Source organism: Pygocentrus nattereri, chromosome 3, assembly GCF_015220715.1.
Source record: "Pygocentrus nattereri isolate fPygNat1 chromosome 3, fPygNat1.pri, whole genome shotgun sequence".
Taxonomy (NCBI): domain Eukaryota; kingdom Metazoa; phylum Chordata; class Actinopteri; order Characiformes; family Serrasalmidae; genus Pygocentrus; species Pygocentrus nattereri.
In genome coordinates this window covers 43183925-43328103 of record NC_051213.1, presented here as the reverse complement: position 1 = coordinate 43328103, position 144179 = coordinate 43183925, and the positions used below count along the sequence as shown (strand labels likewise).

Here is a 144179-nt window from a genome sequence, read left to right as displayed (position 1 = left end):
GTGTGATGAGTTGAATATGTAGGAACTCTAGTGGCCTGCCCAGAGCCCTTACCTGACAAATGCTGTTTTGACCGAATGGCCACAAATTCCCACAGACACATCCCAGAATCTTGTTGAATGCCTTTCCATAAGAATGGAGACTTTTATAGCTGAAGAACCAACTATGGTTTTGGAATGGGATGTCCAACAAGCTCATATAGATGTGATGCAGATCCACATACTTTTGGCCACACAGTGGATTTTGACAAAACCGAGCACTACAGTTTCAACAGTCTGTAAATCAGGCCTGCACAACTCTAGTCCTGGAGTCCAGCACAGCTTGGTAGTTTCCTCATTACAACATTGTCACTAAACCTGGTAATTAAACATGGCCATTAACAGCCCTTAGGACTTCAGCTGTGCACCCCTGCTGGAAAGGTTGTCCAATCTAGCAACAGTGGCTACATAAGATGCCTTTCTCTATCTCTTTCTTCCTGTCTCTGTCTTTGTCGATCTCTATCTTTCTGCCGCCTGTTTCTCTTTCTGTCTCACACACTCTAACCTCTCCAGCAGTGGATCAGGTTGGATTACTTTGGTCTAGCGGTGTTAGTGGATCAGTACCTGACGAATAAAACTGCTGTTGTCCTCCTCATTCAAAGCCGCAGTGTGAGAGAGGAGCACATGGCCTCAATGGCCGTCTGTCAGCTGCAGCGTCTGAAAGCCCCGCTAAGGCTTTTACAGTAGCACCGTGGCATCGGGAGCACAGCCTGTCCCAGCTCTGAAGGAGAATACACATGGGAACACACACACACGGAATGCTAATGCCAAAGTCAAAGTGAGGACAGGGCGAGTTTGAAATCTCTATGCAAAAGGACACAATGGCCTCATGGAAGAACGAGTGTACAGACAGATCGATTCTTCGTAAAACCAGATTTGCTCCTCAGATGAACTGATTAGATCTTTGCAGACGAATTTGTTTTTCATAAGAACAAATTTGTATTGTATTGTACATACAGATTTGTTCTTCACATGTATGTTTATTCTTCATGTGAAGTTCATGTGAGATTTCTTCATCATACTGACAGACTTTTTTATTCATAGACACACATTTGGTTTTGAATGTACAACCATTTTGGAATGGTTGTACATTCAAATTTATTCTTCATGTGGACAGATTTGTTCTGTTTGGAATCTGTACAAATGAAAACAATGGCCTCACAGAAGAACTAGTATACAGTATACAGAACTAGTATATTCTTCATAATACATGAGCAGATTTGTTCTTTGTACATACAGGTTTGTAGTTTGTACAAAAAGATTTGTTCTTCAATCGAATAGATTTCTTGTTTTTTGTATGAACAAATTTGCTCCTCGAACAAACAGATTCGCTGTTCACATTTGTTCTTCATACAAACTGATTTGTTGTTTATACAGATTGTTCTCATTTATAGATTTGTACTTCATACGTACAGCTTTTTTGTTGTCCTTCGTACCAACAGATTGCTCTTCTCGTTTAAAGATTTGCACATACAGATCTGTTATCATACAAGTTGTCACGATTGGCTCCTCCCACTCCATGTGCATTTTTGTTTTGGTTTGTCCATGTGCGTTTGTTTTGGTTTAAGTCCTGCCCCGATTGCCCTGATTGTGTTCACCTGTCCCTCGTTACCCTTTGTTATTTAAGCCCTGTGTTTGCCCTTAGTGTTTGCCAGTCTTTGTTCGATGTATCGCTCTTCGATGGATCTAAACTCCTTTTAGTCACTTTTTGCCTCCAAAAGTCTTAAAAAAAGTCTCAGGTAGTGCAACTGTCCAACTATATAGGCTGATTAAGTAAACTATCAAAAAAGTCATTCAGATAATAAAATTCTACATAAAGCAGTTTGACAGTTACTTAAGTTTGAAAACCTTAATTCTTTTTATAAAAGAGGGGTCAGGGTATTGCCTCATAAAGAAGACCCACATCAGGGAATTCAGTCAGTAGCCCTTTCACAAACTTTGGAAAAAGTCATTTTTGAGTAATGGGTAGAATGGTTCAGTTTACTATGTCAGATGGTGTGATTTCAGGAAAACCACGAACATCATGAAAGTCAGGTGGCGCATAGTTCAAATGGTGCAACCAGACCAGTACAGTATTAATAACAGAAATAGGCAATTGAAAACTTTGATAGCACTGACTGTATTTAAGATACAGAATGCAGATAATGTGTCGTTGACCCTTAAACAGATTTGATCATTAAATGTACGGATTTGTTGTCGTATGCAAAAAATTGTTTTTCATATTTACATATTTGTTTCGTGTGGACGTTGTGCAAGACATAGTGATCTAACAGAAGAACTTCCATGCAAACTGTACTTAGGAATTGTAAACTACTACCGTCCTAGAGCAGTAGTTCATCTGCTTATTCCCCCAATCAGGATAAAAAGCTGCACTCCTGCATGTCATGTAGCACGATAGCTTAACAGACAGCCATTTAGAGTAACATATGCTCTCGCCTGAGGCCATCCTACTACCACAGTAATGGAGAAGGTCATGCTTGCCTGCCTTATGATAAATGGATGACGCTTTATTTCATATTTCATCACAGGCAGGCCGTTCTCCTCCATGTTTCTTACAAGGGGCCGAGTTTTGGATGGCAGAACGGAACACACAGCATTTCATGAATAAGAATGCAGCAGGAGGCCTCATGGCTCTGGCCTGACAGACAGCGAGGCCTGCCTGATGCTGTACCTGGCTGAAGGTGCCACTTAGTGTCTGTAAATTCAGCATGAAGCTCTGTTGCCTGTCTTGTAATTGTGTCTCCCTTTTTGCTCGCTTCATTTCTCTCTGTTCTTTATTTCTTCTTTCTTCTCCTCTCTTCCTTTCTTTTTTTCTCTCTTTTCTTTACTTCTGTTTCATTCTCTTCATTTCTCATCTGATTCACATCTGGTCTCTTCTTTCCTCTTCTCATCTTTTTCCTCTTCTTGTCTCGTCAGTTCTCTAATGTCTCTTCTCTCTATTCCCATCTTCTCTTTGTCTTTTCTTTTCTTTTTCTTCTTTTTCTTCTTCCCTTTTTTCTCAATTTCTGTTCCATTATCTTCTCTTCTGTTCATTTCTCTTCTGCTCATTCCTCATCTGATTCTCATCTCGTCTCCTTCTCTTCAGTTCTCTGAATTTCTCTTCTTCATTCTCCTCTTTTCTCTTTGCCATTTCTCTTTTCCTCTTTTCTTTTTTCTTCACTTCTCTTTCATTCTCTCATTCTTCACTCTTCTTTCTTTTCTTTTTTCTGCTTATCTTCTACTCTGTTTGCTTCTCTTTTCTTTTCATTTCTCTTGTGTTTTGCAATTTGTCTCTTCTTTTCTCATCTCATCCTCCTCTGTTCTCTTTTCTCTTCTTGTCTTTTCTCTTAATCTTTGCTTAATTGCACAATCATGATAAATCAAGACACGATGTGTCAATGTCGTTGTCGACCACCTTCTGTGTGGGGGGGGGGGGCAGGGGGGGGGCATGGTTGTAGTTCGGGCAGGCTGCGGTTACCCAGAGGCACCATGGACATATGGTTTATTCCCTGTGTGTGGGCGCACATTCAGATGAGGCCAACAGTGGACTGCAGTAACATATGACCTTTAGAGCCATTACATTTCATAGCTACCTCGGGACATGCTATATTGTCCAGCAGGTTTAGGTTGCGGCTTGTCTGAACTTAATAGACACAATTTCCTGATGACCATCAGCCACTGGGTTTGCTAGCAGAAAGCGGGAATGTATTCTTCTCTTATAGCTCCACCTTCCTGTGGTTCGGTTAGAGACTGTAGCTCATCTGCTGATGCCGTTTCTGTTAGTCGTCCTCTAGCTTTTTGGAAATACATAGTAGGTGTTTCTAATAAAGTGCCAGTGAGTGGAAGTACAAAGTAGGTATTTCTAATAAAGTGGCCGGTGAGTGGAAGTATAAAATAGGTGTTTCTAATAAAGTGTCCAGTGAGTGGAAATACAAGATAGGTGTTTCTAATAAACTGGCCACTGAGTGGAAATAGATGTTTCTAATAAAGTGGCCAGTGAGTAGAAGTACAAAGTAGGTATTTCTAATAAACTGTCCAGTTAGTGGAATTATAAGGTATGTGTTTCTAATAAAGTGGCCAGTGAGTGGAAGTATAAAGTCGAGGCATGAGGCTTATTTTTAAGAAGGCTTATCTCTTAGAAATTCCTATCTGTTCTTTAACCTCTTAATCTTGAAAAAAAAGGCTTATTGTCTTAATCTTAAAGCTTATTATTTAGTAACTACCCTGAAAGTCTAGTTACATGTAGGCCCTTCCAGTTTAAGGGCTTAATTTCCATCTTTAGATATGTTAATCAATTCATATCCCATTCTTTACATAACAACAAGAGGAATTCTGCGTGAAGTAAGGATCGAGCAGTCTTTAAGAAGGCTTGCGAGCTCTTTTTTGGGCCCAATCCTACTTAAACATTGCTTCTGTGGAGCCACCCCAGAATCCAGAGATCACAACGTCATTAAGAATTGTTGTGTTGAATAGCGAAAAGCAGAAAATGCAGCCAAATTCTGAGACAGAAAACTTTGGAGGGGTGGAAAAATATACCATGTATTACACTTAATTCTCATAATGACTGTAAATGAAATATTGAGAGTCGTCTCTGACTTGTACGTTATTACATAATGCATGAAATGAATTGTATTTGGTTCTGTAATCACAGGTTTGAGTCTACACTTCTGACGTTTTTGGTTCTTCCCTTGTCAACAATTAAGAAAAATATAAAGGATGTTTTTTCTTTGCATGAACAACAATCAATTAAATAAGTTCACAAAATACATAATTAATTGACAAAATTGTAAATTTTTTCTTATTTGTGTAAGATAATCTTTCTGTAATTATTCATTAGAGTGAAGTGTAAATCCACCCGAGCTCCTCGGTGTTTAAGGGGTTAATAAAGCTTTCCTGACTCTGACTCTCTGTGTCCTCATAGTGCCACACACACCGACTGAGCTCTCTACTGTTCCCTCACCTGGTCTCACTGTCTCTCCCTCTCTGTCTATTTATCTCATATTTTCTTTCTTTCTTACTCTTACACTGTCACTCCTTTTTCTCTCTCATCATTCTTTCTTTCTCCCATTGTCTTGCTTTTTCTTTTCCTCACTACATCTTATTCTTTTTCTCCCCTTTGTTACTTTTTCATGCTCTTTCTCTCTCCCCTCAGCCTATTCCCTCATTTTTTCTCACTTATTCTCATTTTACTCTTCCCTTTCTTTCATTTTCATTCTCTCTCCCTTCATTTTTCCCTCTCCCCTTATCTTTCTCTTGCTCTCTTACTTTTTTCTTTCTTCCTCTCCCTTTTTCTCTTTCCTTTCTTTTTTCTCTCTTTTTTGTACTGTCTCTACTTTTCTTCCCTTATTTCATCCCCATCTTTTTCTCACTCTCCCTCTCATTCTCTTTTGTTCTTTCTTTCACTTTCTAATTCCCTTTTCTTACCTTTCTCCCCTTTTTCTCTCGGTGCTCTTTTTTATGTCTCTGTCTCTCTCTCTCTCACCCCCATTTCCATTTCAATCCCTCGTTCACAGCTGGAGCTCCGGCCCCTCTGTGCGCTGATGAAAGAGGGCTCGGCGGCACATGGCAAGAAAATAGGAGTGGAGCGCAGAAGGAGGGGGGGGGGTGGGGGGGGGAGGAGAAAGGCAGATGAGTGGGAGGGGCGAAGGAGAAGAAAGATAAGAAATCAAGGAAGGGAGGGGTGCGAGTGTGTGGTGGTGGGTGTTAAGTCGAGTGGGGGGGGGTCTAGGGGGGGCTAAGTGTTTGTAAATCACACAGAATAAATCCATCATTTCCTCTTTCATACAAATCAATTGTCCATGTCACCTCCTCTGTATTTCTCTGCCTAAAGGTGAAAAGGGGAAAAGTGACGTTTTTGAATTAAGAGTTTAATGTAGGATGTTAGCACTGTTCAAGTGTCGGAACGTACCGATTCACTCAACAGTGCATACAGTTCATGTTAGGGCTGGAACATTCTGCAATTTTGAAAAGCTGAAATTGTGAATATTTTGAAATTGGGGAAAATTATTGATAAATATAGACTTTTTTCATTATTTAAAACGTGGTATTTTGCAGTTGTGGCTGTCCTGAAAAAAGCATATGCCTCTAAAGAGGCACAACATATGACATTTATGAAGGGCTATGCCAATCAGAGCAAACTTGTCTTAAGGCACACTAATAACAATCTAGAATAAACAGAAGCCATGTAAAAATGAAGATGAGTATATACAGTTCTATGCAAAAAATTTGGTCACCTTTGGCGAAATCATGCCATGCGATGGACTGGCGACCTGTCCAGGGTGTATCCTTGCCTTCTGCCCAATGACCGCTGGGATAGGCTCCAGCACCCCCCGTGACCCTAAGGGAGAAGTGGCTTAGAAAATGTGTGCGTGTGTGTTTAAGACCTTCCTAGTCAGGGAAGGTTCAGCTTACATGTTTTGAAGTAGTTCATAGTGAATTTTGAGGTATGTATCGGATCATTGTCTTGTTTCAGAAGCCAGCATCTTTTTAGCTTCTTTTTATTAGTTTCTATTTTTTCCCCCGAATTTAGTAATTTAAAATTCCCCCTGCTAGTTAGGACTCCCCTAATTCGCACGATACCACCTGTGCTGGGAGGGCAAAGGTGAGCACAGGCTTCCTGGGAGACCTGTGAAACCAGCCACTGCATCTTTTCAAACTGCCACTCACACAACGTCACTGGACAGCAGAACGCGCTCGGAGGAAAGCGCCAACCGCCAGGTCTGCTACGTCAGCTGACAGACGCCTGCGCTGTCTAGTATCGTATTGAGTGATGGGGGGAAGGTGGGATCATCTCAGAGAGAGAAGCCATATGTGCTCTCTTAGTGCTCCTGGCCACGGATGGCTGTAGCATCACCAGCGATCGAAGTTGTGATCTCCTGATGACAGGGCCAACGCTTACACGGTTGCGCCACCAATATTCTGATAAACCATTCCACCCTTGCAATGTTTCCTGTGCCATTGGCTGCTACACATCCTTGAAGCATAACAGATTCACCTCCATGCTTTACAGTTGGGCAAGGTGTTCTCTTCATCAAATGCTGCCAATTACTGGCCAACACAAGAGCAGTTCTGTCTCACAGTTGTAATGACTTAATTCATTTCTTAGAATTTACAAATTTAAGGGTGTCCAAACTATTACATTACTATTGTATGTTTTCAGTATACATATATTGCTGTTGTTAGAAGAAAAAATAACTCCAAAAAAATAACTTTACAGGAGAAGGAAAAAAACTACTTTACTTTCTTTACCAAAGTAAATGAAACCAGACTTTTTTTCCATGCAATTTTGGGTCATTTCTAAAATTTACATACGATGTAAAGAGAAACAAGTATTTTCAGATAAAATAAAAAAAGGTAGCAACATAGAATGAAGAACATGGGCCCTTTGAACTTGACAATGCAGCATAGTGTGGTTACATCAGAAACAATAAACAGTCATCAGAGAAACTGACCCTTATTACACTCAGCTTTGGGTCATCTCAGAGCACTTTCTAACAGGAAGAGCTGAGTAATAGGTCAGTGTGACACAGTAATGCTGGTACTAGTGCTGATGACATTACAGGGCATCTCCAGGGTGTACGGCAGAGTGAGCAAGGGGACTTTGGGCTCTGTGTGTGTATGTGTGTGTGTGTGTGTGTGAAAGCACATGCATGTGACTGAGGGACACACAGGCTTGTTATTGTTCTCTGAACCCGCTTGCTTGATCAAAGGGACAGAGAGCTACCTCACACGGACTCAGTCTGAGACCATGCACAGACAGGGTCCCGTTTCAGCCTATGCTTCACCATCTGCTGAGTATTGATTATGATTCTCATTGATTAGCGCTCTTTTCTTTCAAGGCTGAATTACATCTTTAGCAGAGATGGAGCTTACTGTAATGAGAAGTCCATTAAGCTGTGCTTGCTGAAAACAAAAAAGTCAGTCTTTGTTACTTTATAAAAGTAATGTTTAGTCCAGTTTAGTCAGCAGTAGCCACAGACAACCCCAAACTCCAACTTTACCCAAACTCAAATACAAGCATTATTACTTCCGAACTATTAATTTCTATTAAAAGTAAAAGTGCCTTTCTAAAGTATCAATGCAGCAGGTCAAACCCACTTCTCCACCCATTCCACCCATTTCTCAAAACATCTGCATAACTAACCCCATAAAATCTCAGGTTTATAACATACAAAGGCTTATGATTAAGTAATTCTAGGGACTTTAATGCAAACTGTTTGAGCTATTCTTAGTTTATTCTAGTTTCTAGAACTGTGCAATACAATTTTAGGCCCTGACCACTGAAGAGGTCAGATGGCTGTGATGTAAACAAAGTCATTCAGAGTAAATAGATGTGAAATGCTTTGTTCTAGAGAAATTAACCATTGTAGAAAAACATACTGGCTCAAAATTCTTTATAGTCTTTTTATTTACTATCCAAAATGACCTGCAGCCTATATGAATCTCCAGGGATTTAATGGAGTGTTGATGCAGAAAACCTGAAAAACTATTTTGCTTAACACTGCACCCTGCACCCTACCACTCATAGGGGTTTTAAAGAAAAAACGAAATGATTATTTAACAATGTCAGGCAGCACGCAGCATATTTGTACCATTTCACAACATAACTTTTTGTGAGGGAGCTTTCAGAGGCATTCAACTCTGGACGTCTGGTTCGCATCACCACCACTGTGAGCAATTCTCATTTGAAACGTTTCTCTTGAACTTCACATCTAATCACTCCGAATGACTTCCCTGAATTCCCCTTTAAGTACACAATGACTTGATTAATTGCAGCATCTATCAGCATAGGAGCTGAAGTTTGCTAGACTTCATTCTTCTCTTTTTGATGGATTCATCATAATGCATAATAAACCTCCAAAGCAAGAAGTAAAACCAAACACAAACACAATATAATGAAATAGATACTTAGTGCATTTAGAATGGAGTGGTCGTGATGGCTCATAATGAGAAAATTGATTTTTGGGCCTTGAAACAGGCACTTAAATCACTGTTTGTCTTATAATCCAGTGGCTGGGTTGAATCCACAGGCATTTGGCCTCCCTGCCACGATGCTCACGGACTGTGTCTGAAATGTAGCAAATGGTTCCCACTCAGACAGTTTTCTGAGGCAAAAAGGCACCCAGTTATGACGAAGGTACCCAGTCACTGAATGCTTGTACAAAATGCTGCTTACGTTCCTCGATTTGGCTGGTTTTTGAAGGCTGCGGAGATGTTTGCTGTCAATGCTGTTGTTGTTAGTACGTAGTTGTAGAGTAATTGTGTCCAAGGAAGGTGGGCTTTGTACTGCAACTAGTGGTTAGAGGTTTCTACCCTCTTTGTGTGTCATGTTTTATGTTGGGGTAGTACTGGGCTGGGCATTTTGCTGCCTTTGCCAAAGTGCCTGTTCAAAATAAAAGAGCAATTGCCCAAATGTGCCATGTTGTCTGCATCTTTTTTCTGTGCCAATGTTACAATACTTTTCATAGTATTTTAAAAGTTCAATATTCAAGTTATTTTCAAATACTTTTGTTTCTGGGTCAAAAGCGCTAAAGTCTAATGCTACCAGTGAGCCGTCGTATCTTGGCAACTACACAAAATACAACTGCCTTCGAAGTGCATCTCAAACAAAATTAATTTGCCAATGCCTTTGTCTTATACTGCCTTCTCAGACGCTGACGTATGAGCAAGGTGCAAAATAAAGGGCGTCCTGGGGAGGGGTCCTCTATTTCCACTTAACCTCTTGGACGCCCTGAATGTCTCAAAATGAAAATTTTGGGCGGGGTCCCTTAAAATAAATGTATGGGATTATGCTGTCTGCTGGGGAAAAATTGACTCTCAAACACAAATTCAGGGAAAGGTCATTGTTTAGTCTGCTTTACTCACAATCTGCAAGCTTCCGTATTTTATATTCTTATTAGAGATGCAGCGCTGGTCTGCCTCACGGTGGCGCTATAGCAAATTGGTTCACCCAAGGCCTTCAAGGCCTAAAGCTTCACAAGAGGCTGTTGCTTATTTGTACATCTGAAAACTTGCCCAATTTCCCAAGAGTTTGCTGGAAAGCGTGAACTGGGAAAAGAACACTTCACAAAGATGAATGGTTAAACCAAACATTTTGTTGCCAGTGAATTTTGTTGCTATGATGAATGAGTGGTATTTCACACACTGCTTATGAGATGGCACAGGCAGAAGAGATCCAGAACGCTGCCTTCAGTTTAGGATCGAACCATGAAGTATGGGTTCGCAACCTGCAAGGAACTTGGCAGCTTATCAATGGCTCTATGCTAGCGGCAGTTTAAAATGATAAGGTGGGAGCTTCATGAGACTCTGAGGAAGCACGTGCTACCCTTGCCCCTCTTAGCTTGCTAGCATTGTGTAATGGGGAGACCTTAGAAAATTATTAGCACCCCTTACTGTTAATATTATGTTTGGTGGTTGTAAAACCATATTTTTCAACGTGTTACTTTCTTAAAGGCCTTATCAGTGTTTTACTAAGAGACTAATACAGGGATTAAGGGGGAACTTGTACAGTCTGAGGCCAACAAAGCTGTGGCTCAAGCCTCCCAGGGGTCTATCTGTGCATGTGCCTGGCCATGACTAAATTGGCAGGGAAAAATTGGTTTAGTTTGGTCAAAAAAAGTATGGACAATTGTTTCCTCCAGCCTCTGTTGCCCACTGTGATGCTCTTCTCTAACTTCTCTAAATGTGATCTCGCTGCAGGTACCTTTGCCATAACGCTGCCTTCTGAGGTACAGACATATCAGACAGCACAGGCAGCAAGACATAGAGAACACTGCCTTCTGTCCTGGAAACAGCCGTTATGTATGAGTTCGCCATCCGCCAGGAACTTGGCAGCTTACAGCATAATGCTAAATCACATCAGCCTGCTGTGCTTTTGCGCTGGACTTTATTAGTAACATCCTGAGTTCTGTCTGCACTGCTCTCACTCTCTCTCAGCTTTGTAACAGAGGCTGGCATTGATGCCCACTCTCCCCATCACTGCAGTTGGGAGTGTGTCAGAGTCACCCTTCCCTGAATGCACCGTCATCGTGGCCTAATACCATAATGACTCCCATTATGAGTAATACTTGGCAAAAAGAAAAGATAGACAGGCACAGAGTGACAGAGGAAAGCTAATTCAGAGAAATTGGAGGAAGGGAGGGAATAGTGAAAGCTGAAAAAGAGGTTGAGAGGACTGGTGGAAGCAGGAAGGAAATAAAAGGAATGGTTGGAAATTAGAAGAACATTTGTTCCCCTTTAACCTTCAATGTAGTTGATCAGCCTAGACATGTTTGGTGTTTGGACTTTACTTCTCTAGTTTTGCCCTGGAGCTAACAAGTAATGAAAGCTTTTAGCCACCAAGTATCAAGCAAACAGCATGCCTGATTGGCTGCTTCGAGCGTGTCAAATTGTTAAGTGATCTCAAATAGACTTGATTATGTGGTTTCTGTCACTGCATCACATACTGTTATTTATAGAAATAGACAAACGTTTGGACAATTGGGTTTCAGAGTGGCGCAGCCATCCAAGCATTTGCCCTATAGTCGGAAGTTTGATTCCACAGCCATCTGTGGTCTAAGGCTACGTTTACACAGCAGGTAAAAGTGGCTCAAGCCCGATCTTTTTCTTCATATGTGACACAGATGTGTCATCTTTGTGGCAGTGTGAACAGCAAAAACACTTTTTTCATTTTCAATTCCGATTTGAAATATTTTCATATGTGGTACTGAAATCTGATCCATATCTGATATACGGCAGTGCTACTCAGCATGAACAGTTAGATCGAAAATTAAACTGAACTCATTGTTATGAAGCATTGTTCTTTTGCGCATACGGGTCGGTTTATATAGGTCACATTTAAAAGATATTACTTTTACCCAGTTTTCTCCCCAATTTAATTGTCTCCAACTCCACCCGCTATTTAGGACTCCCCCATCACAATACCATCAATGCTAGGAGGGTAAAGGCTAACAGTCTTCCTCCGAGACTTGCGAAGCGTCACCGCATGTTTTCGAACTGCCGCTTACGCAACGTCATTGGACAACCAAACGTGCTTGGAGGAAATCGCCCACTATCAGATCTTGTGTTCCTCTGTTGGTCCTGCAGGAATGTTATTTGGTTTCACTGTATATTTGTATGTAGCTGAAATGACAATAAAGCCTGACTTGACTTGCCTTGATTATGTTTGGTGGTTGTACAACTACATTTTTCCATGTGGCGCTTTCGTAAAGGCATTATAAGTGTTTTATCAGCGGGGTTTGAGCAATGTGGGGATGCATCTCTGAGGGAAATTGCTACAGGTGGTTGGTACTGCATCATAGGGGGCGCCTAAGAGCAACTTGAGCTTCCCTGAAAGCTCTATTCTTGGGGTGAGACTGAGCCTCGCCTTGCCGAAACAGATCTGACAAACAAATGGACAGATAAAACACAATTATTAAACATGCCAAACAAGGAGGAACTAATCTGGGTTCTATCTGTGCTTGTGCCATGACTAAATTGGCAGGGAAAAGTTGGTGAATTTTAGTGGGGGGAAAAATTGCCAGTTGTTTACTACCTCCTGTGTTTTTCACTGTGATGCTAGCACAACAGAACTGGCAATTAGCTCTCTTCTTTAAGTGGTTTCACTGTTTGATGATGTAACTGGAGAAACTCTGATGTGATTAGGAATGAGAGTGATTAGGAATGAGGGAACTGGTCATGACTAAATTGGAAGATAAACTGGGTAAAAATCAATCAATGAAGACAAAATTCAGGCTAATGTCTTTAGCTATGCAACACACTTTTGTTCATTTCAATAGATAACATTGCATCTTGCAGTGCCAGAAACCACATAAGCAAGTCTGTTTGAGATAACTTAACAACTTGATGCCTTTTGAGGCAAGTGTGTCGATTTAGCCATGCAGTTTGTTCTGTGCTAATCACTGCAGTGGGGAAGAAAACAGTGGCTAATTTGATTAGCTTATGATAATGCAGCAGCAGCAGCAACAGCGGTGGTCAGGCCAATGGCTGGTGAGCAGTGGCACCCGATCAGGGCAGAAGGGCCAACAGCATCAGATGCACAGGATGGGCAGCTGTTCAACTCGGCAAAGAAAGGAAGAAAACAGAGTCAGTTCTGTAAAGAGTGGCTGACCACAGATCACAGTATAACAGAGCAGCAGAGACTCTGGCAGGTCTTGATCTGACAGGGAAGACTAATCACCAAAGGCTCGACTATACAAGTAAGTTTTTAGCCTAGACTTAAAGACTGAGGCTGTGTCTGAGTCCCGAACATTAACAGGAAGATTATTCCAGAGCTGGGTGGCTTTGTGTGAGAAAGCTCTCCCCCCTGATGTAACTTTATTAATTACGAGTAGTGAGCCAGCACCTTGTGATCTAAGTAGGCGTGATGGTTCATAGAAGGAAAGAAGTTCACTTAGGTACTGAGGGGTGAGTCCGTTTAGAGCTTTATAGGTCAATAATAGAATTTTATAATCAATGTGAAATTTAACTGGTAACCAGTGCAGGGTTGATAAAATTGGGCTAATATGGTCAAACTTTCTGGTTCTTGTGAGGACTCTGGCTGCAGCGCTCTGGACTAGCTGAAGCTTGTTGAGGCTTTTGCTGGGACAGCCAGACAGCAGGGCATTACAGTAATCTAGCCTTGAAGTAATAAATGCATGAACTAACTTTCCTGCTTCCTGTAGAGATAATGCATTTCTTAATTTAGCAATATTGCGGAGATGCAGGAAGGCTGTTGTAGTGATATTAGTTATATGTGCATCGAAGGACAGATCAGGGTCTATCATAACACCAAGATTTTTTAAAGACAACTATGTCTTTAAAGAGGGAAGAGTCGCAAGGCTTTAGGGCAGGGTGGTGGGTACGGAGGGGTGAAAAGAGTGGCAGGGAGGGGTCAGTTTTGGATTAGTCTGATGGTTGGAGGGGTCATTAAGGAGACAATAAAAAGTCAGTGGTGGGAGTTGGGGGTGTGTGTGTGTGTGTGTGTGTGGCATGGTGAAGGTATGTCTGGATGCCTCTCTTAAGGAAGGGGGCAGCTCAGGGGAGGTCACATCAATAGAGCTCAGGGCCTCACTACACACACACAGATGGGGCCCTGCCACTCTCACACACACAAATCTACATACGTAAAACACAACTGTGACTTGGATCTAGACAAATGGACAGATGACTGGATGTATGTAAAGGATGCCGTGTAGTCTGCATCATCATTTGCTGGGCTGTCATATTTACTCATTTATATTTAAGAAAATCATCTATTTTAACTCATCTACATCTTGTTTTGTTGATTTTCTATGTGAAAAAATAAATGCATATCCTTTACAGAGAACACACTAAAATATGGCATTTTTCTGCCAATTTTAGCTCACAATTTCTAGGGGTTGCCAAATTAGGAATGCATAAATACTGATATCAGTATCGGGTATTGGCCCGATACCGTGCTCATCTACTCGTAAAAAATGCACAGTACCAAGATCTGATACTCTGCCATGTTAATGAGCAAACAACTCAGGCTGGCAGTGAACAAGGGTCTGCTCACACAGAGAGATATTTCTGACACTGTGGCAGTCGTTGCTAATCACTTTAAACATTCCGCCTTGACAAATTCCCTCCAGACAGACGCTCTGATTTTAGATCATTTTAAACAAACACAAATATAGTCATAATCATTTACCCAATACAGGAACAGGCTGGCAAAACACAACACAAACATTCATTTGTGGTCCCAAGTCCATATATTCCAAATTAACTCTCTTTGACTGAAGTGAATTGTAAAGTATGAACATTAACACATTGATGTTTTACATTATCTTTGGAAAATAGACTGTAGAGGCCGTATTGTCCTACCATGTACATCACCAACTGGTTTTAGTTTCAGTGCACAGTGTTTTACAAGTTAGCAAAGCTACTGTAGCTCAGTTTCTCAGTGTGTTTGCTCGGTACTCGGATGCAGTGTGTTATTTTGAATGAAACAGCTTTACTGCTCATTGTTCATAGACAGAGCTGTCTGTAGAGACTGTTTCATGAGCCCAGCTAACACAACGACCAGCAATGCAATCTATTTGTGCTATTTGGTCAGTTTGTGACTTAACAACTAGCGTCGTAGTGGCAACGGTATGTTCTGGTAGTTCCAGCACTGTCCTAGCATGTCAGTCAGGTGGAGCGTTTTTTTTACCGCATATAGCCATTTTATTTACTATCAAAAATGCCAAGTAACCTACATGGGTATTACTACAAGTAATGCTGACCCTGGTTATCTCTGGGGACCATTTTGTCCTACAAGTACCTCTCGCTTTCATTCAATAATAAATGAAAAAAATATGTTTTAAGTCAATATCTCATCTGGAAACTAAACAATATCCCAAAACTCTTGTTGTGTATTCATAAGCATTTCATGTAACAACTTAATACGATGTGGCTTTTTAGACCCTTAAGATGTCTGGTTCCTATTACTACCACTGTGAACAGTTCAGACATCAAACTACTCTAACTGACTTTGTTTACATCTTGAATAATGAATTAAGCAGGAAATTTGAATAATTTTTAATATTACTGAATAAATAATATGCCTGCAGTTCAACTTTCTAATCAAACCCCTATTTGTTACCTGTGATTATTACAAGCTTGTTGAGATTGAGACATGACTTCTTCTCATTTTTCTTCATGTAGTACTTTCGAAGGAGCAGCCTCGCAGTCAGCAGTCATTATTCATTTCAAGATGTTTTAATATTCTTCTCTAAAGTGGGTTATGTACATGTACTTCACTTTTTTTTTACATGCATAGCTTTAGGGCGTGACTGCGAGAGGCAGAAAGACACCCCCACCATCACCCCCACCACACACACACACACACACACACACACACACACACACACACTGACGCACACCCGGTTTTGGACTCAACAGCACCTCAGGCATGCCGACTGCGTGAGCGAGAAAGAAAAGTGAGCGAGAGTGAGTTTAAAAATAGAAAATAGATTGAGACACCAGCACTCAAGGCGTGTTGTTTTGAAGTCTGCAGCATTGGGGTATTTCAACCAGTCTCTTTGAGGGAAAAGGATAATTAACTTTCTGATATTAAGACCACGACGTGTCGGATGAAAGCTGAGAACTGGCATAGTTTACAGTGCTTGGTAGGTTTAGTTAGCATTGTAGTTTTTTTGCTTAGACAGATGCAGCGTTTAGTCCGTTCAACTTTTTTTTTCTTTTTTAATGCTATATGCAAATATACTGCATATTGCTGTTGTTGGAACAAAACCATGTATCTCAAAATTGTAACTTTACAGGAGGACCAAAAAACTTACTTTTAACATTTTCCCTTGTAATTGTGGGCCATTTATTTTGGTCCATTCATCATGAAAGTAACGCATAATGTAAAGGGCAACAGGCATTTTCAAATTATGACAAAAACTGAAAAATGATAAAAATGGAGATACAAGGTTTTGTTCCGACAGCAGCAATATATTTGCTGTATATTGAACTTCCATGTGTCCATATGTACACTTTCACTGAAGCATTAAGTAAATGTAAGACAGTTTCATAATAAGTATTACGCAGCTGCTAGCATCCACAGATACTTCTGTGGATGTCTTTAGATTGAATAGCTAATTGCTAAAGCTAATTTGTTCTTAGGTCTAGATTTAGAGTACCTCGAGGGAAGTGTTATGAAGTGTACAACCATACAGACATGGTGAATTTCAGAATGTTGGTTAGAAGTGTTATTATTTGTGCTTCTGCTAGATTTAATACCTTAATAACTCAGGGAACTAGCACTAACTAGTTAGCTAGATTAGCAAACACAGTTTAGCAGCTAAATTGAATTCCATGCTGGACTACGCTGGATTATGCTGGTTTGTGCTGATCTAGTGCTGCTCTGGTGCTGGTTTAGCTGTTCACCCAGTATGGTCATTCTGGTTGATCAGAATACCAGCATCCAAAACACCAGCAATGATGCTCTTTTATTAGCAGTGCCTTGTGCTGTTTGCCACTTCTGTAAAATTACTGAAAAAGTACCCAACTCTCATGTATTCATTAATGCCTTAGGTGCAGATTTAGCATGATTCAAATGAGATTAAAGCCACATCACTGCTTTTTAACACACAAGCCCTGCCTCAAAGCTAAGTATACATCCGTTTTGTAGGATCCTTCGACTACGGCCAAGAAATATATGCTTCGTTTTTGTGAAATGGAAGAACGCAGCTGGTACATCCTTCAAGACCTTCAATCTCCCACAGTCCTTCACACATAGCTCAAAACAAATTAAAAAAGGGCAGAAACAGCAGTGAGTGGTGAGATGTCGTAGCACCAGATTTTGTAATGAAGTCTAAATTTAAATTAAACATTTTTAAACATAAGATTCAAAGCCACGTTGCTTATGTCAGTAAGCTGTGATGTGTCCAGTATGCATGAGTGAACACTGAAGAGGAGCGTGCTTAGGTATAAGACACGGCTAGAGGGAATTTAAGGAAGCTGATGGCAAACATCACCTTCTGTGATTCAACTTGCCAATTTTAAACCCTTGCCTCAAGACCCCTATACAGCACTAGTCCATAGTTCAGCAAACACAATGAGACAGAAAGTTTCCCTCTTCCTGTTTCTCTCTTGTGTCAACTGACCATTTGCGAAATTCTGATGACTCACCAGCTTTACACTGTAAAAACAGATTTGTCAGTTCAACCCTCAAAACTTTAATTACTTCATCCTGTAATAAGAAATCAAACTATTTTTTATGTTTTATTCAACTCAAAAAAGTACTTTATGGTTTATGCTGGTTTACGATGGTTTGGTGCTCATTTAGATGCTCACTCTGCAACCTACATTTTTTTAAGTTGAACTGAAAAAACATTTTTACAGTGTAGTTGCTGATGCTATGTCCATCAAACTGCTGTATAGCTTGCATAGTAGTATCTGTAGCGCTTGTGCTAACAGACCAAAAGATTTTATTATTTAATAATAAACCGTTCAGAGCATTTGTGAATAGGCAAAAACTGAATGTAGGCCTATTTTTTTTAAGGTAACAACAGGGTAATACTTTAGCCACTGCAAGCTAAAGCATGAGATTTTAATGTTTAAAAGAAAGGAGGAGGATTAAGTAATAGAAGCTGCCCCTTCAGATAAACAAGCACTAAAGCTAAGACCAAAGCTGGAGCTATTTATTGCAATGCTAAATGCTAAAAAAACATTACCAAATCGGTAGTGACAATTTTAGCTAACTTTGAGCAAAACTTAAAAACACTAGCCAGTGCATGACACAGCTTTGAACAGCTGCACACATAAAATCGTAATATTTTTCATTAAAACACAAAAAAGTTTACTTAACTGCAGAAAATCTGTGTTTCGGTCGTGACATTTCTCAGTGTTCCACACTGATTTTCAGACACTGAGACACAAAACAGTGGGATCCAACTGTTCACCATGTGGCCATGAGGGACAGGGATGCAGTGTCATTTCCTGCTCTAAAATGCAGGGGCATGGCTAAAATAAGGCTCCATCTATGGACTAAAACTCTCTGTGTTTTGATAGTGACACGAAATTGTGGGTCAGCATTTTGTATTAAAAATTTTAACTCATGATAAGTCAAAATCTTTCATCTTCACTTTAAAAGAAAATAAACAAAACAACAACAACATTGAAATGACTACAAAAAAAATAAGCATTATTTTTACAACTTGATTCAGGGGTTATGGGACAGCTCTCTCCCAATAGACAGTACCCTATAAAGTGTATCTATTCATATTTAGCTTAATACTATCTCTGTTAAAGCCTTGTTTTTAAATTGAGTGTAAAATAATCCCTGTAAATATCCAACTTCTGAATATTTTTTTCTGAATTTTTATTTATTTTGAGTGTGTTTATTATGTACACCTAATGTTTTAGTCTCAAATGAGTTGCTGTACTTTTTTATCTAAACTTACTGTTGTTCTTTAACACTATTTATTGTCAAGTACAGTGAGTGGTCCAGATTGAGATTAGTTCACTTCAGAGGAAACATTCCTGTGAAGCTCATTTTCACATCTATTAGATTAGTAATCCTCACTAATATGTTGCCACTGCCATTCTCAGTACAGGTTTGTTTGTCGTTTTCTGTCCCATTTGACGGGAGTAGCACTCATGATTATTGTGATTGGCTAAAAGATGTCATTATTTTTGCAAGTGGTTGCTTGTCACATCCACAACACATTCAGGATGTATACTGTTAGCTTCACAAACAGTTCTGCAGATTTTCTCAGATTGAATGAAATCGCTGTGCAACGCTAACGAACTAGTTCTTAGCTCCAGATTTAGCACGAGGTGTTATGAAGGGTACAATCAATATTTGGAAATTAGCATTAGCTCACAGATTAGCAGTTGGAGATTAGCATTTCCTTAGATTTATAGTCATGTTTCTTGTCCATTCCGCTTCCTGACTCGAGACGTCAACTACATTGAAACTCAATGAGTGACTGAAAGAGCTCCTTAAAACCCGAGCCCACTCTCTTGACCTCAGCCTCCAGCTCACACCCATCCAGCCACAGAGTGTATGTGGTGAGTTTCTTTGGGGGCTTGAGTGGGGGCTGGCGGTGGGCAGAGGGATGATAGAGCCTATTGTTTGTGCTTGGTGAAGAAGAGCAGGGAAATGTCAGAATCCTCGCCCACGTGGCATGCTGCTATAGAAGGCACAAATATGCAAATAGCTTGTGGTGGAATGCCGCAGCATAGACGCCACACACAGGAACTGTTATGACTGGATGTTGTGGAGAGTGAGAGTGGCTGGTGTTCTAGTGAAGCGCCTTTCGCTGATAAAATCTATTAAACCTGTGTGGCCACATCTAATCTACCCTATTCAGACTGGATTAGTTTTCCTGGGAAAGTTAGAAGAGTACTCCCCTAATTTGCCGTCTGTTACTGTGTTAAAGAGCGCCATGTGAGATCTTTCTTACCTACTGCTTTAAGGCTCTACAAGAATTCTCCTTACTGCAGAGAAGGTACTGATCTCCAGCTGTCTGAACTGGGATGAACCACATCATTGTATCTCCTCTTTGATTAATACACACTGTGCAACATATTATAACTCTTACTCTAATGACACTTTTCACTATGCACTTTACACTACAATATTGATGCAACTCAAAGTCATGTCTTTAATAAGTGCTGTTAGACTACCTCATACCAATCAGTGCCTGCTACGTAAATACAGTGAATCTGTTTCATATGCCATGTGAATTTGTAAATAGATATACTTTTATACTTTATTTTATTTCTCTTGTACTTTACCTTATGTCAAGATGTATTTCTATTTAGTATTTTTCTGCATAGTTTATGTAAGCTTACGTGTAATTATATGTCTTGCTACTGAAACACTGCAATTTCCCTCTTTCTATCTATCTATCTATCTATCTATCTATCTATCTATCTATCTATCTATCTATCTATCTATCTATCTATCTATCTATCTATCTTCCATTGCATCTCTACAGGCTGCACCTGTAGCGCACTGTCGAGAACTGTATGGATATTAACACATTTTTACTAATAATGAAGATGTAATTAACCTAATCAATAATCTCAAGATTTTTTGGTAATACATTACTAGCACAGGTTAGTAAACATGAAAGTGTCTAGAACTACTTTTTTACTGTGCCGCTTGAATAAAACTTCATAGGAACAATTTTCTTACAATACTGTTTCATGTTTGTCTCATCCTGTTTCATCTATATTCTAATAGCTTTAGTTTACAATTTGCCAGTGCAAGGTATATAATTTAGTATGAATTCAGCAGCTGCCCATTGGCTGCTTTGTGAGTTAACAAGTTTTGTGTATTTTTCTAAGTGCACAGAAATTAAGCAGTGTTAAAATTAACCCTGGAAACCAAAAATGTGATTCAGACAAGGCAGATAGAGATTAGTTTAAAGAACACTGATGTTTAAAGATCACTACTGAACAGATCTGTGATTTTAATCCAGTATGAATCTACAGTGTGTGTAGTTTTTACAGTCTGGCAATAATAATTGTGGAGTGACTTTAATCCAGTATGAATCTACAGTGTGTCTGTTTTTACAGTCTGACAGTAATAACTGAGGAGTGATTTTAATCCAGTATGAATCTGCAGTGTATGTAGTTTTTGTTGTGTGACAGTAATAATTATGGAGTAATTATGGAATGATTTTAATCCATTATGAATCTACGCTACGTGTAGTGTTACATTTCTGACAGTAATAACTGTGGAGTGAATTTAATCCAGTATGAATGTGCAGTGCATTTAGTTTTTAGTCTGACTGTAAATAATTGTTATAAAACTGTTATAATTGCTGTACAACCAGTATGAATCTGCAGCAAATTTGTACAGTCTGACACTAATAATTGTAGAGATTCTGTAATTGGCTTAACTCAGAACAATGTATATTATAACAGTCACAGCAATATATAATGCTTATGTAAACATGTGAGTTGTGACCTTTCAGGTTATTTGTGGGAATTTGGGTAAATTAGCCAGTCAAACCTCGAACAAATTACATTAGAAAATCTCTTCTAATACCTAATCCAGCTCTAGCAGTTTTAAGATTTTTTCATACCAGCCACTGATCTGAGACACTTTTTTATAAAAGCATATTTTTGGCCAACAATTTAGGATGATTTCCATGTCTATTTCAGTCTCTCGCTCTACTGTAAGTTGCATCCGTTTGCAATTTTTGCTTTTTTCCCCTTCTAATGTGTCTGCTGTTGTGATGCTTGTCTATGAAAAGTGAGTGAAAATGAGTCATTATAAAGAGTTCGTAAGGCGCATTTGTGAGAGATTACATTTAAATGAGTCATTTTCTATCTCCCTGCCTGGAAGAGTGCTTAAGTGATTTCCCATTACAGTATGCCCACTGTAAGCCAGGAGTAATTGCAGGAAAACCACTCAGGATAAAATGGAAGGGCATAGGTGAATCGAACTATACGAAAAGTGTATATGCGTGTGCTTAAAAAGTCTGTGATTGCCACAAATGTGATACCAAACACAAATTCAACTTAGGATATTATTACAAAGCTCTGTCCAAGGTCTCTTTGTTCCCCTGTCTGCCAGACTGTTCATCTTTTTCTCTCTCTTAACCCCCAATTTGTCATTCGAGGTCTCGCTTTCTTCTCCTCTCGTGCGCATTTTTGTTCCCTGAGGCTCCATGTTAACACACTCTCGCCCAGAATCAAAGCCTTCGCCTTTACTTATGGCCCTCTTTTCATCATTCTGTCTTTCACAGCTTTATCAGTGTCTCATTTGACTGAGCTTCAGACTCTGGCATTCCCAATTTGTGAAAGAAGAAGCTAGGATACGGAGCAGATCAAATCGAATCCGACTCCTATTGGAACTCGCATCGTGAAATAATTATGAAAGCACTGATTTGGTAATCATGGGCCGATAGTGATATGCAATATTTTTGTACACATAACACACACACACACACACACACACACACACACACACACACACACACATATATATATATATATATATATATATATATATATATATACACACATTTTTTATAGAAACATGGGCATTAATATGGAGTTGGTCTCCCTTTTTGTTAGTAGTTCATGGTGGATTTTGAGGTATGTTTTGGATTACTGTCCTGCTAAAGAAGTCAGCCTCTTTTCAGCTCCCATTTGTTGGCTGTCAGCTATGCTTCCAGAATTTGCTATTTACCCGAATCCATTCTTCCATCTAGCCATATATTTTTAAGGGAATCAAATGTACAGTAATTGTCTGTTATCTTTTGGAGGAAATGTGAATGCTTACTTCTTTTCACTTCAAAAAATATCAAAATAATAATGTAATTTGGCCAGGGTGGCCCAAACCGAGGGAACACTTACTGTTGAAAAACCTTTTAGCTCACTTATTAATAATAAGATCCAACATTATTTTGGGAAACCTACCACTGAACTTTATAATACATACTTCTGTTCTAAAATTTGACTGGCTAAATTTTGCTTGTTTAAAATACTTTATATACTCAGACATAGGAGCATACATATATAGAATTCTATATTAATTATTAATCCACCAAGCTATTTAGAAATAAACTTTAATCTTTATGTTTTTAATAATAGTATACATAAAATTACACACTGAACATTGTATGCCACCATATTGTATTTAGTATGTGTTTTGTAAAAACAATAACTCACTCCAGGTCATGTGTTACACGGATTGTACCATAATTAAGGCGGCCTTGATCTGTATTGTACTGTGCCTAACTGTGCTAACACCCTTTAACTTTGGTTACATCACTGTAGTGCACGCTTTTGCTTTATTTTAATGCACACTGTTCATACATTCCAAACCTTACCAATTAAACTCTTATTAGTTGCACAAAACAGGTCAGTATTAGGGTCATAAACCCTCTGCTGCGTCGAGGTAGCAAGCTGTAGCTACAGAGAAGGTCAGCAAGTAGGCTTAGATTACCAGAATGTTCTCCTTCCCTTGGCCCAGACTACTACGAAAAATATGCTCTGCAATCTTATGCTACCTGCACTTGTGGCCAAAGAGTGTGTTTGTAGAACTCCCCATACAGCCTGCCTTATCTTGACTCTAGACCAAACAAATCAGCATTTGAATGTTGGTGAGACATTGCTTCAGCTAAATTGTTGAATCATTGGTGCTGTTGCTTACTATGTTTGTGGAACATTTCTTTATCTGCAAGCACTGTATTGAGTGTTTTTTGAGGAAAAAATAAAACAATACATGACCATACATGACCGTTTTCCAATGTACCTATCCCACAGAATAGGCCATTGATCATTTTTTGTTTGTGAGCATGCATTTTTGTGTTTGTCCAATATAAAAATGCTGAGCACAGTTTAGCCGACAGTTTACATTGGGTTTGTGTTTATTTGGTTTGTATTGTTTGTGATATGGTAGTGATTTGATTTGTTTTCAACCTTCCCTGCTGGCCTGGGAGATTTCTATCTTCACCTGTGAATTGGCTGAAAGACTTCTGACTGGGATACTTTTCACCGTGGTAGTAGAGTTTGAATGGGCTGAGGCCTATTTTTTTTTCACTGTCAAGGGGTTTGACTGGGCCACAAGCTGGCATACTTTTCACTGCAATAGCAGTTTGACTGGGCCATGAGCCGAGATATTTCTCATGATGGTAGCTGAGTCTAGGCCACAATCTTGGATACTTTTCACTGCAGAAGTGCAGTTTAAATGGGCCATAGAGCTAGGATACCTTTCACCGTGGTAGTGGAGTTTGAATTTTTTAACTGCCAAAGAGAGTTTGACTGGGCCACAAGCTGGGATACTTTTCATGATGGTAGTGGAGTTTGACTGGGCCACAAACTGGGATACTTCTCACTGTGACAGAAGAGTTTGACTGGGCTGTGAGCCAGGATATTTTTCATGATGGTAGTGGGGTCTCTGCCACAATCTGGGATACTTTTCACTGCAGAAGTGGAGTTTGACTGGGCTGCATGCTAGGATCCTTTTTACCAGACTGGCAGAATTTAACTTGGTCGCTAGTCAGGATACTTTTTACCACAGTAGTGGAGTCAGACCGATGCGTGCTAGGATACTTTTCACAGTGGTGGTGGAGTTTGACTGGGCTGCAAACAGAGAGACTCTTCACCATAGAAGTTTGACTGGGCTATGAGAAGGTGTTCATGTTTGGGATATCATTACCATAATGAATTCAAAACTTATTTTTGGCTGACTTCTTTCCATATAAGGAATGTACAGAATAGGAAGTGAACTATATATTTGAAATTTGCGTTCATGTCTGTTTTCAATGTCTATGTAGTACATCCAACCTTTATTTTAGGAAAGCCCATGATATGTAATGGGCCCTTTAGAAATATATTACATACAAAATTGAAGTTTCTTAGAGGTTTCTAAGCCTACATAGTTACATGTGAGGTGTCTCTGTATGTATTTGCCATGGTGGTGGGTAAATGAGTCCAAGATGTTGTTATGTGATGAGTGGAGCTTTTGCTGTGCTGTCATGGTCCAGGAATAGCACTAGGTGGCTAAAGTAATCACCCAGCTGAATATCATACTCTATGTATAAGCATACAGTATGCTGTATTGCCCCCTTACTTGAAATAACCCTTGAAGTGTATGCCAGATAAAAGAGTAGAAGACTACTCCACTCCTGTAATCTCTTTCTTCTCTCTCTCAGTGCTTCTTCTTCTCTCTCCTCCATTCTCACTGTGCCTCTCCTCTTATCTGTGCTGATAGTGAAGTCTCTTGCTGTCTAAAAAAAAGAAAAGAACAGAAAAGACAGCAGCTGTTTTGGTCCAGTTATCCCAGGAATTCTTGCTTCAAACCCTCAATGAGAGACTACTATTATTTGAGAGAGAGAGAGAGAGAGAGAGAGAGAGAGAGAGAGAGAGAGAGAGAGAGAGAGAGAGAGAGAAAAACAGATCCACACTGCTGTTGGCCAAGTCCAAATTATGCTGTCACACTCTGACTGACGCACTTTGAGGGACTCCGCAGCAGGTCTTCCACCTTCAGAGGAATCCCTGAAAAATACTTTGCACATGAAATGTCTGAAGAGAGCCTAGGGGTGGGCAATATAACCTCAAACTGAACTTGCATCAACATAATGTGACTGGGTAAGACTGGGGCTCCCAAAGTAGGAGGTCACTTAGTGTTCAGAAACAACCCTGAGTAAATGACAGATTTCACGCTCATGGCTGCAGTGATGCACTTGCAGCACATTTAAATGTTTTTGCCACACCTTCTATTCTAATTTTTCCTAATGTCTCTGCAGTAACAACACTCCTTATAGCTTCTTCATGAATGGTTGTGATATCACAAATATGATGCATTCAAAAACAGGTTGTTTTCACAGATTACTTTCCAAATATGCACTGGGGAATGAAAATTATGTTTGACATAATTCACCATGTTTATGTAGTATATCAAAGGTTTATTAATAATAAGAATAATAATAAGAAGAAGATGATGAGGGCTGTTTCTATCTGTAAGCTGTTCAAACAGTCACTTAGGGCCTTTACAAGCATGTGTTTATTTATTAATCATTTATTTTATGTATTGTCACTGTCCAAAAAATAATACTAAAAAAGGTCTCTCCTACATGGTAACATTAGAGGAGAAGACAACTGAGTTCTTAATGTTTAATCTAAGTTAATGTGAAGAGATTTTATTCCAAGTAGTTTTGGACCATCTCTTTTGGTCCATTCATCAAACAAGATTTACATAATGTAAAGGACAGCTGCTGTGCTCAAATGTAGACAGACTTTACTTTCATTCTTATGTCCAATGCAATATGATTGTGTTAAATGGGGTCCTCAAATGTTCATAAATGACCTTCAGTAATAATAATAGCTATTATTTCACAAGTTTACCAGTCTGCACTCTAAACAATAAGCCAATTCACTGTTGCAAAGTAATAATCTACAGCGACATTGAAAATGTTAATATTTAAATGTTTTTTACAACTTTTATTGTGATTATAAAAAATATTTAAGCCAGTGCTTTTCAGATACTTTTTCTGGGCTCCCTTAGACAGTCCAGGTTTCTCCCTTTTCCCAACACACCTGGTCCAGGTTTTTCTGTGTTCTTCATGACTACTCAGTTCAGGAGCGCCTGCAAGGTCTGGGGAGTGAACCGTACATTTTGAATCTTTAACAATGTTAACAATCCTTTTATTTAAAAAAAGGTGAAGAACATTCAGTTTTACATCATATAAACTGTTTAAATTGAGTTTACACATGCAGTGTTAGATTAAGACCTAAAGTGCCACCAAAACCATCCTGAAGGAAAAGGTAAACAAAAAGTCACAAGACAATCAGATAGTAACAGTGTGGCCATGAGAAAGGCAGCGTTCTGACAGGGCAATTAAGTTTTGGTAATAGGGTTGTACACACATTGGGGGCTATTGTTATTACCTGAAGCGAAATTATGGCCTAAAACTAGTTATGCAGTATCCTGTATCTCAGCATTACATCCCTCAGCCTCATCAGTTTGACAGACTTTACGATTTTGCATCATTTTTGTCTTTTCATCCATCAGTGTTCCCTCACTACAATACCCAGCATGCATTATTTTACAGCTCTTTTACTGCCCTGTTGGGGCTCCACAGCAGAATTATTAAAAAAAATCCTCCCTTGCAGTAAAATAAAGCTCTGCTGATCGTTCAACACAGTGTTAACAGCCTAAAACGGTGGAGTTGTATTATGTATAACCGCTAATTCACCTGGCACGCAGACTGCTGGTCACCATAGCAATGCAGACACCTCGCTGAGCTAGTAGCTAATGGAACAGCAAAGAGAGAGATTAAAGACAAACCTAATTTGGAGACAAACTGACTTATTTACATTTATAATCACTTCAGCTGGTTTGCGGATACAGTTAATCTGCAACAAGAAACTATCAAACACTAAAAAGTCGCGAGGCCAAGGTCAGCTTCTTGTTTTCCAGCTTCTCGGTTGAAATTTTTTTGTTCCACCTCAAATGGTGCAGCAGTTACATTCTGGTGCCTCACGCACCTTTTAAGGTGGAACGGGAAAATTAGAACAAGAAACTGGCGAATGAGAAGCTGACTTCAGCCTCATAAACATGTGGTTGGTTAGTGTAGTGGTTAACACCTCTGCTTTCTACACTGTAAACTGGGGTTCAATCCCCACCTGGGTAAGCTCCCTACACTATACCAATAAGAGTCCTTGGGCAAGACTCCTAACACCGCCTTGGCCTACCTATGTAAAAATAATCAAATTGAAAGTCGCTCTGGATAAGAGCGTCAGCCAAATGCTGTAAATAAACAGAAACGACTCTACTTAAGTTTCCTGCTGGAGCTTTTTTTAGCCTACACTAGTGCATTAGCCCATACTGAGACATATTTACAATAAATGTTGTGGCTCCCAAAGTGGTTGGATTTTTACCGAAAGGACCAAACAGCTCTTTATCACATTTTGCTTGCCGACTCCTGGCCTGACTCAAATACACAGTCGTTTAAGCTTGAACCTGTCAAGTAACTTTACTTTTTCAAGGGAAAATGTTTGCATGCCGTGTAATTAACTATGTTTACAGTGTTTGGTTTGAAAGAGTTCATATGTTAGTGGAGCAACATTCTAACAGTGTGGCTTAGCTAAAAGGGGGAGGGTCACCTTTTGTGCAAATATATCAACCAAAGCTACTGCCGCCCTCATCAGATTTCTCAGACACACACAGAGAGAGAGAGAGAGAGAGAGGGAGAGAGGGAGAGAGGGAGAGAGAGAGAGAGAACTACAGCTACAGAGAGGGAGAGAAACAGGAGGGGGAGTCTAAAACGGCGCTGCTGCGTGTGTGTTCAGAGGGAGAGAGTGTGTGAGAGGCTGAAGGGAGTCTTCACCCACCCGAGACGGACTGAAGAGCCGCTGCACCGAGCAAGAAAGTCGAAGCGACAAGAAACCGGACAACTTTGAGAGGAGCAGCCATGGCAGGAAGCTCGCTGAGGAGTTTGTGTTTGCTGTTTCTGTCACTGGGAGGTAAGAACAGCAGTTTGCTGGGCATAAAACACGACTTTTCGGCTTTGCTGTGCGATGTTAAGAGTGGTTGTTCACATTTTCAGTCTTTTTTTTACCTTTTTGCCTATTTTACACTTTAAAGATAACGCTTTTTGCTCGCTAGTCCTTTTTTAGCGGTTTTGTTTGTGTTTTTCTTTTGGCGCCACAACCTGTTCCTCACAGAAGATGAAGCACCTCGTGTTAAGTAGCCCGAGGCGACATTATTCCACAAACCCCCAAAGTAACGAAATAACAGCGGAGTTTACCTCAAAACAGGCCTTTCTGGGGAAACTGTGGTGTCAGGCTGGCGGCGGTTCACCGTCACTGCGGACACGGAGAGTCCGGGCAGCGCGTGCGTGTGCGCGTGTACGGTGTATAGGTGCATGCGTGTGCGCGCGCTGCATGAAGCGGTCCGGCGTTCTGCGTTTCAGAAAAGCTCGCGGCGGAGATTAGAGATAAAGAGAAGCCAGAGGAAGAGAGAAGAAGAAAGAGAAGGAGAGACGAGAGGAAGAGAGAAGTGATTTAAGAGAAAAAGAGAAGAAAGAGAGAGAGAGCCAGAATAGTTAGAGGTGAGGAGAGTGAAAGGGAGGAAGGAAGAGGAGAGATGAAAAAGCCGTGAAGAAGGAAAAAGGGTGGTGTGGAGAAAGAGAGAGAGGGAGAGAGAGAAACGAAAAAGACAAAGAAGTATAGAAAGTGAAGGAGATGCAGATAAGAGGAGAAAGAAAGAAAGAGGGGAAAAGATGTAAAGATGGAGAAAGGTGTGTAGAGAGATGAAAAGGAATGTGAAGAAAGAAAGAGGGAGGTGTAGCGAAAGAAAAAGACGACAGAACGAAAAAGGAAAAGATGTAGAGAGAGAAGAAAGTTGTGTGGAAAGAAAGTGAAAGAGGGAGGTGTAGAGAAGAGGCATTATCTAACTCACCTAGTGCTTGTTTGCCACTTATAATGGGACAATGAACAAATCATATATGCATACACACACACACACACATATATATATATATGTGTGTGTGTGTGTGTGTTTTTGCATGTTTTATTAGTAGTAATATTGAATATTGGTTGTCATTTTGTACGACTTTGGCCATATTGGCAATATGAATAAGAAAAGCTCCCTGAGAGAGAGAGAGAGCGAGAGAGAGGGGGGGGAGGGGGGGGGGGGTGGCGTAGTTAAGCGGTGAATGACCACTAAGATTCAAACTATCGGTCCAGTCCGGACGCTGATCTGCTCCACTTGACCAAACTCGTCAGTCTGTTGCGAACAGCTGGATCTGCTGGAGCAAGTGTTTTAGATGGAGGTTAAATGGTGATGTTGATGGGCTTCATACTTCTTTTTTTCTGATATGCACAAGCAAAACATATGCCAGTTTGCTGTACCTGGATTTAATGTAGACTTAGACTGAACTGCAATGACAGTAGTGATGCACCATTAATAATTCTTTTTAATGTGGACCTGGACTTAATGCCAGTCTAGGAAAAATGGCCAAAAAAGTGAGACACGCTAAATTGGATGGGCTTGGCTTATTAAAACCATTTCAGTTGATTACAGAGACTCTCTCTCGCTGTGCAATCTTTGTCTTGCTCTCTTTTCTCGGTCTCCGTGGCCGCTCCCTGCTGCTGTGAGATCACCTGGCCCCTCCGCCACCCCCCCACCCACTAGATCAGCTCTACCCTTTTCCTTTTTTGTATTTTTGTCCGTGGTATGGCTGCACGATATATGTGTTAAAATGTGTTTTCTTTTGTCCCCTGAGGTCCATTTATGCCAGTTGGTTAGGTCTATGAATCTGATATTTGTGAATGAGGTCTGTTATAAATGGCTGCCTCATTTGAAAAGCATTGTAGAATGCCTCAATGTTCAAATGAGTCCAACTGACGTCACAGTCACTCTGCCACCATTTTGGTGGGATTTCATAGCAATAGTCAAGCAACACGTTAGCAACCACCTGGGATAACATTGTAATAGCCAATTGCCAATGCAATGGCCTAGCAACAAAAACAGCAAAGGACATTTCTCGCTTTGCCCCTCATAGACATGGCATACAGACTCATACATACTAGCACATATATACTCACATATTAGCAACCACCTGGGATACCATAGCAAAGGCAAAGCACCTGGAATAACAAAGCAATAACCAAGCAACACCTGGGCAACCACCTGAGATACCACTGCAGTGGCCTAGCAACCCCTGAGGGACAGTGGCTTAGCAACACTTTAGCCACCACCTGGGATTTCATAGCAAACGTCTACAAACTTTCCCCTTCTGGTTGTATCTGATCTACTGCTCTGCTTCCGCTTCCTCTGTTTTTCACCCTCTCAACCTGCACCACATCTCCACACATCTCTCTCTCTCCCCCACTCTCCCATTCTCTCGCTCTCCACTATGTTATCTGTGCTCTCTATTACTATTACATCACACCCACTTGTATTAACACTCTCAACACTTTACACCCAACTGTAGTAATATTACACACAGCTTCACACACACTCAACCTCGCTACCCGTCTATGTGAGTGCATGAGCACTTATATTCAGGACAAGTGGTTGAAGTAAGTGAACTGTTTTGAGTATTTCGTTTCTGCAGTCATTTTAAGGAGTGCGTTCCACTGATTTTTCCAAAGTTCTGCATAATTCAACGACTGAGACATAAAATCCAGATGTGGTTCAGTGTAGAGAAAGTTGCTGACTCGCATTCAGTGTGGTTCCATTCACCACAACGCAAGTATAGCCGTTTACGTGCACTTAATGATCCAATAACTGCAGAATATTTTATCAGTAATCCGATCAGCTGATTTACATGCAGTTGAATAATCAAATAATGGGAAACTCTGGGTCTACATGAGTCAGACAATAATTTCCTGCTTTGCATCCCACCAATAAGCTCACAGAAGAAGACATGACGTAATCATACAGTAACGTAAACTTAAACTTCGTGCATTTTTTAAACACTGCACCACTTTATCTGAAAATAGTAGGAGATGAAGTATATTTAAATCCTTTATTTCGTTTTTGGTTTCAGCGCTGCTCCAAAAGTGTTTTGCTGCCATCTCGTGACATCCAACATCTGTTCTTGCGCGTGCGCAGACTGAGAAATCCAAATTTTTTAATCACATTTCTAGATCGGAGTATGGTGTTTACATGACCATTTGAAAAATAGGATAACTGCAGAAATCTGATGATGATATGTTCAGGACTACTTTGGCCTGCATGCACATCTCTGGGTTTTACGATGTTTTTTTGCAGTTATTTTCTGTGAGGGAGCTTTTAGAGGCATTAAATTCTTCAGACGTCAAAACCGTTTCACATCAAACCACCCTGAATGACTTTACATCTTTACGCAGATATTTTAAAACAGCTCTCTTTTAATTGATCTGACCAAGCTCCGCCCACAGATACGCTCTGTTTTATAGCCACTGTTGATAGTTGGGGCAAGCCGTTTCGTGCTAATTGGAAACTGTAGCGCACACAGCCCAGTTTTTGTTCAAATAAGTCTTGTTTCGATTAGCTACAATGTAGTCCTGCTTAGTATTGTAGCAAAGATTGTACAGTTACAAGTATTTTCATTTGCCAAAGCTTGTTTACCAGTATAGATGAGCGCACACATTTGCAAGCGAGCCACAGTAGATCAATTTGCCCCGTCGACTTGACGCATTTGGAATCTCTTTTTATTGAAATGTGTTCCCTCAGCTCCAGTGGCAAGCCTTCTGCATTCATAACACTTAATTCGCCCACTCTTCATAATTAAGCAACTCATCATTACTGAATTATTTTTGGCAGCCCTCATCTTCCTTGCGCCATGTATGTTTAACGAAGAGACTTGAAGGCTTGATTGTTTAGCTCAGATCAGACCGAGTTCTCTTTTTGTTTCACACTGTAAAGCTCAGAGCCCACGGCGCTGGCCATCCCTCAACAGGGAGCTGCGTTTGTGATCACGGCCGTAGAACGAACAGCGGCGGAAAGAATCGCTGAGACAGTTTGTGTGCAGAGTTGAAGGCGGCGTTCGGAAACCACGCTTCCCCTCTTTGTCTGTTTGGGGCTTATTTCCCACACTCATTTCCTTTCTTTAATTTCTTCTCCCGTATAGCACCCCGCTCCCCATCCTCCCCACCTCCCAACCACCACCACCACCTCCACCATGGCGCCATGTCTCACACACGCAGGCTACCCCCCACAGCATTAGTAATTATTATGGCATTAGGTGCCTTCCAAAGAAAACCCCACTCTTTCATCTGCGCCACCAGATAAAAGCCAAACCCGTTTTAGGACCCTTTCTTGACTCGAAGGCGCACGTTTTCTCTTAAAGGTCTGTTCTGACCATGCAGCAGGGTCATCTAGGTTTGAAGGGCCGAACTGTAGCGCAACACAGGGAGTCCAGTCATGTCCGCAAAGTGCTGATGTGGCTGCAGTCGGGCTCAGTCTTCAAAGAGATGATCAGGTGGGCACCTGCTTTCTGGCAATGAAAATCTGCAGCCATACTGAGCTTTTGCGGATGGGAGACCCTTGGTTTAGTGGATTTCCTGCGTAAATGCATCAGAAGTAAGTCAGCAGTTAATTAGCAGGTTCTGTAGGTGACCGCCTGTCTAAAATCACGTACTGTCATACATGTACATGCAGCTTTGGACTGTATCCCCTTTTTTATACCTTCAGAACATCTCCAAATATTACTGGTATACATACTGTGCTGGTAACAGATAAAGTATGTTATATGTTGGGAGGGGGGGTTTGGTTTTTGACCACTGTCGTGCTTTGTTTTTTCGAGGCTTTTCCTATTTACCTCTTTCTATCCTTACTTTCCATTGATGAGCTCCTACCTCGTCAGTCAGTGACCCCTCTGATATATAAATGGGTGAAATATGTTTATTTGGCCATTCAGACGGAATGGAATAAGAATTTGAGATGTAAACATTTTTATTTACCATAAACATTTTAAGTACATTTTTAAATTCTGTATTATACATTATTACTGTTATATCCTCCAGGCCTAGTAGTATATATAGAATATATAGATGTAACAAATTGCATCACAGCTTCAGATGTCAAAGTATTTGAGATCAGTTAAACCGGTTAAATTATTTGTTACAATATTAAATTATTTTATAGTAGAACTGACAAATCATTTTTGCAGCATACTAACAATAAAAACAATACGTTTTTCATTTTTACACCTGCCAGAAGTTTTATTTCGCCCAAATAATGCATACTTTGAATATTATTATAAAACATTATAATCTTAACATATGCATATAAATCATCACTGCTGGATCAGTGCATCATGCATTTTTACACGCTACTGTGTTTGTTTGAGCGTGGAAATCACCAAACTGTGCTGGACTGGAATTGGATGCCAACTGCATTACCATGTAACAGTCAGGGGGGTAATTCTGATGGAATGGCTGCAGGTGGGACCGATGGAGGCTTTTTGTGGGGGGTTTAGGGTCGTGATTTAGCATGTAGCTCAGGGCCCCTGGCTCTCTTATTAGCTGTGATTCATGCATGGCGAGCAGGAGGGGGACCTAGGCTGGAATGAGAGGCATTCAGCTGTAGAGGCTCTATCTCGCCCCAGACTCTGAGGCAATCTCTCTCTGTCTCTCTCTCTCTATCTCTCTCTCTATTTTTCTCTCTCTATCTTTCTCCGTCTCTCTCGGGTGTACACAGGTTGCCAATGGTGGCTTGCCGCAGAACCACAGCATGCTGGTGTTAATCCAACACCGCAATATGGCACTTTGGTGTAACCCTGTGTTCCATTTGTTATGCACCAGCCACATTTTAGTGCTTTTCCGTCCTTCTTTTGAGAGCACCAGGTGGTGAACTCTACTGAATTCTGACTTTTATGAGTTTATTAGAACAGCAGTATGTAAGATCTTTTTTGTTAAGATTAAAAGAAGTAGTGTTACTCAGTCAGGAGGAAAAAAAATGCTAATCATGTAAAATGTGGTGCTGCTAGTCGATGATGTAGTTCACCAAATTTGAGTTTTTGTGCAGTTACACATTTCCACCAGAGAGGTCTCCAAATCCCTAAAACATACATAGTGTAGCTTTAGGGTTCACTTATAATTACACAGGTTTGTATGTTTACAATTTTAAGCTCACAGGCGATTACGAAATTCATTTGTTATAACTGGAATGACTAGAAAAGCGCAGCTGACATGTCCATAAGCTTAAATGATACTAAAAAGATTTGCGCTTGGACCTTTACGGCTGGCTGAGGAAGTCCACTCGGGATCCTTTGTAAGACATTTTACAGAGCGTGATATTAGGGTTTTAGGAAGTGCTAGTTTGTTCTTGAGTTGTGGCTAGATCACGCACCTGCCAGTAGGCTTTAAAGAAGCATTTTGCCATGAGACAGCTTCTCTTATACTTAAATCTCAGGTTGATGTGGATAGGTTTGATGTGGTTCTGACAGGAAGGGCAGCTCGTCTTAACCCATCTACCTTTTGATCTTGATATCATCAAAGCTCTGCAGGAGATCAGGAGGATTGATACTACGCAGACATACACACACATTAAATACACACTTAGCTAATATACTGGATTAGTTCTGTCTGAGTGTCTCGCCAGTCTTGTCCGCCTCTCGCTACACCCCAATCTTTGTCTTTAATAGGGCTGCACTCGTCAACGTAGGGTTGATTTTTATTGTTGTCCTATTTGGTTGGACTGTTCATATGATGCATGCTGACAGATTGAAGTTTAGGAGTTTAGAGTTTTGCACCAAAGCTTGGGGTTTTTGTGACATTGTAACTTTTTCATTTAGTTAGGTTGGTTTTACAACTACAACAGTTAAAAGTGGCCAAAAAAATGTGTGAGTGGTTTTGTGGTCAGGAATCTGGCAGAGATCCAAAAAAAGGACAAATGTTAAAACGGGCAGATTATGCAAAAGCATGCTCTGAATTCAGATTCACTTATTTGGCGCAGACCATCATAAAAATGTGTTCTCGCCAGCAGTGAACTGAACCAAAAATCACTTGGAAGTGGACTGAGACATTTGGCGGTCCATGGTTCAATGTTTGGTACACAGCCGAGTATGAGTGGAGTGTTTAAATCTGTCAAAATGGACAGAACTAAAGAACGAGTTTGAGGAGGCCACATCAAATAAGGTGTTACAGCATGCTTTTCTCTATGTCAGTGCTGGTCATGCATCTTTGTCAAATTCCTGACCAATCAGAAAACACCCACATGTGTAATTTGGTGCACTGTAGCCAACCATATCAAATGAAAATAGAAAAGATCCAAATTCACAAAAATCCCATCAACCTTAATCAATGGGTTAAGCTAGCGGTTCCCAGCCTTGATCCTAAAATGTGTAGGGCAATCCTCGTACTAGGTCACATCGGCTCAGCCATATGTTCAGGGAAATGAAACTCCAGGACTGCTTGTTTGAATGATTATAGAAATAATTGTTAATTACATAAGCATCCATTGATATTTGAAGTGATGCACCACATTTACTGCATGCTTACTGTACAAGGCCCAGCATTGATAACTCTCTCACTTGCAGGATTATTGGAGGAAGGTCCTGCTGTGTATGTGTAGTCAGCAGAGGCAGGAGGGAGAAAAACTCTCACAAAGACCCAGGGAGATCCCTTCTAACATCCAGCCTTAGCTGATAATGGGCTCCTCACTTCCAAAAAAACTTCTCCTTCCATCACTCTCTATGCTCAGCTTGGTACTCCCTCCTCACACCCACCATCCCGACCATCATTGTGATGTCCTGTCTCAGCTCAGTGTTCAAACAGGATCCTCGCACTACAAAGTGCCGGAGCTGGGCACAGGCTGAGACAGAGGAAACCCAGCAGTTCTCCAGCCTTTGATATCTCCAAGGCTGTACTTTCAAGACTGCCCTGTTATTAGCGGCATACAGGAAATACAGAGGGGGAAAAAAGAGATGGTACATCAGTTTGTGACTATGTGTGTGTGCGTCTGTTGGAGGGATGAGTACTTTGAAGAACAGCCATGAAAGTGGGGTGTTTGCAATGAGAATGAGAGTCTCGAGAGCTCTTTGGGGAGACAAGGTTAAGTGCACCTGATCCATTTAGCTGTGGAGAGCGGTACGTGATGGGCCGCTGGAGCCCATTGGCCGTCTTTCAGGCATTGTGGATGCATTTGGAGCTCATGGCTTTCCTTTGGGGGAAATATCGTCCTTTCCTAAGTAGCCCTGGTCACGATCTGCCATCAGCCTTCCTACATTACAGAAAGACGACCTCTTCTCTTGTTCCATTAGATGTGGATCGATGGGGAACTAAGCGCTAGATGCACCCAATTGATCTGTTTTCCTTTTGTTTTCACATCTATTACCAAACTGTTTTAGCGTACAAGTCTTAGTTCCTTTTCTATTTTTGGCCTGCCAGTTTCTTTCTCCCTGTTTCACTTCTTATTGTATAGCATTTCAATTCTGCTAAGATCAGTGGCAGACGGCTCTTGTATTTTGTTTGCTTTCTTGGAGTCTTTTCTCCTGGGATCCTATTGCACCTGACTCAAGCTGGTGCAACTTTAACACACACAGGTCAAAATGCCATAGTGTGTTGAAACAGGCCTGGAGTAAAGAATGCTCAAACATTCCCATCCTCCACCAGACTGTGGCCATTGTCCTCCTCCTCTCAGCAGGTAAACATTCACTGGAGGACGGTGTGCCGACAGAGAGGGAAGAAAAGGTTTTATAGCCCTGAGTTGATGGCTGTTTGGTTAGTTCAACGCACCCTCAGGCCAAAGGATATTCTAAACCCCCTCTGAAGAGTTCCGGTGGGGTGTGGTCATTCTGGAGATCTTTTAAAGCTCCTTATCAATGTCTCTTTTGCCTCCACTCTTTGTTGTTGACAATTCTCTTTGCTGGAATTCCTTCCAGGGTGGAAGCTAATGCATACCTTGCTCCAGTATTCTATGGCCAGATTGTATTAAATATCTATTTAGTTATTATATAAAAAGGTTTCTTTCCACTGTATCTTTTTAAACCAACAACTTGCACGTTGTATTTGCATTCTAAACATGCACTCTTTCTACTGTAATTCCATGATTTGATACAGGCCTGGGGAAATAGGTTCCTCTTTTGAGTATTAGTTCCTTTCACTGCTTTTTCCTTATAGGGGTTTGCACCCAGTTCTATGTAAGGCTGCTTTGTGACAATGGCTCTTGTGAAAAGTGGCTCATAAATATTGAGTTGAGTTAAATTTAAGGAATGGGATAATGTTGGAGAACTCAGGAGTGTCCATCTTAGATCCTGAGGGGCTGTGGACATGCACCCTTTTGGGATTTTCCACTTGCCCTGCTCTGGGAATTAACTGTTTGGTTGAATCAGGTGCGTTTGAGCAGGGCAGTCAATCCATTGTTTTGGACTCTCTGTACTGGCTCTCCAGGACCAGGGTTCAGCAACCCTATGCAAACATCTCCCTCGCAGTTCATAGATTACATCCGCGGAGGAGAGAGGAACCGTGCCATCCTTCCCGCACAAGCCATCTGTACAGTCAGGCTTGAGTCCCAGTGTTGGGCCAAAATCCTTCACCGTGAAAGCATTGCCTTAGCCTGCAGAGCCACTCGTGGGATCGCCCAAATGTTGGCCAGTTTGTGGATTTGTTTTGCCTCAACAATCACTATATATGCCAAAACCCGCTGCAGTCCAGCTCTGATCGCTTATCCACCAGCATTATGGCAACTGCACGCACACACTTTCTTGTATGTAACCTGTACAGTATCTAGTTTGAGATAACTTTGTAGTAGGGCAAAGCAAGTTCAGCAAGTCACGTCAGACATCATAGAAGATTTTAATCTGCAATCTTCATTTCTATCTTTCTCCTTTCGTTGGCACAGCGTGTCCATATAGCCATTTGAAAGGAACCTTCTTTCTTTGTAACACATTTCATGTTTTTAATCTGGTTAATGGTTTACAGGGCATTGTTAAACTCCTCGGGGAAAATGGTCACTGTTTGATGAGCTGCTTGACCCCAGAGCCACCGTGAGGCATTTTGGGGCTGAATGTTATTCTCAAGGTGGAGGAGGGAGGAGGTAAAGAGACAGATGCTTTCTCAAGAAGGTTGAGATATGTCTCAGTGACAAAGGGTTAACAACGTCACTCAAGAGTTTGTCCCAGGTTCCAGTTAGCGGGTCGCTGCTGACGTAACAACCAGCCGAGTTCTCATGCCTACTGTGTACATTTGAAGTTTGTAAAACAGGATCTGCTCCAGTGGAATCTGGGTAAATGAGTCTATGTGAGAAGGGGCTTCCCACATTAGTTGTCGTGGATCAGGTAGCATATCATATGTGCTGCAGGAGGCACATGTTCAGGTGATTCCCTCAGGGAGATGAGGCCCTTGCTCTTCTCAGACCCTGTAAAACCTGTGTGAGCTTGATTTTAGCAGAGGCACTGACTTAACCAGGAGTCTACAGTTACCGGAGCTGGAGATTACGTAGGCCTTATATTCTCTCCCTCTCTCTCCCTCTCATTATACCCCTTCTGTCTCTGTTTATTAGATCAGAGAGTGCGCTGTTTGAGCATGTATCCTTAATCACCATCCCAGGCTGCTAGGTGAGAAGCTAGGCTGGTCTAAAGAGCCCATAGGAGGAGTCCAGTGCCAGATCCAATTCCTGCCCTCCATTTGATTGACATTCCATCTGTTAATCATATTCAAGCCGGCGGCGGCTGAGCTCACATGCACTCCCAACACTAATCTGAGCCAATCAAGTGGTTTCACTATTATATGGACCCTGACTGGATGACTGGCAGATACAATTGCTGAATTTTCTATTTGGACCTATTGATCGAGTTTCAGGCTCCGGTCCCTACAATGCTCAGTGACATATTCTCATCTACCCTCGAGTGAAATGACCTCTCTAGTGAATCTGTGGGTCGCTATTGAGTTTTGGATGGGATCACTTGTCAGAAAATGGCAAATGAAGTTCATACTGTAGTGTTTTGCAAGCTGGAAGTACCTCAAAAGAGTATCGTATGAATCCTTGATTACTCCATGTGCTTGTTTATGGCCCAGATAGCAAACTTTTGCGCTGTCCAAACAAAGATTTAATGCATTATCAGTGGAAATGGCCTCTGCGCAATCAAATTACTCCCTCTCAGCCCGAGTAATTCCCTATTTGCCGATCATCCGATCCAGAGACCAGCATCTCTCATAAATGATTGCCCTGACTGCAGGAAGACAGACGGTACTGTGTGTTGCAGATATGCTTCTTTTCAGAACCACGGGGAGCCATACGGTTTTAATGAAAAGTTAATTAGAAAGTCAATTTAGAGGTTGGTGCGGGGACGATATGGGTATTAAGATCAAATCTGTTGGGCATATGCTGGGGGTGTTGATCCTGCCATGCCAGGGCAGATATTGTGCTCATGGCCATAATGAGGCTTTCAAACTCTGTCTTGGGGCATCTGCACCCCTATCAACTCATCTACACACCCATCACAAAACTGCATGAAATGCTAGGGTTAGATGTAAGAGCATTCATCACAAAATGAGAATGATTGAACACATGATCTCTCTCTGCTTGTGTTGTCATTGGCAACCATGCTTGCCCAGTGGGTTAATATGGCCTTGACTTCACATTAGGAGCACAGAAACTGATAAATTTGGTATTTGGAGTGGGTTAAAAGACTCTCCCTATCTCAGTCGGACAGTTGTAGCTCTGGAGGGGAGCACTGTACCCCTCCCTGTGTCGCTATGGTGACAGGCACGTGGGACCCCCTCTGGTCAATTAGCAGTTGGAGTGGCCGAGGGTGTGCGGGCGCATACTGAAAAGCCTCAGCAGGGAGGGGCCCACACGGGGACGGCGCAAGACACATGTTCATTAAGAACAGGCATTTGGAGTGCGGGCAACGAGGGAGAAAGAGGACGTTCAATTTGTATTACCACTTTTTTCCCTCCTCTTTTTCTTTTTAAGATATTGCCTGAATTGCTCACTTGGGCGAGTGTGTAAGCGTGCGATACTATACTTTGTTTGGCTGAGGGCTGTCACACAACGCACTGCCCCGTTTCTTTTGTTCTCCTTCCACTTGCTGTGCTTTATCTTCCTCAGCTTCTTCCTCATGCATTTCTGCCTGAAGTTGCTTCTCTTCTCTTGCAGGGGCCCAGAGTCATTCCAGAAACACTTTGACTGAAACTTTGACTGAGTCAGTATGAGCCAGACTTCTCTACCAGTGCCAACTTTTCAGTTTCTGTACAACTGTTCCTTCATGCTTATCCTTTGGTGAAACTTTAGTTAAAAGAGATTTTGCCTTTGCCTACACTCCAAAGTAACGTGACATCAGTATTAAGGCTTACTTGTAAACCTCAGCCCTAAATAGTCTTGCTTATGTGGTTTCCGACTCTGTATGAACTACGGCTTTAAGTCAGGCCTTTCAAATAAAGCGTAACTGATGTTTCTCTCCGGCGTGGCAGTGAAAGGACAGAGCTACATTGTTAAGACATTCCTTAGGCAACTGGAATGCAGGTATTAACGCAGGGTAATTAGACGCAGGGAGATGGAGTGGTAGAAAGAGAGAGGGATGATGTGGAATGGCAGAGGAGGTGTGGAGAGAAGGGAGTGGTGAGAAAGAGACAGATGAGGCCATGGGAGAGGAGAGAGGGAGTTGTTTGGTGTATGTGTTGAAATGTGTTCCAGGAATGGAATGAGGTTTTTATTCATGCTTGTTGTGTTAATGTGTGTGTGAGTTTGTTTTGTGTGTGTTTTCTACTTCATGTTTCATCCTGTAGAACTGATGGAGCATGTATGAAACCTCGTATCTCCAAAACGGTAAATTTACAGGAGAAGGAAAAAAACATACTTTTCTTTTAATGTACGTCAAGGGAACCAGACGTTTTTCCTAGTATATTTTGGCCATTTCTTTTGCTCCATTCATCATGATGTTCACACACAATGTAAAGGATAAAAGGCTTTTTCAAATGATGTCATTGTTCCAACAGCAGCCAGAATGTACCTTCTGTAAGTTAATGAGTGATTAAATAATGCATTTTTTCATAAATGATGTCGATAAGTGGAGTTTTTTTGCACAGCCACAGTTTGCAACATATTACTGGAATATATTGGTGCATATATATGTGGTACATATAGGATATAGTATTATTACATTTAGGTATTTATGCATATAATATATTGTTATTATATTATGATTTTATATATATATATATATATATATATATATATATATATATATATAAAATCACAACATGTGTCCGACCCAATGTCCTCAGACTGTACAAAAACAACATGCTTGTTGAAAATGTGAGTAATTTATTAACTTGTCTTTCACGGTTGGTGCCTTACTGAGTGTTGCTGTGTGTGTGTGTATGCACTGGTCACTTTGAGGCTAGGACCATGTGAAAGACAGCATGTGAATATGACTCAGAGTTCAGCTAGGGGAGGAATTTGGATTTAACTTGCAGTTAAAAATAGGAAGAGAGACCGACTGGGAGGTCCTGCCACAGCGATATAACTGTACCAACTGGTGATGGGAACAGCTATGGGTCAGTGGGTGGGTATGTGTGGGGTGTGTGTGAGAGAGAGGAAGGTAGGGCTGCACAGGATATGTTTTATTAATCTGTATCGCGGTATTGGCCTTTGTCGTGCTGATATCACAGAACACTGTGATCCGAATGAGCCTTGGAACCACTTGCAGGCTATGGCCAATAATGGATTCCTATCTTGTATTTTAGGGTACTAGGGCACCATCCACTCGGCACACTGAATGTGGACCAGTGTGCATTGCAAGTTTCCTGTTGCCAAGCAATGGGCAGAGGAGAAACTTATCACTTTATCAGAGTTTTTGGAGAAGCTCTACAAAACCACCAGTACAGCTAAAAACAAAGACTATAATGCTGTTCACCACAAAGCAAAGTTGCACAGTAGGATGTACGGTTTACCTCCATTTAGTAAACTAAACATTTCGCCCCTGTGCAAGTCTGTACTAGTGAGGGAGTAGGGATCGGTGGTTATTACTTGAGCATTCTGACCAGCAACAGTTCCAGATGAGTGTTTCTGTGGGTGTTTTGAAAGAATAAAGGCTACAAAATGAAAAGTTTTCTTTAAAATCATTTTTAATCATTTTTAATCATATTATCAATGCAAATATGAAGCAATAGAATTGCAATATAACTATTCTGTTCATATCATGAAGCCTTAGAAGAAGGGCTCGCCTTATGGTGTCTCCATGGCTGATGCCCCACACCCTGTCTTTGCCAGCCAAACTATGAGCTTTGCCACTTCTTCTAAATGCCAGGTGGCATCAAGCACGTGTGCCCTGGCGCCAATACAGCTGTCCTCCCCCCCTGCCACACAGAGGGTGGTATGATCCCTGTCAAAGTCAACCCCCCTTCTCAAAGCCCTCATTGGCACCGTTATTACTCAGGTGTAGCCAATCATCGAAGCTCATTTTCCCTCCACCCTCCCCTCCCCATCTGTTTCCTGTGTGTGCCCACCACTTGGGCGGCCCCAGGATTGAAGTTACCCACCAAAAGCGTTGGCCTGGGCCCCGTTCCTTCCAACATTTTTACCTGACCGGGTCCTCGCAAGAGCAAAAGCTGGCAGCCTGCACAAACACGATAGGAGCAGTGGGGAGACAGTTGGTCAGAAAATGAGACAGAGGGCCCCTGTTGGTATGACAAGATGATGTGATAACGATGATTATTAGAGGCATAAAGCTCTGACCTTAAAATAATTCGACTACGATTATGTAGGAAGTGATATAGCTCATCACAATATAACCATGGTACAAAGAATTAAACCACCAGTTAATGTAGACAGTAATGAAATACAGACGATAAAAACAATAAACTGAGTCCCTTTTGGGTAATATTTTGTGTTTGAAGACTTTTATTTTGGAATTTTCGAAGTAAAACACAAGGATAAATCACTAAACTGACCAAACGCTCAGGTACAGATTGTTACTCATGTTAACTGCATGCAAAAATGCATCAACGAATGATGTATGCACCTCATTTACCTCTTTATTGAAGGACCCTTGGTCATTTTTATAGAGAAATCAAAATATTTGATAGTATAGAAATTCAGTGAACAGTTATTCAGAGTGGACTGAGGGAAATGGTGCATTGTACCATAGATCACAATGTTTACAACCCAATGTTAGCCACTTTATTGACATTTGTCTTTAAAATTTGGGGACTATTTTACCTTACAATGGCCTATACATACCTCTCCACTCTCCACCAGGAGCGTATTTTTAGGCCAAAATCTTATCTTAAAGCTCGTCTTAAGCATTAGACATCATATTTATATCTATTTAGTGCAATAACTTTCTACAATGTGACTTTTAGATGCATTAAATGCTTCATACACCTGGTTCCTATCACCACCACTGAGAACAATTCAGACTCTGCAAGTTTCTCTTGCACAGAACATTTCACACCAAACCACTCTAATGATTTTCTTTGCATTTTAACGCTTTAATTACACAGGAAGATCATCTTTAACATAACGGCTGACGGATCTTATTTTAAGCATTTTTTTGTAGATCACTTAAAAGACTGTTCTCTTCTGCCTGGCTTTTTTTTTCCTCTGTGGTTTCTGTGGGAACGGTGGGATGAACAGTTGTGCTGGAGGTCTGGATGAAGTGTGAGAGGAGAGAGAAAGACAGCTGGACACAGTGCTGCCCAGATCAACTTACAAACGCCAGCCTGCACTCCTCTTTCTACTCCTCTCGCTCGCTTTTTCTTTCCCCCGTACTCTTTTGCCATTTCTCTTGGTCAGACACACTCGTATTACTAATTTTGTGGGGCATGTCCTCACGCTTTTCCCCAAGTCCGAGTAGGCATAGGTCCCCACAAAGACAGTAAAACAGCAGCTGCACACACACAGACATAATCTAACGCGCTGGATTATCGGTCAGTTGACTCGAGAGAATAGAGCCAAAGCCAAAGCTCAAACACATGCGGCTGACAATGAAACCGTAGCTGCCGTCTGGAGGTGAAAACTGCCCCAGGCAGTGAGTATACAAACACACACACACACACACACTCAGAGTTAGATAGAGACACATTTTAAAAGTGTGAGACCCCTGGGGGGGACACTCATTCAGGAAGAATAGTGTGCATCACTCATGGAAAATCCTCCAAGCTGCCAACGAGTGATTCATTCCCATTGTCTCAACCGAATGTGGGCAAAATGGCTAAAAAACATCATGGTACTTGAAGATATTTTGACCAAACGTGATACACATCACAATATTTAGTCTTTCTCATGATAGTGAACAAGTTGTAACAGACAAAACACGTATAAGTGCATCTTTTTTTTTTATCACATTTACAAACCAGAACTGACCCACAAAAGAACTAACCTGCTTGAGAAACAGCTGGAACGATTCTAATAACCGTGATTAGCGATTTAATGGTCTTTTAGGTCACTCTAAGCTGACTAATGTGGCTGATTAGCTAACTTGATTGCCAGTTAGCTTCCTTTATTGGCTGATATGACTTGATGCGCTGCCCTGTTCTGCATACAGATTCACACAAATGTCTACATTAACACCAAATCAGGTGTAGAATCAAGCAAAGCTTCAGTTTTTCTCGGCCGAGTGCGGAAACACTCATTCTGTGGCCGCTAGCATTAGTGCTAATAGCGTTAGCTTCTCGACTAGTTTGTGTCGAACACATCAACATAAACTTTTCAGAGTGTTCAGACAAAAAAAAAAAGCTTCGGACTTGGCGTGAAGGTCCCACTACGTTAAAAATCGCATCCATTTGTTTGATCCGAAAAAATTGGTGTACTTGGTGTAAATAGGCCTTTAGCATTTGCAAGCTACTATACATGCTTGTTCCAAATCAACTTACAAATGCCAGCCTGCGCTCCCTTTTCTACTACTTTCTTAATCCGTCTGTGGTCAATAAATTTGCCCACTTGCAGGACCTATAACTCAATTCTGCTTTAAGCCACACCCATTTTTAAAGAAGAAGGTACAGAAGATATTTTTTAAAAAACTGTTGTTTTGTTCAGGAATCAGTATCGAAGTACAGACATTAGTGTTGGTTGTAATATCGGGGGGAACAAGCCCTTATTGTAGTTTTTATCTTGATAACAATAGCATATCGTCATATTGCCCACCCCTCACCACTTATCCCCTCTCTCTCTCTCTCTGTGTGACAGATGGTCTTTGTGTACCCCTTCTCCCCCATCCTCTTTTCTTTTTCCTTCGTACCTGTCTGGACATGGAGTGCCCCCATCCCCTTCCTGTGGTCCTGCATAACACACACACACAATGAGGCCGCAGCCTGAGGGTCTGCATAACACTTGTTCGTCTCTCACTACCTGAAATGTGCACTCTTTCTTTAAATCACAAAGAAGAGCTGGCGAGTGGATTCGTTGTCTATACGCTTCACTCAACTGCACTGCTAGGGCCAAACAGCATTTTACAGGCTTTGAATACTCACTGATATTTCTCGTTCTCGAAATCGTCCCTAAAATTAATAATATTTCAATTGTTTTTTGTTGTCCATGTGGCAGAACAGGTGCCCTTCCATTTTAACCAGTGTTTCACTTCATCTGGGCTCCTTTAGTCACTCATATTAGGGCCATCGAAACACAAGCCTTTCTGGCCAGTCGGGATCACTTTGGGATCAATAAAGTTCTTTCTTTCTTTTCACATTTGCATCTATATTGAGACTACAGAGCAGCTCCTGCACTGTACTAACGATGTGTCAAGGAGACTCTTCCTTAGTACAGAAAGAGAATGAAGGATAAGGTAGTGAACGTTCAAACAAAGACATAGAAATAGGAAATATATGTTGACAGACTAGCTAATCGGTTTAGCTGATTCCTGTAAAATTCCTGTAGTGGTGTTTGGTTAGTGTAGTGGTTAACACCTTTGCCTTCTACGCTGTAGACTGGGGTACAATCCCCGACCAGGGCAAGCACCCTACACTATACCAATAAGGGTCCTTGGGCAAGACTCCTAACACCACCTTGGCCTCCCTGTGTAAAATGATCAAATTGTAAGTCGCTCTGGATAAGAGCGTCAGCAAAATGCCATAAATGTAAAATACGATTGGCTGTAAATCTAGTTTAGTATAAAACATTACATTTTGAAACATTCTGACAACTTGCCTCAAGAGTCCTCAATCCTGATTGAGATTTATGTTCACCTATAAAGTTATTTCCCTCGCAATGGAATCACACTTGGACCAATATGTTAGCAATGGAATATGAACATGGCTATGTATTCCATAGTATACATAGCTACATAGTATAAAGGTAATAAGGTGGTCTTTAAAAATGACAGTGTTTCAGAATTATGACAGGTCAAATTTCTTTTGCAAAAATCTAAAAATCCAGGAAAATTGACTGGAATTTCATTTCATTTAAAACCACCAGCCAACTGTGTTTGCACACTGTGGAATTAGACCTCCGCATTTAGCCCATCCGTGCAGCGAAAAACCCACATACATGCACACTAATGAACACGCACACTAGGGGGCAGTAAGCACACCTACCCGGAGTGGTGGGCAGCCCTATTCACGGCGCCCGGGGAGCAGTTGAAGGTTAGGTTCCTTGCTCAAGGGCACTTCCGTCATGGACTGTCAGCCAAGGGGATCGAATCGGTGACCTTCCCGTCACAGGGCTGGTTCCCTAACCTCCAGCCCACGACTGCTCCCAGTCATACTAAGCATGATAGCAGCTCAGCGGCGGCTAAGAGCTACACAATCACCAAACACCACAGAACAGGTTCAATATTAGCTTTCCAGGTCAATTTCCAGTCAGTTGTACTCTCTCAGATGTTAGTATTCGTCAGCTAAACTTGTTCCAGCAGAGCAGCAGTTAGTCGGAATCAAGCCTGTACTGTGGTGTGTGGCACTGTTTAAGTCTGTAGCCTGATTAGCTAAATTAGCATTAGCTTAGCAAGAATAATACAGACCCAAACACCACAGAACAGGTTTATTTTCACCTTTTCTTGACTTCATTTCCTCAGATTTGAATCTTTATCATCTAAACTTGTGTTTGTGCTTTAGTTAGTCAGAACCGAACGTTCTGTGGTGAGCTGCGCTGCTAACATGCTAGCTAAGCTAACGATAACCTAGTTAGTAGAACATTTAGCAGTTCTTGGATGGTTTGTACTTTAAAATCACCGTAACAGCATTAAGAGCAAGTATTTGAGAAATTCTTCAGAAACATTGAAAGCTGAAGGCTGTACATTTCTGCTGAGGTCAGTCCTGCGATGATCGATTCTCAGAGAGGCCAGAGGTTTACCCCACAGTGTAGCCCCCCTCAGAGGGAGGTCTGCCTTTATGTCTGTATTTTCCCTCAGACGGTGTCCTTGCTCTGAAGCAGGCAGAGGAGAACAGGAGTACGTGACCTGCGCTGCTTTTGTGTGATGCCTGTTCTTTATCCGTGTCTGTTGAGCATGTTTTCATATTTTCATATCCCTGCAGGTCTTTATCAGACTCCTCTGCTCCCTTCAGAGCCACCTTAATTCTGCCTGCTGTCTTTTTTTCTCCTCTTTCTTTCTTGTTGTCCTCCTCCCTCCCTCGCTCTTACTGTTTTGAAGCTGCTCCAGGTCAGAACAGTGGCGGTTAAGAGACGGAGGGGGGATACAGTAGCTTTCCTCTCCTCTGTCGCTCTTATCTTTCTCTTTCATCCTCTTCTCTTACACGCCTCTGACTCCTCTCTCTTTCTCTCTCACTCTTTCTCTCATTCTCTCCTTCTTGTTTTCTTTCCTTCTTTTTTCTCTCATTCTCTCCTTCGTTTTCTTTCTTTCCTTTTTTCTTTCTCTCATCCTCTTGTTTTCTTTTCTTCCTTCTTTCTTTCTTATCCCTCTCTCCCCACACCTTTTCTTTTTTCCCCTTTCTGTCCACTGTCTCTCTTTCTTTCTCTTTCTTTTCTGTTCCTCTCTCCCTCCACCCTTCTTTTTTCTCTTTCCCCATCTTCCATTTTTCTATTCCATCCCTCTCCTTCCACGTCTTGCTTTGTTTTCTTTCTTTCTTTTTTTACTTTTTCTTTTGTTTCTTTCACGTCCATCTCTTTATTTGTTATTGCTTAATTCTTTCATTCTTTTTCTCTTTTCCTCTTTTCCCTTTCTCTCCTCAACCTTTCTTTCCTGCTTTCTTTGTTCTTTCTTTCTTTGTCTCCCTTTCTGTTCCATCTCTTTGCTTTTCATCCATTCTTTTTATCCACTCTCCCCATCCACCTCTTTTATTTTTTCTTTCTTCCCTTTTCTTACATTTCACTCTCTCTCTCTCTCTCTCTCTCTCTCTCTCTCTCTCTCTCTCTCTCTCTCCCCTTCTTATCTTCTCAAGGTTCTGTCCAGTCTGTCAGAACAGTTGAGGAGGGGCAGTTGGTGCCAGTTTCATATCATTTCATTCTCTCTCTCTCTCTCGCTCTCTCTCGCTCTCTCTCCCCCTCTCTCTCTCTCTCTCTCTCTCTCTCCTCACATTTTGAGGAAATAGAAGAGAAACAGGCCTTTAATTAACATACATGCTCATTATCGTTGAAGGTCTGACTGTAGTTGAGTATTGACAGTGTTGCTACATTACAGCAACCCCCCCCTCCAAGTGCGTGTATTTCCACCCGTTTAGCAATCCCGTTTCAATTTCAGTGAGAAAATATTTCATATTCATATTAATAAGCATGTGGCACATTAATTCTTTTCCCATGTGCTTTTCTTCACAACCTAAACCTTCACTTTAAAAGAAGCCTTTGTTTATCTGAATTCCATTGTCTTATTTCTGACTTCCACTAGCGCCTGTCTGTGATTTCCTTTGTCATCCCTTTGCTAGTTCAATGCTTTATTCCAATACCTGATTAAGTAAACACATGCTGTCAGTACGGATGTATTCAGATAACCTCTCCCAACCATGGTGCATCCCCTCCAAGGTTTGTTTGAGGCCACTGGGAAACACTGCACAGTAAAGTTTAACAGTGAAGTTCGAGAACAAAAACAACAGCAAAAATAACAGCCTTATCGGTAACAATAATCAGCAAACAAACAAGATCTATTTCACTGTTATACATGGCAGGCTGATAGCGATCTTTCTGTTTCTCTTTCTCTGTCGCTGTCTGCTCTCCTTTTTCTACGTTTGCTGTTTTTCTTGTTGACACAGCTTCATAGCTTGATCACTTTCTTGATGAATATGAAGAAGCTTTTTTTCTGTCTCTCTCTGTTTCTGCTGTTTGGCGGCTGAAGTGATGCGGGCTGCTTCGTCACGTCTCCCTCGTTTATTCTTAGCCATTGTCTCACTCCCCTCCTTTGATCACTTGACACCAGTAAAAATGTACTTTGTTCCCTCCTTCCGGTGTTGCTGGACGATCTCTTTGTTTTCTTATCATTTAAAGGTTTGTCATTGCTTTCCTCATTTCTGAGACATTCTTAGCTCTGCACCTGCTGGTGTTGCCACGTGTCTGGTAACCACCTGTCTGACGGCCTTCATATCTGGGTCTTCATCTGTTTTTCTTACTAAAGCATTTGCGTACGTCCAGCATCGGTCGGCGTGTTTGAATGGTGGCGTCTGAAGTGATGAACTGTCGCCCTGTTGTCTTGTTAACACTGGATGCTCCTCCTGACCTTGACCGTGTGGTGAAGGTTGGGGTTGCTGCTGGTTACAAAACTGACCTTGGTGCTAGACTGTCTACAGCGTGATCGTCCTGGGAGAAGCAGATTTGATTAAACGTCCCTTTGGTTTACTTATTATGGGTATCGAATGCCAAACAGGCTGGTTAAGGGGCTCATGTACTCTATTTTCCCCTCTGGAGTCCGTTTATAACATTTGTGTAGGTTTATGTCTGTCATAATTGATTTTCACATGATCTTATTCCCCACCTTTCTTTATTAGAATTAAGCTGTTTTTGTTGCTGTGCCTTAGAGGTGGGCGATATCGCGATACTGCTGCCAGAAAGACTTAGGAGGTCTTAGATCTTAGAAAGACTTAGGAGGCAGGAGTGAAGGAGGACAAATTTTTTATACTCTTAGTGGAATTTTCCAAGTTGAAAAGTAGAAAATAGGAGTGTTTGGCGTAGGCCCCGTCCTCGGTCCAGGTCTTGGAACGTCGAGCCTACCCCTCAGACAACCAGACAGGGACCCAACTGGTGGTGGTGGGGAGGAAGAAGGGGGACGTCAAAATGTAGGCACCTGAAAGCAGCAGAATAGGTATGCAAGCCATGTTATAAACACATAGTGTTAGAGTCTTCCTGGCAGAACTTTTGCTAAAGCTTCCATTTCCAGAAATGTCACAGTATTCATTTTTCAGGCATCTAAATAGTTGGAACTGACAACTATAGAACCAGTCATGCTACATTTTGAAAGTTAATGCCAAAAGACTGTATAATGGTTATGCTGTTGCACTAAATTACACTAAATCTAGTTAAACAAGACTAATTTTGCTCTTGTTATAATGAAACAGGCCAGTCATTGTTCTACTGACAGTGTACGTGATATGTTCAGCAAAGCATATACTGGGTTTGATTCCCCGCCCGGGTAGCCAGGTTCCTTTCTGTGTGTAGTCTGCACGTTCTCCCTATGTCTCCGTGGGTTTCCTCCAGGTGCTCCAGTTTCTGCAACAGTCCAAAGACATGCAGTCAGGCCAGTTGGTGATACTAAATTGCCCCTAGGTGTGAATGTACATTAACATGTCTGCCAGTCCAGGGTGTTTCCTGCCTTCCGCCCAATGAGTGCTGAGATCGGCTCCAGCAACCCACCCCAAGCCCCAACCCTGTGACCCAGTAGGATAAGCATCTTAGATAACGTGCATGTGTGTGATTCTGCTATTGACTGTCTGCAGTAACAACACTTCTTATACCTCATAACTTGAATGGGCAGCTAACCTGTTGTACACTGAACGTTTAGTTATATGCAAATGACTTCATGGGTGTGAACCTTCTAAAGCTTTCGTGATAAATTTGCTTCCTGATGACCAGAAATCATTTTGCGCAAATCTTCCACTCTGCAGAAACGACACTCCACATCACTTCAGCTGCGGGCCTAATGGGCAGTTAGTTGCAAACGTGTTCATGGTAGTGACATCACAACCATAGTGAATTCAAAATGCAGTTTTTTGCAGTTTAATCTTCAGATATGAACTGTGTGAACTGGTAATGTGAACGATTCATGGAAAATTCGGTGGGCCCTTTAAGTTTCGTGGTGTGAGTCCTGCAAGCCTGAGGGCCGAAAACATGCCTTCAGGTCACACATGCACATGAAGACGTGTCAGCGGTGGTTGAAAGAATGCTCGTAGGCTGCATGCTGAGAGAGTGAGAGAGAGAGAGAGAGAGAGAGAGAGAGAGAGAGAGAGAGAGAGAGAGAGAGACAGACTGTATATGTGTATGTAAAGCAGGTAAAAGAGCAGGGAATGTAGTAATGACAGTGTGCTAGTGCCATCTGAGGGATAATTAAAGGGTTCGGTGTTTGACTGACGGAGAGAAACTAGATTTGTGTAATCTTCATAAGTTAACTCCGGTCTCATGGACTGGGTGTCCATATCCCACGCTGAGTGACGGATTTCGAACAGCTGTGTGTGTATGTGGGTGCAAAGGTGACATGGATTCTATACATGAGCTGGCCAACACCAACCTCCTGCTTTTCTTCTGTGTAATTTGATCATATATTCAGTGACACTCGGTACATGACCTAGAAATTCCTACTCCCTCTGCACAAGCGGTGGAATGCTAAGCGTAAAAATTGTAGCAATAAAGCAATAGTCTGGTCAAATGAATGGAATTTGCCTCCGAAGTGGTCAGCCAAGATATGATTGGTGCCCAAATTTAGCTTTTTTTTTTTAAGTTTTGCACTGGAGCTGCAAGGCTGCTATTGCTAACAAACAGTAGAAGTCAATAGTCACCCAAACCTTCAGTCTGTAAATACAACCTCAAAGCATCTGTCCATCGACTCAAACCACATCCGGGTCTTTATTAAGGTTGTGCAGATTTATCTTCACTGTACATGACATAAAGTAAACCACAACAAGTCTGTGCAACATTAATAAAGAGCTGGATACAGTTTGAGCGGCTTGAGGTTTTATTCACAGATAAAAGATTTGGGTGACTATTGACTTCAGGTGTTGGTTAGCAAAAATAGCCTTGTAGCTCAAACTCTAAACTTATGTTTGAACTATTCCTTTAAAATATTTTTATGCTATATATCAGTTCATTACTAGCTCAGCGTTTATTTCTGCTTATCCCACATTTTCCATATAATATTAAAGACATCAAAGCTACAAATGTGGAGACATTTACTGACCAAAAATATGAATATTTTCTATTTCATATTCTTCAAAGTAGAAGGTGGTTTACACGAACGTAAACCAGGACAAGTTGATAAAGAGCTGGATACAGTTTGAGCAGCTTGAGGTTTTATTCACAGATGAACGATTTGGGTGACTATTGACTTGTAGTGTTTGTTAGCAAAATTAGCCTTGTAGCTCAAGCTCTAAACTCATGTCTTAAGTTTAAACTGTTCCTTTAATAAAAGGTTTTTGACATGCTATTTAGTTCATTAGTAGCCCAACGTTTATTTCTGCCCGCCCCCCCCTTTCCCATATAATATTGAAGACATCAAAACTATAAAATATGGAGATATTTAGTGCAAAAAATATTAATATTTTATATTTCGTATTCTTCAAAGTAGCCCCTTTGCCTTGATGCAGTTTTGAACACTCTTGGCTCACTCCCAAGCAGCTTCATGTGCAGCCACCTGGGATGATCCTCCACCAGTTGAAGATGTTCATAGTGGAGATTTTCAAAAAGTTTTCCATTTCAATGTTCTGCTCGGCTTCTGTTTGACACAAAATCCACCTTGAAGAAGAAACGTTTATATGAAAATGTCTTTAAGCTTATAAAGAACATACATTCAACCCATCCAGCCAGGTGTGGACGTCTATGTAATGGCAGTAGATTTGGAGCAGACTGAAGTGGAAACATCTAAAGTCTAGAGCGAGTGCCAGCTATGATATCATGATGGCAAAGAACGTGTGTGAAAGAACATCAGCTGGCCTGCTGCCTTGTGCCTCCTGTGCTCACATTCCTTTGTCTTTGAGGCTGTTTTTTTGGACCAGCTCTTCCAGGTAATCACCACTGCCACCACCCCCTCTGCTCCCCCCACCATCATTCATCTCCCCAGAGCACCTCTTGCCCCCCAACTGTATGCAGGTTCAGACATGCTGCTGCTGTGTCTCAGTGCATTCCAGACAAAGCAGTCGACTACTGAGCTCACAGAGCCAAAACATCTCTGTTCTCTTCACCTGTCTGTAGGTCTTCTCTTCTCTTCTCCTTTACTCTGGTCTCATTATTCTCTTCTCTTCTCCTTTACTCTGGTCTCATTATTCTCTTCTCTTCTCCTTTACTCTGGTCTCATTATCCTCTTCTCTTCTCCTTTACTCTGGTCTCATTATTCTCTTCTCTTCTCCTTTACTCTGGTCTCATTATTCTCTTCTCTTCTCCTTTACTCTGGTCTCATTATCCTCTTCTCTTCTCCTTTACTCTGGTCTCATTATTCTCTTCTCTTCTCCTTTACTCTGGTCTCATTATTTTCTTCTCTTCTCCTTTACTCTGGTCTCATTATTCTCTTCTCTTCTCCTTTACTCTGGTCTCATTATTCTCTTCTCTTCTCCTTTACTCTGGTCTCATTATCCTCTTCTCTTCTCCTTTACTCTGGTCTCATTATTCTCTTCTCTTCTCCTTTACTCTGGTCTCTTTATCCTCTTCTCTTCTCCTTTACTCTGGTCTCTTTATTCTCTTCTCTTCTCCTTTACTCTGGTCTCATTATTCTCTTCTCTTTTCCTTTACTCTGGTCTCATTATCCTCTTCTCCTTTACCCTGGTCTCATTATTCTCTTCTCTTCTCCTTTACTCTGGTCTCATTATCCTCTTCTCTTCTCCTTTACTCTGGTCTCATTATTTTCTTCTCTTCTCCTTTACTCTGGTCTCATTATTCTCTTCTCCTTTACTCTGGTCTCATTATCCTCTTCTCTTCTCCTTTACTCTGGTCTCATTATTCTCTTCTCATCTCCTCCTTTAATCTGGTCTCATTATTCTCTTCTCTTCTCCTTTACTCTGGTCTCATTATTCTCTTCTCTTTTCCTTTACTCTGGTCTCATTATTCTCTTCTCTTCTCCTTTACTCTGGTCTCATTATCCTCTTCTCTTCTCCTTTACTCTGGTCTCATTATTCTCTTCTCTTCTCCTTTACTCTGGTCTCTTTATCCTCTTCTCTTCTCCTTTACTCTGGTCTCTTTATCCTCTTCTCTTCTCCTTTACTCTGGTCTCATTATCCTCTTCTCTTCTCCTTTACTCTGGTCTCATTATTTTCTTCTCTTCTCCTTTACTCTGGTCTCATTATTCTCTTCTCCTTTACTCTGGTCTCATTATCCTCTTCTCTTCTCCTTTACTCTGGTCTCATTATCCTCTTCTCTTCTCTATAGTTCTTTTCCTATTCGCTTGTCTTTTTAATTCTTCATTCCTCTTTTCTTTTATCTTCTCTGTTTAGTCCCTTTTTCTTCTCTTTAGTTTCCTTCTCCTCTTTTCTCTTTGCTTTCCTTCAGTTCTTTTCTCTTCTCTTCTCTTCAGCACTTTTTATTTCTTCTTTCCTTCTTCTCTTTTATCTTAACTTCTCTTTTTTAGCCTTCTTTAGTTACCTTCTCTTCAGTTCTCTTCTTTTCTTCTTTCTTTTCTTCTCTTCAGTTCTCTTCTTTTTTCTTCTCTTCATTTCTCTTATTTTCTTCTTTCTTCTCTCCAGTTCCCTTCTTTTCTTCTCTTCTGTTCTCTTCTTTTCTTCTCTTCAGTTCTTTTCTTTCAACTTCTTTTTTAGTCCTATTTAGTTCTCTTCTCTTTAGTTCTCGCTTTATTCTCTTCTTACCTCATATTTCGTTGTTCTTTTTCCTCGGTTCTATCTCTTTTTTTGCTTCTTGTCTTTTCTTTGTTTATTTTCTTTAATCTTAACTTCTTTTTTTTAGACCTTTTCTCTTCTCTTTCATTATCTTCTCTCCACTTCTTCTATCATCTTTTTTTGTAATTCTCTTCCGTTCTTTACCTTTCTCATTGCTCTCCTCTCTTCCTTTCAGTTCTTTTCTCTTTAGTTCTTGTATCCTGTTTTCTCTTTCGTCCACCTCTCTTTTCCTTTCTTCTCATCTCTTCTTTTTTTAGACATCTTCAGATCTTTTCTCTCTAACTTTATAACTGCAGTTTTTACTGATTTTATTTGAAAGATCTTGTGGAAAAGAGGATTATTCAAGTGTTTGAATGTAAAAACTGAGTTAGCTTTATTTGAGCACAAAGTGAAACAGACTAAAAGCTGCACAAGACGCCCCAAATCAACCCCAACCCCACCCCACCACCACCACCGCACGCCACTGCCTTTGAAGTCTTCATTCTGAATGCACCCCTGTGGCCTACAGCACTCTTCAATATGAGGCCATAGGGAGACACATCAATTCGGACCTGTCTCTGTTCTGACCCCACCTGAGACCACTCTACCTTCCCTCCTCCTTCTCCTCCTCATTTCTCTCTCCCACCCTCATCTATCCCTGTCTCCTTCCTCCCCATCCAGCACTAACAATTACCCTCCGCCTGTCAGAGGATTGACATCACACTTCGTCCACCCACCCCTTCAGATTTAGGGTCATTCCCCACTGAAATGGAGCAGTGTGGTTGGGAGTGGGGGTGTTTACAACGCTCTGCATGCCTGATCATTAATATGTAGATTGTATTTATGCCAGCCGTGTCTTGCAGGAGAGCTGGAGTGATAGCACCTCACAACGTCAGATTCGCAGGGATTCACACAAGGTTTGAAACACCAAAGATTAGTGTTCTTAAGAAATCCAGTGATATCTATCATGATTCTTAAGGATTCTTTGCTTTCCTGTTGGGCAGATATGCAGCACAGTATGTGACATGTTGAACAGCAACCGATGGATTCAGTTTTTAATAGCAATTTTTAATGTGACGCTACTATCACATTTTGTGTGTCAAAGTATCGCGATACGCATCATAAATAAATTCTTTAAATATCATGATATACTAGTTTTTAATCGCCCACCCCTAGTTTTGACCTAATGGTGGAGTGGTGCAAGCATAGCTGCCTCCTCATGAATATGTAAATATTGCTGACCCTGTTATGATGGAAAGGGCACGTGTGTATGTGTGTTGACAGAGCAGCACAGGGCAGGTGGGTCGTAATGGCGGCCATTAGGCTGGAATGTTCCGCATTAGCAACAGGCGCTGGACCACCGTTTTGAATTGCTTGTATTGAGGAATAAAGAGCCATTCTTGATGGCCAAAAAGTTGAGTTTTTTTTTTTCTGATTTAAAACAGTAGCTTGCATCATTTTCACCTTTGGCTGGTGTTACACTATGCTGTTTCCCCCCTAATTTTAGCCCAGGTTCTCTATTTAGCCAAATCTGTGCTGGTTAACTGTAATCTGCAGATTTTGGGGCCGTCAAGATTGACAATTGGGAGAGAAAATCAAGCAGTACACAAAGATTTTTTCCTCCTGTTTCAGTTTTAGGCCAGTTGAAGCACAGTTGTATGCCAAAGTTTGGATGTCCCTGATCTTTGTTGGTATTTCTAAAATAAAAGTCAACATGTGGTCTTTTCAAAAGTCATATTGTGCAAACAATGGCATATTTAAGGCCATATTTAAGGCCATATTTAAGGCGCTGTGCTGGTACATTTTTGGTGCATCAAGGTACAAATGCTGTAACTGTTCCCTCAAAGGTGCAGCAGGAGTTTTAAGGTCCTATTGTGTACCTTAAATTAGTTCTTCCAGGTGAAAAGTATGTATTTGTACTTTCTCATAACCAAATGTTTTGAAACAGAACTACAAAATAAAAAGCCTGCAGAGACGGGGTGTGTGGAGTCCATACAACATAGAAAATATCATTTCACTGGATTATGGGACGATTATGTTCCCTGACTGAAGGAGAATGAAACAATATCATTTTAATGGGGACAATCATTTTCATACATCTGTATATAAAATATGTTTGATATGCTGATAGTGTCTGAGCTCATTCAGCATTAACCAACATTTCAAACAGCCCTCCCTCAAAAATCTAACCCACAATGCTTGTAGTTTTTCTAGAGCTGCTCCTCAAAATACATCATCAGAAGGTGTGTGGGTTGGCGGGGGATTCTACTCTTTGAACCTTACTCTAGACTATTGCGACATCACTATATGAGGGCGGTAAGCATGCTTACAACAGATGTAGAGATGCTTAACCTTGTCATTAGAGCCCAAGAGTCCCTTTAAGCCATTTTAAGCCTTCCTTTTGTGTTTTTTTACTGTTTTGGAAAAGCATAGCTGGAACTAGAACAGGTCCAAACTCATACATGTACTTCCCCATCCCCCTCATATGTCTCTGGCTCCTGGACTATCTACAGCCATCCATTATCATCCTGTCTATCTTCCACTGTCATCACACCTGTCACACACGTGTCAGTAATGTGTGTGGAATCCAGTGGCATGCACACACGGGCGAGCGCGAATGGGATTCTGTTTGTTTGGACCATCTGAACTTACTCATGGATCAAGGCCTTTTGTAGAGTGACCCTGCTGGTATTCAGAGTCAGCGGGAGCATGAGGCATCGGAGAGACGGCGTGTTTGTGGTCGATACGCCAGCGTTATCTCTGCGACTGTGTCTGCACAACACTGGAACACTTTCCGACAGACATTCACTCAGTCCACAAACAGATAAACTGAGCCACACATACGTGCCCGATTCGTGGCCACGCGACCTTAATGTGACGCTCAGGTCGGATTTGAAAAGATCAGATTTGTGTGTCCACACAGCCCTGAAAACATCAGATGCGAGTCACATTATGGCCAAAAATCTGATTCGTGCCACTTCAGCTTGGAAGTATGAACGTAGCCCATAGCATTTTCCCACCAAATAGTGAAGCACAGCACAGTTATATTTACATAGTTATACTTCTAGGAAGTTAACAGAACAATAATGTCTGGTTTTATATCTTGTTAACTTTTATTAAACATTCAAAATTGAGTTCAAATAGAGCTCAAAATTGTGAGGCAACCAGGTCACATACCTTTTAAAGTTAAAACGTGGGATTTTCTCACAGTGTACAACAAACCATACTGTAAGTTTTTCCTGTAACTGGACCAGAAATTCCAATCCAAACTCAAATACAGCCCAACAGCTTGCTCTCACCCCCAACTTAAGCCCTATCAAATTTCGGCCAGACGTCACCATGTTTGGAATCCAAAGGGGATCCGAGTTTAAGAAGTTTCTGCCCAAAACTGACCCAAACCAGCCCACTCTTGCCCAAAGAGCAGAATGCAACCTGATGTTTCCAGTAACAGCACCAGCTCAGGCAGTCAGTCTACCGTACTACAACCATATTGATGCTGATGGACAAAAACATCCTATCTCTGAATAATAACTTTTTAGAAGAAGGACAAAACATTTTTAAATTTCCATCAAAGTTTTATATCAAAAGATTTTATCCCCATTCATTTTCAATGCATCCTTCCATGTCATTTTCCCACAATTTTCAAACTTTGTCAAAATTGAAAAATGCAACAGTGATGCAGTTGTAGTATAAAAGACTGTATGATTATAGAGTGGAGTAACCTTTGAGAATTAAGATATGAACATAGGTAGGACTGGAGAAGGTCACCCCCCCCCCACCCCTGATAAACAACAGAGCAGGAACTGAGACCTAGGGTTGAGGAAGAGGCTGAAGATGTGGTGGTATGGGGGGATTTCCCAAAACAACATTTCTTAGTAAGCTTAACTTAAACCCAGAGATGATGTGGAAATGTTTCTTAGCAACAAGCTTGGGGGGTTTTTTTCGCCTAATTTATCATGCTATCCAAGAAATACCCCCGTGGTTTGCGCTAGTATATACACATCAGTTTATCACTGTAGGCCAATAAAAATGCTATGTCCACTTAAACTTTCTGAAAACAAACAAAATGTACAAACATTCAAAATGTGATGCTAGATAAAGCTAAGAGATTGTGGGCTATTAAAGTCAATATTGAGGAATAATGAATAATAAAAGCCCTCATGCTTGCCAGAGGTGTATGAAGTTGAAGCTGTAAAGAAATATCATGCGGACCACTGGCATAATTAAAGTCAGTGTGGTTCTTTTCACTGAAGCTCGCCTGGCTTAAATTTAATTTCCTGCTACGGTGGACGCATCTCTGCTTTCCTGCTCCCTCCGTCCCAGTGGGTTAGGTTTTGTAGCTCTTTATCAACAAGTCGGCTCGCATTACACGAGACTATGGAAGTTCCAACACTGAAGGTGGGTGAAAAAGACAGAAAAAGGAAAAGAAGTTGGGATACGGGAACAAAAAAAGAGTCGGTGAAGACACAGTGAAGGAGTGTAATGATTAAAGAGAAAGCGCCGGTCGTGAGCTGGCTTTAGATGGATTAGCTCCCTATGAGCCGTATCGATCTTCTGCGTCTTCTGCTCAAACTTGTTTACATGCTGTCTGACTCCAGCCTCCCAGCGCTCGCAGAGCTGCCGTGACTCTTTACCCCCCACTTACCAAAGTTCATTCAAGCATTATAAGTTAATCCGCCGTAATAGGGGAAAAAAATGAAGGGGTTGGGGGGTTTAGGGGGGGCGCAGAGGGAGAGGGAGGATAATGGAGGGATTTTCGCAGAGACAGAGTGGTTCCAAACAGGAAGCTTAGCACTGTGTTTTGGTTTGAATTAGGCCGATAACCTGCGCAGACGCTCCTGATGCGGGGTGCTAAAGCCATTGTTTTGGCATTTCGGCCTGAATCCGTCTGCAGAGATGGGTAGATAAACATACAGATGGAGAGATAGATAGATAGAGAGGTACAGAAAAAACGGAGAGAAAGAGCCTTACATATGTTCAAATGTAGCCATAGTGAAAATGAAAAAGACTTGGAATTAGCGGCAAAAAAATCAAATTCAGATTTTACTTTAGCGCAAATGAAGAGTCGAGACATGTTTGGTGTCTGAAGTTTGGAGCTACGAGGCTAACGTTGCTAACAAGCAGGGGTGAAAGTTGGCCGGAATGTGTTGCAGACCCGCTCCGGGAGCAAAAGGAAACAGCGTATAATTGTTTTACGCTGTTCTAAAGTGTGGCCTTCAGCAGACACTTTGCCTCAAGTTCAGTCCACAGCTGCTTAAGCCAATGGAAAGTCTGTCAGTCACAGTAACGATTATTAGAACAGTGTGTTTGGAACGTGAAGGCGGCCAAGAAACTCCACTCCCATGTGGATCGCTAATTTTGGTGGCATTCGTTGGGAAATGCAGTCTGCTCTACCATAACTCTAGTAATTAAAATTGAGAAGGCTTCCTCTGAGCCTCGTGAAGCACCACCTCCTTTTCAACCCTTACTGGACCACTCAGCATGCTTAGAGAAGCAAACTAAGTGCCATTTCGGTTACGCTAGCTAACAGATGCCCACGTTGGCTAGCATTGCAAGTGATGGGGGAAGAGGGAGGCTCAATGTACCCATTCAAAGGGCACACAGCCAGCTCTCGGATGGCTGTGGCATCGCTGGACCTTTCGAAAAGTTTAGAAAGTGGTGGTCTGTGTTTTAGTCAATGTTTACGGATAACACAATGATAATACAATGTCTTAAACAACATTAGCAAGTTGAGATTACTCAAGAACTCGACACGATTCAACACAAGTTTGTGAAGATACAGTTAGTGCAATGCTAATGGACATGTCTATTACTCCGTTAGGCCTTGAAGCTCCAGTGCAAAACTAAGACACCAAACATGGCTGCAGTTCCATTTAGGGGGAACAGAGGAATGGTGGTAGAACAAGAACAGAGAAAAACAAAGGAAGAATGAATAAGAAAGGCGGATAAAAAAGAAAGAGAGAAGGGGGTAAAAGGAGAAGAAAAGGCGGGGGATGGAGGGAGGTGGCAGGTGCTGGACTAATGGCAATGGCAGCATGGTGGAAAGCACACAGTGACTTTAACAGCAGGGCTACAGACGGCTGTGCTTTGGGCCCCCTTCTCCCCCTCTTTCTTTTCCCCCTTTCCCCCTCTTATCGCCCTCCTTCATCCTCCCCCACTCCCCCACCTCTCTCGACCTTAAATTCTCTCTCCATTTTGCTCATCACCCTCCGGAACAGCTTTACCCGATCTTGTCCGAGATTTACACACACCAGTGCGTCCGCCCTATCTCTGCTATACATGCACTGAAACACACTCGTACACACACGGCCGCTGCAGTCACAGTGGCCTCCTGAGACCCCCGCACTCTTTTAATTGGCTCTCGATATTAAGTTTCAGCGAGAGGCAGTTCCACTGTAACCGAAGCCAATCTGCTTCACCCTTATTAGATCGGCACATGACAGAACAGTAAAAAAAAATAAAAACACAGCCTCAAGCTGGGCAAATCTCTGACCTGAACATGATTTGATTCAGTTATGATTCTTTGGGAAAGCATCATTTCAAATTTCAGCAGTTTTGTTTGATTATTTTGATTCCGGTTCAAAATCAGTTTTAAAAATGCATTAATGACCAGATATTGAGGAATTAGGTATATGATAATCCAGTTATGGAAGGGACAAGCATAAAGAACACCTAACCCCCACCTGCAAAAGCTGGTAGACCACGAAAATTGACATTTAAACTTGAATCTGCTGAACTATATTAAAAGTCCATGTTATGTTTTACCCCCCGCATTGGCTTGTGCTCCGCTCTTCCCTGTATCACAGTGCACTGATGCATATGTATAACTTAGCTTCACGTTCTAGCAGCAGATGACTGTCCATATAAACAGCATGGAGAACGTGGATGGTGGCTGACTTAGAAATCAGCAGTGTGCTCTAGTTGAAGCCTTAGTGGACGCTGGCTGACAGGACAGAAAGCCCTGGGCTATACTGTAATACATGAGTGACTTGGCGGCCACAGGGATTTGAGTTTCTCTACATCTCTCTCTCTCTGTCTCTCTCTCTCTCTCTCTCCCCCTCCCTCCATCTCTCTCGCCTGCCAAGCCTCCACCTCATTAGTGGAATAGGGATTCCTGCCTAAACAAAACTGGCTCACTGCCAGCCAGAGGTGAGAGAACAAGAAAGAAAAGAGACAGTTATAATAAAAAGGGAATTTTGTTTCAGCACAAATTCCAGCTCTATTGAATATACAGACCTTCAGCTTTACCACAATTGTGGATTTTATTTGTATTTGCAAATAGAATCATTTTTCCATTCATGAATACATTACCCTCTGCTGAAATAGCATGGCAGTCATGGTCATCACTATGAAATAACTTTACTAAACGCTATGTATTCCCAGTAAGCACAAAGCAGGAATTACACCACAGAGCGGTTATTTTTGGTGTTTTGCTGGGCTCGGCAGGTGAAGGCTCCATCCTCTCTGTATGCGATTTAGAGATCATTATACTATATTTAGACTATTCAGTAATTTGCGGGATTGCGTTTCATGCGTGCCTCCGCTCCCGCCTGCAGTGCGCTGATTTCCCGCCCGCTTCCGTGTGCAACACTGTGATCCACCGGTGCGCAGACCTCTAGGTCGGACTAAACCATAGTATCCAATAGATTACAGATAATTAACACATTGGTGTGGCCAGTACTGATAGCAAGTAAATATACCTTTTTTTTTTGCATTTTAAAACTTTAGGTTCACACTAAAAGCCAAATATGAGGTACATAATGCTAAGATGTTAAGTACTGTAAGTATAGAAGTGTGTATGATGTGCCTGCCTTGCAACTCCTGTGTGTTATCCACTATGCTGTCCATTTCAGTGAGTGATTTGTTTAGTATATCAGGATGAAATGATTGCAAAAGTAAAAATAAAATAATTGCAGTAATAAAACTCATACATGTGGATAAATAATATGATCAAAATCAAGACAGGAGGCATGGATTTTGCGCTGTAATTTCTACAAATCTAGTTGTTTGTGTCCCATATGATCATATGATCATTAACTATTTGTGTGTAAAGTTGAAGAATTTGCACGTATAATGTAATCCACCAAAATTGCAGACATTTTTATCCAGGCAGACTATTTACCAGATTTATCTGCTGCGTTTGGTGAAAAACAGTATGTAATACAGCCTGTAATTTTCTCAGACAGGATGAGGGCCAATCTGGATGGAGACAAAATCACCATGTAGCATCTGTAAAAAGGGAAATTACCCCAGAACGCCATGGGAATTTAATCCTGTCCAAATAGAGCTTTTGAAAAGAATGACAGCAGCATGTTCACAAGCCAAAATGTTTTCAGGCTGTAATTCCGGTACTGAGCCGAAGATAATTTTCTCTTATAACCCTTTTTAAATTTTTCTCTGTAATAATTGGATTACGATTGTTTTTAGCCACGATTGAGTGCACGGCCTCAGATTTCATCACAGTTTGATTCGATTTTGTCTGAGATTCATTAGTGGCTGCTATGTCAAACACACAGAGAGCATTCAAGAGAATGAGGAGTAGATCTGATTGGCAAAGAGTAAGAACGATGTTCTAAACAATGTGGCTCCTGGTGCTGGTCCTGAAGCCCCCCTGATTTATACAAAAAAACCTGGCTCAGTTCATCATCTCACCAAACTATTCCTGATCTGAAGTGGGAGTGACAGTGTTAGAAGCAGGGTAAACACTAAATTATGCAGAACCTTTGCTCTTAAACAAAGTGATTGTTGAAATGATGCCATGCAAACAATGACTGAAATCAGCTGAAATCTCTGTTGGTCTTTTAGAAGGAAATAAGAAGTGCTGTTGTGTTGTAGCCTATATTTCTTGTACTTTTTACACATTAGGGCTTGGTCGATATGCCACTTGGCTGATAGCAATGACTTGTGGGACATGAACTTGTTTTTTAGGTTGAACTAACAATCATGCTACAATAGGGCAAAACTGCCACTTAGGAATCCAACGTGAGCCATCAGTATTTTGCACCGATCAAAAAACAGTGTCATGGGTAGTTGGCATAATTGAAATCACTACAAATTCCTCACCTCCTCCCCTTCGGCAGGCACTACAGAACCCTGTATTGTAATTTAGCTGAATGGCTGAGTTAGGGATGTTTGTCATGTTCCAAATTATTACTACTACTGTACTGTTATTAGTAGTAGTTATTACTATTACTGTACTGGGTTGTGTGACTGCTACTGGCTGCTAAAAGTATCTATCTATCTATCTATCTATCTATCTATCTATCTATCTATCTATCTATATGAAAATGCAGCAGATCCTCAGTCAGTCTAGTCAGAGAGGAAGTCAGCTTTGATTTTTAAAAAGCAGCAGACATAAGATCATCATTTTGTACCACCTGAGGAGCCACACAACTCGGTCAGCTGCATTAGACAACTTTGTGGTCTTGTACCAGCTGATACTGAAGCATGAAGCAGTTCAGAAAATTTAAGGGGCTGAAGAGACCCTCTTATTTCAATTTCCTGTTCCACCTTAAATGGTGCAGCAGTTACATTCAAGTGCCTGTACATGTGCCAGAATGTAACTGTCGCTCTATTTAAGATGGAATGGAAATTTCAAAGAAAAAGCTGACAAATAATGCCTAATGCTAAACGAAGCAGGAGGACAAGAGAAAGAAAGTGACCAGAAGAAAGTGCTTAAGGCTCACACACTGTGTACATGTGCTTAGTTCGAACAAGAGGCGAAAAAAGACTTATGATTTATCGTCTTCCTCTTCTGAATTACAGTATTACCAGGTCGGATTTGTTCTCCTTCTTCACAAGGACACTTCCTGTCCTGCATGACAGCAGTAGCCGCTGTTAAACAATGCACTGATGATGTTCCATTTCAGCCCTTTGTCCTTCTGCTTATCTACAACACAAACATGAAACCCTGTCAGCCAAATATTTGGAACTGTAGGCCAAAATCATCCCTCAGAGGAGAGCAAATACCAGCTGAAATGTAGGTGGTTGGGGACAGAGCTTTGTACGTTATCAGAAAAAAAATGAACCTCTCAGGGTACAAGTGCTTTCGCTGTGGTTCCCCTCAAGGGTACATCTTCATTACCTTTAGATAGGGTGTACAATATCTAAAAAAAACTTTATTTTTAAACTTACATTGACTGAATACATTCTGTCCTGACTTCAGCCGTCTATTTTCCAAGTTAAAAAAATGAATTATACTTTTTACTTGAGCATCTAACGTGTTTTTTTAATATATATACACCATTATATATACTAAAATGGTCAGAAATTTTATACTTATGACATAGTTTTGTTAGTTCAGAACATGCCTTAAACATGGTGGTGGTAGTATCAGGAAAGACTGATTGAGGGAGGGGGAGAACTCTTAGACATTGAGCTAGAGTTCTGGCTGTAGCTAGAAGGCCAGAACCCCCTCTCAGCTGTAGCAGGACTGAGGAATGTGGGGAGATGTGGTGGCGGTGGGGATTGCGAATCCTTCATTTCAGGTACGGAAGGTGAGGATGTGCATTTATAGGGTGTTAGCTTAGAAGAAGGAGGGGTTTCAGGTATGTTACTTCCCCCAAACCTCAGGTATAACATAACAACATATAATTTTTTGGGTATACCATCCACTTCTAAATGTATTGGAGTCAATGCAATGAACCGAGGACGTACCCTTGAGGGTACCAACCCAGCGACAGTTGTTTTTTGCAATTTTGATATATTTTAGACACAAAATGGCGCAATACAGTTTTCTGTCCATATTGTGTAACCTTGGTTTTGGCAAGGGGTGTTGTTGGAGGCGTAAAGAGTAAAGTAGTTTCAGAGGGAATGTAAGAGAGAGGAAGGGGGGGGGCACTCAATGTCCTAACCCTTTTAGTGAGATTAGTTCGAGTCTTAATGTCTCACATGGCCTTGCTATTCGTCTTCTGACTCAGCCCCTCTCTCCCACTCTCTCTCCTGCCGTCTATCCTCTCTCATAAATGAGTTTCACTGATTCACCCCAGCTGCCCGAGTGTTGTCAAGCCTTTCCCTGCATTCTGCAGCAGTGGTGTATAATATGCACACAGTAATGTCACCGTTTCCTGACAGTGTCACCTTCTCCAGCAGCACTCTCACTGTCACTGTCTCGGTGTCTCTCTACCTGCCCTCATCTTCCCTCCTTTTATCCTCTTTCTCTCTTTCCCCCTTCTCACGCTAGCTCTCCTATTTAATACGGCCCATTTTTGCTCTCCATTAAACAGTGCACCACCATTAGCCAGTGCTTCTGCAGGCTGATTTACTTCGCTAAACAATGCGTATCGTCAGGTAAATAGCTGAAATGCAGCCTGGGATTGCACTAGCAAATTCAGGCTCAGTGCATCTACCCGCTTCAACACACATCTCCACCTGTCACCCTCCACTTCGTCCCCTTTCCTAACACGCGTCTTCCTGCACACTTCGGGTTTCTAATCTTTCCCCGTCAGTTTTTCCCGGGCTCCCCAATTTCTTCTCATTACCCCTCGGAACGGATGTCCCAACCTCAGCACCAGCAAATTTTATTTTCGTGCTCACTCAGTTCTAGAAGGAGAGGGACCTGGAGAAAGGAGGGTAAAGGAAAAAGGTAATTGGAGTGCCTCAGGGTACTAGGGAAAAGCAGTGGAGGGACAGACTGTCCCCAAACATTAAATATTAATTTGCTTTTTCATCTCAGGCCCCTTTGCTCATGCTGCCTAATTAGTTCCCTGTCTCTTCATTCTTGCACCCATCAGGTGCATCATTTCAGCATCGTAAAGGAAAAATTTCTCTTTACAAAACAGTAGTCAGTCAGCCAAGACATGAATGGTGTTCCTCAGTTTTGCAATGGAGCTACAAGGCTTATATACCTGACATGCAAACATATCTTATATACACAAATTAGCATTGTGCAAACCACAGAAATGGACAACAGTGTGGACCAAATTCAGTTATTCAACATACACTATATGTCCAAAAGTATCTAGACATCCCATGTAGTTATTAAATTCAGCTGCTTTAAGGTGCAACCATTGCTGGCTCAGTTGAACACACTCAGCTTGTACAACGGGATGCTCTCGAGAGATCACACATGGGGTCACCATGCCCAGTGGCAAGTGTTGGCTAGGGAATTGGGCTGTGGAGCAGTGGAACCGCATTCTCTGGAACAATGAAGCTCCATCACCTTTGGGTGATGAGTTGGAGTGATCCAGAACTACATCCAACATCGATACCTGACCTCACTAATGTTCTTCTGGCTGAATGCAATCAAATGTACATCTAACATCTAGTGTAAAACCTTTGCTTTCCCAAGAAACATTGGATGGACAGGTGTTGACAAACTTTTGGACATTTTATGTCAAACAGTGTCCGAGGCAACGTTAGTCAATTTGTCTGAGACTGCTTTACATGGTTTGCGGCACATTTGAGATGATTTAGAGATATAGTTTGCCTGATATGTGGGGTGTAAGCTTCTATTACTACGTTAGCCTTTTAGCTCCGGGGGGAAGATTTTTGATTGAACTAAAATAGTATTGAACTATTTTACCGCATGATGAACCAGAATGAGGCTGTGCACCATCACGCCAAAACTTCTGCTAGGACTTGTTGTATTGACCACACAGATACGTGCCTGTCTTCTCAGCTCAAAGACTGATGACGGCAAATATATCTCCGTCCACTCCTTTGATTGCCCAGCAGGGTGAAAAAATAAATAAGAATAAAACATCAACCACACCAGCTACAAGTGAGATATTACGTCTGAATTATTAATTAAAGTTTTGACGCGGTACCCTTATAGACTAAATGGACCGGCTGACTAACACGGCCATGAATTATAGATAGAGAGGGGAGTACGCAGCAACCTTTAATCTGTCTGGTACACTGAGTTAGCGTGGGCCTATCTGCCCATGCATAATAAAAACACTTTCTTTGCTGATATACATGCATTTCTTTCACATTTGTTTATCATTCTCATGAATAAAACACTAAGAAAATGACGCATTAGCAAACTCCACAAGATTTGTGTTGCTAATGCTAGTCAAAAACTCTGATGCTAACGCAAAGACTCTAATACTAGCCCAAAAATTCTGATGATAGCCCAAAAACTCTAATACCAGCCCAAAAATTCTAGTGCTAGTCAGAAACTATACTAGCTCAAAAACTATGATACTAGCCCAAATATTCTAATACTAGCCCAAAAAACTTTAATGCTTACCCAAAAACTGATACTAGCCCAAAAACTCTAGCACTAGGCCAAAAATTCTGATGATGGCCCAAAAACAATGATACTAGCCCAAAAATTCTAATACTAGCCCAAAAATTCTGATGATAGCCCAACAACTCCAATGCCAGCCCAAAAATTCTGATGATGGCCCAAAAACAATGATACTACCCCAAAAACTCTAATACTAGCCCAAAAATTCTGATGATAGCCCAACAACTCCAATGCCAGCCCAAAAATTCTGATGATAGCCAAAAACTATGATACTAGCCCAAAAACTATAATGCAAGACAAAACTGATGCTAGCCCAAAAAAAATCTATTAGTAGTCCAAAAACTCTTATACTAGCCCGAAATTTCATTCTCTTGCCCATCACTTGCTGTCACATCTTCATCCCTTACTGTCTCTCTTTGCATTCGTACTTCTTTCCTCTGTCCTTCCTTCGGTCCTCTTCCTCGATCTCCCTTTGGGCAGTCGGCTAGCCGACGCGCTCAAATTTAATGGGTTTGACTCATGACCCTGTCGTCAGGGCGACCACGGCAGCCGCCCGAAATGTCTGCAGGACAAAAGATAGAGAATGAACGAGCCTTGTGGGCCACTTCACTCTGTTTATCATGAGAAGAGGAAGGAGGGAAGTGTTTAACAGGAACACTGAAGCTCTAAGGGTTTCCTCATGCTATCAGTGAGAGTGAGAGGGCATGGACAGGAGGGATGTTTGTTTTTTCTGACTTTAAGGGACTTAATGATGTGTGGAGCAACTGCCTCACGTTAGCGTAAAGCTAATCATAATCATAGTGCTTCTGATTGCAATAAAACCTCTTGATTCATGAAATAAATGTGGGCGTATTCACATCGGTCACAGACGCACTGCTTTGTAGCAGTTTTGTCATGTGCCGTATGAGAAGGAAACGTATGGTTTATGACAGCTGAGAGGTACATTCCTTCAAACATGCGTGCTGCATATCCAGTGAGCAAAAGCTGAATGTTCGAAGTGCCTCGGGATCAGTGTGCTGCTCGCTCTGTGAGAGAAATCTTCACTTTAGAGTAGCAGATTAAAGACTCTCTCATTTCATGGTAATAATTATTAACAATTATTTATGTCCTAATGCTCAGTTCTAACTTGAATTCTGAAGAAAACAAAAGGCGTCTGTACGGCGGAGGATGTGTGGCTGTGTTTGTCACCATCCTCTCTTGTCCCAAGACTTTTTTCCTCACTGTCCACAGCAATGAAAGTAGCTTGCTAGCAACTCGAGCTTCATAACTTCAACAGTGAAAGTGATTTGCTAGCTAACTCTGATTCCATTCAACACCGAAAATGGATTATTAGCAACTCTAGCTTCATAACTTCAACAGTGGCCATAGCTGACTCTGGTTCCATTCAATGGTAAAACAGTTTGCTAGGAACTCTGGCTTCATAACTCTGAAATTAGCTTGCTAGCTAACTACGGTTCCATCCAACTCTGAAATTAGCTTGCTAGCTAACTACGGTTCAATTCCACTCTGAAATTAGCTTGCTAGCTAACTACGGTTCCATCCAACTCTGAAATTAGCTTGCTAGCTAACTACGGTTCCATCCAACTCTGAAATTAGCTTGCTAGCTAACTACGGTTCCATTCCACTCTGAAATTAGCTTGCTAGCTAACTACAGTTCCATTCCACTCTGAAATTAGCTTGCTAGCTAACTACAGTTCCATTCCACTCTGAAATTAGCTTGCTAGCAACACAACCACAACAGAGAAAATCGCTGGCTAACTCTGTTACATCCAACACTGAAATAGCTTGATAGAAACTTTGGGCTTCATTACTTCTCTGGTCTGTTCTGTTGTCTAACAAGTACCATGTGCCCTTTACCATTCAGTGTCCAGCAAACGGCATAATCGTTAAAAAATATCAAGACAATAAAGTAAAAACTTTTCATTTTTTTAAATGATTATTTTATTCTAGTCTAAATGTAATTTAGAAATGTAGCATGTGCATCTTAAGCTAATATATCAGCTTTTCATGAGCTGGATGAGGTCTGTTAGAACAGGAAGACACCAAAATGTAACGACTGTGCCATGAACTTCTTACACCCTTCCTGTCTCCTGTTCCGCTGTGTTCAGCGACTCTTGCTCTGTTGCGTGCACGCTCTGATCTTGTGACTTTCACAGTAAAGACATGTTTTACGCACGTGGCGACTTTGTTTCCTCCTGCGCTTTAATTGTTGAGCAAACTCCTCGCATTACAGGCCCCATCAAAGTCAGCTTCACCCTTTGACTGGAGACTTGTTTTAGGGGCAAATCTGAGAACGTTCACTACATTATGAATCATTATAAACTTGCGCTCCTGCTTTAAACTTGAATTGGCAGTAGTTTCCAGCTGTTCTACAGGACTCAGACCATGCTGGCTTTATCAGTGAGCACCATAGCACCAAGGTATACACATAATATATACATATAAACACAATGACACACAGTGCACACAACTACGCTGTGCAGAGATCTCAGTGCCAAGACGTGACATAACATGCATGGGTGTTTTACGCTAAAGATCTTGATATACAGGTGTTGATGTCCCTGTAGAGGGGAAATTAAAAGTCCACAAATAATTCACCGTTTCTGCCTAATTAATGTTCGTTCAGAGTGGTTTGATGTGAAGTTCTAGAGAATCGAGTCAGGATTGTTCAGTGGTGGTGTTAGGATCCACATACACATCTTCTAAACCGCTTCTCCTTCTGGGCCGTGAGGGTTGCTGGAGCCTATCCCAGGCGGTCATAGGGCAGATGGACACATTCACACCTAGGGGCAATTTAGCATGTCCAGTTGACCTGGCTGCATGTCTTTGGACTGTTGGGGGAAACCGGATTCTCTGGAGGAAACCCACACAGACACGGGGAGAACGTGCAAACTCCACACAGAAAGGACCCTGGTCACCCGGCCAGGGAGTCGAACCCAGGCCTTACTCGCTGTGAGGCGACAGCGCTACCCACCATGCCACTATGCCACCGTGCCACCATGCTAGGAGCCAAACATCTAAAAGAAATGGTTTTGAATGCGCTACCTAAAAGCCAAGCCAGTGGGCCTCATTCACCAACCATCCTGAAGAAGAAATGTTCTTCTAAAACCCACTTATGCAGTTTTTATGAGGATTCTTCATATTCACAAATGTTTGATTTGGGATTTGAAATCTACACCAACTCACAGCACAAGCGTGTGAACAATTCAATGTTTTAATAACACGTCAATCATTACATTTATAGCATTTGGCTGACGCTCTTGTCCAGAGCGACTTACAATTTGATCATTTTACATAGGTAGGCCAAGGCGGTGTTATTGGTATAGTGTAGGGTGTTCGCCCAGGTGGGGATTGAACCCTAGTCTACAGTGTAGAAGGCAGAGGTGTTAACCACTACACTAACCAACCACACACATCATCTGACAGACATTTTCTTGGGACCTTTCTTAAGGACAAATTTAGGGGAAAAACGTAGGAACATATTAGTGAATGAGGCCCGCTGTTTTTACAATAAATTTGAGAGAGGTTTGTGGAATAAAATGTGTTTTTCTTTACATGCAGGTTATTTGAAGACAAACTAGCCCCCACTATTAAAATGACATAAAAACTTGGGTGTGGGTTCCCTGGTGGTTTTAGATAGTAAATAAAATGGGCTATATTTGCATTACATGCATCGTGACCCCTGGTTCCATTCACCACCACTGTAAAGAAAAGCAGACGACTATAAAAACTTGTTCACTTGAGTTACGCAGACGTTTTTAAAAATTGCCTTTAAATATTGAAAAATGAGGGATGGACCAAAGACTATATTGCAATTATACTGCAACTTGTACTGAGAACACATTAGTGAACCCTATCCTAATACATAATTTAAACACGCTAGTCACCCTTTACATTGTGTACAGAATAAATGGAGCAAAAGAAGTGATTCAAAATTGCGTGGAAAAGAAGTCTGGTTCCCTTGACTTGCATTAAAAGTGAAGTATGTTTTTTTCCCTCTCCTGTCAACTTATTATTTTGGAGATACAAAGTTTTTTTTTTTTAATAGACAGGATTATTCAGAGTATTCTTTGGCACTGTAAGAACCACAAAACATTCACATGAAAATTCATTCTGGCGCCACATACGAACAGCAACAAAGGTAGGCCTGACTCGACTCGGCCTGAGGAAAAATCCAGTGGAAGCACAGTGCTGCTCCATTCTACTGCCAGACAGAGAATCTGCACGGTGTCTGAAAGGAAGTCGGGGTCAGTCACTGTCTGTGGAGTTTATTGCTGTGAGAATAAATAGAATGATGACTTAAAACAGCTGCCTCTGCAGACTATAGACGTTTTTCTCTCTTCTTTTTTTCTAAATTCATTCTGCTTCCTCATTGCTCAGTTTGTCAGCGTGACATTGTCCTCCAGCGGAGTCCCATCACTGGCCGCCCTCTTTTCCTTTCGTTTCCTTTTCTCTGTCTGTCTGCCCGCCCGTCTCTTCCTATGATTCCGGCCTGCCATCTAACCCGCCTTTCAGTCCTGCCTTGTGACTCTGTGTGTGTGTGCGTGTGTGTGTTTGAGAGCCAGCAGCTGTTGCTCACGCTCTTGCACCTGTTCTTGTCTTATCATGGTGGTGCTGACTGATGCCAGGCCGTACATGGATCCACCCCGACCCGCTACACCCCCCACGGAGACTGAGCACACACACACTCCATCAACACGTCTGATTTTTGCAGCTCAGAGTAAATTTGCAGATCTTTTGCTGGTTTTGTATGCAAAATTTCGTATCCCCTGAAAAGTAAGGCAAACATTTTCTTAACTACCAAAGTTTCTTTCATCTTCTTAAGTACCAAACTACTATCAAAGGAAAATTTTCACTGAACAGTAGCGGTAACAGGAACCAGACGTCTGACAACCTTTAATGCCTCTATAGCTCTCTCACAGGAGGTCATTATTTAGAATGGTTTCGAATGCTCTGCCTGGTGCCTGAGAGATTATTTACGTGCAACAGTCATAAGCAAAAGTTACATGCACGTCTGTGCATCTTAATGCATGATTACTGACCATTTGCTGAATTTAACAAAGAAAAGGTGTGGTGTGCGAAAGGTATGACACATTTTATATTTTGTTTTTCTAATATGTCGAACAAATAAATCCAGATTTTGTGCTGAAATTTTCAGATTTGAAAAAAATCAGAGTACTGAGAAATCCGATTACTGAGCTACAATCCAGCTTTCTTTATCGGATTCCTAATCGGATTTCTAGATCGGATTTCTAGATCGGAGTGTGGTGTTTACATGACCATTTGAATCATCGATAACTGCAGAAATCTGAGTGCATGTAAACGCACTGTCTGCTAAATTTAACAAAGAAAAGGTGTGTGTGAAATATATGGCACATTTTAAAAAATATGAAAAATGTCATACTGAAGTTCCCTGTAAAGGATGTGGCAATTTAACCCATATTAAAGTATTACTAAAGTTATAATTAGGTATAATTCTCTTAAAATAAACACATAAGTAAATACACAAATAAAGCAAGAAAGATGTGCATTTAGTCCACTAGAACCCTGGTCAACCAAAAATACTACAACTGTCTACAAATGTTGCCAGATTGAGTGTTTATAGGCCGAACTGGGAGATTTTTGGTTGAATTGTGTGAGGAAAAATGTGTTTGGCAGGTGGATAAAATTAAGTTTGGCCTTGTCTAGGGAGTCATGGCTTTACATATTTATATGTATTGACACAATTCATAAACTGTCCTGTTTAACTGGGCAGCATATATTTAAATGGGCCTAGCTACAGCATTGTATTGTAATAGACGGTAATATTCACATATGATTGACAGCTATTTTATTCACTGATGTTGAAGGCATGGCCAGAACCTCCTTGAGCAGATTCACAATCTCAGCCACTTAATGCAAGCGCACCTGAAGATTTAACAGTCATCTCTACAGGTCTGCTGGTTAGTTAAATGGTCGTTTAGGCCATAATGAGTTGCATTATCCCAGAATGATAGAATGAAATGATAAAAGAATAATGCACAACAGGGACCGCAGAATCTGGCAGCCTGAAATGGACTAGTTTCGGAGGTCCATTTACTTGTTACGTGGCCAATCAAGTAGAAGGCGGCAAATGTGGTAAACTGACTTAAGCTGCCATTCAATTATTCTATGTTCTTGATTGCTATCCCACACTATGTATTACAGCATGGAGAAATGGCAGTTAATGTTATGATTTTCTGCCTGCGTTGTAGCTGAATGCTCTCTCTTGATATTTTTAATGTTTTCAAATGTTTTTTGACAATTTTTTTTATATACATCATTTGGATTTTTTTGGACTGTTTTTTTTTTTTTTTTGATTGGTTGTTACATTTTTCAGTGGAAAACCCTTAAAGCAATCCAGCAACTCAGCAAACTAGTTGACAGAGAAGATAGTGTGTGTCTACACAACAGCAAAGACAGAACGAGTTTTGACAGCACCCTTGCAGAAAGCTACATGAAATTGTAATGAATTCTCAGCTTGATGTCTTGAGATATTTTTTACTTTAAAATGTATTTAAATCGATTTATTTTATTCTAATCTTGGTGGAGACATACAAGGGTGTTCTAGGGCAAAATAGTTCCCAAATAAAACATTTTTTTTCCAGATTTTACACCATTTTACCATAAAGATCACACATAGATCACATCTAAATCATATACAAATCACTACTTATATAAGTATGTAGACATTGTGAGCCCCGGTTCCATTCACCACCACTGTAAATAAAGCCGAGTCAGCAAGTTTCTTTACAAACGAACCATTTCACATCAAACCAAATCAATAGTTTAGAAAGTCAGCAGCATGCATAAACTTACAATTGAACATTTTTTTATTTTTAAAAATAGCTGGTGGAAGTTGACAGGTTTTCGTGTCAGATAAGTGAAGGACGAAGTGCTATGGCTACAGCTAACCAGTGTAGCTTCACTCATAAGATATTTTCTCTTCGGTGGACAACATGAGAGCATGTGAGTTTGTCAGAGAAATATCTTTTTACAGTTTTTCAGCCTACATAGCATGAACTTGAGTAGGTAGCCTAGTTAGTGATGAAGCCGCACCAGAACCAGCTGCTCTACAGAAGCTGTAAATGAGACGCTTTGGTCATTTTTTTGTCTTTAAGGCATTATCGGGTTTCAAAGTAGCAAAGTGTAATATTATGCACTTAGTTGCTCACAGGTGCAGGGCTAGAAGTGAGCATGTGGGTGTGTGTACATCAAAAATACCAACTATGAATAAACATCAACCACCAAAAACAAGTCTGTGGTTGACAATCGTTAGCTAACTGGCCACGTACATGGTGAGAATCTTCAGCACTTTGAATATAAACAAGCACTTCTCTTTGCTCACCCTGCTTTATTGGTCACACTGCAGGACATCTGTGCATGTGTGTGTGTGAGACTCTCTCTGTCCAGGCCTCCTCGTGCAGGTTGTGTTTATTTTGCCAACATCAAAACAGAGACGCAGAGGCGGGCTAATCCTGTTTAACGCCACATGCTGACTCTGCCCTCACATCTCTCGATCGCTTTGGCAAACAGGTCACACCGAGGACACCCACCTCAACAATTCAGCAGCGGTGCCTTTTCACAGAATCCTGGAAATGACACGTTTATAAGCCAAATCAAATGAAAGATGGACACTGTTAGCTTTTTTTTAAAGTCTAATTAAACAAACTCTTAGTTCTTAAGCGGTTCTTGATTAAAAACAGACATTTGAAGCTTCTCAAAGACGTTTTACCTTGGAACACTTTCACAGTATGGTATAGAGCTGCTGCTGTTGGCCTAACCAACACATTGGTTAGGCCTGCTGCAGGTATTCACCTCACCATCACTGATGTATCTAGAACTTCTCAAAGGCTTAGAGGGACATCTTTTCTCCATCTATCGGAAACCAAAATGTGATTGGTTGATTCTTCTGCCATTCAGTAATTATGCTGATGGTTAATCTAATGTGTTAGGACTTCTGTTCAGCTCGTGAAGTCCTTACCAATAGGAGAGCTTGCTTCACTATGTCTACCTAGATCCTGTGGAGAAAATTCTTTGGCCCATTTTTTTCTCAGTGTTTCAAGAATTTAATCCTTTAGAATTTAATCCTTTAGCCACTTTATTAGGTACTAGTAAAAGGTTGGACCCCCTTTTTCCTTCAGAACTGCCTTAATTCTTTGTGGCACACTTTCAACAAGGTGTTGGAAACGTTCCTCAGAGATTTTGGTTGGTTATTTGAGTTACTGTTGCCATTCTATCATCTCGAACCAGTCTGCCCATTCTCCTCTGACCTCTCACATCAACCAGGCATTTTCATCCACACAACTGATATTTCCTCTTTTTCAGACCATTCTCTGTAAACTCTAGAGATGGTTGGGCGTGAAAATCCCAGTAGATCAGCAGTTTCTGAAATACTCAGACCAGCCCGTCTGGCACCAACAACCACGCCATGATCAAAGTCACTTAAATCACCTTTCTTCCCCCATTCTGATGCTCGGTTTGCACTTCAGCAAGTTGTCTTGCCCACCTCTACATGCCTAAATGCATTGAGTTGCAGTCATGTGATTAGCTATTTGTGTTAACAAGCAATTTATTGTACCTAATAAAGTGGCCAGTGAGTGTAGTTGCCAGAAATCATTTGCCCTTCTTTGAAGGCCTAGAAGGCCCTAGAAGATGGTTCTTCTCTGAATTTCAGTAATGCTGCCTAAGGTTAGGTCAAAAATCCTCCACCAAGCCACATCATAAGAGCACTAACGACCAGGTTTGTTTCACAGGGAAGAGATAACATGATATTAATTATTAATCCCACACCGGCTACTTTATTAAGTAAACTTAAACTTTTTGTCCATCTTATGAGCTCCATTTACCAAATCGGAGCTCTTTGTAGTTCTACAGTTACAGACTGTAGTCCATCTGTTTCTTGGCATACTTTGTTAGCCCCTGTTTTTCAGTGGTCAGGATCCACAGGATCACCACAGAGCAGGTATTTTTTGGGTGGCGGATCATTCTCAGCACTGTAGTGACACTCTCCACTGTCCACTCTGTTAGACAAATCTACCTTGTTGGGCCACCATGTAAGACACGGCAGCTCAGTTGTGTTGGTCCTTCATCAGTGGTCACACGAAGCTCTTGGCTGAATATTTTTGGTTATTCTCAGTCCAGCAGTGACACTGAGGTGTTTAAATGGTTGGTTAGTGTAGTGGGTTACACCTCTGCCTTCTACGCTGTAGACTGGGGTTCAATCCCCACCTGGGTAAAACACCCTACACTACACCAATAAGAGTCCTTGGGCAAGACTCCTAACACCACCTTCACCTACCTGTGTAAAATGATCAAACTGTAAGTCGCTCTGGATAAGAGCGTCTGCCAAATGCCATAAATGTAAAAACTCCAGCAGCACTGATGTGGCTGATCCACTCATACCAGCACAACGAACCACCACAGCATTGTCACTGTCCATATCTAATGTCACATCCCTCTTAACTGCCTTCGTGCTTAGTGTAGAGGGGGTCTCAGGGGGGCCTGGTGCATGCAGCTGTATAAACCTTAAGTGACAGCAAAGGAAAGTAAGCTGTTTTAATAACCTGAGAAGGAAAACTTATAATCCAGACTAGCATCCAAACATTTGGCCCACCCCTAACAGTGTCTTCAGCTTCAGAGGTGTATCATGGAGTCGTTATATGTGTGTGTGTGTGTGTGTGTGTGTGTGTGTGTGTGTACGTGTACCCACCGTAATGATACTAATCAAAGCATTCATCACTCAGACCCATCAGGCCTCCCAGTGTGCGCCTGAGTGCTGTTGTTATGAAAAGGAATGAAAGGTTTTGGGGGGGTGGGCTGAAAAATGGAGGTGGGGGGACATTTGAAAACGAATATAAAAGGGATAGGAGAAAAGAAGAAAAGTGACATGCGCCGAGTTTAATGGGGGCTGATTTTGTTTTAAGGCTGTAGGGTGGAAAAAAGGACGAGGGGAGAAACGGAGAAGGAAAGAAAGAAAGCGAAGTGAGAGTTGAAGAGGAGAGGCAGCTGGTTGGTCTCATAATGAGGCCCTGCTCTCCTGCTGGGTGCTAGTGTGTGTGATTGAGTGAGTGCGATTGTATGTGTGTGAGAGTTGTGGATACGGAGCGAGCGCTCGTCGTGCACCTGGGCCTGAACTTCACTTTACTGGAAGAGGAGAGAGAGAGAGAGAGAGAGAGAGACGCCTCTCTTCCAGAAAACCTGAGGCAGAACGTATACCTTTAACACACAGTATAGTGTGATAAAGGCCACAGCACACAGGATGTGGCACATTGCATGACACGGCGTCTCCAAATTCGAAACCACTGATATTTTAAAATGAAGGCACACAAACCCTGCGCCAGTTTGGTTTGGCGTGTTGAAATGTTCTCCCATGGAGCATATTTATAGATACCTATATATAAACATCTAGAATGTATGTGATAAATCATCTAATAAATCCTGGATTAAAACTATAGGTAGGGTGTTTGTAGCCTAACTCATGTAGAAATGTAATATGTGGCAATGTAAGGTTTCAAATACACCGATCAGGCATAACATTACGACCACCTCCTTCCTCCTTGTTTCTACGCTCATTGTCCATTTTATCAGCTCCACTTACTGTATAGGTGCACTTTGTAGTGCTACAGTTACAACTGAACAGGTGTACCTAATATAGTGGCCAGTGACTGTACCTATATAGTAAGTGGTGCTGATAAAATGGACAGTGAGCATAGAAACAAGTAATAATGTTATGCCTGATCTGTGTATATATGATAATATATATCATATATGGAGTTCCTTTATATCCAACTTATGTCACACATGGACATACTAACACACAGCTGATTTGAAATTTTTTAAAATATGGGACAAATATTTCAGCCATAACATACACAAACATATACGTTAGCAATATGTGGTAGAAAACATTCATACATGGAAGGCGTATACAGGGTGATTCAAAAAGATCCGATTTCATAATGATTTATTTCACTTGTAAACCATTACAGAACAAAGCTGTAAATTGTAAATGGGTTAACTGAGCATGAAATTTATTATGTAAATCTAAAAGTGCTCAATATGGACCTCCTCCAGCTTTAAGTGATACTTTTTTGATCCCACAACCGGGGAAATTCCACCTCCGCATTTATCCCATCCATGAAGTGAAGCCCCACATACACACTAGTGAACACACACACTAGGGGGCAGTGAGCACACTTGCCCGGAGCGGTGGGCAGCCCTATCCACAGCACCCGGGGAGCAGTTGGGGGTTAGGTGTCTTGCTCAAGGACACCTCAGTCATGGAATGTCGGCCCTGGGGATCGAACCGGTGACCTTCTGGTTACAGGGCCAGATCCCTAACCTCCAGCCCACAACTGCCCCCTTTATGGCCAACATCAACACCATGGTCAGATTCAACCCACACTCGATTGAGCATGTTGGGTGTGGCTGTACTCACGGCTCTTTCAGTGCGATTTCGGAGATCATCCAGTGTTGGGAACCAATGACGAAGGCTCTGAAAATCTCATTGCACAGTTATGACGGATTCACTCTTGTTGAATTCCATCTCCTCACAGACGATAGGGAGCCGTCTTCCGGTGACGGTCATAAACTCTATGACCCCTTCTTTCAATTGGTATGTGATTGGTTCCTAGGCGCACACGGTTGTAAAAAAATATAGCGCTTTCAAATCAGATTAATCTCTTTTAATCACCCTGTATTACACATTAAGGGAGTGAAAGGTTGTTTGGTTTATATTCATTTGGCTTTACGTGGTGATTTTGAGCAAGTTTTAGAGAAGAAGAGACAGAGAATAACTTGCTTTTGCTCCCAAAGTTGGGCATTTAATAATAATTTTAGGCTGTGCATAATTTAATATTATATTTTACAAAATCTATTATTATTATTATTATTTTACTTGTTAATCTGGTCTCAGTCCAAACTCAAAATCAAGTACTACAACGTCTGGACCTTGACTGCGTCCAGGTCTCGGCCCTGACTCTAGTCGTCTTGACTACACCACTAGTTGTAAGTATCATCATTGATATTTTCTGTTTTTATCATTAGTTATTGATTATTATAACATTTTCCTTGTGGTTAAACTATTGTACTCCAATGTACATGCACGTCTACCTTCATCTTTCATGAATATGAGTCAGTGTGACTTTCGTATGCTGCAGATTAGTGAATATGTTGGTTTATGTGCATCCATTTGTCCAGGATCTCTTGCTCTCTCAGTGTGAGTGTCTGTCGATATCTGTCATTCGTGGTCGGGACGTCCCGTGCCCATCTGTCCCTCCCTCGCCGCTCATCCTCCATTGCGCTCTCCTTTTCATTCTCCAAATCAGATTATCCTCCTCTCCGTCAGTTAACAGACCCCTTGACCCACACACACACACACACACACACACACACACACACACCCCTCCTAAGCTCTGTTGGGGGTCACACTGAAAAGGAGGGGCACTAATTACCCACTAATTGCCCCTCTCTGTCTGTACAGCTGCTCCCCGGAGTAGGAGCTGGCTGTCAGGAGCCACAAGGCCCCATGAGGATGGTTTTTGGAGAGATATAAGAGGGACGGCACTTTTAAAAGGCAGAGATGTACACAAAAGCAACACATGGCTCTCACATACAGGAGAGTGGTCTGGGTTTTTTTTTGCCTGCAATTAATCTCAAGTTCAGTCGTCTCTAATGGACAGATACAATCACAGATAATTAACATTTTTTTGTGCACTACAGAACCAGATAATATATTGTTTAATATAAAAATAGCAAAATACAATGTATTAAATACAAACCTCAATATTTGTTAAAGCCTCAACAGCACTGAGGCACTTTCCACAATGTATAATGCTTAACTAGATGGAGAAATAAGAAGGATCATGGACCACTTCTTCATGTAGAACATTTCAAGGTCCATGATATTCCTAGAGGGAGGGTCGTTTGTGGACTGCTCTCTTCAGTACCCACTACAGGTTTTCAGTTGGGTACACATCTGGAGACTGAGAGGGCCATTGCAAAGCTGGGATTTTGGTGTGTGTTTAGTATCATTATCTTGCTGAAATGTAAACCTATTGGCAGATTTGGGGCTAAAACCTCCTGGTATTTAGTGAAATTCATTACTCCATTGCTTTTCATATTAGCCCCTGGACCACAATTGTGGTCAAAATAATGCAGGCTGATCTTGAATGTTGCAGCATAATCATAATGTAGTCTTTTGAATATGCAGCCTCAGCACATACAGACAACATCAGGAACATATGTGGCTCTGTCTTGGAGCTATCTTTAGTGTGTGGTCAGTATTCTTAGTGTGTGGTCAACCGCAGCACTTACTCCCCTCTCAGCCGAAGAAACCTGGAACAGCCTGGACTCTCTTCATTAATCCTTAGAAGTTATTGTTGTTTTTTATGCATTTATTTTTTATATTTCTACCTTTCCACGATTAAGTGAGAATACTTTAAGGCACGATATCCTGCAGTATTTAGTTTGATATTTTGAAACAGACCAAAAAAATCAATAATCAGATTTTTTTTTTTTAAAAAGAGACATTTTTAAACATATTCTAAAAACATTGTGCATGACTTTTGTTCAATGTTTCACAAACTCGATATCGATATCTATCGCCATTTTGCCCACACTTACAGACCCAACTAGTATGGATCGAATGTTTAGATTCTGGATCATAGAATTTCTCCTCTTGCTTTGTTCAGCTGTGATTAGGGGACAATTCAGATGACAATACTGTTAAATTACAACAGGCATTTTATTACCAGGAGAAATGAGTTGAAAGTCCTTTCACAAAAACTATTTTATTAGTTTTATCATTTTTGATGTTCTGGGAGCAAAAGCACTTCGAACTGCAGAATCCTTTCCACTATGGAAACATACGTTAGTTTTGACTTTTTGCCAGAACCTTTTAGGCTAATGGCTACTTCATTTAAGAGTAGGGCAAAATGCCTTTTCTTTCCTTTTAAACCCGATCAAAGTGACACTGTAGCTTTGATTTTAGCTTCACTACCTTAAACATAGTTAGAAATAATGTGTGTGCGCTTTGTGAGTTTGACATTCTACCAGGGTCGCACAGCTGGACGTCCACACCTCAGTGTGAGGTCAGAGATCAAACAAGTGTTGACATTCTCAGGGGACAGCTCTCTTTCCCTCGGTCATGCCGTTTTGTTTCATTTCTATTCTTTCAATATCTGCCGAACACATAAGGCCTCCACACAGCGTCCGGAGTGCACCGGCGCCATCGCTCCACATCGACGTGTGGCTGTGCTCTGCAAGCATTTCGTCATTACTCTATTAAATTAAAGCCATAAAAAAGCCACATATGGCTGGAAATGTATACAGAGAGAAAGGCATTCAGTCTTTTAGATAAACAGACAAATGTTAAATGGTCCGTTACCTGTGCTAATGTTACTAGCTTGGTCTTTTTTCATCTCCTATCTTTTAGCTTGAGAACAGCTTCTTTGTCACAGGGTACACTCTTAAAAAGCATGGTTCTTCAAAGGTTCTCTCATAAAGCTGGAATTTTTGTAAAGAACCGGAAACTCTCAGAACCATTTGCAGGTTTAGCCTTTTTGGAGATGGCTTTATATAGTATGAAAAATGGTTCTTCTATTGTTACAAGCTTGACATTGTATCGACAGAGGAATCCTTTTCGGTGCACCATATTCAAAAAGGTTCTACATAGAACCATGTACAACACATTCTCCATCCGTCTTCAGAATCTCACCATGCAAAGAACCATTTAAGCTGAGCTGACCAACTCTCAGTGGAATATAGATTCAGAAAACAAACGAGAAATTCGGTGTTTTGCACTCTACAAAAGCTGAATCAAAGCATTTTCCCCCGCTCATCACAAATGTCTTTCAGAGGCACAAGGAAGTACAATAAACTGAGAAATGCGTCGAGTAAAATACGTCTCCTTTCAGCAAATAGAAAAAAAAATCTGTTTACAGCAGAAATACAAACATTTTGTGATCACAAAACTACGGAACAGACAACAAGCAGTCAACTTCTGTGGAAAAGTTTCCTGCTGGAGATGTGAGAAAAGTGGCTACAGCTGAGCTCAAGCTTAAAGCAGAGCAAAGTCTGTGTTTTTCTTTATATTATATAATTTAGTCTATACTGCTACATCAGCACATACTGAGACATATTTACAGCCAATAATAAAATGTTGTGGCTCACAAAGTAGCTAGAAACCTCTGGTTTAGCCAAATGGTTGCTAAATCTCTATGCAGGAGAAGACAGTTCAAGATAAGCACTTGTTAATTCCTGTGAACCTAGTTACGTCACTCTGACGCCGAATGCCTGACGTACTTTGGTCTGTTATCACAGAAAAGCGATTCTGATATTGCCAGTTAAAAAATGCTAATTATCATGCAGCCCTGCTATATAACTGCTTATGCATTTACATTTATGTACTACAGCAAAACAGCAGTAATAGCTCTAGACTCCTATGGGTTAATTAAAGTCAGAATGCTGCCTGCTGGCTGAGTGGATTGCATTGGGTTGATTAGTCCTGCATTATAAATGCTCTCAGATCATAGCGATTTCACAGCCAGTGCTGTGGTCTCTTACACTGACTGCAGTGCTGGGTTTATCTGGGTGCAGTGCCGCAGTGTGTTCAATGTGTTGATGCTTAGCTCTGTTCTGGACTATAACGCTTTTAGCACATTTCAGACAGCCTGTGCACACACACACACACACGAGTGTGTTAGTATGCCTTTTTACCCTAAGGGCATTGATAGCGCAAGGCTTTCATAAGGCGTTGTTTTGTTTTGGTCTCTCAAAGGGAAGCATGTACCCATCGTATATGCGTTTGAATGCCTATTCCTAAGGGTTTTCAAGAAGAGATTAAACTCTTGGAAAGACTAATATATGTCTTATTAGCATTATGTAGCCTCTTAGCAGAGCATCTCAGTATTGCAGATGTTGGTGTTTGCAGTTTCACAAGGAACTTCAGAGATTTTTCAAAATTTCTGCACAGTTTAATCACATAGACATGACATCCCCTGGCTCCCATCACCACCACTGCAAAGAAATCAGACTCTGCAATGTTTCTCCACAATGAACCATTTCTGCTTGATGCACAGGGGATGGCATTGTGCAAACTTTTGTCAAAGAAACGTACTTGTCAAAAATGGGTTTGTATGCTGTGGCAGTAATATTACCCTTCAGTATAACTAAGGGGCTATAATCAAAAAACAGCCCCGGGCCATTATCCCTCCTCCACCAAACTTTACTTGACACTATTCATTCTAGTAGGTTTTACACCACTCCAGCCAACACTTGGCTTTCATAGTTTTAGGCTTGGTTAGCCATGGAAATCCATTTCATGAAGCTCTTGATTAACAGTTATTGTGCTGATATTGCTTCCAGAGGCAGGTTGGAGGTCAGTGAGCTGTAGTTGCTTCTAGATGCTTTCATCTCACCATAGCACTTACAGTTGTCTGGTGCAGATCTAGCCAGATCTAGAAATTTGCAAACTGACTTGTGGAAAAGGTGGCATCGTATTTACTGAGCTCTTCAGTGCATTCTAATGCTAGTGTTTGTCTAAGGAAGTTGCATGGCTATGATTTCATACACCTGAACTCAATAATTAGGAGGATTTTCTATTCATATTAACATTTTTTTGGAGTACACATTTCAGCTTCACAATAACTAGCCTTTAATGTCTTCTCTACACTGGCCAGTGGCCTCCCTACCAAATCCTATCATAGCTCAAGGTTATCAAAAGAGCAAGAGCTCCGTCTTTTCTCTTTCTCTCTTTCTCTCTCTCTATCTGCACCTGGCACTGGGCACAGCTGCGCTGAGTGTTTGCATGCAGTGGACGCACAATGGCTTTAGTGTGTGAGTGTATATCATCTCTCACCGTGGCTGCCCCTGGAGCTGCCAAACTGAATAGAGTGGGCGTCTGGTCAGCTTGGTTACAGTAAATGAAGCTCAGTCCAGCACTTCAGCTCGAAAAGCTTGAGATTAGAATGGCCATGGAACGACGGTGGGCAGCCCTGCCGAGTGGCCAAAGACAAACGGCTCTTGTGTTTCAGAGAGAATGACTTCTTTGCTGTTATCGTTTTATTTTTTTCATTGTTCATGAGCAATATACAGTCATGTTCAAAAGTTTCAACACCTCGATTGTTGATTTTCTGAAGGAAAAAAGTGTCTACAGGGATCTTAAATATGGCATCATTCTGCATATTTTAGTGCACATTTTCTGTTTATTTCTTTATATTTGAGTCTAACATATTGGTATAAAATAGAACATACGCCATAAATTTAGTGGAGGCCACATCTGTTCAGTTCAGCAATTGAACAACAGTCGTGCGTTAAAATATGCAGAAGTGTGTTTATTTTCAACAGGTTCCACCACTTTTTTCAAAATGAGACCACAGTGGTGTGGGAGGGTCGCTAAAACCAATCCCAGCTATGATTGGATCTGCTAGATGGTGCATTAGCTCTGCAAATGGAGAGGGAACACCGCTGACTCTGCAGGTCTAGCATAGATCAGGCCTGGGATTTCACAGGTTATGCGATACAGTCCAGCATATGCCACATTGTTGAACAGCTTGACATTATTACATTTAAATATACGTTAAATAGTTGATATTACCTTATTAACTATTAAAAAAAACAGGAAAAAGAGTAATATAGACCTGGGAATCTTGTGGAATGACCTTAAACACATTTTGGAACTTTTCTTTGGTTGAAAGGGCAATAGATAACAGGTGATGCCGTCATAATTGGGTATAAAGGAGCATTCACGAAAGGCTCGGTTGGCAGTTAGCGGACAGTTTAAGAACCCCTCTCTCTCTCCCTCTCTCCCTCTCTCCAGTGTGTCTGGCCGGAATCACAGTGAAAGTGAGCCCCGAGGTGGATGTGATTCTAGGAGAAACTGCTCGACTGCCCTGCAACTACACCATCTCCGATAGTTCCGTCCAGCCAGTGGTCACGTGGTTCATCGTGAGTATATATTTTTGACATTTTCAACATACATAGCATGTGTGCAGTACGTGATGAGTATTTACCTGACTTTTAGATTACATCGTCCGCCAACTGGCTATCAATAGCACTACTAACAGGGGTCAATGTGAGGGGAAGCTCATGGGGTGCTGGACTCTCCATAAGAGTAAAGTGGCGCGGGGTTGGGGGGAGGTGGGGGATGCTGCAGATGAGGCTGTCCTGTTGTGAGGCTCCTTTGTACAGATTTATCATATTTTTCATTCATTTTTTGTGTCTCATGAATTTACTCCATACCCCGTATTCGGATGCCCCTAGAATCGTTATTTTACATGCAATTTCTATTACAGAAATATTATTTAGATAAACTACATGTTGGACTTCATTGCGAGTTACAGAATAACATTTACATTCTAAAATTCGTCAAATGCGAATTATAGGATCTCCTAGTAGAACCATAAATGTTGCAAAATTGCTTTTGTTGTTGCTGGACATAACTGTCACATAACTGTCACTTCTAAACAAGAGTTAAGCTTCATAATTTGAGCCTCTCTCTCACTCTCTCTCTATGTGTGTGTGTGTGTGTGTGTGTAGGACTCTGCAGGCTCAAGGAAACGTGTCGCTTACAGGTCCCCCCCAGACAGTGGCAATGACAAAATTGGTCTGTTTAAAGACCGTGCCACCATGGAAGCCGACATGACCCTGGTCATCTCTAAAGTCAACGTGGGGGATGAAATGAGCTTCTTCTGCCAGGTCAGAGGAGGAGCCGTGGGCGTCGAAGAGGACGTGACCAAACTCAGGGTTTTCCGTAAGTCCACTTTGCTTCACTGACCACATACTGACCTTACAATCACAAACTCACACAAAGCGCTGAAGCGTTTAAATGATTTGTGACAGAGTTATGAATATAAAATATGAATGCCTTAACAAATGTACTAAACTATCATTCGCCCCGTGCTAATTTGCATATTTAATATTATTTGTCAAAGAAAAAGTCACTGGAAATGAAACACAAGAACACTGGTGAGATGTGAGAAAAATGATTGGAGATGATTGAAAATAACAGAAGCCTTCTAAACAATGAAAGACTCTTCAAACCATATCGACAGCCATCAGTCATGCATGATGAAGGATCAGTGCATTGAATGCATCACACAGTACCGTCTGGAAAACGTTTGATTGGGGACACAAGATAACGTCCACAAGATAACGACCCTAAACACACTGCCGAGAAGATCATGTCGTACTTATCAAATACATAGAGCTGGTGCTGGAGCTCTCAATGGACTTAAGCCCAGACCTCAATATCATTGAATGTTGTTGAGATGAATTGAATTGCGAGAGGCAGAAAATGCAGCCAACTTCTAAGACTGAACTTTGGAGCTGTAGAAAAATATCCCTGCACATTTCTTTGAAAACCTGAAAGCAGTTCTTGTTGAAACGAATTGAAACTGTTATAAAGATAAAGGGTAGACACGTTGCATACTGAAAAAAAATTTTATTAGTTCTTCAGGCTTCTGTGTCATTTTCTGTTTTAATACACATTTTCTGCTTTTTTCCATAAAAACTGAATTTGTACAGTGAATTGAATGGTGGTCTCTGACTTTTGCCAGTACACTCATAGTAAAATGTATTTTAAAGGTATTTAAGTATTTTACCAAAAGAGTTTCTTTGTCATGTAACAATAGCAGAACTCTTTTGTTGCTATACAGAAGGTTTTTTTAAACAGCATTATTCTATAATAAGGGGCAACCCTTTATTCATGCACCCAACCACTAAATACATTCAAATGGTACTTTGAGGGTTTGTGGTTCAATATATAGTCAATATAAAGTCTTAGGCACCAAAGACACATTTTCAAAATCTATTTGTTTGTGTAGTTTGTGTTTATTTGCTGAAAAAAGGGTTAATATTCGAATAAACAAATTTTATAAAATATTAATTAATAATTATAATAATACACACACACATTATATATTTATAAAATAAACAGTGATTGTTAGTGTCACTAACCAATTGTTAGTTTGTTTTTTGTTTTGCCATTTTCAAACCTCTCCTCGAGGACGCCCAGTGTTCTATGTAGTATAATGTTATATGTAAAAAGCAGTTTGACCAATCAGTGCTTCAGTCAATTGAGCTCATGATGTCATTGATGATATTAACGAGTCTCTGTGGCGGCTGTGAAGGTGTCAAGGAAAAATATGGATCCAAGAAATTCTTGTTACTTTTTATTGTTTTTATGTTTATTTGAATTATGAATACGACTTTATTCTAATGTATATTGTGTCTCACTGCTGAGGTCAATTGTTTAAAAATTTGCTTAGATGCCTAAAACTTTCACACAGTATTGTATAACCTTGCCTTCACTAAAAGTAAAAAGTCACTAAAACAGACTTTTTCTGGCCGTTCTCTGTAAAGCCTAGAGATGGTTGTGTGTGAAAATCCCAGTAGATCAGCAGTTTCTGGAATACTCAGACCAGCCCGTCTGGCACCAACAACCACGCCACGTTCAAAGCCCCTTAAATCCCCTTTCTTCCCCGTTCTGATGCTCGGTCTGCACTTCAGCAAGTTGTCTTGACCACCTCTACATGCCTAAATGCATTGAGTTGCGGCCGTGTGATTGGCTGATTAGCTATTTGTGTTAACAAGCAACTGAAAATAAAGTGGCAGGTGAGTATATTTTAAGGTGGTGATATATTACATTATCAAATGATCTCTGTCTTCTGATTCAGCCCATAATATTTTCAAAATGACCCATATTTGATACTATACTCTCTGCTGGAGAGTATAGTTGCCTCCCAAGCATTTACAACACACAATAATCCATATCATCAGAAATCTCAACTTATCTATGTTAACTCGAAATTTGAAATGCATTGACACCTCAAAGGGTGGGAAAGTTTTCAGCTTTGCGACGTATGAGCAGTTTATTCATCCGTTACTTCAAGCTGCACAAAAGCTACGTCCACATTACAAGCCTTATTGCTCAAATGCGATTTTCTGCTCAAATCCGACCTCTCTGACACGAAGGTTCACACTCGTTTGGATAAGTGATTCAAATCTGTCATTAATGTGAACGAACCGGCGTCCTGAAATGACCCACATGATCACATCCTACTCAGTAACGTCACGTGAATGAATCACATCTTCAGCACAAACTGACGAGCAGAATGAGCTTCGCTGAAGATCATTAACTCTGATCAGCTCTCAGCTTCATTATTAGAGCGAGACGAAGGAGAAAAAAGTGAGATGTGTTGCATTTTTACTGTTTATAGGCCTTTAAACAACGAGCCGGATCTTCTTGTTTTGGGCTTGACCTTAATAGGTAAAAACATATGATGTGGTCAGAAAAACTCCTACAAAACTGATCTGACTTTTAAATGAATGAGTTACAGTGCAACTTGCTGCAGCTCACAGATTACATATTGAGCATGCTTTTGGGCCTCCTGTCTCAGTAATGCTACTTTTATTAAACCTTAATATTTAAATAGTAACGCATCACATTAATATTTTTGTTATAGGTGAGAGTGTAGCCTAGTCTTTCTACAATCCCTAGGGGGTATTTTGTAGACTCTCTTCTCCCTTTGCATAGAGTAAATCTTATATGAGACATATGGACCAAGTCTTTTTAATTCAATTTATTAGCCTCGAGTTATGTTTCTAATGAGTTAGTCAAGAGTCAGTTATGGCTGTGAAGATTGCATTTGACACAACTGATTAACTGAGCAATTCTACCTGTCATGTTTGATGGATGTCATTTTGCCAGCCTTAAGACATCTGCCGAGGGGTGTGTAGTTATGACCACTGCAGAACACCCTGTCCTTGATAGTGACTTTCAGTTTGACGTTTAGAGAGAAAGGAATCTAAAGTTATTTACATGAGCTTTAAATCAGTAGCTGACCAATAGCTTCATTTATAGCTGTTTTCAGGTGATTTTCTGTTATTTTCGAACGAGGAATGGTGAAACATGCTCAAATCATTTTCCCTGTCCTTTGTGCTAGAGATGCCTTTCATTTTTCAGACTGCTTTCGGGGGTGCCCAGTGGGAATAAGCTACTAAAAGACTTTTAATAGGAGTGCTTGGGGCATACGCCAGTGTTGTATCCTCAAGCGCAACACTTGACCTGAAGTTACTCCAGGGAACGCCACGCTGCCTCCAGCCCCACCACACACTAGCTAATCAATCTAAATGAAAATGGACTTTACTGCAAGTGATCAATGTGTCAAAAATGTAAAAAGCCCTGAATAAAGGCGTATAGGGTGTCCAGCTTTACAGCTATTTCATTGTAAGTGATATATTTGCCACGCACTTGTTAGTTAATTCTTGTTGTAGGATACCAAACTGGACATTTTGTTTCACTGCCAGCCAAAGTGGCCATTTACAACAAGCTGTTCCTTTTTTGGCATTAGAAAAAAAGCAGAAAACTATTTTTACAGAAAATTTAATGTAAGATTCAACAACTAAATACAAGTTTTTCAGTGTGCTCACTGTTCTCTCTTGGTTTTGTTACAGCTTCCATTCTTTTCAGGAGATGCACTTTACAGCTTTCTTTGAAAAATTGAGAGATATTTTTTCACACTACCAATGTTAAGGTCTGGACTGTGAGGCTGACAGTCTGTTGTTCTGAGAATGGGCATGATTGCATCATGTAGTTACTGCTGACTTTTCAGCGGCACTTCCATGCTGCGAATCTGTTGCTCTACCACATCCCAAAAGACTTTTATTGGATTCAGAGCCAGTGACTGGGAAGGCCACTGAAGGACAATGAACTCCTTATCATGCCCCTTAAACCAGTTTAAGATGGACTTTTCATTGCATTATCATGCTGGAAGTAGCCATTAGATGGTAAATGATTGGTATTAACGATGACTGATTGGTATTAACAGGCCCAACATTTGCAAAAAATACATTTTCCACACCATTACACCACCTCCACCAGCCTGGACTGTTGATACTTGGCAGTTCAGGTCCAGCGATTTATGCCGTTGGCGCCAAATTCTGAATCCACCATCTTAGTGCCTCGGCAGCATTCAAGATTCATCAGTCCATGGTTTTTCATCATGACAAACCAACATCATTGAAATCACATTTTTCGTGTGCCTAGGTGTTCCTAATAAATTGCTTATTGAGTCTATACATGTCTATGGCTGCACAATATTTCATTCGTTGATCATTACTGAAGTAGTTGCCTTTTCAATGCTGTCATTTCAATGCTGATACCAGAGAAGGCTGCAATACATATGCAAATGAGCCATCTAATCAAGGTATTCATGTAATCCAATACAAGTCAAATAATGTAGGCCAAGGGCTCCTGATCATAATCACAATATGTATCAGTACAATCACAGTACCCGTCTTGGCTGCATTGTGCAGCCTGTTATACAGTACACGTGGGTGGGTGTGCTTGCGCCCTAATTGCATGGGCTTATTATGTCTATGTGCTCTGGGCTGGGTCTACAGAAGAGCAGGCTATCGCTGCAGGTCCTGTCCAGATGGAGCATTGAGAGCCATTATTGTATAATTTGTATAATGATTGTGAACGAGAGCCGAGAGACTGTCCTCCTCAGAGAAGGCTGCTGGAGCTGGGCTAATGGCTGATGTTTTGCTGTTGTTGGAAGGAAACCTTGCATCTCCCTTTTTGTCCATTTGTCAGTTTTTGACATGCCTGTTGCCCTTTACGTTGTGTGTAAATTTCGTGAAGAAAGGACCAACATAAACAGCCCAAAATGGCTTGGGAAAAGATCTGGTTCCTTTGATTTTATATTAAAAGTAAAGTAGGTTTTTTCCCTTTTCCTGTAAAGTTACCATTTTGGACATACAAGGTTTTCTTCCTGTAGATTCAGCTCCATATTAGTCTTCTGCATATCATCACTTTGAGTGCCATTGAATGAATAACAGTAGCGTTAATCAGCTCAATTAACAAGATACCTCTTTTTTCTCCTTTCTTTTAGTTTCTCCAGAGAAGCCAGTCATATCTCATAATACCCATAGCATTACCGCTGACCAAGATCAATCTTCTCAGGTATGTTTGTAACATGACAGAGCAGAAGCCGTTGCTAAACGTTAGTAGATCAGATACAGTCTCAGTGAACCTCCCAGTAATACCTACAGGTTTTCAAATTAAAGCTCTTCACCTGCCTTGTGTGTCTGTGCGTGTGTTGTTCAGGTTGGCACGTGTACCAGCAGGAACGGTCACCCACAGCCTCGTATCATCTGGTTTAAAGACTCCAAGCCTCTACCAGAAGTGACAGATTCTAAAGAAAGTGAGTAGTGCATCTAAAGTGCCCTCCCAGAAAGTCTGGGTGATAACTGCACAAGCAATTTTCAACAATGAACAAACATTTGGTTCCTCGATCTGGTATTAGTAGGTCAGCCTTGAACACTACCTGGCAATGAGCAACTTTTTTGCTGGACATATAGAAAGAAGTCTAGCCATTCACTTAGAACACCAAGCAGTGGTGCAATGTCTTTAAACAGACTTTTTTCCTTGTATTTATACATTGTTTTTTGTCCTTCTGTCTTAATCATTTGTTTATATAAGTTAAAAGTATTATAAGTATATTACAACAAGCCTTTTGTTTTCAAAATGCCATTGACAGCTAAAAGTGATCATTAGGAAATGCTTTAGTTTAGCATTGAATAAGTATATGTATTGGATGATGTGGTAAAAAATGACAGCCATGGGCGACATTTAACACTTTTGTTGGGGAGAAGCCATCCCTTCAACTTGTTTTTGCGCTGTGGGCCTCGGTTGCTGCTTTGAGCACAGATGTCAACCGTGAGCTTCCAGTGTTTTCGAAAGTCGCTATCTGTTCCCTTTACTAGCAGAGTAGATCCTAGCTACTAGCTAGGATCTTGACCACGGCATAATGTAAACTTCATGTACTGCATGAAAACTAGTCACATCAGAGTGCAGACTGCCCCCTAGTGTCGTGGAGTTCAGTCTGTATACATAGTAGATAGTTTTGACAAAATATCCATATTCCATAATTAAAGCTAGTTGACGAACATTTCAGCGGAGGCTCCTCTTGCCCTGCCAAATGTTGCCCATGATGACAATCATGATTACCCAACACTACTTTTTCACACATCTTTAGACCCTGTTTACTAAAAACTTTCTCTAATCTGGGGAGCCCCAAAAGTATTCTAGCATATTATTGAACATCATTTCGTTGTGGATCTGGCATGAGACAGTGTTTCTCTCTTTCTTCTATCTCTCTCTTGATTTCTCTCAGAGACCTACATGGTGCCCAGAGTGGTGAAAGAGTCATCGGGTCTGTTCACGGTGGCCAGTGAGCTCTATATGCAGCTGATGAAGGAGGATGGCAAGTCGGTTTTCCACTGCACTGTGGAGTATGCAATGCCCAATGGACAAATCACAAAGGAAAGCTCTGATCATTTCAGTCTCACAGTGTACTGTAAGTTTTTCACACTGATGCATGCAAATTTAAGCAAAAAAAAAAAAAAAACTGTTGTGTTGCAGATAACATTGAGAAGAGATCTGGTCACAATACATCATCATAGCTGCCATAATACATGACCTTGCTTTTATACAACAGCTGTTTTCAAAAAGGACATACAAATCTTTACTGTTTATCTTTACAAATCTTTATTTACACCTTACATTCCGCTTTATTTTGTGTTTCTACTTACATTTTTCCTAACCTCCCATCGTTTTGGAATTGGATTTGCAGTTAGTGGTGGTTTTATTGAAATATGATGTACCCCTGAATACCAACCTCCTTCCTCACTCTTCTCCACCAGATCCAGCGGAGAACATGTTTTTCACACTTTTGAACCAAGGCCCGTTCAAAGAAGGAGACAGGGTTCAGATGAAGTGTGAGACGGACGGAAACCCTCAGCCTGAGTTTGAATTCTACAAGGGAGATGTGAGAACGAAATCACCACCAAACCCCCAGGCTCTTTTAGTGATTCTTCATACTCTTCTTGAGTTGTTACCCACTCTTTGCTTTTTTCTGTTTTGCATTTGCAGGTCAAACTTGGACAAACTGGCACGGGTTTATGGACACTGGAAAATGTCACTCGAGACGATGCTGACATCTACAAGTGTTATGTTCTGGATTTTGAAACTTTTGTTGAACTGACCAGAACTCTCACCTTGAAAGTGGAGTGTGAGTAGAAATGAATTCGAATCAAGTGTGAATTTGTTAAAAAGGCAAATTCAGACAGTTTCCCTTTAACAGTAAATATAGCTGCACAGCCAAGACATTGATGTCTTCTTTAGCTTTGCACTGGGATAAGATACTTAACAAGTAATGCAAGCTTTTACTGCCTCATGCAAATGCTTGTGCAGACAAGTGGTCCAAAATTACTTTGAGTAAAATCGTGTTACCTTAATGTGGCAGGCAATATGATATGTTATCATTACTATGGTAAATTCAGCTCTCCTATTTTTTTTCTGAGTATATCGAGGGCATAATCAGTTTTTCCTGAACAATAAACAACTACATGTGTCAAGAGACAGATGTAGACCAGGTCTACAGTTTTGCTAGTGCATTTTGTTCTTTCCAAATTGTTGAACCTTGTAATACTGTAATTGTAATACTGTATGTATGATCAAATATCCTTCAGTAACCTTCTAATATCACAGTGTTATATATTTCACTTATTGCTAGAGCTATCAATGTTAATGCATTAATTAACACCATAAATTATTAATGGTGCCAAACAGCAGACTGAAGCCCAGCTGTACCTCACTGTATACTGCAATGACAGAATCCACAATTGTTGCACTTTGCTTCAGCTCTTAAAGCGACACCTTTGACAAATTACACTGAACAGTGCTTATAGGAGACCTATGCATAAATCACAAGCAACAAATTAACAAAAGCAACTGCAAAGTTGAAAGTTACAGTTCCCCGTAAGAGGCTCCACTGTAACTAAAACTGTATGACCGAGAGCTTCAACCATGAAGGAGTTGAAACAATTAACTGTATAGGAAAAATATACTCAGTGGTTGGAACTTGAGACACTGTTGCTCTCGCTGGACATCAGTGATAAAACTGGAAACTGTTCACTTTATGGAAATCACATGATATCCATGTTCAGGTTGTTACCCCTGCAATGGCATTATGAAAGTTATCTTTTTAAATTGTTTAAATAGAAAATCTGTTCTAGTGAAACTGTATCAAAATGGCTTTTAACTCACTCATTCATGTTTAGTAGGATAAAAAGTCTCCACAAGGGGGAGCTATCAGGATCACGATGTTAGCCAATTTTGCCGGGTATTAGAGTGGTACTTCAATGACACTGTGTGATCTTGTCAAATGAAAAAAGTCTTTAAGTCAAATAAGACAAACGTGATTAATCCAGCACAAACTCAAAACACTGGCTGGATTTCCTTACAAAGTTTCTCAAATGATGTGCGCATTTAAAAATTTCCACAGGGAAAAAAGGCAATTAAATGTCATGTGTTTAATCCAGTACAGTTTTGCGAAGAAACTTTAGTCTACCATGAATAGGGGCAGCGAAATGTGCAAGATAGAGAGACTGAACTTGTTTTTTAACTATAAGTTGAATTATCTTTAAAGCCATTTGTCATGTTTTTATGGCCACATTGTTTGAAGCTTGGAGATGCTGGGAGGGACAAGCAATGGCCCACCTAATGAGGGCGTAAATCTCTGTGCCACCCCGACAACGTCCACCTTGCACCAGACTCATTTGGGAGCACAGTGTGCAGAGCAGTTTTTCAAATGAGCTTTGGATTAAGCATTTCGGAATGTCGAAAGGAACCTTCAAAAAGCAACTGGACCATTGGTAGTAATCAGGGAATCATTAGACTCACAGCTCCCACCTCATTCTGGCATAAAACTCTTTCTGCAAAAATGTGGGTTTTCTCAGGATTTTTTCATTCCATTTTTGTCAATGTCTATAATTTTAGTCGTTTGACAGCCGTTTTACCTAACGTTACCATTTTGCACATACAAAGTTTTAGACGACTCCAATGATGTGTTAGCAGCATATCGTCGCTGTCGGACAAAACCATGTATCTCTATTTTGTGATATTGGATGTCATTTGAAAATACTAGCTTCTCCTTACGTTGTCTTAACAGTTGGATAAACAAGTGGATAAACAGAAATGTTCTAAGATGAAGTAGAATAAAATCTTGTTTCATTAACATCAATTCCGGTCATTCAGATTAGAATGTTTTCTTCGTTTTCCTGTAAAGTTGCTTTATTTTTATTCCGACAGTAACGATAAACAGTGTTGAGCTGTTCAGAATTTCAGTCAAATGCTAACTAGTCTCCATTGCCCTCTTTCTCTCAGATCTGGACCCAGTTTCCATTGTACCTGCTGGCCCTTTGATTCTCAAAGGAGGTGATGCCTTGGACCTGCAGTGTCAGACCAAATCATCAAATGATCACTACGTGGTTTGGAAGAAGGCAAGTCCCAATTTTTTTTTTTCTTTGCTCTTACTTTTCTTCCCCTCATACTTTCTATTCCTGCTTTTTGATACCTTTCTTTGTGGTGCCGGTTTAGCAGATGGTGTTTGGGTAGAGTGAGCATAAACACCTCAGTCTGAATCTATAATCGGAATGTATTCAATCAGTTTGGCAGAAATCTTTGCATGTAAACACAGCCAATGTCAGTGTCACAGCAACAGATTTTCTGCAATGGTCCTAAAAACTGTTTTTGGCAAGTGCTGAAACAAGAAACACAAACTGATCGATGGCCTTCAAGTCATGCTGGCTTTCTGCATTTTTCCTCTAATGATAAAGGAAAGATAAATAGCTTCTGGGTGCAATTTATTACAGTGCGTAAACAGCCCAGGCACATCAATCAATTAAAAGGCAATAAATGGTTCACACAACACATTCAATAACATCACTGGTTAGCCATATTATCATTTTTTTTTGATACAATGTATCAAACTGTTTGGCACAAGTGGCACTTACTATCCACAAAGTTGGGCTTTAATCTGAAAAAGTGACTAGCATGGCATGTGCTACCCCGGGCTCAATGAGGACGCTGGAGGCAGGATTCTGAGTTGCAGCAGCCATTATTTTTATTTCACACAAAATAACCAACCAAACAACGCAGACCTGGCCACTTTGCAGTGGCTGTCGCTATCTAACCTTTTCAGTCTGTTCACAGAGCATTTCAACTCTTTCTTGTCCTGCTGCTCATCCCTCTCTCGCTCCGTTTCCTCTCAGCTCATTTTAAAGGCGCTCACCAGAGCACCAGAGCCGAGAGGGAACGAGAGCTCATCGCTCCGACTCCTCTATGTCACCCACGCTGGCAGCTCAGCCACCTGGGTCCAACGTCGCGGCCTTGCTCGTTCCTCCGTCTGGTGCCTCCTGTAGCTGGCACCAGTGTCGTCTTCCTCCTGCCGTCACTCCCATGACTCGTGTCTGTCGGGGAAGCTCTGCGTGGCTCTCTCCCTGGCATCCTTGCCGAGGTGCGTCGCGGCTGCGTGCTCGGGCCCCAACGATGACAGCCGAGAGAGCCAGCAGAAATCTCTCGGCCGTCATCGTTGGGGCCCGGGGAGCGGACGCATGCCACAGTGACAAACTGCAACTGTTTTACTGCATTTCAAGAAAATGGCAGATGGAGAATGGAGGTGTTGTTCATTACTGTTTTAACACTTCAGTTTTTAAGTTGTGAAATGTGTGCTTTCTGGTTGAGTTATTGTATGTCCAATTAAGGCACAATCCCATTTCTTATTTTTAGCCCTACCCCTTGTTTTCGAGTGTCCCCTGACCTCTTGGAACGGAGTTACAGGGGTAGTGGTTGAAATCTTCCCCTACGAAATGGGACCCTTAAATAAAAAGGAGCATTACTTCATTAACAGCTACTAGCTCTGCTCTATACACTGTTAGAAATAAACGTACTATGCAGGTACATGATTCATTCATCAAGGTACAAACAATGTAAGTGTACCCTCAAACGTACATCAGTGGTTTTAAGGTCAAATAGTGTACCTTACATGAGTTTTTCCCTAGTAGAAAAGTAGTTATTTGTACCTTTTCATAACCAAATGTTTTAAAACACAGCAATGGGGGTGGTGTAGTCAATACAACTCAGAAAATATAGTTTCAATGGATTACACAGCCATCTTGCCTGTTTTTCTTATAGCACTTTATTTAGAGTGTGTCTCTGAAAAACCTTTGGAGGGCCAAGTAGCAACAACACTTCACCCTACCCCTCTATCCCAACAAAAATCGGGACAACCTACACGTAGAAGTGAACTTGCAAAACAGGCGTACAATAAATATTATTTACATTTGATTATATATCCCACTTTTCTATCATGTTAGGACACTATCAGCATTTGTCATTGTCTGTTTACACTATGCAGGAATATTATGTCTATAAGCCAATCCACCATGCAGTGTAAGAAGAAGGTGGGCACTGGATGTTTGTGCGGTCTGATACAGTCAGAGTGAACCTTCCATTACTCCTACTACAGGTTTTTCAAGTGAAATCACTTCACCTAACCTGTGTGTTTGTGTGTGTGTGTGTGTGTGTGTCTTGCAGGCTGGTAAGGAACTGTCTCAGACAGGTGGACTCTCCCTGAAGTCCGTCACTCTGGCAGATGCTGGTGAATACGTGTGTGTCGCATCTATGCGCTCAGTGCCAGGTCTAGAGAAACAAGCTAACATCACCATCAGAGTCGAAGGTACAACACACATCTACATTCACTCAGATTGATATGTATAACACTACTGAGCAAAAGTTTGTAATTACTTGTTACATTGATAATTAATATTATAATCCTCCCATCAAATACCTCACATTTTCTTTCTTCTGTGTTTCTTTTTTGCTTGATAGTGTTAAACATTTCAAGCACTTTTGCCTCTTTCAGCCTTCTGTTTTAAAGCCATCCAGACACCACAGTGCAGGTTTGATTCGGCTAACTGCTCTGCTATCACAAATATAGATGATAAAAACTTATTATATGAAGTCTACTGATTGGTGTTGGAGTGACAGAAAGGCGAAATCAGACCTGTTTTGTTAGTGCCTTATGCTGCAACCTGCTAGGCTAAGCTAACGCAAGTGCATGGTGCCTCCCACTACAGTACCAGCTCTGTTCTAGCAAACCTGTAATTTAAAACACCCGTTTAAAGGATAAAGACTCGTGTCTGAGAGCACAAATTCGAATGACGATGTTGAAGTAACAAAAAGCTAAAAATATAGAATTATTCTGTGGTGCCGGGCAACGCTAAAGCTAATGTAGCTAGTTATGCGGCTACAGGCGAAACCCACCACAGTACAGGCTGTTTCAGTAACTCATGCTCAAATAACCGTTTAGAGGACAAATAAGATGAGAGCGCACTGAGAGACTGGAGTGGAGCTGGAGTGGCAGATGGAATCAAACGCCTTTGTGGTGGGTGGCATGTATGTTGCTGTTAGCTTGTTTGCAGTTAGCCGTTAGTTTGTGTAGTTTTCTTGGGTATTTCCTGGTTCTGATTTAGCAGTCCAACAGATGGAAGCAGAAACCATAACCGGTCTCATGAGTCCAGACCAGTTCAGAACAGCCCAGTCCGGCCCTGAGAACCATTTGGCTTGATAGTGGAAAAGTGGCGTATGTCTGTGAGTAGCATTAGCCTGTAGTCAGAGTGCAAGATGTGGCTACTTAAGCTACTGAGTAAACCATCAAAACGTTCCTGAATTGCATTAAAGTCCCTGTTGTTGGTGGAGACGATGGCCGGGTTGGGCCTGCATTAGCCACGACATGCCCAGAGTGCCCGGTCTCAACCTCCATTTCCTCAGATCTGATAACACTGCAGCAGGAAGCCGGAAAACTGATGTTTACAGGGTGTGATGTGTTGATGAATAAGAAAACACTTGTTTGAGAGTTTCTTAGACAGGATTATGGCTGTGGTTATTCAAATATATCCATATCCAATTGTGCTCTGATCAGTTACGACCTCAACAAGAGTTGCAAAACTGATCGTGTTTTACAACATACAGTAACCACACATCTAAGGAGAGGTACAGTGGGGGAAAAAAAGTATTTAGTCAGTCACCAATTGTGCAAGTTCTCCCACTTAAAAAGATGAGAGAGGCCTGTAATTGACATCATAGGTAGACCTCAACTAAGAGACAATGAGGAAAAAAAATTAGAAAATCACATTGTCTGATTTTTAAAGAAGTTATTTGCAAATGGTGGAAATTAAGTAAGTATTTGGTCAATAACAAAAGTTCATCTCAATACTTTGTTATATATTCTTTGTTGGCAATGACAGAGGTCAAACGTTTTCTGTAAGTCTTTACAAGGTTGGCACACACCGCTGCTGGTATGTTGGCCCATTCCTCCTTGCAGAGCAGTGATGTTTTGGGGCTGTCGGCGGGCAACACGGACTTTCAACTCCCTCCAAAGGTTTTCTATGGGATTGAGATCTGGAGACTGGCTAGGCCACTCCAGGACCTTGAAATGCTCCTTACGAAGCCACTCCTTTGTTGCCCTGGCAGTGTGCTTGGTATCATTGTCATGCTGAAAGACCCAGCCATGTTTCATCTTCAATGCCCTTACTGATGGAAGGAGGTTTGCATGCAAAATCTCACAATTCATGGCCCCATTCATTCTTTCATGTACACGGACCAGTAGTCCTGGTCCCTTTGCAGAGAAACAGCCCCAAAGCATGATGTTGCCACCCCCATGCTTTACAGTTGGTATGGTGTTCTTTGGATGCAACTCAGCATTCACTCTCCTCCAAACACGACGAGTTGTGTTTGTACCAAACAGTTCTACTTTGGTTTCATCTGACCATATGTCCCTGGCGGCGTAGTGTGTTACTGACAGTAGCCTTTGTAATGTTGGTCCCAGCTTTCTGCAGGTCATTCACTAGGTCCCCCCGTGTGGTTCTGGGATTTCTGCTCACTGTTCTTGTGATCATTTTGACCTCACGGGCTGAGATCTTGCATGGAGCCCCTGATCGAGGGAGATTAGCAGTGGTCTTGTAGGTCTTCCATTTTCTGATTATTGCTCCCACAGTAGATTTCTTCACACCAAGCTGCTTGCCTAATGCAGATTCGGTCTTCCCAGCCTGGTGCAGGTCTACAATCTTGTTTCTGGTGTCCTTCAACAGCTCTTTGGTCTTCACCATAGTGGAGTTTGGAGTGTGACTGTTTGAGGTTGTGGGCAGGTGTCTTTTATACAGATAACAAGGTCAAACAGGTGCCATTAATACAGGTAATGAGTGGAGGACAAAGAAGCCTCTTAAAGAAGAAGTTATAGGTCTGTGACAGCCAGAAATCTTGCTTGTTTGTAGGTGACCAAATACTTATTTTCCACCATTATTTGCAAATAAATTCTTTAAAAATCAGACAATGTGATTTTCTGAAATTTTTTTTCCTCATTTTGTCTCTCTTAGTTGAGGTCTACGTATGATGTCAATTACAGGCCTCTCATCTTTTTAAGTGGGAGAACTTGCACAATTGGTGACTGCCTAAATACCCCCCCCCCACTGTATACACCAACTTGCCACTTCATTAAGTACACCTCCTTGTATCTACACTCTTGGCTATACATATAGGTGCATTTTCCATTCATTATTATTCAATGAAACCTGAGATACTACAAGGTAATGGAGAAAAACATTAATAAACAATAATTGTCGTTGTAAGTAGCACAAGTTTCTATTCCGAGGAGCAATACCCAATCTGGCAACCCAGGCCAAGGTTGCTGAGACTGTTTGAAGATGTCAGTGTTAAGTAGTACAGGACAGCAGAGGAAACAGTGTCTTTAATCACAATTGGTGGTGGTGGTGGTGGAGTGTTAGTGTGTGTTGCGCTGGTGCGAGTGGATCAGCCACAACAGTGCTGTTGGAGTTTTTAAACACCTCATTGTTACTGCTGGACTGAGAATAGTCCATCAACCAAAGATATCCAGCCAACAGTGTCCTGTGGACAGCGTCCTGTGACCACTGATGAAGGACCAGAAATGGACCAACAAGGTAGGAGTGTCTAACTGACTGGATAGCGAGTGGACAGCGTTTAAAAATTCCAGCAGCACTGCTGTGTCTGATCCACTCGTACCAGCGCAACACACACTAACACACCACCACCAGAAGTGTCACTGCGGTGTTGAGAATGATCCACCATACAACTAAAACCTGCTCTGTGCTGGTGCGTAACAGTTTTTAGGCTAACTAATCCGGTCTTCCTGGATCTGGCCAGCTTTTGTGAAGGTCTGTCATCATTTTTCACTTAAAGGGCACTTCAAAATAAGTGTTTTTCAGCTGATGAGCCAAGAGTGCGGTCATTTAATTTTCTTTATTTCATTCTGTAGTGATGCACTTGAAAGCTGTGCTATGAAAGATTCTTTTGTTAAAATTTAAAGAAGTAGCCTTACTGAATCAAGAGAAAACACTAAAATATGGTGGCTGCTGCAAATCAACCTATAAACCTATAACCAGTGGTTGGTTAGTATAGTGGTTAACACCTCTGCCTTCTACACTGTAGATTGGAGTTCAATCCCCCACCAGGGCAAGTGCCCTACACTATATCAATAAGAGTCCCTGGGCAAGACTCCTAACACCACCTTGGCCTACCCGTGTAAAATGATCAAATTGTAAGTCGCTCTGGATAAGAGCATCAGCCAAATGCCATAAATGTAATGTAAATGTAACCACTGCTGTTTTCCTTGATCTTGCAGGCCTTTTTGAGTTACTGTGCTGTGTTTCTGTGTTTTGTATGTAACAAGCTAGCAGAATATCTCTGATTCGCACATGAAAGTTCCACTAAAGGCTCAGTACATCATATTTGTAATGTTAACCTTATATTATATTATATATTATATTCTTATTTATCATACATTTGAATTAATCTGTTAAATCTTATGCTTCATCCATTGAAAGTCTGTACTAAAAAACTAATACTGATACTGAATTCTCTCTCTCTCTCTCTCTCTCTCTCTCTCTCTCACTATTTCTCTCTCTCCTACAGGCAAGCCTGAGATTGATGTGCCTGTTAAAGTCGAGGTGAAGAAAAAGGGAGATTCAGTCACTCTGAGGTGCTCTGCTCTAGGCTATCCTGCTCCACAGTTCAACTGGAGACCCTCTGGCAAAGAGGTGTGTGTGTGTGTGTGTGTGTGTGTGTGTGTGTGTGTGTGTGTGTGTGTGTGTGTGTGTGTGTGTGTGTGTGTGTGTGCAATTGTCTGCAGAAGTTTTTCTCTCCCTAGTTATATACATGGTGTGTTGATTTTTCTAAGTGATGTGTGTTTAAACAGTTGTGTGCCAACGTTTGGTTGCGTTTGGGTGAAAATAAGTCAACACATCATCCAAAGAAAACATAATTCTGCACATTTTAATTATTGTTTATTTACTGAACATATTTGGGGGGGGTACATAAAATGTGGCCTGTGCAAAAGTTTGGGCACATTTTATATTTTGTAATTTTTTTCTAATATGTTACAAAGTTGTTATTCCTAGATGCTTCCATTTCACAATAATAGCACTTAGGCTATTACTCTAGGGCAGATCTAGCAGGACAGAAATTTCACAAACTGACTTGGCCAGTTGACTGGCCAAGGAGGCATCCTGTGACAGCGCTATGTTTTAAGTCACTGAGCTCTTTAGCACAACTCCTTCTACTGCAAATGTTTCTCTTTGGAGATTGCAAGACCATGTGCTTGATTTTGTAAACCTTTTACCCATGAGTGTGGCTGAAATACCTGGATCTCAGTATTTAGGAGGGATGTCCTCATACTATAGGCCATAGAGTGTATTTCTTAGCTGCTATGTCTCCACAGACTGTACATGATTATTGTGTGTGTGTGTGTGTGTCTTTATAGTCAGTGACAGTAGAAGGACAAAAGACTATCAGCATAAACATCCTGCCGGCCACAGATGCAGTCATTACCGATGGTGTCACTTGTGAAGCGACCAATAAATTTGGCACAGACACCAAGAAGTTTGAGGTGGCTGAATCAGGTTGGTTTTTCATGACTATTACAATTATGCTGCTATGTCACCCAGCCTACAACACTAGTCAGATGTTCTGACATGTGACTGAAAGTATACATTTCCCATTTTATACATTTTCTTTGTTATTTTTACTTGTAAAGTGCTAAAAATATTGCATATTTTCATTTTAAATTGTCATCGTACATTTTCAAATATGTAACATATGTGCCTGACTTGAATGATTACATGAAATATTTGTATTATTATTATTCTTGTTGTGACTATAATTTTATTCATATTCATTATTATATAATGCAACCGGAAATACTACAAGGTAACAGAAAAACAACACCAATAAACAATTACTGTCATAGTAAGTGGCATTGAAAATTATATTCCAAGGAGTCCTACCCAATCTGGCAACCCAGGCCAGGTTGCTGAGACTGATGTCAATGTTAAGCAGTACAGAGCACAACCCAGGCCTTTAATTACAGTTGCCCTTATTCATCCAGGTCTGTCCACCTTTAATGGTATGCAAACTACTCTGCATCGGATTTCATGATATTTGAGTACAATGTGGGAAGAAATTGATTCTGACAAACAAGCTACACTGACATAAGTTTAGATGATAAAGACACAAAACTGGGGAAGCAAAGCTGAGAGGCTGGGACAGAAAGCTGAAATTAAACCTGTTCTGTGATGTTATATTTGCCCAACTATGAGGCACATAAACCAGCTGCTTTAGCCGGGTTAGCTTATCTAGTGTCCTACAGATCAAAGCAGCACAATACAGGACCGATTCCATCCGCTCTGCTGTTAGACAAAGTGTGGACGATAAAAAATCCCTGAGAAAGTTAAGTCGCGAAGTGTTGGAGCAACAGGGAGCAAAATTGAACCTGTTTTTAACGTTTTGAGCTGTAGCCTGCTGGGCTAGGCTACGGCTAATATAACTTTAGTTAGCTTAGCAGACTAAAGGTTCCACCCACCATAGTTAGTACAGGCTCATTTCCAGCTAACTGGTGCACAAATAACACCTATTTAGAGGACTCTGAAAACAATTCTGAAAGAATTGACTGGCTGGTGTTGGAGGGACGGCCAGGCGTGAAGGTTTTCTGTAGCATTTAGCCTGTTAGCTACTACCGTGTAGTCTTTCTTCAGTATATCGTGCACTGATTTAGCAGCACAGCAGTTGGTAAAAGAAACCGTAACCGGTCTCAAGACTCCGCACAGGTTTCCCCTCATAACCATTTGACTACCTTTTTCCCCAGAAGTGTGTAGAAATGGGTTTTATATCATTTTTTGCAATAGAGTGGACATGCCAAAAAGTTTGGACTGGTACTGTGTATTGTTTTCATGTAAGCACAATACATGTACATTACAAGTAACTAATCTTACTGTACTTTTTTTTTTCCCTCTTTCTTTCCACAGCTAACACTGCCGATAGACGCAACCATGCAGGATCAGGTAGACACTTGTCGCTGCTCTCCCTGCTCTCTCTCCTCCTCTCCTCCCTTTCTGGACTCTGTCTTGTACATACTCTGTAGCCTCGCTATCCCAGCACTGTACATTGTATATTGTGTATCGCTACCAGAACCACTGTGTAAATTGTATATTGTATGATGCTTTCCCATCTTTGTATGATGTCTGGCCTGAACTTTCTGCCCTGAACTTTTTGTGCGATTCCTGCACCTCTGACTATTTTCCTCCTTGGGGGGACAATAAAAGATTCGGTTCTATTTTCCTCTCTGCTCCTTCCTTCCTTGTCTTTCCCTCAGAGTGTCCGTTTGTTAACTTTCTTTCCTTCCTCACCTCTGTTATGCGTCACTGTAGTGTGTGTCTTGTCATGGTGGTGGGCTTGTCACTAGCGTTGTGAGTATCTTTCACTGTCGCCGGGGGGTGTTTTTTTGTTGTCTATGCTAAAATGGTTCATGCTACGGGACTCAACTCTCTTTCCTTCTTACACTGCTGCTCATAGGAAGTCCTGTGTTTGCAAAAGGTCTGTACGCTTGCTGGTGCTTATCTGTATGTGTATGTATTACGGTTGGGGGGAATTGTAATGCAAAGAAATAATTTCGGTACAAAACGAGATCTAAAATGTTACGATACCTTTATTTTGCATATGATGAAAATGTGGTGATTTGCTTTATATAAGCCAGTGATGGTGGTGCCAACTGAGCTTTTTTCTCAATGGGAAAAATGAATGGCTTTTTCAGAAATCACTGCTGTCACACTTTGTGGTGAACAAAAATTGTAAAAAACGTGTTGCCCTACATATATTTTTCCCCTAACTTTTCACTTGATCCTCTGAATTATGAGATTTATAAGTAGATAAAATATAAATATTGCTACATGAATGCCAACACTGCTGCATGTTAGGCCTGGGCGATATCTAAAAATAATTAGCACTCATTTTTTCTAGTTTTCAAGAATGGCTCATAAGCTCCTTCTGGTGTAGGTTCATGGTGACCTACATTCTTTTAGCACTGCCTGATGGAGAAACATCAGATTGCAAGTGATTTCCAAAGCCAGGATGCCTTCGTAAAACAATATAAATTATTATATTTTGACTACGTATCTGAAACAAGATGCTTAAGCCAAACAGAAAATGCTGCAAATTTGTCTGAGAAGACATGTCAAACTCTGGGAAAACCACAGCACTGTAATGTAGCCCAACACCTTTTTAAGGCCCCATAATATCCCACTGTTTTACAGTAAAAGTGAATGAAACATTATGTCTACATATTATTTCATATATATTCAGCAAGCTGTTGAAGGGAACATCAGTCTTTCCTAGTTTTCTGTCACTTCTCTTTCCCAACATGATGATTGTCACCTTTAAGCATGGATTCCTGAAAAAGCCATTTACATTAATGGAGATAATGTAGCTAATGGTAGCCTAATGTTACTAACTCTCTAGCTTATGTACTTCATTGGCGGTTTACTGAGAAACACATCAGTGCTTTGAATACTTGACTAGGGTCAGCTATGGTAGCTAGCTAACTTGGCCGATATGAAGAAAGATCACCCTTCGTTTTTTTATTTTCCACTCAAAATGGCCAAAAGTTATAAGTGCACAAAACATATTTATTTGCTTTTTTTCCAGTATTTATTCTATACACCCTTTGCCTTCATCATAGCTTCCATTCTTTGAAAAAACTTGCTTTCAGTTTTTCAAGAAAATCTGCAGAAATGACCTCAGTCGTTGGAGTCAAACACATTCAGAGATAATGGACTGCAGTGGTCAGCCTGTTGTTCAGAGAACACCAGCAACTTGTATGATTTGCAAAAGTGAATAACTAATTTGATGGCAGTTTTGAGTGGCTATTAAAAAAATGAAGGTTGGGTCACAGTACTGTAAATATTGCTAAAATAATTTGCAATCTTGCACAAAGAGTCGAGGCGAGGCATATGTGAGAATGGCCAACAGACAAAATCTAAATATGTATTTCTTAGCCTTATTGGTTTGATTAACAGTTCTATTACTTACAATAGATTTATATCATGCTAATTGAATTGTTGGGCTGGCACTAGGGCTGTGACAATAACCATGATCACCCCAATTTTTTAACATATTAATTTAATTATATGTTTATTTTTTTTGTATTTCCTGTTTTACCAGTGAAGTCAAGGGTGTGCGGTATGGTGTGTGATACAAAAAAAAAAAAAAAACACAAACACTAATCATTGTTTAGTTATCACCATTGACTGTCTTCCATCCTATGTTCAAGAGATTCTAGAGAAACAATTTTTCGGTTGCCAGTCATTTCAACTTCACATGCAACAGAAAGGGACAGTCCATTTAACATATGGTGGATTTCTTTTCTGTTTTAAAAGTTTTTTAAAAGTTTTTCTCTGTGATTAATATTTATCATTACTACACCATACAGATAAAGTTCAACTGAATGGATGGACACATGATACACAGACATAAAAAGACACTCTGTTGTAGGAAGGAAACATTGTAACTCCATTTTTGACATTTTTCAGTTTTGGACATAATTCAAAAATACCTGTTACCCTTTACATTGTACGTAAATTCCGTGATGAATGGACGAAAAGAAAAGGCCCAAAATGACTTGGAAAATAGTTTGGTTTCATTGACTTACATTAAAAGTAAAGTAAGTTTTTTCCTTCTCATTTTGGAGATACAAGGTTTTCTTTCCACAACAGCAAAAAGCATTTAAAAAAAACAGTTGGAGTGAGATTTTAACTGCAAGTGCTTGTAGCAAACATTTTTAACATATTTATAAACTTTTATGTGTTATCACCCATACAGATGACGCTAAATTTTTCGATTTAATAATGGCCACATATGTAGTTCCTAGGCTTAGTGTTATAATCGGAAATCTGGTCGCATTTTGGAAGGCGCAGCTGGTGAATTTGGACGAGGCAATATGGCACATTTGTAGTTAAAAAGCTTCCGGAAACGGTGGAGGTTGTGGGCGTTGGCGGTAGGAGTGGGTGAGGGGGCACTGGTGGTAACTACCAAACCATGGGGATATGCTGCTTTTTCACCACAGTAAGAAAACTTCCCCACAGTCACAGCCCTAGTTGGTACTGAATTGCTGGTATTTGTACTGAAGGCAAAATTTGGGTATTGATCCAATACTATGTGCCGTATGCAAAAGTTTGAACATCTCGGTCAAATTACATGCTTTGTTGATAAGTGAAAATAATGAAACCCATGTAAATATGAAATTTTAACATATTGGAGGAAAAAAATAATGGCACATTTTACGTTAAAATCAGTGAATACACAGTAAATGTGTGTTAAAATGTACAGAAGTGTGTTAATTGTAGAGAATATGTTCAGTTATTTATACTTAGAAAATACAATAAAGCATGTTATTTGACCAGGGATGCCCAAACGTTTGCATTCAACTATGTATGTGAGAGAGATCGTTCTTGGGACAGTGTATGCATTATGTGTGTGTGTGTGGTTTTTTTTGTATTTGTCAGGTGGGGGTCGTTCCCTCTGTTTTTGTTTCCCATGTGATATGATATTTTAAAAAAAAACAATCCCTTATTGTTCTCTTCTTTCCTCCCCACCCTTTCTACCCCACCCATCTCCTGTCCCTGCCTTCTACTGCTGAACTCATCTCTTTCTCGTCTCTGTCCCCACCATTTGTTTCATCCATCACCCTCCAACCACCTCTTCTTGCGTCTCTCGAAACTCCTTCACTTTGACTCCTTCATGTCTTCTCCAACCTTCTCCATTCTGTCTTCTCTCATCCTTCCTCTCTCTTTCTCTACTAGTAGCTGAACCTCAACAGGCCGGCTCCAGCATAGTAGTGATCGCCGTGGTGGTGTCTGTGCTTCTGCTGCTGTTCATTGTGGCCGTCCTGTACTTCCTCAGTAAGAAGAACAAGATGCCTTGTGGCAAAAAGGACAAGTGAGTGCCTGATAGGAGAAGAGTGGACAGTGACGTTTATCTAAGATACAGGACAGATGTCTTGTATCTGAGATAAAGTGCAGAGGGGGAGTGTTTTGTCGATGTGGCTGGTAGGCAGGGTACCTGCCCTCATTGGCCACTTAATCTGGTACCATCTACCTATACAGATCATTCTACTCAATTGGATTGTGTCCAATTCTGAGTTAAGAACCACGTTTCAGACTTTTAACTAACTTGGACTTGAACTTTCCCAAATGTTTAGGTAGTGACTGTTTCAGTACTGACAATTTTAGCTCATTTTTAGCAAAACACTAGCCAGTAAATGACTAGCAAACACAGCTTTGAACAGTTGAACACTCATAAAATCATAGTATTTTTCATTAAAATCCCAAAAATGTTTATTGATTGCAGAAAATGTGTTTTGGTAGTGACAACTTTTAATGTTGCACACAGCTAATTTCTCACCATGTGGCCATGAGGGACAGGGATACAGTCTCACTTCCTGCTCTAAAATGCAGGGGTGTGGCTAAAATTAGGCTCTGGCCGTGGACTAAAACTCTTTGTTGTAGTAATGACATGAAAACATTTGCCAGATACTGCTGTCCAATGTTTTTTTATTATTATTTATTTAAAAATTAAACTCATGATAAATGTGAATCTATCAAGTTTAAAAGGAAAGAAAATACAAAAACAACTACAACGTGGTTTTTCCACAAGTTGAAATTTAAGGTTGGATTTGGGACAGACAGAAAGTACTCTTTATTTGCTGATTTTGTTTCTATGTGTATATATGTATGTATAGTCTCATAAAGCCTTGGGTATAAGTAGATTGTAACATAATACTTGTGAATATCTAGGGTTTGAATACTTTATTCTTTTTTAAAATAGGTTTTTGCTGTGGGATGGTCGAATATTCTATATGCGTTTTGTATTTGTACAGTAAAGGGATGAGGGAGTAGCTAAGTAGCATGCTACTTTTTGTAGTTAGCTACCATTTTTTGTAACTAATATCTGTAGCTGCTACAGTTCAGGGAAATCTAATAGCTGTAGTGCCTGTCTGTAATTGTAGAACTACAAAGTGTAACTATATAGTAAGTGGAGCTGATAAAATGCACAATGAGTGTAGAAACAAGGAGGGGCTCATAATGTTATACCTGATCGGTGTATATTGATGAAATGTGTAAATTGGAGAATTTTATATATATATTATATTATATAGTTTTATTACATAATTTACACAAAATTCTGTTTTTTATTCAGTTATTTTTGTTGATTTTTGTTAGGAAAAACCTGGAATGATTGTCTTTGCATTTAATCTTAATTTTCGTTGGATATCACGCCTTCGGGTGTGTAAGATTGATTGCTGGTTACGCTTTTTGGTGATCGTTTTTTTATATTTGCAGCTTTTCAAATTGTATGTTTCTTTCTGGCACATCATTAGCGTGTCAGGTGGAGATTCACAAACATTCTGACAATCGTGCTCTTAAAGTAGCTAAAAAGTAGCCGCTACTTTTTCTTGAAAAGTAACAAAACTGTAGCTAGCTACAAATTTTGGGAAAAGTAGCTATAAAATAATCAACTACTAATTTTTCAGTAGCTATCCCAACCCTGTCAGCCACACTCTACCCTGTCCATTAGTGGAAAGGGACCACCATATGACCAGATGTTATTTCGGTAGTGATCCATTTTAATCACAGCAGTGACAACACAAACTTTACGTCCGATTCAAGCTGGATTTGTTTCACCTGAGGAAGTACTGAATTTTAAGCAATTTACAACAAAACCAATGCCTTTAATCCAGTATAAATCTGCAGAGTGCTCTGTAATAATTGTTGAGTGATTGTAATCCAGTATGAATTTGAATGCGTCATTTCTAGGTTCTTAACAGTAATAATTGTGGAGTGATTTTACTCTAGTATGAATCAACATGTGTGTGTAGTTTTTACAGTCTGACAGTAATAATTGTGGATTTATTTTCATCCATTATGAACTTGAATGCATATTGTTTCTGCATTATTAACAGCAATAATTATGGAGTGATTTTAATCCAATATGAATCTGCAGTGTATGTAGTTTTTCAGTCTGACACTAATAATTTTGGACTGATTGTAAATCCAGTATATCAAGAGTTTTTACGGTGTGAAAATAGGGTAACTGGGTGAACTCTAGAAGTCCCATTACAACCCACCTCAGGCTAATATGATAACAAAACCTGCTAATAGACACCAACGTGTAGTGTTGTTGTTATTGACTGTGTCCTGTGGATTAACACAGTCAAACATGTGGGGTTTATGCTGTGCCATTCAGTCAGTCCGATTACTGTACACAACCTTCTCTAGTATAACTAACCCAGCTGCAGTAGTGCTTTCACAGGACACTGCATCTAGAGTTTCTGTATTCACCCCTCTTGATGTATTTGCAGTGCACCTGGAAATGGGCAGGACAAGCATGAGACAAAGCCATTCAATGAGAAGGTGAGGGCTTTGTCTTTTCTTTTCTGTGACCATTGATTTCATAGGGACGTCCTGATTCCAAAAAGCTGATATAGTCTTAGTTTAATAGACGGGTATTGTCTATATTAGGTCTGATCCACTTCCAGTTCTCAAGGCTATTTTACCCCATGGAGTAGTTAGAAGTTAACAACCATTCTATAGGCTGTGAATTTCGCCGCTTGTGAATTTCCCCGCTGTGGGACTAATAAAGGATTATCTTATCTTATCTTATCTTATTCACAGAAATGGGCACTACTGCACTTTGTGCAGGTTGGGGCAGCTAATTTAGTGACTTATCCACTAAAATCTTTCATGCAAATGAACAAAGTGTAACTTTGTAATCGACATATGGAATACAGTATGGAAGCTCGTTTCCGCCAGGTAGGACAAAAGGGCTGCATTCCAAACCACATACTAAGCTCAAAATAGTGTGTAAAATAGTGCACCACTATTAGAAGAGCATTTATTAGTGTAGTATGTAAAGTATAGAAGTGTGTGGTTTGAGACGCAGCCAAACATTTTTAATCCTCTAATTCTGGTTCAAATTTCAAAATTCAAGTTTGAACCTGAAATTGGCCACCCCACCAGCGCAAAGTGCCGGCAGACTGTGGATCATTGGTCTATCTTAGTAAATCTGCAGTTTCCTGAACAGGGATTTAGTCTAGGGTCTAGTCCTGGACACATTTTCTTTGAATGGAGAATCTCCTCTCAGAATGCTGTATGGTCCAGGACTAGCCTTAATCCTTGTATGGGAAACCAACCCCAAGTGATTTCAGTAAGCAATTGGCAACTTAACATATTTTGTGTAAATAAGGTTAAGTTTATTATATTTAATGTACATTATGTACAGTACTGTGCGAAAGTCTTAGGCACCCAAGACATTTTCAAAATCTATTTGTGTATGGGTTTATCTGCAGAGAAAAGTGGTGATATTTGAATAAACACATTTTTAATATTATACATTATACATATATATATTATAAAATTATAATTATAAATAACTAATCATATAAATAATAAATAGTGATTTTCTGGATGTTAGTGTGTTTGTTTACCCATTTTCTCTCCTCGATGAAGCCCAGTATTATATGTGGTTAAAAAGCAACTCCTGGTTTGACCAATCAGTGCTTCAGTAAATTATGCTGATGATGTAATTGATGATATTAACAAGTCTCTGTGGTGGCTGTGAAGTAGTCAAGGAAAAATATGGACCCAAGAAATTCTTGTTACTTTTTTTTCTATTGTTTTTATGTTTATTTGAATTGCCCAGACCATTATCCCTCCTCCACCAAACTTGTTTTGGCACTATGCATTATGATAGGTAGTTTTTTCTATCAAACTTCATATCGTTCAATATCGTTACATATTGCGATAAATGTCAAATAATTATTTATAATTATTTCTTTCATTTTTGAAGGCTGATTCATATGAATTTATTCTAATGTATACTGTGATAAACTCACTGCTGAGGAAAATTGTTTAAAAATTTGCTTAGATGCTTAAACTTTCACACAGTACTGTATGTATAAGGCTGTATTAAATACAAAAATACAAATATCATAATGTAGTAGGTGCCATCAGATAATGAAGACCTCTGATTGTGAAGGAGTTGGTAACACCCATTCCTCATATAAAGTCATGTCATTAAAATGACCATTGTGTTCTTTTTTTTTTTTGCTCTTTAACAGGATGTGGAAGAAGCAAAATCATCAAATTAAATGAAGATGGGACAGTGAAGTGGCAGGGGTGCCTTTTCTTTACAGAAAGAGGCACTGACCTGAAGGGCGAAGACGAATTTGAGCTGTAAATTTTGTTTCTGGTGGGGTTTGGCACATTGGGGCTGTATTGGGTTGGGGTTAGCGCAAGGGGGGTGGGGGGGGGGGGGCGGGGGGACAAAGACAGTGGGTGGGGGGTTGGATAGGGGTGGGGCTATCTAAGGGTGGGACCAGGACAGGGAAAGGGACAGGGACTTTACAATTGAAAAGAGGTCTTCTCTTTTCATCGGGGTGGGCTAAATGTAAATCAGACATTATTTTGATAACGTGTCAAAAGTCAATCAAGCCAGTCTTTGTCTATTGTTGATGACTGTGCAGACTAGCTGTGGAGAAAAAGGCATTGGCAGTACCATCCAATAGCTGGCCTCAGGCCAAATTCCTTATCAGCCCCCAGAGTCCAAGGCTCTTTGATAAAACAGAGCCAGTGGACTGCCCTCCTGCCCATGCACTTCTGCACAGACAGCCTGCAGTGGTTCTTATTGTCCTTTCCAGCACTGTTCTTCCAAGCATAGGTTCGCACCTGTGGCCATCTCAAAGACACTGAGCGCCAGGGCAGCGTAAACTAACCTGGCCATGACTTGTACAAATAGCCTGATGCTACTGAAATACCTTGTCACTCTGTTTTCTTCACACTGTATGTATTTGCTTTTTATACCTGAATTAGCTGTTATTTGTTTCCTAAGCCACAGCGAGTGAATCTAGACCTTAAATCAATGAGCTAAAACCAAAAGCTTGAAGGTGACGTGGAGCGAAAGATAAGAGCGAATCAAGGCCAGCAGCTTTGTTCTCTCGAAAGCCCTGTGAACTTCAGCAGAACTTTAAACTAAATCCTCTCATTTCCTCCCTTCTGTTCTGGATTCCTCAGCCCAGTCTGATCGTGTTCAAAGAGTCCGCTAATATTAAAAGGTTGTTGAGATAAATACAGAGCACAGTCCTCTCAATTAAAGCTGAGTGAAAAGGCTTTGCCTGCTGTTTTGCTCAGTGTCTGAAGTTCTTGACGTTTGCACTGAAGCTTAGCTAATCAATCTAAAATGCAATGGAAGCTTATAGCCAGTAGGCCAATGTTGTGCAAACTGGGGAAAACGGGCCTGTTCTATGACTCTTCAGCCACATTTGGGGCTACGACATGATTACAATCCAAAGACAAACCTCGAAACTACAGTTCGCTTCCTTTTGGTTGTCGTTTAACAAAGCTTCAGTGCTCAAGATATTTTTTGCTGCCTAATTATGTCCAGTTTTGGAGCAGCACAGCATTGCCAGCGGGGTAGCCCTGGCTAGGGAAGAACAAACACTTGTGCAGGCTGTGCTCAAATCATTTTTAAGGAATATTCCAGCATTTTTCAGCCTAATCTCTATCAGCCCCATCTGTCATGCATGGTCAATTGCCGATTAAGCTTGAAGTATTGGTCTGAACCTGACAGGCCAAACTGCCCGTGTCAGGCGAGGTTGGGTTTGGGCATCATTTCTCAAATGTGCGTCAGGATCGGGTGTAAATTACACATTCAGGTTCTCACAGCTCCACCTCCCACCTCCAACCGCCTACTTCCTCTACCTCAAATCGTTTAATCTTGGAAAGTCACCTGCTCGGTACTGATGTCCATGAAGCTCACACTTGTGAGAAAAATGGGACATGAATTTAATGCAGCCAAAAGGACGTTTAATTTGGCCAAAAATATTTTTATTTGCTTTCTGTGTTTTATCGAATGCTCTGGGGAGAGCAATGAGAGTTTTAACAAATGAAGGCGAATATCTCACTATATCAAATCTGCAGAGTGTAAGGGCTGTGCATTTTGGAAATTCTGTCCAGACTAAAGATGCTTGTGATGCTGTTCAAAAAAATGAATTTGTTAAAGTAGAATATAGAATTTGAACTTTTTGGTCCACAATGTAATGACAGCTATTATTCTTGCCATATGGTAACCAGTATAATGACTTTTTTAGATTTTGGGTGATGTTGGGTCTATGGAAAGAATTTGTTATACTTGGGTCAGACTCAAAACAAAAAGGTATTTATCAAATTGGGACGGAATTTTCTTAAGCTTAGGTCAGTTTCAGACTCGAAACAAAAGTTTGGGTCAAGTTTGGACAGCATTTTGCTATATTCAGGTCGGTTTTGGACTCGAAACAAAAGTTTTAGTCAAGTTTGGACAGAATATTGTTATACTCGGTTCAGACTCGGACAGAAAACTCTTAATCTGTATTCGAGTCCAGACCAAAATTTCCAGCCCGATTCAAACTCTAATTACCATTGGCAATAACTTGCTTCTATTCTCAAAACCTTTTGGCTTGAATGCTTATAATAGAAGCAGTTGCTGAATTCATGCTGTATCTGTATAGTTTGGTCTTTCAGAAATGGGACTAAAAAGTCATGGTCGTTTGTTACCGGTGTAGTGGAGCGGGTGGAGTTTTGAATTTTCCTTAAATAGTCATATTTACATTGTATTGTATTACATTGTATTTACAACATTTATTCATTGAATTCTGCAACTGCCCAATGCCCGCTAAGCACGTTTCAAGTCAGCAGGTACAGAGAAACAGTGGAAATATTTGTCTGTGGTAATGATACAGATGCAGCCCACAGAGATTAGGCTGGAATATTCTGAGAACGACTTCTGCTGTTTCTCCTCCCTCCTCACTCACCCTTCTCAGGCCTCCTTTATTTGTATTTAGGGGAAATCTAAACGCATTTCATTTCAGTTTGGTGGGCCTGTATGCATCTGTTTCTACAGTAAAATCTCAACACTGCCCTAATGAAAGTCACAAGGGTAAACAGTGACCGGAACAAGCCTGGTCAAGCAGAGCAGAGTGGGAAATGTTAGGATCAGGGCCAGAACAGGCTTTACTGTAAGCACAGTCAGAGCTGCACAGTCCGGAAGAGGAGCTTTTAATATTGTATTTATCTCGTGTTATCATTTATTACCACTTCTGTTTTGCTTTTATTTCTCTTTTCCTTTTTTTTAATATATATATAATAAGAGTAAGAAAAGGTATGGGGTGTAAAAAATATTGAGCTGCTTTTTATAATGTCATATTTTATTTACCATTTAATGCTGTGTTGATGTTGCATTTTGTTTCTTTTTTCTTTGCAAGAGTGCAAGAGCTTTTCTCTTTACAGTCCAGGTGTCCAGAAGGCTATAGAGTCACTATGTTGTTTGTTGTTGAGAGAAAGCGATACTGGGCTTTACTGAAAAGGTGGAGTATTAAAGGAATGTTCACGTTTTTTTCATGGTGTATAATTAAATAGTTACGACATTAACAAAGTCATTCTGAGTGGTTGGATGGGAAAAGTGCCTTTCTGTGGAAAACGATTCTCGATTGCTCACAGTGGCAGTGATAGAAACCAGACGTCTAGAGAGCTTAAGCTACATCTCTGAATGCTATTATACAAAATGGTACTGAACATGCTGTCTGAGACGGTGTTTTAAAATAGTTTTCAGATAAAAATTTTTGGCTAAAATGTATTTTTAAAAGTGCATTCATGGTGGAGAGGTAACCAGGGCCGTGTGCAAAAGTTTTAGTGCACCTCAACTGACGTTTTATTGATTTAAGTGAGAATTAGTGAATAGATCTTATACACAGAGCACACTTCTGCATGTTTTAATGCACGATTACTGTTTATTTGCTGATTTGAACACATTGAAGTTTGCTCCCTGTAAAGGATGTGTTCTCTTCAAGCTTTGCATAAGACTGCACATGCAGGATATTCCTGATATTCTCAAATTTTAGGGTTTGACATTATTTTACCCTCATCAACATAACATAAGTGCTCAAAAGCTCTCAAAGCCCTGGTTACCATCATCACCACTGTAAAGAAATCAATTGCTGGATTTTTTTCAGATCAAGCCTCTCTGAATGACTTTCTTTACACAGATTTATGCAGAAAATATGCATACTTGTGGAATTCCCTTTCAAATGTAGCCTATTATGAGATGAGATCATATTTGAATATTATGCAGCCTTTTTCTTAAGTGAAAGTGAAATGATGGCACTGCTCTTGCAGATAATTTGGCCCTTATTTCAGATCTTTTTCCTAAATATTCAAATGTAATTTTACTTCATAACGTGAAATGCCTAGAAATGGGTCAAATAATCTTTGAATATACTTCCAACAATCACATGATGAGAAATTTTACATGTATTAGCTGCATTTAAGATGCTTTCACTTGCTAAGATCTCATTTTTCTCACCGCGCTCAGTGAAGCCTGTATTCCTTTTCTCAGCATGTAACAGAGTCTCAGTGCTTGGAAGTCCCTTCAGCTCAACTAACAAGGACAAGGTTGCTTTCTCAACCTTCTTGATTAGCTTCAAATGCAATTAGCTGCACACACACACACATTCTGTGCTTCTTTGTATGAAGATTTGAAAAAGACAACACAGTGATTCTAGATGCTCTAACCAATGTCACATGCAGAGTTAACAGTAATTGGATAAGGCTGGGGAGGGAGGCGTGGTTGTAACATATAGGGGTGGGGTGGGCGGGACTTTGGTTTGAATAGAATCATGCATGGCGTTATCTGGTGGTTATTATGTACAGTGCTGTGCAAATGTCAGAGAGCACCTTCATTTGTTTAATTACCTTCATAACAGCCATTAAGTAAATCAGAGCATATATATTTATCCAAAACTGACACTGATGACTCAACAAATAAATGTAGTATCTAAATCTCCTGGGTGGTCAGTCCATTGTTCTGAGATCACCAGATTTCTTTTTTTAATGTGCAGTTTTTTGTCTATTTGTTGTTCCTCAGTAAGGGCTTCTTGACAGCTACACATCCTTTCAGACTCATAGTGTTGAGTTGTCTCTCAGTGGAAGGATGGACTGTGGATGTTTGCAGAACTGAAGCAGCTAGGTTTTCTTCTCTCTCTCAAAGATGATTTGTTGTCTAGCAGGTCTTCCAGGTGGTTGTTAGGAGTCCCATTTTCAACTTCCCTTTTCCTGAGAAACGTAGATAAATCTTACATCCAATCTCCACAGAAGCATCTCCTGAAAATGAATATCTCCTTCTTAATGGCTGTTTTGAGTAGAAATAAAAATAAATGAAGGGTGGTCTCTGACTTTTCCATCATAAACACACACACACACACACACAAACATCTCTGAATGCTTTTTAAACATCTCTGAATGAAAACATTGCTCAAACTGGCATTTATAGGCAACTAAATGTTAATTGCAACCTTTTATAAACCTGTAGAATGTTCCCGTGTATTTGTCTACTGATTTCTTCGCTTTGCCCAAATATAGCCATAACTTCATGACTGTTATCGTTGAGATGATTGAGGTGATCGAGGGTTATGGTCATTATGCATATCATGGAATTGGAACGCAGTTTTTAAAGAAAAAAAAAGGTTTTATTTTTTACAAAAGGATGAATTGTGTTGAAACTACTGAATTGTTGCACCTGCATATTTTTATCTTTTGTCACTTCCACTGGTCCTTCACTGGTTTAGACATCTCATCATGTTTCATGGTTAATGTGACTGCCTTCCCCTTCTTGATGTATTGTATATTTTGTGATATTAGCTGTGAGCTTCGTAGCCTGTATTTTATTTTTTTGTGGAGCTGTGTAGAATTTATACTGAAAAAAAAAAATACCAAAAGACTTCAGTGTACTTGTGTCCTGTCTTTATTATATAATGCATTGCCAAGAATTTTTTTTTCCAATTGGAGCACACATTAGATGGAATGTAATGACAGGAATGATGGAAGAGATACATCATGGCAATGTAAGCTTAAGGCAATGAAAACGAGTTGAGTTCAGATGTTTCACCAGTATAAAATCAAGCACATAACCATGCAATCTAAACAAACATTGCCAGTAAAATGGGTTGTGACGTTAAAAGTGGCACGGTCACAGGATGACATCTTTGCCACAAGTAATTTCATGACATTTCTGCCCTGATAGATATGCCCCAGACAACTGTAAGTGCTATTATTGTGAAATGGAAGCATCTAGGGGCAAAAACAGCTCATCCACGAAGTGCTAGGTTATGCAGACTCTCAGAAATTGTGTAATGCATAAAAATCATCTGCCCTCTGTTGCATCAATTACAACAGAGTTCCAAACTGCCTCTGAAAGAAACTTCAGCACAAGAACTGCATTGGGAGCTTCAAGAAATGACATGGCCAGGAAGCTGCACACAAACCTAAGATCACTATGCACAATGCCAAGTGTTGGCTGGAGTGGTGTAAATTTCATCCCACTGGACTTTGGAGTGGCAGAAATGTGTTCTCTGGAGTTTTCACTTTCTGGCAGTCTAATCAACAAATCTGGCTTTGGCAGAAGCCAGAAGAACATGCATAGTGCACACAAGTGAATTTTGGTAGAGGAGGGATCATCAGCAGGGACTGTTTTTCATACCCCTCAATTCCAGCGAAGGATAATATTAATACTACAGTAAACAAAGACATTTTAGACAATTATAAGTTTTCAACATTGTGGCAATAGTTTGGGGAAGGGCCTTTGCTCTTCCAGAATGACTGTGTCCCTGGGCACAAAGCAAGTTTTATAAAGACGTAGTTTGACGAGTGGAGAAACTCAAGTGGCCTGCACAGAGCCCTGCTCTCAACCCCACTGAACTACTCTGGGATGAACTGGAATGTTGACTGTGAGCCAGATCTTCTCATCCAACATCAATGCTTGACCTGACAAAAAATACATTTTAAAGAAGGAGACAGTGGTTGGCAAATGAATGGGAAAGCTTACTATGCTTAACAAGTTCCACCCATCAAGAAAAAGAGCCAATTGGCCAGCTCGTTATGCTGAAAGCAGAAGAAGCACCTCCTCTACTTGGGCTCAATTTTAGCCTATTGAGCCAAATGCTACAAGCTATTTATGAGATATTTGTGACTGAAAATAACTGCCCAGCGGTGTTGCCAAGATGGCTGCCAGGTGGACTGACGTTCCTATAAGGACTTTGGTTCCTAGGGAGGACTTGTTTGTGCAAAATCATAGATTGCTTAATATTTTTTATCAACAAAAATGCACTGCTGGTTTAATTTCAGGCTTTTTTTAAACTCCAGTTATAGGACTTAAAGTGCCTCATGTACATCAGTGAGAACCGCTTCAGTCAGCTAATGAATTGATCAGCTCACCAACCAATCTGCAATGAGTAGTAGTAATGCTAGTGTCCTACCACCTAGTTGCTGTGTAAAAACAAAAAAAACAACAAAAAAAAAAAAAAAGAGGAAAGATAAAAAGGTAAGTTCTCTTTGATTTTTTTAGTGAAACACATCCTTCCACATTCAAAGGAGGTCCCTGCATTAATGGTTAAAAGTTAGTTTAACTTTTTTTTTTTTTTTTTTTTTAGCACCAATCATTGAGGACAGGCACCATCAAGCGTACATGTGTCAGGCTCCAGTCCTTGTGAGCCAAAATACTGCAGACTTCAGCACATTGCCTCATTAAACACACCTGATTCAGCTCTTTGGCTAATTAGCAAGGCCTTCATGATTTGAATTCAGCTGTAGCTTTGGCCTTGAAGGCCCTCAGTTTGACCTGCCTGCTCTAGCATTTTCAGGCATGTGTTGATACAACAGGAGGAATAGGAAGTGGCCATGCCCCCCTTAAACTGGCTCTAGTCTTCTGTCAAGAGACAGAAGCCTGGGGGCACTGCCAAGAAGGCATTGACTGGACACTCTTTCCTATAAAGACTTAGATGCTAGTTAGCTAGCTAGCTGGCTGGCTAATGAACACCACCTAGATATGAAAGGCAAATTAGCTAACTTTATTGTTTAATTCCCAAGCAACTAAGACCATCAAAAGTTGTTTATATTAGCTGTTCAATGACTAATCTTTGAAATCAGCCTAGTAAAGCTGATCATGTCTCTGTTTTGAAGGGATAATAAATTAGCTAGTTGGCTACCAAGCTAGCAAACACCAGCAATCATTAGATAAATGCTTCTAACTTGAATAAACCTGTATTTTAAAATTACTTAGTCTCTTAGCAGGGTTACCATCACAAATAAAAGTTGTTTATGTTCATAGGCTGTTAAACATAAGCCCTACATTTTATTCACTCATGCTTTATCCACTGATAAAGCTGACTCCAGTGAACTTTGGATAACATCCTCAGATTAATGTCAGTCAAACAGTTGCTTCAATTGCTTGTGCTGTAATTTTTCATGACAAAACATGGCTGCCAACTTGCTAAAATTGCTGTAAAACCCAGATAGGACCTCTATCAGTTGCACTGAAGACGATTAGCAGTCATTTTTTTTCCAAAACGCATGGGTAGACCTGCTCAACCCACATCATACAAAACACACAAAGCTTTATACATTCTGCTGCCCCGATGTCAATCAAATAAGCGACCCTGTAAAATAGAGCGGTCTCAGAGCGCTGTTACTATAGCAACCCATCATGGGACAAGAGAGCCTGGGCTTTATTTACTGATTTCAATTTGTTTTGCCAGTGTCATACACAGAGAGGCCCATGAATGAATCCCCCCTCACATCTTTGTGCTTCAACAGTGGTGAGGAGGTCTCAGACAAGCTCCAGCTCATCTCTCTGCTCCACTGCTGAGGTCACAACCTTGCACTCACTCGCCTCTCTGCCTGCCAAAGGCCCATTAAGAGATTGAAATACCTCCTGCTCTGCGGGAGGAGGATGATTTGTGGGCCAGAGTGCCATCAATCTATCTGCAGACCCACAGAGCCAGCAGCAGCTCTAGTTTACTACAGTTCTTCTAAAGTTTTCATGGAAATAATAATCTATTCCGGCTTAGCTAGCTGGCTAATTACTTTAATTTTACGTTTGTGCCTCCTAGTGGATCTGGTTAGGGTTTCTAGACCTACCAATGTCTAGGCTGGAGCACTATCTAGCGATCCACTGCAGACCTGAATACTCACTGTCAATTCTGCAGTGTTAGGCTAATAAGCAGTCTTCCTCAGCTGAGCTAGCTAGCTAATTACTTTAGTTTTGGCCCTCCTGGTGGTCAGGATTGGGACACCAACCTGTGGACAAGAGCAATATCAATTCACTGCAGACCCCAAGAATCAGCAGCAATTGTACCATTTTAAGCCAATAAGCAATTTTCCTCAGCTTGCTAGATTGCTTTGCCAGCATTAAGGGCATTCCAGCATAAAGCTAGCTTTTACTGTGTCATTGGTTTAGCTATGTAGCACTGTGTACATAACGTCAACCTCACTGATCTGACAAAATTCACAACTATGTGTTGTTTTCATCCATCGGAATCATCACTAGCTTGCATGCATTCCCCAAACACATCATACAGCCATTGTGCTCAACATATTCTGATCATATATCTAGATGCTAATAAATACACCCATGACGATAGCTAGCAGTAGTAATATTGCACTGACCTCAGTTTGTCAGACTTTTTTCTTTGTTAAACTAATTATTCAGACACCCTGCCTCCAAGTATGAACCCCACAGAACTATCAAAATATACATTCACCTTCAAGATAGGTCATTAAAAGGGGGCTTCCTAGTGTTTAAACCAGGAAATCTTGCTCTAGAAACCACTGTGGTTCGTTCTAGAAGGTGAGTAGTGGAAATGGTATTAATTGTAAAGTTGAATTAACTGTTTGTATTAATTGTAAAGCTGAATCATTAACTTTGTAGGATAACATAGTCATGTAAAAAATATGTGAAATATGTGGACATCGGTTTGGGATGTTCAATATGTATAGATAAATGTTATGTAATATAACAAAAAAACTGAAAATTTGACTTTTGCTGTCATTTATTAAAAAAAAAATAATAATAATAATAATAATAATAATAACAACAACAACAACAACAACGTGTCATTTGTATCTGTTAAAAAAGCAAGAACACACCTTATTAAGTCCTACCTTTTGAACCCATCCCTTGGTGGATTTACTTGTGTGTTTGGGATCATTATCCTGTTGGAAGGTCTACTTCTTCAGCTTTTTACAGATGGTCTCACATTCTCCTCAGTTGCTCTCTGGTATGAAAAGGGAAGTCGTAGTTGAATCTGTGGCTGCAAATTTGTCAGGCCCTGACAAAGCAGCTCCAAACCATAACACTCCCACCACCATCCTTTACAGTTCGTATGAGGTTCTTCTGAGCAAATGCTGCCTTTGGTTTTCACATGGTTTCTGGTACTGGCCAAACAACTCTTTTTGACTTGTCTGCCCATAGCACATGGTCTAGAAGTCCTGGTCCATGCCTAGATATTCATTAGCAAACTATAGTCTTGCTCTGATGATTCTTTTTAGACAACAAAGGCTAGAGCTATCTGCAGATCCCGTAATTCTATGAAATTCTGTTTTTTTTTAAAGACTTCCTTTAGCATCTCACGGTCAACTCTTGGGTACAATTCGCTGGGGTAGCCTGGTCTGGGTAGGTTAACAGTGGTTTTAAGTCTTCTCTACGTGGAGTTTTTACTTACCGACAGTGGAATGATTGATGTCCAGTATTTTCATCATCTTAAACCCCTTCACAGACTGAGAGGTATCTATAACTTTCTTTCTGAAGAGAGCTCTTTTGATCTATGTATGATGATGCTACTTACTCCAATAGCAAAGAGCAAACCAGATCAGATATCTGAGCTTTAAATAAGACAGAATTCTCCAAGATGTTCTCTAACAGTGTCCTAATAATTAGTACCAGTGATTTATGTAGAGGTGGCTTTACTTTTTCAACAGAAGAAACTTGCTTTACTGTTTATTTCAATTACATAAAGGATGACAAACGTTACTATGAAGGGTCACTTGTTAAATTAGCTCACTTTTGTCTGTCAACACATTAAATGAAGACTTGATATCCGTATCTCCAAATATATTGAAAAACAAACTTTCCTTTTTTCTTCACATCCATATAGACCTCTGAAATTCTGTGTCATTCCGTAGTCTATTATATATAGGCTGAATTGTCTTATATACTGCATCCATTTCTTTGAGGCACAGTGTATTATTAAGGTTTTATTATAATGTTTTAGATGTATTACATTGATTTTTTTGATGCTAGATGTAGATTTAAGATATTCTTCGTTTAAAAGTACAGCAGATCTTCAGCGTTTTAAAATAATTGCAGATTCTGTTCATTTAAAATTCTCAAACTCCCTCTTCAGAGCCCCCAGACCCCTAAGAGTCCACATTTTTGCATGATCCCAAATGCCAACAAATTAAAGCAAAGACTTTTAACCATATGGGGGCCCTGAGGACCAGTTTGAGAGCAAGTGATTTAAGCACTATAAAAATAATGTATAAAAGGTGTATTTATTCATTTGCTTTGGCACGGATGGGACACTTTTTTAAAGATATGGTTAATAATGTCTGCTCCTTCAGAGCCTGTCCAGAATATTGGATGATACACTGAATATCCAACAGCTCTCACTTGATGTGAACAGATAAGTGCTGACCTTCCCTTGACCGGTCTCACCATTTATTTATGGTTGCAATAAAAGTGCACACCCACATGGACAAACTGCAGCACCTTAATCAGATTTAAACTCCCATCAATCTGAGCCACCACTGAGTGCTAGAACTCTCATTTACCTAATTCAGCTCAGAAAGGGAGACTAGTGAATACCAAAGCTGATATTTCACTTCCAGACTGTCTCTGCATTTAACACAACATTTATTAAACATATATTCCAATCAAAATGAATAAAAAGTGTTCATTTTAAACTGTACAATACAAAAAAATATCACTGAAGTTGGTATATTTAGAAATGGCTACTGTAATCAAAATTACAATGATAAAAAAATTCAGAAATTACAGTAATACCATTTAGCACTTAACTAAATAACTATTCTATTGGAACTCAGTTGGGGAAACCATTCAAAACTTTGGAATTACTGTAAAATGAACAAATGATGTTCAATTGAATTATTCTATTGGAATGTGCTGAAAGAAAAGTCAATTTTTTATTTAATGTTTAAAATTTTGGGATCACCATTCAAATGTTTGGAATCACCATTTAGAAGTTTAGAATCACAACTTGTAATAATTGTTGGAAGTTTGTATTATTGTTCAAAAGTTTGGAATCTGTGTTTAAGAGCTGAAATTTAAAAATTTGGAATCGCCATTCAAAAAGTTTAGCATCACCATTCAAAAAGTTTAGAATCTGTGTTAAAAAGTTGGAGTTGAAAAATTGGGAAATCACCATTCAAAGGTTTTCAATTACCATGCAAAGGTTTGAAGTGTCTGTTCAAAAGTTCGAAATCATCATTCACAAGTTTAGAATCACAATGACAGTTTGGATTATTGTTCAAAAGTTTGGAATCACTGTTTAAAAGTTTGGAATCTGTTTTCAAAATATGGAAATGAAACATTTGAAAATCATTAAAAAGTTTGGAATTACTGTTCTAAAGTTTAGAATCACGTTTGAAAAGTTTGGAATAATCTTAAAGAAGCAATACAGAATCAGAATTTATATGACTCAAAAACATGCAAAAAAATGAGACTCCGTGCAAAGGAAGACCGTGTTCTGCAGTGAGTTGAGAAAGCACCTGATCTGCAAGGTGAAATGAAGGAGCTAATGTATCTTTGCGAATGCATTTTTGTGTATTAATCGCTGAGCTGCTTTTGGCAACATCACTTTAGTCTGTGTGTGAAAAGCAGAGAACAACTCCCCCCAGAGCTCGATCAGATTACTGTTTACTCCAGCCCCTGTAATAAAGCAGAAACTGATACAGGTACAGTTTAATGGGTTTGCATGGGTTGACAAAAGCAGTATAGTGGCAAATAAAGGTATAAAGTGACCGTAATACACTAGTCCTGTCCAAATGTACAAGTTTAGTTTTCAATTTTAAATCATCAGGAGAAAAAACAGATGTTTTACAGGCATCCATAGTGATGAACACAGCTTTATACGGGACGATTATATTTTTAAAATATCCTATAAAAGAGATCAAAGTGTATTATTCATCCCTGAATACACTATGTATCCAGATGTATCCAGACACCCCTTCTAGTCAAATCAGTTACTTGAAGGTGCACCTATTGCTGACATATCCATTCAGTTACACACACAGCTTGTAAAATTCCCATAGAAAAACATTAAGAGTTGAATGAGATGCTCTGGAGCAGTCACTACCCCCAATGCCAAGTGTCTGTGAGAGGGGTATAAAGCCCCCTAGTATTGGGCTGTAAAGCAGTGCAACTGGGTTTCTTTGGAGGGATGGAGGCCCATCTAATAACTTTGAGATGAGCTGGAATGATCCAGAATTGGTCATCCAACATCAGTACCTGACCTCAATGGTCAGTCAGTTCCTCACAGCAATGTTCCATCTAGAGTAAAGCCTTCCCAGAAGAGTAGAGGTTGTTACCACAGCAAAACAGAAACAAACTCCCAATTAATACCCCCTGATTTCAGAAGAAACGTTGGATAAGTAGGTGTCTACAAACTGTTGGACATACTTTGGACATTGTTGTTGCCTAAAGGCTTGAAATATATAAAAGTACCATTTGTTGTCTAGTTTACAGCATTCTTATCTACATTAAGATGTTACTGTATATAAAATAGCTTAAATTATTTGAATGCTAGTTTGTATTTTCCCTTTTATTAAATGATCAGGATTTTCTCATTTGGGGTCAAAGTCTCATTTGGGGCCTTGGCATGAGGAAAAGAACTATAAGAAGGATGGACAGTTAGACTGTCAAATGTCAGCTTCCTGTCTACTTTAATCTGCTGTAGTCTGGGATGGACTGAGAGATGAGCAGGAGTCAGAAATGGAACGTCAGAATCCATCCTGTCCAGAGGCGCTTGAATAATTGAGCGAGTGGATTTTCTGCAGCTCCACTTTTATAAAAAAATTAATAAATAAATAAATAATTTTCATGTAATTGTATCACCCTCCCGTAAACACACGGTTACTTGAGAAATTGTTTGAGTAAGTTACTTGCAGAGATCCGAAACACAGACCATAATAAAAAGGTGGATTGAACCCTACAGTTCTGTGGACTTATTAACATGAACGTTCAGAAACCAAGTCTACAAGTTCTGGGAAAGTCAGGGATTTAGACTGAACATCTGATGCCTGTCCTCTCTGCTTTTTCTTTGTTTGAAGAGATGCCCTTGAACAGTGGTTTTCAACCTGTGGACCGCAGACCCCCCAGCGGCCGTGGTGTTACCACAAACATTTCAATAGACCAGTATAGGAGGGAGGGAATGCCATGGGATACATGCTCAGCCTATTAATCACAGCACTGAGTATCTCAACACTGAACTAATGGCAGCAGCGAGTAAATAAACCTGGATTAAATCACAGTGGGAGTATCTAAAACTGAAATAATCACAGCCTGAGTATCCAAACCTGGATTAATCAAAATCTGACTATATTAATCACAGTCTGAGTGTCTAAACCTGGATTGATCAGAGACTGAATATGTACACTTGAATCATTCACAATCTGAGTATGAAAATATGGATTAATTACAGCATAAGTGTTATTTAAACCCGAATTAATCACAGTCTGAATATGTAAACCTGGATTAATTGTAGCATGAGTATATACACCTGGATTAATTGTAACACGTGTATGTAAACCTGGATTAATCAGAGCCGGAGTACCTAAACTCAGATTAATCACAGCACCGAGTATCTAAACCTGTATTAATCACAGTCTGAGTATTTAAACCTGAATTAAATCACAGTATCACAACATGGATTAATCACAGCATGTGTCATCTAAACCTGAATTAATCACAGCACTGAATATCTAGATCTGGATTTATAATAGCCTGAACATCTAAACCTGCATTAATCACAATCTGAGAATTTAAACCTGGATTAAATCACAGCACTGAGTGTCTAAACCTGAAGTGATCAGAGCCTGAGTATGTACACCTGAAATCAATCACAATCTGAATATGTAAACCTGAATTAATTGTAGCATGAGTATATAAACCCGGATTAATCAGAGCCTGAGCATGTAAACTCAGATCAATCACGGCAATGAGTCTCTAAACCTGGATTAATCACAGTCTGAATAGCTTAACTTGGATTAATGCAGCTGTTTTAGTATTGTGAAGCTGAAACTCTGTTAGAAAGGCTGTCTGCATTAAACCTGCTTTGTAAGACAGAACCTAGATCCACTACTTCTTGTTGTCCAGCTACAAGCCAAAACAATTGCATAATGTTAAAAAAACAGATGCATACATTCTTTTTTGAGAAATGATCAACCAGTTGTTCTATTTTGTCCTTGCTTGAGCATCTTAGACAGCATAATGGCACAGTAATAAACTGGAAGTTACTGCCCCTAAGCAGCTGCTTATGTCAGAGCCTGGTGGTCTTTTTGTGAGGAACCTTTGGAAGTTTTATCACACACATAATGCAACGTTTATACGCCATTTAAAGAACTGTGTTCAAACCAAGACTCATTTAGTAACTAAATAATGTAACTAAAGTAACTAAATAATGTGTTAACTTGTGTACATGTGTATGAGCAGCGGATTACCAGGCGAAAGATCTGTGAGAGCCTCCAAGTTTTTCTTCAGGAAGGGTGTCATAATGCTGATGGTGAAAGGTGCTGATTTGTCCTGTCATCTGTCGAGGGGAAGGGAAAACTGGAATGCTGTAGTAGGCGCATTTCTCTGGGTTATTTTCTCTCAACGCTGAAGAAAAAGCAGCTCATATCTGTGTGGGAGTGGGACAAATGAAAGTGAGGGAAAACCGAATGTGTTTGTGTGGGTGTCCATGCATTTAGCTTTGTCACAATTATTACACAATGGCCTGACTGCAATTATTTTCGCTGACCGCAATTGTTTTCCACAGTTGTTTGCTTGCTTTCAAAATTATGTTAAATGTTTACACTGAAGCAAACAAAATTAATGCTTTTCCATTAGTTCAATGCATCTAAATAAGAAACACCAGAAAAAACATTCTATTAAGATTCATCATTGGTCGTATAAAAACAACAAAATTTTTGTTTGACTGGTGCTATAACATCTTTACAGTGCAGGTGAGTAACGTGCTCATTTTGTGTTTATTAGTAACAAATATATATACGGTGTCAGAAGAAAACCTCGTATCTCCACTTTTGACTTTTTTTTAGTTTTTGAAACAATTTGAAAACACCTCACACACTTTTTTAAAAAATATGTGTGTGTATATATATATATATATATATATCACACACACGTATTTCTGATTTTCTGTTTTAACAGGACTATAAAATATGGGTTGTCATATTTGTGAATTGGTGTAGTACACTGCGCTACAATGGTTCATTCGTTTAGCACGGCTTAACACAAACTTGTTTTTAAAGATGTGATTGAGCTAGTTAGCAACATGAACCAGTACTGCCTGCTAACAGTTGGTTCCTGTTGCTAACTAACTGAAGTTGGCCCAGAAACACTGAAAACATTTGTCTCACAAACTAAGACATTAGCACTTGGTCCAATAAGGAGAAAAGATCTCATGTTGAAAACCCTACATGTCCTCATGAACATGTACTGGTTAGCTCTAGTGTTAGCTCCTTAGCTCGGCTGAAGAGGCAACCTCCACTACACAAGTAATGAACCAAAACGTTTCAAATGTACTCCTCTGCAAGCTGCTACATTTTTGTGCTACTGAATTATTTAGATACTTTCACCTTTGTCTTTTTTTCCCCAATTTCTATTTATTGACACTCTTGAATGTCAGAATTAGCCTGAATGCACACATCCCTAGCCTCTTGGCTACAGACAGCTAGAGACTAGCTACAGACTTACCTACAGACTAAAAAAACTTCAGACATTATTCCCCCGTCTTGACTGATCGATTATATTTAAAGCATAAGTATAAGTATAAATTTGTATTCTTGGCATTTAAGGAAAGAAGGCTCAGAGTAGTTCAGAGGTGCGTAGGCTGGCGTTCGTCCAGATGGGGTTTGGATTACAGAAGCAGGCCCGGCAATGCATTTATTCCCCAAAGTCTTACACACTAATTAATCACTGTAGGCTATGGCCTCATTAGTATGCATTCACAGCGCAGACTCCCACTTACCCTCTATCTCCCTCCATCCATTAGTGCTTACATACCTTCCCACACAAGCTCCCTTTGCTTAGATAGCTTTAAGCGCAGGTATTTGTCTTACCCTCCTGGGAATTTTGCAGTGGAACATAGTGTATGTGTGGGTGTGTGTGTGTAAACTGTGCTATGTGGCACACTCGATTAGCTTTTTAATGATGCTGTGAATGTGAATGAGACCCCCTTGGTTCCTTATTAGCTTTCTCAGCTCAGTATTAGCAGACCCGCTGCTTCTGTTCAGAAAGGACTGGAGCGGAACTCACTCAGAGCCACCCAGCCAATTACTCATAGGAACACATGTTGCCTTTTCAACTTACAAAGACTAACTGGCTGCTTTATTAGAAATCTCTGGTTCCTTCTTGCTGTCGTACAGTTAGAGATTGCAGTCCATCTGATATATCCCTCTTTGCTGCTGTAACTCTACTCTTCTATTGGCTTAAGAATCAATTTTGGAACAAGGCTGTGGGTATTAACTTCCATTCAGCCACCACAGCATTTGTGAGGAGCTAATGTTGGGTGCTAAGGTGTTGTATGAGGTTGAGGTCAGGCCCTATGCAAATCAGTCAAGTTCTTTCAGGCCAAATCCAGCAAACCATTTCTTTTAGTTGTTACAGTTTATGTGCAGGCATATGGACATGCAGAAACAGGAAGGGTCTTTCCCAAACTATAGTCATAAAGTTCTCTAGAATGTTAGTGTATGCTTTAACATAGTCCAAGAGTCATGGAAAACAGCCCTGGAAGATTATTCCCCCTCCTCCAAACATTACAATAGTGTTCTCTTGGCATTTGCTAGACCCAGATTCATCTGTCAGACTACCAGATGGTGAAGTCCAGAAAGCATGTTTTCATTGCTCCAGAGTCCATGGCAAACTCCTAACAGTCCTTGCTTGTTGCAACTGAAAATTTTGCAACAACCCACTGAACTTTTCAGTATGACCTATTCAACTGTCTGTGTTTGTCTATAGCAACATAATTTTGGCCATATAGTTTAGAAACATTTTTTGAAAAAAGTGCTGTCTCAAAGTGCTAGCAAGTGAGGCCATGAATCCAGCTAATGCAGCTAATCTATGATGACATCTGGTCACAAAGTGATTGTACCAACAAACTAACAGAATTCAGAGTTTAGGGTATATATAGCTTTCAGAAGATACAATCGATGAGTCTCGCCACAACCTCTGAGAAACAGAGTTTCTTATTTTGTAGCTCAACCAATTGCTAAAAGCAAAAAACCCACACACAATTCAGGAGAGCTCATGCTCCCATCAACAGTTGACCTGTGTGAGGTCGATGCAGCTAATAAGCTAAAAGCTGCACTGCTATGGTTGCTAGAAAATAGCCCCTAGGTTAGCATAGTTAGCCAATGATTAACCAAGTGCTAAGAGCTAGCACTAACAGCTTAAGCTCATTCAAATGCTATTTCGCTAAAAACGCATGGAAATACTTGTAGCTGACCACTAAAACATTCAACACTAACACATTATAGGCTATTACTGACTATCAATTCATGATGATAAAAGCCCTTAATATCCCACCATCTAAAGATAAGGCTGAGATAAAAATATACATCTTAAGTCGCGTTGTAGTTGTATGTTGTACCCACATTGGATTTGTTACAAACCCAATGCAAACAATGTGAAAATATTTTCCTGGATGTCACTGGAATCTCTGATTTATGAGATTGTTTCGAATACTTAACATTGCAAAAATCAAGCTAACGCTAAAACTGGCTACCTCACCAAACACACCACACAAACCAGCTAGCTTTGTTAAATGTGGTAATTGAGACATTGATTAGTGTTATTAAGAATAGCGCTAAAGTATTGTGGCCTAACTTTCATGCAACATCATTTCCAGAGACAGATTGATACGGATGCCAATAAAATGCAGCCACAGGCAATGACACCTGATACCATGTGACATAAGTCTAGTTTGCTCATTAGTGCTCTTGCATTTACCACAGCAATTTCTTTTAATGCCATTCATTTTCCCCATAGAAAAAAAAACTACATGGGCCTGGTTCCTAATATGTTGCTAATAAAAAAAGTACACAGAACTTCAGACGTCTATTATACAATTCACTGCTCTAGCCCTTAATCAGTGGTCATTTTCTGACTACAGAACTTCTCATGGCTGGCATATTGACAGCAGACCGGAAACTGGCCAGTTATAAATATGGTCAAGTGTTGCAATTTGTGCATGACAGCAGATGGGCTACAGTCTGTAATTGAAAAGACTAACTATGCAGCTAAAGATAAGGAGTGCATATTGGCCTTAGGTCGAGGCTGTGATATAATCTCTCCATCTTTGGCTCTATTTGGACAGTAGGCTGTAATACTTGAATCAGACTTGTCTTTTCTTCTTTATCTGATCAGATTGAGGCATTAAGGCATGCCACTGGACAGAATCAACAGCTGAAATGGTTGCTAGCATATGAATGCTGTCTGAATCTAGACTCAACTGGTTGGGTGGGTCACATCCATACCTGAGTTCTACCACACATGCAGTAACAGACATCCATGCCCGAGTTCTACCACACTAATACAGTAACACAGACATCCGTACCCGAGTTCTACCACACATACAGTAACACAGACATCCATACCTGAGTTCTTCCACACATACAGTAACACAGACATCCATACCCGAGTTCTTCCACACTAATACAGTAACATAGACATCCATGCCTGAGTTCTACCACACATACAGTAACAGTCATCCATGCCTGAGTTCTACCACACATACAGTAACAGACATCCATGCCTAAGAACTACCACACTAATACAGTAACACAGACATCCATACCCGAGTTCTTCCACACTAATACAGTAACATAGACATCCATGCCTGAGTTCTACCACACATACAGTAACAGACATCTATGCCTGAGTTCTACCACACATACAGTAACAGACATCCATATCCAAGCTCTTCCACACTTATACAGTAACAAGTCATCTGTCTTGAGATTTAATCACCACTTTACAAAGAAGAGGCATTCAGTCTCAGTACAGTTTTATGTCTTTATGAAATCATTTACAGATCTTTTCATCATTCTGGATCTGATATTTCTTCTTGTTCTATCATCTTCCTAATAATTAGTTTAAATCTGTGAAGTTCTAGAGTTGTAGTACCATAATAGTCATTTTACACATCCATTTGGCTGTAAAATGGTTTTTTTAGCTACTGAAAAGTGACTCCAAACTTATGAACTACAGTGTGCATTAGAGCATCAACTTGGCTGATAAATCGGCACTTTACATTGTGATTTCTGTTTTATTTATGAACATTATATTTGCATGGTGGGTCCATTTTACTTTTTTTTTTTTTGCACTGGGGCCCATTAGATACATCACTGATCCACTGAAATCCACGTTAATGGGGCTACTCAACCTATTAAACTTTAGCATGACAGTCTAAATGAAGCCTTCCTTCAGTCCTGTGCCTCTCAGTAGAAAAAGATCTTGTATCTCAAAAGAGAAAGATAGCGCTAAGGCCTTGACATTACTCACATAACTGCCTCCACTTTTCCTATCAGTCCTCCTGGTTATTTACTCAACAGCAGATAACAGCCCTGCACTATCTGGCCCTCAGAGGAACTCCTGTGTGGGTATACAGTATATAACGATCAGGGCCTGCTTGGCCCAGGGCGGTCTTGTAAATGCAAAGCCTTCATAAACCCCAGTCCCTCTGCAAAAGAAACGTATTATATGGTTGAAGCTTGTGAAGAGTAAGACTGTTTTTTGTGTACATATCTGTCTGTATTTTCCTCCTCCCTGTGCTAGTACACTGTGCAGGTGCTGGCGGTGCCTGGTTCTGTTTGGACGCACCCTGGAGAATAATGGTGCACCTGCTAACCTCTTATGGAATATATGTAGTACTACTCAGTACTCAGGATATTATTAGGCATTAGCCATGGGAAGTACATGTTACATGCATTCTCTTTGGGGTGTAAAATGGCGAGTAGGGTGTAAAAAAAAAAAAAAACAGCATGAGGAATGGACAGGAGGAGGAATACAGGAAGCTGGTGAAGGACTTTGTTGGCTGGTGTAAGCTGAAAAAGCTGCAGCTAAACATCAGTAACAGTAAGGAGAAGGCGCTGGACTTTAGGAAGCCCAAACCTACCTTGTTACCAGTCACCATTGATGGAGTTGATGTGGAGGTGGTCGGGGCCTACAAATATCTAGGTGTGCACTTGGACAACAAGTTGGACTGCAGCTCTAACACTCTCGCAGTGTGCAAGAGAGGCCAAAGCCATCTGTACCTCCTGAGGAGGCTGAGGTCTTTTGGTGTGTGCACTAAGCTCCTATGGACTCTACCAGTCTGTTGTAGCGAGTGCTTTATTCTATGCTGTTGTGAACAAAATAAGCAAACTTACTAGAAAGGCTGGCTCTGTTGTAGGAGTCAAGCGGGACTCTTTGGAGGTTGTAGCAGAACATTGGATGCTCAACAAGCTGTTAGCCGTAATGGACAACACCTCACACCCTCTGCATGCTACACTGGATGAACGGAGAAGCACATTCAGTGGCGTCTGTTACAGCTACGCTGTGTTAAAGAGCCGTGTGAGATCTTTCTTACCAACTGCTATAAGGCTCTGCAACACGTCTCCTTACTGTAGAGATCTTCTGCTGTCTGAACTGTGCAGAACCACATCACTGTATCTCCTCTCTGATTAATACACACTGTGCAATATATCACAACTCCTACTGTAATGACACTTTTCACTATGCACTTTACACTACAATACTGATGCAACTCTGAGTTAGTTATGTCTATAATATGTGCTTTAGTTTACCTCATACCACAAGCTGTCTGTCTCTGTCTGTCTGTCTGTCTCTGTCTGTCTAAAATGAAGTGGGGAACCATGTCTATGAGCTAGGCCAGGGACTTGGAGACAAAATTTTTACTATGGTACTGCAAGGAGCCACACTATGTGCACACACACACACACACACACACACACCCTCTCTCTCCCTCATATCCATCTACACACAGAATGAAATATTAACAATTTACCATGTCACACACCCCTCACTATGAAAGTTATTTCACTCCCTCACTGATATAAATATCAGCAGGACAGCAAGTCCACATATAAATATAAACATTTGCAATATCATCCAATAAACAGAATATGTCAGAAGGTTTTTTTTTACCTTCTGTGATACCAGTGAAACTTCTGGCATTCTTTGCCTTGAGTAATCCTTCTCAAATCTGGCTTGTATTCCAATGTGGCTACTCGGAGCAGTTCTTTCACATGTGCATCAGTCAGAACAGATCAATGCTTTGATTTCACAAGTTTCAGAGTGGAAAACAGGGACTCAGATATATGTTGACCCGAACACTGAGAGTAGCTTGAGTGCAGCCTGTTTGGGTACCCATTTGGGTATTTTTCCATTGGCTCATCTTTCCAAAACTCAGGGAGCCCTTCCCTCAGTGCAGCTCTCAGTCCATCATCCTCGGAGACTTCAATCAGTTCCATCTCTGTCGCAGCTTCATCGGTGACCTGCGGGGCCTTTAAGCAGCCCGTCTCCGCATTAAATGAGTCAATGAGGAACGTGATCTGTGGCCTTTTCTGCTGTAGGTTCTCGAAGCGGGCCGTAAAACTTCCCTGAAGTTTTTCAGGCAGCGCTGTGTATCCAGCCGTTGCCATTTTCAGGGCGGCAGGGGTGGCAGCTCCCCTTGCTTTGCGCAGAGTGGGAAAATGCGCTAATTCTCCTTTTCGAAGACGCAAACACACTTTGCACCAGGCCAGGCAGCATTTTCAGTTTCCCCTGCAGATCCAGGTTCAGTTTGTCCAGATGTGACAGCATGTCGACCAAAAAGGCCAAATCCACAAGCCACTTAACGTCTGATAGTTGAGGATAATCTCTTTTTTCTCCTCCAGAAACATTTTCACCGCATTCAAAAGCTCAAAAAAGCGAGAAAGCACTTCACCTTTAGAAAGCCACGTTACAGCACTGTGCAGCGGCAGGTCACCTGGCAGCTCACCTGGCAGCTCTCGCCCCAGCTCAGCGATCAGATTCAGGAATTGCCTGAGATTGAGAGCATGCGTGCGGCTGTAACTGACGATTTCCATCACTAGCTTCATGACGTGGTCCAAATTCAGCGTTTTAGACACGACTTGCTCCCGATGGGATGCTGCAGTGGGAATTCCAACATTAGGGAAAGGAGTCATCAGCCTTGCATAGCCCCACAGGTCCATTCACAGACCCAGCCATTGAGGGAGCCCCATCCGTGGCTATTGCTGTAATGGCAGATTGGCTTTCATCATCTTTAACGGTACGACGTCGAGCAGTTCTTCTTTAACCACACAGTCTTCTGTCCAAATACAGCCAACTGCGGCTTGTCTTGAATGTAGCAAGACTCGTCCAACGCCACACTGAAACAGGCACATTTTTGGAGATCAGAGTCAGCGAGGCACTGTCCTATGGTCTTTTAGCACGGGCATGCTACTTTAATGATTAAAGTATTTTATTTTTATTCAAGTTGGAACGCCGCATTCTTATTGGCCACGAGCCGCGGGTTGGCCACCCCAGAGCTAGGCCTTCAGTTTGGGCCATAAATGTCAAAACTCAGTCAAAAACAAGGATTGTACCTAATGCTAAAATCTGCTTGCACCCTAAAAGGATGGTAGTGGTATGTTAGCCATAAGCTAACATCGCACATCACTTTCCATGTCGCTTGTAAGAGATATATTAACATAATTTACAGTTTCCAAAGGGGCTCCGAGCCGTGACATAGAGCTCTGACTGAAACCTGGTCAGGCTACCACTCATAATTGTGTCACACTTCTGGGTTCTCCTCCCTTGCCTAGCACACTCCAGGACTCCATTTCCCATAATTCCAGTTCAGATGATATCATCAATTTGAGATGCAGTTCCTCCAATCACACGCAACTGTCTTGTTCTCTGTCACCGGAATACTAATGCAATTCACCTGTGCATTGTTTGTCTCTGAACTTAAATAGTTCTCAGTTTGGTCTCATCATTGTGAGGTACTGCGATTTATTTGGGCTACTGAGGGGGTAGTTCTCCGTTTTCTCTTCTTGTGCCTTGAACCCTTTTGCCTGGTTTTTGGATTTTTCCCTTTTGGTTTTGCCTTTCTACTCTGTTTGCTTTTATGTTTTGTTTATTCTGGTTTTTGACTCATGCATGTTTTTGGATTATGATGTTGGATTTCTCCTGAGATTTTGTTTCACTTGGATTTTTGTACTGACTACTCTCTCATTAAACAGACTTCCTTTTTTTAGACCCACGAGTGTCTTCTTGTGTTTGTGCAGCATTTCAACTTATAGGTCTTGAGTTCAGTTCCTGAAGGCCTAACTGATGGGAGAACTCGCTTGGCTGTTCAGTGTTCAGCATTTATGGTGCCTTTACAGATGTACAGGTTTTTTGCTAATACCCCCCATAACATGACAGACCCTGGCTTTATAAATTTACACTGGTAACAATCTGGATGGTCCTTTTCTACTTTGTACAGGAGATCTAACATCCATAATTTCTGGCAAAAATCTGAAAGATTGACTTGTCACACCACAAAATGTGTTTCCACTGTGCATCTATCCATTTCAGATCTCAAATCTTAAAGTTGGCCATGTTTCTGGACGCTGTTGACATAATTTGCATAAGTGGATGCAGCGACAGATGTTTTTTTTTTTTTTTTTTTTTTAATGCAGTACTATCTGAAGGAATGAGGGTCCCAGGTATTCAGTTGTGGTTTTCTTGCCCTTTATGCACAGATATTTCTCTGGGTTTTTTATGATAATATGCACTGAAGAGGGTAAAATCAAAGTTTTTTTGTTTGTTTTTTTGTTCCTGATGCATTTTTGACAAAGTGGTGAGCCTCAACCCATCCTTACACTGGAAGGCCTTATCTAGAGGCTCATTATGTCTCTAAGGGTAATTGTATTACATACGTAAATGTTTTTTACCAGTTGTACCAAAATCAAACCAAAGCAATTGAATCATGTTTGATACAGTGTAGAGGGTAACACCTCTGCATTGTACACTGTAGACTGGGGTACAATACCCTGCCTGGGCAAGACTCCTAACACTATCTTCACCTACCTGTGTGAAAAGGTCAAATTAAGAGCATCTGGATAAATGTGTCTGCCAAATGCCATTAATGTAAATCATGCATCATGTAAATCAGCAATCTGAGAGGCCAAGATGCATTTATCATAAATCAACTTGAATCGTGGTGAAGCTAGAGAGATAGACTACTACTGCAATATAGTATTATCAGGTATATACAAGTGTGATGTTGTTTTACTTAAAACCTTTCATATGTTAAGTTGCAATCTGACAAAAAAAACACATGATCATTTGTATTAAAACATGTTTTGAAAAGTTTATAGAACCCATAAACACAGAACTGGCAAGAATGTAACCTTCCAGCTCCATATCAAACTGCAGCATTAAACTAAGCCTTAGTTGCCAATAAATCAGACCAGGAATCAGCTTGGGACTGATTCAAAGCTCTAGTGGGCGTCTAAGAGGGGGGAATAAATTAGCCTTTTATGGAGGGCTGTAGATTGAGCAAAGCTTTTAAGCCATTAAGACTGAAAAACAACTGGATACAGATCCTGATTAACCTACCTGTTCAGTAGTTGGATGGCTTTCAGCAGTACATCTTGCCCCAGGCATCAATATTTAAATCAAAACATTTGCATTGTTTTTTATTAATTTTATGTGTGTGTCTTGAACAGACCCATGCGACAAAGGAATATAGTAGAGAAGATGATTAAGTGCTGCTGGAGTTTTTGAACATGGTGTCCACTCACTGTCCATTCTATTAGACACCCCTAACTTGTTGGTTCAGCTTGTAGGTATAAAGTCAGGGATACTAGCTCATCTGTTGAAGGACAGTTTGTGTTGGTCATCGTCTAGTCCTTCATCAGTCGTCTCAGGATGCCACTGGCTGGGTGTTGTTGGTATACAAAGTTTGGTATATAACTTCAGCAGCACTCCTCTGTCTGATCCACTCATACCAGCACAACATACACTAACACACCACCACCACACTGTAGTGCTGAGAATAATCCACCACCCAAATAGTACCTGCTCTGTGGGGGTCCTGACCACAGAAGAGCAGGGTGAAAAGAGAGACAAAGCATGCATATAAATATATTGACTGTTTTGGTCTGTAATTGTAGAACTAGACACACTGACACAAAAAAATATATACACATACACACACATAACTTGGATATGTGTATGTATAACAAATACACACACACACACACACACACACACACACAAAACATGTCTTTTACACGTGTGGAATTCTGGAACTGGCAATCCAGGAATTCTTTCCCAGTTGTTTGCTTTGACTGTTGTTCATGCTGAAGTCATGAGTTCTCAAGTTTCAGATCAATCCTTGAGATGTTGCTCGCATTACTTCTCAAAACATTTGTGTCTGTGGTGTGTTCCCAGGAAAGCATGTCTACACATTCTTTACTGTCTGCCAAAGACTTCCACAGGTGCTCCTGTTCTCTGAGGGGAGCCCCTCCTCCCACCAGTGTTGGTGAGCGTTGGTGTTTCCACACGTTGTTCTTACACATGCTTTGCTTTCAGCAGTGTTTTCTGTTACTTACTCACATTATATATTTATATACTTTGTTGCCAAAAGTATTCACTCACCCACGCAAATCATTGAATTCAGGCGTTCCAATCACTTCAATGGTATATACACTGCTCAAAAAAATAAAAGGAACACAAACAACACAATATAACTCCAAGTACATCAACTTCTGTGAAATCAAACTGTCCACTTAGGAAGCAACACTGATTGACAATCAATTTCACAGCTGTTGTGCAAATGGAATAGACAACAGGTGGAAACTATTGGCAATTAGCAAGACACACTCAAACACTCTCAAAGGAGTGGTTCTGCAGGTGGGGACCAGAGACCACTTCTCAGTACCTTTCTGCTTTCTGGCTGATGTTTTGGTCACTTTTGAATGTTGGTGGTGCTTTCACACTCGTAGTAGCATGAGACAGACTCTACAACCCACACAAGTGGCTCAGGTAGTGCAGCTCATCCAGGATGGTACATCAACGTGAGCTGTGGCAGGAAGGTTTGCTATGTCTGTCAGCGTAGTGTCCAGAGGCTGGAGGCGCTACCAGGAGACAGGCCAGTACACCAGGAGATGTGGAGGAGGCCGTAGGAGGGCAACAACCCAGCAGCAGGTTTGCTACCTCCGCCTTTGTGCAAGGAGAAACAGGAGGAGCACTGCCAGGGCCCTGCAAAATGACCTCCAGCAGGCCACAAATGTGCATGTGTCTGCACAAACGGTTAGAAACTGACTCCATGAGGATGGTATGAGGGCCCAACGTCCACAGATGGGGGTTGTGCTCACAGCCCAACACCGTGCAGGACACTTGGCACTTGCCAGAGAACACCAGGATTAGCAAATTTGCCACTGGCGCCCTGTGCTCTTCACAGATGAAAGCAGGTTCACACTGAGCACATGTGACAGGCGTGACAGAGTCTGGAGACGCCGTGGAGAGCGATCTGCTGCCTGCAACATCCTTCAGCATGACCGGTTTGGCAGTGGGTCAGTAATGGTGTGGGGTGACATTTCTTTGGAGGGCCGCACAGCCCTCCATGTGCTTGCCAGAGGTAGCCTGACTGCCATTAGGTACCGAGATGAGATCCTCAGACCCCTTGTGAGACCATTTGCTGGTACGGTTGGCCCTGGGTTCCTCCTAATGCAGGACAATGCTAGACCTCATGTGGCTGGAGTGTGTCAGCAGTTCCTGCAAGATGAAGGCATTGAAGCTATGGACTGGCCCGCCCATTCCCCAGACCTGAATCCGGTTGAGCACATCTGGGACATCATGTCTCGCTCCATCCACCAACGCCACGTTGCACCACAGACTGTCCAGGAGTTGGCGGATGCTTTAGTCCAGGTCTGGGAGGAGATCCCTCAGGAGACCATCCGCCACTTCATCAGGAGCATGCCCAGGCGTTGTAGGGAGGTCATACACTGTGTGTGGAGGCCACACACAATACTGAGCCTCATTTTGACTTGTTTTAAGGACATTACGTCCAAGACTGGTGACCTGTCCAGGGTGTATCCTGCCTTCCGCCCAATGTCCGCTGGGATAGGCTCCAGCACCCCCCTGCCACCCTGATGGAGAAGCGACTTGAAAAATGGATGGATGGACGTCAAAGTTGGATCAGCCTGTAGTGTGTTTTTCCACTTTAATTTTGTGTGTGACTCCAAATCCAGGCCTCCATTGGTTAATAAATTTGACTTCCATTGATTTTTGTGATTTTGTTGTCAGCACATTCAACTTTGTACAGAACAAAGTGTTCAATGAGAATATTTCATTCATTCAGATCTAGGATGTTATTTGGGTGTTCCCTTTATTTTTTGAGCAGTGTAAAACCAAGCACCTAGGCATGCAGACCGCTTCTACAAACATTAGTGAAAGAATGGGTCGCTCTCAGGAGCTCAGTGAATTTCAGTGTGGTACCGTGATGGGTCCAGTCGTGAAATCTCCTCACTATTGAATATTCCAGTCAACTGACAGTGGTATTATAACAAAGTGAAAGCTATTGGGAACGACAGCAACTCCGCCACAAAGTGGTATGACATGTAAAATGGCAGAGTGGGGTCAGCAGATGCTGAGGAAAAAGCAGTCACCTGGCACTTCATTAGGTACACCTGTTCAATTGCTTGTTAACGCAAATAGCTAATCAGCCAATCACATGGCCACAACTCAATGCATTTAGGCATGTAGAGGTGGTCAAGAACACTTGCTGAATGGAGAAGAAAGGTGATTTAAGTGACTTTGTTACATGGCATGGTTGTTTGGTGCCAAACAGGCTGGTCTGAATATTTCAGAAACTGCTGATCTACTGGGATTTTCACGCACAACCATCTCTAGGGTTTACAGAGAATGGTCAGAAAAAGAGAAAATATCCAGTGAGAGATTTTTTGTTATGCAGTAACACCAGTGACATGACTCCAGGGGACCACAACTTTCATTAAATATTTAATAATATTTACTTGGCATTTGTTTTCTTTGTGGTTTAAATCATATATTTCCTAGTCATATCAGTTATATCAGTTAAAATTGCAGAAAAACGTGTTTTTCCTCAAAATATGTTTTATATTACACATGAATGTTAGGATGAGCACTTTTGTGGTGCTTGGAATTCTAGGTAATTAATTTAAAAACAAAATATAAATAAATTGTAACCCTAAAATGTATTTCACGTGTCTATAAACATATCTATAAAGAATAGAAACACAAAAATGGACATTTCCATAGAATTTTTCATTTTGTTTTGGTCGTAGCTTGGTTGCAGATTGGTTGATTTTATCCAGAAATGGTGGTGATCCAATGTCAAGGCAGATGATCTAGAAAACGATCCTATAAAAAGATAATATTCTTCATCACTTAATAACTTCATAAAATAAATGAAATTTTGAACACCTAATAGTACCTTTTGTATGGAAGCAGAACAGTAGCAAAATTAAAATGAAGATGTAATATGTTTTCATTTAAAGTTATCACTTATTCAAGCAATGTTGGCCTCAAAATGCCAATTCAAATTCAATACTGTCATTTAGATTTTTGAATTGTGCTACTAATACTGGGCCTACGTTGTCTACTCCAACTCACCATCATCATCATCATCATCATCTTTAACCACTTCCACTGGAGGATACCTCCTCCAGCTCATTCCAGGGGACCCTAAGCTGCTCCCATCTTTTCCTGATCAGAGGCCCGGACTACCTCAACTGGCTCTTCTCAATGTGGAGGAATAGCAGCTTTACTCTGAGCTCCTCCTGGATGATTGAGCTCTTTAACATATTAAGTAGATTGTAGCACACCACCCTGCGAAGAAAGCTCATTTCCAGCACTTGTATTCGTAATCTCATTCTTTTGTTCATTACTCAAAGCTCATGACCACAGGTGAAGGTTGGAATGTAGACCAACCAGTAAACAGAGAGCTTTGCCTTATGGCTCAACTCCCTCTTTACCATTAAAGTCCAGTACAGCAAACGCACTACTACTGCTGCTGCCTATTCCAGCTTGCGGCCGATCTCATGATCCCTCTTCCCATCACTTCTGACCAAGACCCTGAATTCCTTAAACTCCTCTGTCTGGGGCAGGTCCTCTGCCCTTACATAGCATGGCCATGCCATCCTTTTCTGGGCCACTCCAACTCATTAAAAAAAATCTTGTGTATCACATATCATGAAAAACTTTTTAGCTTTAAGGTATTGTGATGTTGTAGTATTACCACATCATCCAGCCCTATTTTGAGCAGCACTGCAGTTCTTAGTCTTGGACGAG

The 144179-nt window shown here is 40.7% G+C and overlaps 1 protein-coding gene and 1 long non-coding RNA gene across 5 annotated transcripts; one reads left to right on the top strand and one right to left on the bottom strand.

The window, feature by feature from the left end:
• Positions 1-24739: 24739 nt before the first annotated feature.
• On the bottom strand, positions 24740-28970 carry LOC108429951. The gene is made up of 3 exons (XR_001858048.2): positions 28722-28970; positions 26509-26566; positions 24740-25199 (listed from the first exon to the last, which is right to left on the bottom strand). It is a non-coding gene; the product is annotated as an uncharacterized LOC108429951 (long non-coding RNA).
• Positions 28149-113906, top strand: bcam (basal cell adhesion molecule (Lutheran blood group)). Of its 4 annotated transcripts, none has more exons than XM_017702039.2 (17): positions 28149-28437; positions 86265-86392; positions 86984-87197; positions 92341-92411; positions 92556-92652; positions 93625-93807; positions 94154-94278; positions 94383-94521; positions 96678-96793; positions 98889-99030; positions 103302-103426; positions 104149-104287; positions 105689-105724; positions 106236-106256; positions 109517-109652; positions 112075-112126; positions 113833-113906. In XM_017702039.2, the coding sequence occupies exons 1-17, from the start codon at positions 28386-28388 to the stop codon at positions 113860-113862; spliced, it is 1806 nt and encodes a 601-aa protein (XP_017557528.1). In that variant the 5' UTR covers positions 28149-28385; the 3' UTR covers positions 113863-113906. The 4 variants fall into 4 exon arrangements, with proteins under 4 accessions (XP_017557528.1, XP_017557531.1, XP_017557530.1 ...); XM_017702040.2 differs by having other exon boundaries at positions 28150-28437; positions 109520-109652; XM_017702042.2 differs by lacking the exon at positions 106236-106256 and having other exon boundaries at positions 109520-109652.
• Positions 113907-144179: the final 30273 nt, after the last annotated feature.

What these genes read in the sequence shown, in the direction of transcription:
- bcam (XM_017702039.2), top strand. Translation starts at nt 28,386, where the DNA reads ATGGCAGGAAGCTCGCTGAGGAGTTTGTGTTTGCTGTTTCTGTCACTG. An exon ending in ACCAAGATCAATCTTCTCAG is followed by an intron (nt 92,412 to 92,555) that starts GTATGTTTGTAA and finishes TGTGTTGTTCAG; the next exon opens with GTTGGCACGTGTACCAGCAG. An exon ending in TCTCACCTTGAAAGTGGAGT is followed by an intron (nt 94,522 to 96,677) that starts GTGAGTAGAAAT and finishes TCTTTCTCTCAG; the next exon opens with ATCTGGACCCAGTTTCCATT.